Here is a 136,906-nt window from a genome sequence, read left to right as displayed (position 1 = left end):
GTACATGGAGAGGAGGAGTTCCGTAAATAGTAACCACACCCCCAACAAGCAACGGGCAGACAGCACCGTCGGATGATAAGTAGGGCCTTTAAAGCAGATGGCGAAAGAGCATAAAGGCAATTACTTACCACTAAGTGTACAAAGTAGAGGCTACATTAGATACTGGGTGTCATTTTTGACATTGATAACATGTTCATCAACTGATGAAGTGATATTGTGATCATCGTAAAATTGTCAATACTAATAACTCTTACTATTAATATACAGCGATCGTGTAAACAAGGAACTAAACTCATGGTTCCAGAGGCTATATCACTGTACTGTCACAGTTGGTTAGCTACGTGATCCATGTATGTGCCTTGTAGCATGTAAAAACTGAATACATTCAGCTAAAACCCCCTTACATTGCCCAATCACTGAAAAATAATTTATTTTTTTTATTTATTTAACTGTTGTTTTACGACGGACTCAAGAACATTTTCGATTATTCGACGGCGGCCAACAGTACAGTGGGAGGAAATCGGGCAGAGCCCGGGGGAAACCCACAACCATCAGCAGGTGGCTGGTAACCTTGGCCGGGGAGGAAGCCAGCATGAGCTGGACTTGAACTCACAGCGACCGCATTGGTGAGAGGCTCCTAGGTCAATGCGCCGTGCTGGCGTGCTACCTCAAAATAATACGAAAGACACATATAATGTAAGTCATACATAGATTAAAACCAGATAAATTTGGCGTCCTCTCAAAGGCCTTACCTCAGGCTTTTATTCTAAATGTTCACGTACAGAAATGCTTAAATACCAGCAGCTAGAACATGCCCTTCAACAAGGCTTTAAGCAGAATTAGGTGAAAAGAAATTCTTTTTTAAAATTGGAGACTATATTTGTTATACTCGTACCTTGCCCAAATATTGAGCTAAAGACCAATTCCATATTCTCCAAGAGTCGGATCTCCTGGGGCCGGTGCTTGATGTTTGCCTTGCTGGAAGTCAGATGAGTGCTGTAGTTAATCATGAACAAACAGAGGCCTGTCAGGACTATGAAGGCGGCTATGATTATCCAGACCAAAAGAGAAAACGGCTTAAGGAACTGGAAAAGCTGAGGTGACTTGGCCGGTGTAGGGGTGAGGATTCCAACACTCTGCTGCATGAAGGCTGTGGTGAAGTCTATCACTGCTGCTCGCTGATGTGTTACCGTGAACGGCCCGATGGCCATGTCAGCTTCCTACAAAAAATGTGAAACACAAGGCCTAACATTCCTTGGTTAAGTGCGAAACTAAAGCTGTGACGTATTTAGTCAGTAAACTATAAACCCAGTAACAAATAGGTCAACATACAATTGACAAGTCAGCGTGGTACCGAAAGCCGTGTTTTATGTACGCTTATGCCAAGTATTGAAAAAATACAAATTTACATTTAAATATTTCAGGCATGCCAAAGACTTTTATTTCAGACAAATCAAAACGCTCTGTTTTGGTTTGTCTCAGATGTTCATATGAAAATGTTGAAGTACTCCTCTGGTGTACATTATGGAAACTTATTTATTTATTTGATTGGTGTTTTACGCCGTACTCAAGAATATTTCATTTATACGACGGCCGTCAGCATTATGGTGGGAGGAAACCGGGCAGAGCCCAGGGGAAACCCACGACCATCTGCAACTTGCTGACTGACCTTTCCACGTACGGCCGAAGAGGAAGCCAGCATGAGCTGGACATGAACGCAGAGCGACCGCATTGGTGAGAGACTCATGGGTCATTACGCTGCGCTAGCGCGCTAACCAACTGAGCCACGGAGACCCCACATTATGGAAACCTTTTATCAGGATTGTATTCTGGCCATATAAAGCAGTCCTCGTTAGACCACTTATTAAGGCGCTCAAGCCACGGTGCCGAAGGCCTGCTGGATCATACAAATGAATGCACCGTCATGAACGGATGGAATAAAATCCCTCAATGACGCAAAAACCATCTGTACATATAATACGCCTTGTATCACTTAAATATGCTTAAGAAAATTGTCCTAGGAAAATATGCCAGAGTTTTCAATGTCCTCTGGTACAGGCACATAATAAAAGATCACGTGTAACAATAGTCCTACTGGACACCACCTTCGATCTGTCGCCTCTCACCTCACGCACTTGTGAATCTCCAGCGAAAGGAGACCTCCACAAATATACGTGCTATAATTTCGGCAGCCTCACCTATGTTCTGCCTTCTGTCAAGCCTTCTGTCAATAATGAGGAAAGATGACCCATCAGCGAGGCAGTATGATGTACTTATTCTCAGGTTTTATGAAGGTTTTATGAAGCAGATGACATAACAAAACTGCCGTATACAAAAATATTCCATTTCAGCGGCCATGGCTACTATTCTTCACCGGGCACCTGACAAAACTAGTGTGGTTAGATCATAGAAGGACCTGGACTGAAACATACACTGTTACTTACTCCACGCAGAATCATTCCAATCATGCCAGTCCAGGAACCGTTGTCCATTGGAACGCCGTAAAAACCGTCAGGGGACACGACAAAATCATATCTGATGAAATACAAAGTCAGTATAGAGGTCGGCAGCAATAAATAAAAGCCTAAACAAAAGCACTTCTAGATTTATCTGATTGGTGTTTAACGAGGGTGCTCAAAAATTTTTCACTTATATGACGACGGTCAGGTTTATGGGTGGGAGTAAACCATCGACCTTCGTCACATACGTGGTAAACCTCACGTGAAGCCGTAGCACAAACTGCGAAAGCTGGACTCGAACAAGCAACCCTTAGGGCAACGATATAGAGTGCAGAGAACCTACAGTAATGTATAATACACGAACCTATATGAGGTCAATAAAATAATTATGTCATAAGGTTGATAACAAGTACAAAGTCATAATTTGGTAAACGTAAATAAAATATGTATTATGCAAATATAAGGACTGGTAACGGAAACGAAAAGTAAGAATAGTTTTTCTCAAAACACACGTGAAATTCAGCGCTCCTGCTAAATAGGTAACAATATCAACTGCCAATCCGGTAAATTCCGTGTCACCTTCAGCTTTGCGAGCAAATGGTGGTGATTTCTGAAAACAAGATAATAAACATTATTTCTCATGTATATGAAAATAACGAATTGCACATTGGCAGTTCCCAGCATGTTGGAACTTCATACACTCCACTGATTATTGAACATTAGAGCACTATTGTCATATCAGTGTGAAGCCTTTCTTGGCGGAGTGAGCGGAATGAGAGTTTCTGGCTATTGAGGTAGCGTTATCGAACGGTGCTCATGGCAGATCAAAGTGCTATATTTGTCATGGCCTCTTTCTTTCACCAATCTAGGAAGGCTGTAAAATTGTCGTGTATGCTAGGTGAAATGTGAAAACAAATACACATTTGTAGCACTACTAGGACATGCCTGACGGCGCATAATATATAATTATAGTCACTTACGAAATCTGAGCCGATCCATACGCCATATCGTCATCATATATCCATCTACTTAATCCTAGCTTAGTAACGCTATATTTTTGGTATAGAGAACTGTGCAGCTGGAGAGAGGTTATAGGGTACAATAGAATGACAGGCATCTTTGCATAGAGCACGTCCACATTTTAGACGTTAGATGTCCATAACTTCTCAGTATATATGTCTTTCCTTATATATACGATATAAGAACATTGTCAAAAATGTCTTTCCTCATAAGTACGAGCTGTCAACATTGGCATATAGTTTTCTTCCCTATAAGTGCAGAATACCAACGGTGGCATAAACATCTTTCACTAGACTAAGTTCAAGGTATCAACATCTGTATAAATGTGCTTCTCTATGGGAAGTCAAAGTATACGATATCAAAATTGTCATTAATGTGTTTCCCTATAAGTATGGGACATCAACATCGGCATAAATGATAACATATAAATATCTTCTTCCCTGTAGCACGAGATATTAACAATGCCACAAGTGTCCTTCCCTATAAGTACGGAATATTAACATTGCCATAAATGTCTTTCCCTGAAAGTAAGGGATATTAACACTGTCATAAGTGTTCTTCTCTATACGTGCGGGATATCAAAATTGCAATAAATGTCTTTCCTTACAAGTACAGAATATCAACATTGCCATAAATGTCTTCCCCCAAAATTACGGGATATTAACATTGTCATAAATATCTTTCCCTAAACGTACGAGATATGAACATTTTCATAAATGTTCTTCCCAAAAAGTACTGAATTTCACCATTGCCATAGCTGTCATTCCCTATGTGTAGGTGTTATTATTGTTCTTATGCCCTGATGCAGAGGGTGTTGCTGTACATACCGGATCTGCGGCAATGATCAGTCGTCTTCCACCAAAATCAACGATGTCGGCAAACAGACTCTCTCCATCTCTCATCTCCAAGCCGTCGGTTTCAGACCATCTTCCGATCACATGCGCAGAAGTTTGAGGAAAATGACTTATTTCTATAATATCGAACGTGACTTTTCTTTCCATGATCTTTTGGAGTACACTGTCTTTAAGGGAGAACATCTGGAAAAAAGCAACAAGAAACAAACAAAAAAGAAGTCATTCCAGGCAATGTAATATCAACATTATGATAAAAGTGTTTTGCATTGTTCTATTGTGATCGTATGTTAAACGTGATGATAACTTAGCATTTTGAGTAAGTCTAGACCTGTGACGTTTAATAAATTGCAAATATGATCACTGCAATCTTTTTCTTTTACCTAATTCTCCTTTAAGTTAAGAAAGCCAAAATATGAAGTAAGGTTCATCATACAGACAACTAAAAACTTTGCATAAAAATACTTTCATTTATTTTTTCGGATGTCAAAAAGGCATTTAAGAGATTATTCGTGGGTCAGTTGGTTAGCACGCTAGCGCAACGTAATTAATCAGAAGCCTCTCACCAATCCATTCGCTGTGAGTTCAAGTCCAGGACATGCTGGTTTCCTCTCCGGTCGTACGTGGAAAGGTCTGCCAGCAACCTGCGGCTGGTCGTGGGTTTCTCCCGTGCTGTACCCGGTTTTCTTCCACCATAATGCTGGCCGCCGTCGTATAAGTGAAATATTCTTGAGTACGGCGTAAAACACTAATTAAATAAAAATAAATAATAAAGTAAATATGGGGGATTTAAGAGCCATACTGACGGTATCCGGGAACTCTGACGTCACATCACCTTTTTTCCTGATGTTCCCAGACGGCAGGAATTTTTGGGAACTCTATTTTAGTAATCTATTACTCATAGGTAAATGAGTTATTCCAATATTTAGTGTCATGATTAGAGTTGAATAATCTTCCTGTGACGTCAGAATTCCTAACCTTGGATAGTATGGTCCACAAAGCCCACCATAGAATAGAGACGTTTGAGCGCCTTTTCACAACAATCACAAAAAATAAATGAATAGTTTTAAGTGGTCTATTTAGTGATGCCCACTTCGTTTTTAGAGGTTTTTTCTTTTAAGCCATGGTGCTGGGAGGGGGTGTAAATTGCTACTATTTACATGAAGATAGAATAAAATTTTGACAGATAAACTGAAAAGAGGCCGTATTTAACCTTTTACGTGTGACCATTATCCAGCTATCACACTGCAGTCGCTGCTCTGGTTTTATTCACTGTGCTGTACGCCTTTAATAGTATTTCTTTATATATAAAGGATATCAACATTGGAATAAATGATTTCCTATAAGTACGGCACATCAGTATTATAATAAGTGTGTTTACCCTGACGTGTATATACGTGATATCAACGTTATCATAAATGTCTCATTCTACATGGACAGGATAGGAAGATAATGAATTGGCTGATGGTTGCGCTACATGCATGATTGTCATTTGTGGTTAAGAACTCACTGGTCCAGCTCGTGGAGGCAATGTCTGTTCTTTATTCCCTCGATCGAAAGCCCAATGCAGTAAACAAACAGCTTCTATCAATCGACTGGAAATCATCTGGAATGAGACTCACAAGTTGGTGTGTACACAGAAACAATTGCGGGTGATGAAGATTATACTTCTACAACCACGCACGGTTTGTTAACAGCCGTAACAACTTAGATGATTACACAATATCGTAAGATCATTCATTTGACATTCTGATAAATCCAACTTTCACATTTAGTAACTCACTGTTTGACCCTCAGACACTTATTGCTCTGCTTTCTAGGGTCCATTATGTTTTCCTTTGTTCTATAGAACTGGTCTCATAACTAAGAATTCAGGCGGTAAAACAATGACAAATAAAATACGAATGCATCAAAGTTGCAATTTTGCCGAGGAAGACAACTAAGACCGTGTCATACTTGCAATGTTTTGAGAAACCACATGAATATAGTTTAAATTATATAGAACACATGTTTTGTTATTTCATGTGACGACTGTCTCATTCACAGGTTTTACCGTATGTACTGGCCGAACTCAGGGAGAAAATTGCAGTTGCAGTCAGCTTCATGTAAATAGATCTCATGTATATAGTTCAGATGAAAAGCTGCATTGAGCAGAAAAGCTTAGGAGATGCAGAGGCGTAAAAACAAAAAAAAAAGTAGGATGAAAAAAGGGTCAGTAGGCCTACAGTAAATGGTAATTCATAAAGAAACAAAGTGAGGGTAATGACAGTCAAGCTCGCTGGTAAAAGGTGAAAACGGCCACTTGACAAATATTAACTTCAGTCTGCAGACTTTCGTTTTATCTCACCGTGCCATGAATAAATGATATGATGTATCATATTATTTGATAATTAGTAATGGACAGCCCTAAAATCTGATGAGACGCCTACAGACCGGTAAGCCTTCCCAAGTCAGCCCGACATGGTAATAATACTCACCGATAGATGGATTTTCTCCAAATTGCCACACATACTTTGTTGGATATTCTCCGAACAGCAGGAACACCAGGATTTCTGTGGTTGCACAAGGAGAAGGTTAGCGCTAGACGAGGGGCCCAACAACAACAGCGCCTCTTCTCTCGCCATGTTATCAGTGATAACGATCCACGCGTCTTGGTGAGACATCATGTTTAACAAAACCACCTACATCAAAGGAAAAAGGGGAAAATGAGACTATTTGAGAAATTTTATCAACCATCCTGAGGTAAACAGTAAGGCGAGCCAGAGAGTACACAACGTGACCGGACAAAAGACAGTGGTATTAACATGCTGTGACAATATAAGCCGCTCAGTTAGCATGGAGCCTCGCTAAGATTGGGGAAAGCAAACAAATAGAGAGCATTGTCAGAGAAATTCTCTATCTAAGAAAATACGGTAAGTGTTCAAGACTTTCCTTAACTAATCATATTGATTGACATGTTTGGATTTGTTGGTCAGAAATGTGACATCGGCTATGGCTTCTACCTGTATCAGTGTGGAGTGGGAGTGCGAAGATGGGGAATCGAGGAATCCGTGGCTCTGTTTATTAGCGCGCTAGCGCAGCGTAATAACCTAGGACCCTATCACCAATGCAGTCGCTGTGAGTTCAAGTCCAGCCCATGCTGTCTTTTACTCCGGCCGTACGTGGAAAGGTCTGGCAGCAGCCTGCGGATGGTCGTGGGTTTCCCCCGGGCTCTGCCCGGTTTCCTCCCACCACAATGCTGGTCGCCATCGTATAAGTGAAATATTCTTGAGTACGGCGTAAAACATCAATCAAATAAATAAATCAAGATGGGGAATCATATAAAGAGAGCGTGGCACTCTTCTCTCTATATATGTACTTCCAGAAATATAAATGGGATGATTCGATTTGTATTCGATGACAATGCTAAGAGTGCAATTACTATAGATATTTTAGCAGCTCACCTGACTGAATATTGCTCTTACACTCTTCGACTCTGCCATGATGACGATTCGTGCTGGCATTCTCTGTAGAGCTCTCTTGAAGTCTTGTGTATTCATGTCACTGCTCCAAACAGCGGGCTTAGAAAATACTCCGACTGATGACAAGGCAAACATCTGTCGATTTCGTTGTCTTGAGTCTAAATTGAGGAAATTAATCAGGGCAGTGATAATTGTAAAATTGTGATAACGAACGACAACGATAATTAAATGCAGTACACCTACAACATTAAGGAAAAGCACACAGCAAAACCCCATACATGACACCTCTCCGACCCATAACGTCTTTTGCGACATTACAATATCACTAATTATTTTTGCGACATTACAATACCACTAATTACTTTTGCGACATTAAGATGCCACTAATTATTTTGCGACATTGGAATATTACTAATTATTTTTGCCGCATTACAATACATTTAATTTTTTGGGCGACATTACAATACCAATAATTACTCCTAAACGCCATTCCTCTCGTTATTTTCACAACTACATAACTTTGGACAGCTACTTACCGATCCAGTGGTCAAATATCAGCCCAATTGTTTCAAATGGAGACAGTTTGACGATCGATAGGAGGAGTTCCGTTGGTACAGTTGAGACCAAAACAGTGGGTAGGGCGTATCTTCTCTGAGAATCACAGTCTCTTAAACTGACTGAAATGTGGGGTATGTTCTGTATTTGGGCAATTCTATCAACCAAGCGTGTTTGACTACACTTCAAAATTGATATGATCGCACCTACGCCGTCGGGAAGAAGGTCGTCAACTGAAAACATGCAAGGGGGGTAAAACACAACCAAAAGAATATACGAAAAATAAATGCAAACAATAATAGCTAGAATACTGAACAGCTGTTTACGTACTGTTGAATTGTCTTGGCACGTTACTAAATACTAGGTATGTATCAATCCGAGTTTGCTCTGACTTCAGGTTTGGCAAAATTAGGATGGCCCAAACCAACGTCAGAGCGTTCATTCAAAAACCTGATGTTTTTTGTCACGGTGTTTGAGACAAAAATTGCCCATCAAATACGTCTCCACGGCCTTAAGACTGAAGACAGTTGTCTTTTAGGTATCTTCATCAGGTTTTTAAATTGATGCGAGTAGATTTAACACAAATGGACCAAACAAAATTCTGTCAAATCTAACATCAGAGCAATCTCGGACTATAGGAGTGTATGTACAGCGCGGCGCAATGACCCACCAATGCGGTCGCTGGGAGTCCAGCTAAATCTGGCTTCCTCTCGGTTTAACATCAATTCAACTTTATCGCGAAACGCAAGTTTCTTCAGCAATAGCACAGCCCTTCACTCGAGTCGTTACGGCCTGAAAGAAGCCTGAATTTTTCAACGGGAATGGACTCTATTGCGGAAGTCATGTATTTTCTGTACATATAAGCATCTCGTCTGTCCCAAAGCAAAGCAAAGCTACAACTTATTTTTAATAAACTTTACTGTTTTTAGCTCCGATGGGATACAATTTGAAACGTGCATGAGTCGCAGCACGTGACTGCATATGGGTCATTTTCCTGCATATTTCTGGAACTCAAGCTGTTGTTGTGAAGATATAGGCTACTAATGACATCTCGATTAACGACTGCAGTCCTCCGATCGTTCTATAAAAAAGGAGGACAAATTCACTTTTTAACTCAAATTGTATACGCAGTATACTCCTTTTTATGTGAAACTGAAGACCAAATTGTTGCACATTCACCTATGAGGGCTGACATGTTGGATAGATTAAATATGGCTGAAATTTCAAAATAGGCGAATGTCCATGATCACAAGGATATAGCTTGAGGATCAGAACTTTTACATTGATCAATCTCACACTAGATATGATGAGTGAGTGAGTTAGTGAGTGAGTGATTGGGGTTTAACGTCGTACTCTCAGTCATATGACGATGAAGGAGTCCTTAGGGAGCATGTACGTGTAATGTGCCTCCGTGTTGCAGGACGGATTTCCACAGCACTTTTATCTAGTGCTGCTTCACTAAGACGACTTACCGAAGGCAAGTAAGCCAACCAGTCGATATAGAAAAGATATAGTAAGTATAGCTTGTGTCATAAATGATTTATGAAAGTGAGACTTTATGCAATCTCTGGGTAATTTAAAAAACGCATTACTTGATGAACGGTTTTATAATGCAGGAAAAAAAAAAACTTTTCATAATTACCTGTCCAGTACTTTGACAGCCCTTGTGTTATGTCCACTCGCATCCATGACAGTTCAATAGTGATATTTGAAGCGTTCTTGTCTGGTTTAAGTTTACTGACAGTTCTTTGTACTAATCTGTGCGAGTCATCAGGGACAGTCCCGTTGCTAAAAAGAATACCTGTAAAATCAATTAGTGTGACCATTTACAAGCCACGGACAAGACTCACTGTCTCCTAATTCCATCCTGGGGCTTTAAATTTTGTCACACGGTCACCAGTGATCTGGTGAGTTTAATGTTAGGGTTTGAATTTGGATTCTTGCATTCTCATATTAAGAGTCATAACTGTCTCCTGTATAGTTTTAACATGTTCTTGCCACGATATGATGTTAACTGCTGTTAAACCTGATTCATTCAATCATCCATTGTACGAGGTTATTCTCCTAAAACGGTTTTCGTTGTTGGGCTTGGGTTTACGTCGCCATAATATGTAAAGGGCTATCGCTTGAGCGATAGCAGAAATGAAGATATGGTAGAAATTATATAGACATCTGACATTAGGAGACCTTTAAATACGTAGTCATGGGCTTACAGGGTAATATGCAAGAACCTATGAGTCACGCTGTGACAGAGTCAGTAGTAACATATTTATAATGTTGCCTCATTGGAACGCCATGTTAAAGACACCGGAAATGATATCCTCACATTATACGGAAAACGGATATTTTTTTTGTATCCAATGTTTTACTATATGTTCTCTGGTCAAGCATCTTCACGTCAAACACATCACGCGAGATTAACTTTGTCAAGGTGTGTCAAAAGTGATCTAGTTATCATTATTCAACAAGTATGAAACATGAAAACATAGCCCGTCTTCAAAACTCTATTTTGGCATTCAGCAATAATTGATGCACAGCATGATGATTAAGTGCATTTTTCTGTTTACAAAGGTATCGTTTCTCTGTATTTTTCCTTACATAGTAAATAAATATATTGTACACGGACTGTGTTTACTCATCGTATATGCGTGGCTACACCAGACGTCAATGCGCATTTGTTATCACAAACTTTCTAACAATTTTAACAATCAAACTTTCTGAGCCTATGCAGATTGGGCGTTTTCGATTTAAAACATTCTTCTGAAAGGCATAAATAACACGAAGAGCCAAGAGTTATAAGAAAAATTTAAAAAATTAAATCGATTATGCCTTCTGTTTGGCTACTTGTTAACATGCGATGTACAAAAATGTTCGCAATATTGTGTGGGCTTGCATATTTGATTTACAGTTTTCCAAGTAGAGATTTTTAATGTTGAATAAAGCGACCACAATTTTATAAGATTTGCTTGTTCAGTCTCGTTGGTAATGAATCTCCATTGTACACTCGAGGGCACCACAAAAATCAAAATAATTTTATGTTGTATACCTATAAAATGGTACAATGTTGGAACAAATAGAAAAATTATTAATGTTCTTTTTCATACCCACAGAATTTTATAGGTCTACAGAAGAAATCCGAAATACTGCTCAACACTTTGTTCAAGAATTTTTCACCTATAAGGCGACAAGTGTTATGAGGTAACGAAAATTGAGTGCCGACGTAAACCTTCAACCTTTGGTAAGTTATTGACGCATTTTTCCACTTCTGACGTACAAACATTCCGACAATATGGGTGAGAAGTATTATTAAATCTGCGTTACATTGCACAAGCGGTCACACGAGTGTCGCCGATCGCGTATTATCACAAAGGTCTCACGATTAGACGAATCTACAAATTCTCTGTCCAAAGCCCGATTTGAACCCACCAGACCAGACATAAGCGACAAGCCACTAGGCCACGATTCACTCCCGAAATCCTAAATTAACAGAAATCGCTAAAAATCTAAGACACAGATTATATTCACGTACAAATGTCCCAGGACTTGATTCATTTACGAATAAAAACTATACATACCGACTCTGACTGTTGTTTCTTCATTTGTTGATGCAACCATCAACACTGATTGTATTAGCACAGTTGTAACAGGACAGAACTTGACCATTGTCCAGTATTTGTCCAGCATATTACTCCAAAGAGAACCTCTGTAGTCCACGAGCTCGTTTATTGGGAACTACATCTGAAACAACCTGATACAACAATGGGTGTGTTTCAACAAATCATCATAGCCTTCGATGCCGCATCGATCCTTGTCGGTCTCACTGTACGAACTTTGCATTACAATGCATACTTTCCTTTTTTGGAGTGAAAACCTGCCCTGCATAAATATCTGTCCTTTTCCAGCCCGAGGGCGCAGTGTCGATTTAAACAGGAGAGTAAAGTGAATGTCAAACAGCCGGTACCTAATGACGTCCGGTAACATTGTTATGGGATGTTATTCCGATATTTTGCCTATACAGTCAAGTCAAAAGGACAGGAACAAATCAAATGAAATAATGTCTAATGACATAGGTGATTTACATTCTGGGTTTTTATCAACCGAGTCTGATGAAAATATATCGAACTAAAATATTTGTGCTTAACTCATTCGCGAATTCGGCCCTTAAACACGACATTTTGACGACAAATGTCTACATCCCAAATGTTGAGATCATTATTAATACGATCCAATCGTACACAGCGTCGGCGTATCTTTCGCAGACATCTTATTGCACAGTATGAAGCTAAACAAATACTGATTCTAATGTGTTCTATTTTATCTATACATTTAGTGAAGTACCCATTGTTGCCACAGGCAACCCATGAATGGGCATTTATAGGCAGTTAAATATTTGTTCTTACCAGGCGCATTATATGTCAAATTATATGAACTGCACACAAGATGGTAGCCACGAACACCAGTCTGAAAACTGGAAGAATTCAATTGTCCTGTTACATGTCACAAAGCTTACTTTCTGTGTATATATTTATTTATGAATTTGTAATAACTTAAAGTATTCTGATCGTCGACATGCGCGATTATATTTAATAACTTGATAATAATGTTTATTGGCTGTTTAACGCGAAATATAGTAAACAGTTTTTACAGCACACAAGGGCAGTTAGTTGTTTGGTGCAGAAAACTGGAGTACCGATGTAAACTACCGAGCAGTGAAAAGTTATTGACGACCTTTCAGATGTGTGACGTAAAGACTTGCACACCATATTGGAGGGTGACATATTGTCTTCAACGAACGTACGACCGCGCAAACGGTTTCACGTGGCTGGTGACCACATGCCTGTCCGATTTAATGAGTTCTTCGCACATGGCATTTTCACTGATTTAAACAGCACATTAGGCCCCGTTAGGAACAATTAGAGTGGGGGAAATCTATATAAGTCATAGCTGCTAAAAATTGGACTGCTATAGATCTATGCTTATTCTTACAAGTGCTCGGGCCTTCATTTGTTCATGTGAATATGCTGGAGGAAAAGTGTCAAAAAAGTACAATGGAAAAAGTCCAAAAATGACTGGTCAAAGCAAAATTTCAAAATAATTGGATGTTCGATAATTAATTACGGTGCAGGCTATAACGTACACAGAGAGAAAAATGTTGGTCAGACATTGACAAATGAAAAACAAAAAAACAAAACAATAACAACATCTATACAATGTTTACAGACGGGGTTCGCAACAATGGTATTCATGTTTAACTTTACGATTTTTTTGTGAGAGAGTATTGATATACTAGTCACAGTATAAAGTTCACAGTTCACAATAGATTCTCCATGCACTAAAAGCAAAACGAAAATATAGCTAAAAAATAACAGCGATTACATTTATAGAGACACAAATAATTAGAGCCACCCATGTTCGGGTAGTTGGACCTGATGTCTTCAGGGTCTTGAAATTTGTGATGCCTTCAGGCATTTTCATTATTTTGCTTTCCGCGTCTACAAGAGAGTGCAATGTAAATTTTGTCAGAGAATGGACGTCAGGGGATTTCCCGGAATTTTGCTTACTGACTGGCTAAAGAACCACCCGTCTCTTTACAGGTTCACGATATTTGTTTCTCTATCTTTGAAACTTTGTATTTTCTTAGCAAAAATCACTAAAAATTAGAGCTTGTTGCTATAGGGACTAGAGGAAATAGGCTTCCAGTCCCAGTATAAATGCGGTGATGCCATAAATAACCATGAATCGCACTAACAATTCATCCAAAATCCATCATTATTATTTAGGTCTCTAAAAGATGTCAACGATTTTTATTGATTAAAGTAAAAGAAAGCTAAAATATGAAGTAAGGTTGCATCTTACAGACAACTCAAAACAATGCGTAAAAATACTTTCATTTATTTTTTCAGATTTTTTAAAGACTGTTGAAAGGCATTCAAATATTTGAAAACTATGGCGGGCTTTTTGAGCCTCTCTAACGGTATCTAGGAACTCTGATGTCAACATTTTTTTCCTGATGTTCACCAGAAGGAAGGAATTTTTTGTAACAACTATTTCAGTAATCTTTATTCATTGGGTAAACAGAGTTATCCCAACATTAAGTGTCGTGATTACAGTTGAAAAACTTCATGTGATCTCAGAGTTCATAACCTCTGATAGTATGATCCATAAAGCCCACCTTATAATTCAAATGTTTCTTTTCACAAAAGACACAAAAAATAAATTAAAGTATTTTTATGTATAGTTTTAAGTGATCTGTTTAGTGATGCCTACATCGCTTTTTAGAGGTGTTTTCTTTTAATGAAGACACAGCCATTGCCACAGTTTTGTATTCACAAAAAACTATTTCTGCGTATTTTCGGTCGCATGACAAGTCTATATCTTGATTACAAACACACACAAGAATTGTCATTTATCCGATAATTTAGGCCGCAGAAGGCGCTGCATTTCGGCAGTGGAAAAACATACTCTCTCTTTATGAGTTGCGACGTTACAAAATTAAACCTTTAGCTTTTCTGTTAAGAGTTTATTGAGCGTATAAGGGAATGGCCTCCAATATACGAGCCATCCATTCTTTCTTCTGTCGTAAAGTTCTTGAAAAGCACTACAAAACCTTTCACTTGTGGATAATGCAAGTCACCTATGCAATTTTTGTGACACTGGGAAGAGCATTTCAAAACCTTTCGACTGAAGAATAGTCAGCTATATATGCTTTTTTCTTTTGTGACTTCAGCAAATGCGGACATTGTATGTCACCTAAGCTTCTTATTTTCTGAACTGGCGAAGAATAGTTTAGAGCCTTTCAAATTTCTGAATGAAGTATCATTCTACATTTCTCAAACAGACACTAATCAAACCATAAACCTTTAAAATGTCCAAATTACCAGTACACAGGCAATATAAATTTCAACGAAACACTTGATAAACGTCGATACGGGTACACTGTGCACAATATGCAACAACCACTTGCAGCAAATGAACTAACGCATTACTGTGGTTAAATTTATAAAACTGACAATGGATGAGTGATGTTGCTAAAATATTAACTGAATAATTGCTTAACAAAATGATAATGTGCTTTGATAATTCTGGTTCAAACCATGATACGAAATTAAATTTCATTCACGCTACATGTATTTTATGTCATTTATGCTGTTGATAATTTATTTTGATGGCGCCTCCGTTCTAGCGAATCTAACTTTATTGAGGACTTTTGTTCACCCCACTTGTATTTTCGCATTGTTGTGATTTACTTAACTCCATTGCTGATGTTGATGATTTGTTTCGATGGCGCCTCTATTCTAACGAATCTAACTCTACTGAAAATCAGGTTTCACTCGGTTTTTTAGTGTAGGAGACAATTGATGCTGTTATAGATATAACGCTATAATGATATTGTAATTTTTAATGCATTATGCTCTTTGTTTTTGTATAGCGTATTTAATTCCGTTTTGACGTTCCATTAGCGACTATATAGCCACCAAACCATGTACTGTTGAAATTAGTCTGTTTGAGGCTCGAAACATGGCTTCTGATTCATTGAAATTGTTTATCTGCAAGTGCCAATCAGTGCATATGGATGGGATCCATTTATGTCGCAACTCGGCTGCAGTCATATTTACTGTGGAGACTATATATGTGCTGTCGTGAACATTATGTGGACGATTCGTACACTGTGATTCAGCCTGTATGTATGCCCAACACGTGAAATAAATCGCACAGTATGTGCTCATGTTTTATTTTTCCTGCATGTATGAAGAACAATGGCCGGAAGATTAGGTGTCAATCAGCTGTTTCTTTTAATTTGTGTCTGTAAAACCAGTCACACTCGCTACTGGAACTGGGTACATCTATGTAAATAATTTTTTACGAACACCCTTTGGGGACCACTATTAAGAAAAGGCACATTAATACTTTAAATATAAAGCGTTAGACAGCAATCGAATAAATAAATGCTTTAAATATAATTCTTACAACCTAACAACATGCAACCAAACACAGCGTACCTAATGACATCTCTTTGTTCTTTTACTTCTTCCTACGCTTTTCCCTTATCAGAAGTGTCATATCTGCAGTCGGAATTTTTCACGTTTTACATGCAATTATCGCAAAATCAGAACTTAAAGAAATTTGTGTAATGGAGGTATGAAAACACTCGAGCTATTAGGTGACAATAGGAAGATCACGGACATTGACAGATTTGAATTTATTGTGGCAAAAATAAGAGCTGTTAAAAGAATTACTCCTATTCCGTCTAGCAACCATTCGCAGATTTAAGTGTTGCTTTTCCCCTAACCGATCGCCATGATCATATATGTCATCTGTAACGTACGATGACGGCCTTTAAAGAAACACCAATCTGATATACGGCGACATTCCCGCCGCTGCAAAGAAACATGTAAACATGCGAGATGTGCCCACTTTCAGGGGAGATCACTCGTGAGACTGTAAAACTTAATTACTTTATTTCTAGGCCTTTCGTTCAGATATGAGTATACATGTATTTTATTTATTTATTTACTCATTTATTTTATTGGTATACAAATACACGAGATTATTTTATATATATCGAACGGGATTATGTTGATGGGTGGAGGAAACCAGGCGTGTAGAGCCACTGCAGTCCGCCAGATCACAATGGACGTGTTGCACAAAGGTATTATAGACTTCTGCTAACATTTCAAAAGCGACTTCATTTGTTTATCTGTCCAAAAAATACTTACTGATCACTTACACAACAACTGACATTTCCAGTCGTAGAGGAAAATAAAGTGCCCGAAGAAAATCACATACCTTTGGCAAGTAAATGACAAGCTTTCCGACGTATATAATATTAAATATCGTATTGACAGAAAGGAACTAATCACCACTCCTTTTGGAAACTCCTAAAGGAGCGCTGGAGACCTCCGGTTGTTACTAAGGACTACAGAGCAGTAAATCTGTTTAAAGGCTTAGTTTTAAATAACTGGATCCGTTGCCAAAATCGAGAGACATAAAGAAATCTCCCGGTAGAATCGACCTCTGACAAAACATCACACACAGGCTAGTGTATGGCTACAACCGTGTCATCGTGGGCTGGCCTCGATCAAACCCGGGTCGGGTCATATTGAAGACTTTTAAAATGGCACCCGCTTGGCCCTCAGCAGTGAGAGTTTAGAGCAAGGGAATATGACTGGTTGGCCTGTTGTCAGTATAATGTGACTGGATGAAGTGTCATGTCTGGTGCCTTCGGCATGATGCTTAAGTGGCGGCATGGACTCGCCCTGCCACAAGAAGACAAAATATTAGTACACACACCAGATGACTTCTCGTCGTCATATTACTGAAAAATTGCAAAGTAAAACGTTAAACCCCACGCACGCAGACCTACACAAATACATACATTCTGTTCACCCATTCATTTGTTAAGTACTGCTCATGTTTTGACATTTATGTTCTATGTTATGTTTGTATACCTAGTTACTGATCTGTTATTCCAATTGACTTGATAACAATGTTAGTCGTCGTATAAACATAATTTGTATATCCATAAAAATTATATTCCCTGCCATGTTAAAGAAAAAGAGAGGATAAGTTGGTACCTTGCATGGCCTCTTAGGAGACCAAAATTCTCCATTCAAACTCTCTGAAGTAAAAAAAGTGAGTCAAAGAGAGTGTACCTACAATCGACTGTAGACCCACTTGTAAATGATTGTAAATCACTGAGATCTCGATCGTAGGTATAGCTAACAATCGACACCCTCTTGCACGAAGGACTGTAAGATACGAAAGGTATAATTTACAATCAGATGTTATAATCGGGTCCACCCAGTTGTAAATATTTACAAACCGGCGATTGTACGAAGCGATGGCACTATTGCAGGAAGCGATGCCACGACGACAGGAAGCAATGGTACTATGCCATCGTTCTATTACTAATAATGAAATATTAAACAGCGATAAAGTTGTTTGGTTGATAACAAACACAACATGTAATCTTCGCAAGATAACAACAATTAAAAACCAGATAATGTTGAAATTTTGAGGACAGAAATTGGAAAAACACGCCACTGCGGGAGCGACGATGGGGGCCTTACCAGCATATATACAGCAGTATTTGTTACAACCAGCGGTGATATAAACCTCCAGTAATGAAGTAACTCGCAAAGAACAACAGGTCGTTAAATAAAAAACTCGTAGTAATGAAATAAAGCCACTAGTGAAATAAAAATTAACCAGTTATGAAATACCAGTCCTGAAGTAAAAAACAACCAGTGGTGACAAAAAATGAGATTTTTTCATTACTGGCTGATTTTGCTGGTTTTTATTTCACTACTGGTTTGTCCTTTAACGGGGAGATAATTTTAGCGCACCGTGTATTTTACAAAGTGAATCAATTTTCCATTTCCTGTGAAACGAAAGTTCAAAAAGTTAAAGCTGTTACATGGGCGTTAACGTTCACCTTCAACATCCGTCCACGCCCACAGAACGAGATTGCATGAAATTTCACGAGATTTCACAGGATTTCATGAATTTTTAAGAGACTTTTGAGGATTTTACGAGATGTGAAGATTTCACAAGATATTCCGAATTTCTGACTCCGCGCGTCTCCTTTCGCATGCATTTTTTGTAAGAAGTGGTCGGTTAAGTCCGATAAAAAGTTTCATGTAAGCGATTTTGTGTATTATTCGATTCTTGTCTCATTATTTTAATCTCAGGAACTGGTAAGAAATGCTACAAATTTCCGAAAGAAATTTTTTGCCGAAGGTATAACATATTTCATTTTCCACTGTTTGTGCATGTACTGTCTAAGTTTTAGGCCATATCGATACCCCCTACTGGTTATGTAACATGAGCTAGTCCGTCTCCATGGTAAAAAGCTGGGAGTCCGCCATCATGTAAACAAGCCTGAATACAGCCTCCATGTGTGTCACCAAACAGACTGTTTTCATTTGTCTATGCACAAATAAGGCGAACGAGGCGATCAAGGCCAACGGACATTCAAACGATGGCTCAAGCGCTGAACATACCGGCAATTCCTCCCTTCCAAGCGGACACTGATCAGTCGTCACTTGCCACGCGATGGAAAAATTGGCGTGAGAGATTTGACCTGTACGTAAGTGCAACTGGTATCAAAAACGACAGAAACGCGCGCTGTTGTTACATCTGGCAGGTGAGTCTGTTCAAGACGTTTTCCGAGGACTCAAAGACACTGGTGATGACTTTGCAACCGCATCAGAAAAGCCTGATGAATATTTCTTACCGAAGAAAAATGTGCGCTACGAACGGTACGTGTTCAAGGATGCAAATCAACAGGAGGGTACAGTTCGTCACGCGACAGTTCGTCACGCGACTTCGGTCCCTTGCAATAACTTGTGAATTCCCGGAATTCCCGACGCCATCGCAGATCAAGTGGTGGAAAAGTTCAGATCAACCCATCTCAAACGCAGACTGATGAGAGAATAAAATTCTAGACATTGCCCGAGACACAGAAACATCTGAACTCCAAAGTCAGAAAATGGAAGTAAAGTCAGAACCAGACCCAGTCAGTGTAAACAATCTCTCACACAAGCCAGGCAAATTTAAACACAACAGCAAAAAGCGCACACCTTTTCACAAACCCCAAAACACAGAAATAATGAGTGTAGAAATTGTGGAGGTGTTTGGCCACAAAGAAATACAAGTTGTCCAGCTGCTGGTAAAACATGTGGGAATTGTGGTAAACTCAACCATTTTGGTAGCGTGTATCGTAGCTTACAAAATCGAACCAAAAACCCTGTTAATCAAATACGCGCAGCAGTGGGTAACACTGATTCATCATCAGGGGATGAGTATGTTTTACCGTTTGTGACAAAAGCAGCAGTGTAAAGTTTCCCACTGAACAGCCCAAAATTGCAGTCAAAATGGCAGGCACAGCGGTTCCAAACTTAGTTGATAGTGGCGCTACAGTGGACAGTAGATAAATCATGTTACACAGAAATAACGAAACAAAAAAGTCTCACTCGGCAAGCCCAAATCAAAAATATTTGTCTGTAGTTCCAAAACCCCTTTGCCTGTTATGGGTACTTTTGAGGCAAACATAGAAACGTCAGAGAAAAAGTGCTCAGCTGTTATTTTACGTGGTGGATCAAAATTCAGGTTCCTTGTTAGGTTTTGAGATATTTATACAGCTAGAACTTATCACACTCCCCAAAGTGGCAGACAGTTTATGCCCCAATCTCCCTTTAGTGATAAACAAGCAGGGTAAATTCCTCACAGAGAAGAAAAATAGTTCCCTACCACAACAACCTCTGCCATCAGTTGATAAACTCCCGATAGTGAAGAAAAATAATCACGCAACAGAAGAACCTCTGTCATATCTGAGTTCTAAGAAATATTTAATGGTGTAGGCAAATTAAATGGCTACCTATTCAAAATACATGTAGATCCGTCAGTCAAACCTATTGCTCAACGACCACGACGCATACCATTTCACATACCATTTCATCATAGATAAGGCTGATGGTCCTACACCGTGGGTATCGCAAGTAGTGGTGGTCCCAAAGGACAAATCAAGTGCCCATGTCTGTGTCGATATGAGGCCCCCAAATACTGCTGTCCTTCGTGAACGTCATCCAACGCCCACCATGGACGAAATCATACATGATCTAAACGGAGCGACAGTATTCTCCAAACTCGACATGCGACAAGGGTATCATCAGATCGAATTACACCCAGATTCACGGTACCTGACAACATTTGCCACACACAAAGGCCTGCGGCGATACAAGCACCTGATGTTTGGTTTGTCGTCAGCGTCAGAAACGTGATTCAACCGACGCTAAGTGACATACCGGGTGTGATAAACCTGTTGGACGACATCATCGTGTTTGGCCAAACACAAACTGAACATGACAAGTCGCTGCGAATAGTTTTCCACAGACTAACAAAGGCCTTACACTCAGGCTGGAAAAATGTGTTTTTAACAAACCCAGTATGGAGTTCTTCGGATTTGTGTTTTCCAAGCAAGGAATATCCCCAGATCTGGCAAAAGTGGACGCAGTAAAAAACGCTCCAATTCCAAAGGATGCATCGGGTGTGCGAAACCTCCTAGGGATGACAAACTACGTCTCGCGCTTCATTCACGACTACGCGACGATAACGGAACCACTGCGCGAGCTGACGGGACAGAACGTGAAATTTGATTGGACTGACAAACACCAACACGCCTTCGATCGTCTAAAATCCTCACTGTCAGATACGTCAGTGGTGTCGTATTTTGATCCAAAAAACACAACGGAAGTCTACGTTGACTCCAGCCCGGTCGGTGTTGCTGCGACCCTTACACAGGTTGACGGAAACAGACAACACCGCGTCATCTGCTACGCAAGTTGCACGCTCTCGGACGTCGAACGCAGATATTCGCAAACGGAACAAGAGGCTCTGGCCATAGTTTGGGCCTGCAAGAAAATTTCATCTACATGTGTTTGGACAGTCATTCACTGTGATAACTGACCACAAGCCGCTGACACCGATGTTCAACAAGCCGCGCTTCCAGAGATGGCAGCTTCGTTTACAACCATACGACATGAAAGTTGTTTACCAACCAGGGGCAAACAACCCCGCAGACCTCCTGTCTCGACATCCCCAGTCGACAGTTTCTTTCTCCGACAGAAACAAGGCCGATGAATATGTCAATTTCATCGCCGAAAATGCTGTACCGAAGTCACTTACTCTGACTGATTTTCAAATGCAACCACACAGGACAAGGTTATGACAAAGCTCGCGGCAGATGTTTCATCTGGAAAATGGGACAAACATGATCCAGGGCAGCAGCAGTTCTACAAAATCAGAGAGTCTGACACTGTCTGGGGACATTCTTCTTTGCGGATCGCGTATTATCATTCCACAAATGCTCAGATCACACATCCTTAAACTTGCCCATGAAGGATATCAGAAAACAGAGCGATCGCTGTGCGAAAAAGTCTGGTACCCAGGTATCGACAAGGACAAAGAGACTTTAATTAGTCAGTGTATTCCATGTCAAGCAAACGGACAATCTCCAAAACCAGAGCCACTGAATATGACTGAAATCCCTGACAAGCCTTGTCATGTGAGTGCCGATTTTTGTGGACCGTTTTTGCGGAAATACAAGGCTTCGAACACAGAAAAAGTAACTCCTTACTGACACAGAGCAAAGGGCGACGCAGAACGCTTCATTCGGACCTTAGAAATTGCTGTTCGATCTTCTTTCATTGAAACGGGAAAGTGGAAGAAAGATCTTGACCAGTTTCTGCTGAATTATCGAGCAACCCTACATTCAACATCAGATGTATCGCCGGCCGAGCTGCTCTTGCGCGACCAATCAAGGCCAAACTACCAGAACCTGTAAGCTCTTCGTGCAACGAGAAACATCAATTTGCAAAACACAAGCCAAACTTAAAATGACACCTCGTTCCGACGCGAAATCTGGTGCCCGTGTCTCCAACCTTAAACAAGGAGATACAGTCCTCCTAGCAGCCAAACTTGAAAACAAACTGTTAACCAAATTTGACAAACGCCCATTCAAAGTGGTCTTCACAAAAGGATCGATGGTAGTCGTCCAAGGTTCTAACGGTGAACAGTACGCACGGAATTGTTCTCATCTGAAGAAAATCCCGAGAATGAACCTACCTAAAGTGGAAGTCAACGATCCGTGCGATGATCTGGACATTCCGTCAGAACCGAACCAGCAGGATATTCCGAGACGCTTCCCGACGAGAAATCGCGTCCGGCCCGCGTATCTGTCTGACTATGTGTGATTTGCTGGAATGTGAATTTCCTTAGTGAAATTTATTTTTTACATCAACACTGACATGTGAAAATTATTTGCATCGAGTGAAATGCGTGTGATCAATTCATTTGAACTTTTAAGATATTTTAATTACTGACAGTTTCAGCTTGAACTGTTTTGATCCAGTGCATTTGTTTTGACTGTTCGCGAAATTGTATTAATTGTGTTCAAGTAATTTTAAAGGGCGCTATTAACGCATTGAATTCTTAAATGTGCAACGAATTCACTATTACGGACAATAGGTTGACTAAATCTGTAAACTCATGGTTTTTAATTTCAAAGTTCCAAAAGATTTCGTAAAAATTTTACTATAGTTCAACGAGTAATTTGGGTTAAGCAGTTATTCAAAAAAGGAGGGGAAGTTTTAGGCCGTATGGATACCCACTACAGGTTATATAACATGAGCTAGTCAGTCTACATGGTAACATGCAGGGAGTCCGCCAGCATGTAAACAAGCCTGAATACAGCCGTCATGTGTGTAACCAAACAAACTGTTTTTATTTGTCTACGCACAAATAATTAAGACATTATAGTGCAGTGTATCAATAACACAGTGATTGCTGAGAAATCAGTGTGACCAGAATGACTTCCGAACTGCAACGTCCGAACTGCGAAATCGCTGAACGATTTGCACATACTATGGGTCTATAGTCAGCAATTAAAAAGGTTGAGAAATAATGAAACGCCGTTTTCACATCAAAGATATTGCTTAATATGTTTGGTGTCTAATTCGAATTGAATTGATTTCTTAAATCTTGTTTCAACTTCGCTGTTGGTATTATATATGTATAATGTGACATGGAGGAAACCAGTCATAAAGTACATGTATTGGTGACAAAATATGAAGAGTTGGGAGAGGATGTTTAACAAGTTGAGCAATATATGACCTGCTCCTTATAATGAACAAGAAAGGTAAGTACACGTAACTTCGTCTTGCATTATACAAATCACAAAAGAAGAAAGTGTGAATAACTTGAAACGTACTAGTGGATGGGCTTCGAGTTTGACCAAAATTTTGGTTTTACTTAGCTTATTTTGCTTCTTTGTCAGGCAACATGAAATGGAGCCGACACGAAAATCCAAAAACGCACACTGTTAAAGTGGATTAGTCCAAATGGAGAGCGTTGAAAGGTTACGCCTGCCTCTATCAAACTCACTACTTGGCGTGACTTGTGACGTGTGACTTGGCGTGACGCTTTACAAAATAAATATTCACCTAATTGCCCGTTCACAGTATGCAAATAATTGCATACAACTCGTTGTGTAAACCAGGAAATTGCAGCAATTTTAAGTGTATGCAATATGTTGCATGCGAGTTGCAAGAAATATAATTATTTTCATCCAACAAGTTGTACGTGTTAACCAATGAAAAAGCACCATCGGATCACGTGACGCCTGTCACATGGCAAAAGTTGCTTGTAAAAGCTGCTTGTATATCCATTGCTGCGTTCATGGGCAATGAAATGAAAGGTGAAAATGCATAGCAACCAAATCGCGATGGGCGTGATATACATGTATACTGATGAGAAACGTTTCTAAAAGTAATTCACATAACAGTCACGAGTTACCTTCATTACCCTTTTACGATCGATTGAGCTTCTGCCGAGCCGATTATAGTAGCTGTTGAAGTGGACATGTCTTTTGTCACGTCTATTGTTCTTTATTTTGCGTATATACGAGTTTAGATATACTTTTTTTAGTTTCTTTATGTTTTATTTGACGAGTGGAGAAAGACAGGTCATTTGTGTAACTGTTGGTCATGCTGAGTATATAAAGATTTGACTATCATCTGAATAGGTTAAATAGCATTGTATGTTCCAGCAAGAAATATAAATGTTTATACTACACACTGCGCATTGAAAAGGTGTTATTATCGACTTTTGGGTTTAGGACAACGTTGTGTTTGTTTAGATAGGTACTTTGAAGCGTTGTTGGCTAACACTATCATTGTGATGACTCCATTGGGCAGAAAAATGACTGCCTGAGCTTTTAGCTTCACGTTGTTGATAAACTTGGCAAGATTTGCCAGGAATGATAAGTTATACTTAATTTAGCCTGAGTAGTTCCATATACTGTACGTTATAAATGTATATATAACGTGAATGAATGTTGGCCTTTATATGATAGGGAATCAAAGCAAAACTGACGATGGATAAACAATGTCTCTTGCAGTGGAGGATAGAAACCAAACGATTGTACATGTATGTTGTTGTGCCCTGTTGTGTAAGATGATAAACTACACGGGACTTGTAATAAACCGGAACCAGTCGTGAAATAAAAATCCACCAGTAATGAAAAAAAAAAAAAAAAACACGTTTTATATCATTACTGGTTGATTTTTGTTTTATAACTGGTATGTCAGCACAACGTGGTGGTTGAAGGTGGTGGATTGTGGCGGAGATTGTGTGATCTTACCACCATGCTTGGACAAGATATACTTTTCATAACAGCACTGTGAACAAACAAATGCTACATTTAAAAGCTTTAGTTCTATAAGGCCAGGCATCAGTTTAACAAAACTTGGCCTCGAATAAAATAATAACTCAAACATTGTACTTGCACAAACACACAAGTAATGAGTTAAACGATTCATATCTAAAGTTAAGTGTTTCATATAAAAGTCTTACTCAGTTCAACAAGTTACTCTTATTAATTTCCCTCTCTTGCAAAACTTTAAGGATCATTTCTAGTAATCTTCGATGACTTTTAAACAGTACATACAAACGTTAACAGTTGGCTTTATTTTTAGAATGGTTGTCAGTTCCATTCGGGATTGTCTCTACGTATAACATACATTCATTATGCTTAAATGACCCACAAAAGCTTTTATGGGATGCTCATTTTTAGCGTTGTGATTTACTGGCTTGGAATTAATTCGCGCTTATTTGAAATTCGGTGGGTCAAGTAAGGGATTTACCACCGTTCTTGTACTAGAAATTAAGTACATATACACTGTAAGTCTTGAGGATTACAGTTCTAAGAGATTTATTGTTGAGGCGATATTGACGTACTCTACGGCTGTTACGTACTACGTACTGAAAAGGATTTGGTCAATAAGCGGCCTGGTACAGCACTCGATAGCACTTGTCCACAGAAGGTTATATGTTTATCGTCTTGGCCCTGATGACTCTGAGCGCTCGTACCAGAAATAGCCAGAAAGAGGAGGCGATGAGAGCGAAGGCAACCCCAACCCAGCCCAGAGTAAGCGACCAGAGGACAGTGACCGTTCGGGCGGAGCAAAGGTCTTCTGGGATGTTTTCCAGAGCGTAGCACTCATATTTCTCATTGTTGTTCTTACTGTGGAAAATCCCTAGGCCGAACACCGAAAACACAGCTGGAATAAAAAGTGTGAAGAAACATGAACAACTGAAGCACAAATAATAGACTGTCACAGTACTGTGAAAAATTGCCAAGTTCGTAAATATCGAGAATACAGCTGGGAGAAAAAAGACAGAAACATTCACAAAATTAAGGCTTAAGGCTTGAGTGCTCCCATTTCTGTATTATTCACTAAAAGGAATCACATGTCGCTTGCAATTCGTTTCAACTAACTTCGTTCATCAGGCGAATTAGTTGATTAGTACACTATACCAGCCTCTATAATAACGGCAACGTGACAGAATGGATCCTGTGAGTCGCAGCACGCCCGCCTAAGCGACGATGTCGTTTAAGTACGTTTTAACACTGGAACCTGGCACATCAACTTAATATATAATTCTTTCTCCATCGTAGATAAGTATAGTTTCAATCGATAGCTAAGTTCTGGTAGCCCCAGCCACTGTGATTTATTTCTTTATTTGAGTGTTGTTTTATGTCGAACTCAAGGATATTTCACTTATACGACGGCGGCCAGCATTATGGTGGGAGGTAACCGGGCAGGGCCCGGTGGAAACCCACGACGATCCACAGGTTGCTGCAGACCTTCCCACGTACGGCCGGAGAGGAAGACAACATGAGCTGGACTTGAACTCACAGCGACCGCATTGGTGAGAGACTCCTGGGTCATTATGCTGCGCTAAAACCCAAAAGGCCGAGGCAGTTTACGCATTTATAACAGTGACATAATACAAAATGCTAAATAGCAGGATGATGAAACCAACAATTTCAGAAATCGGTGAAATTTTCTTCGCGTAATTTTACGCTGTCTACAGTTCATGTTTGATTTGTGGAACATTTTATTTTGTTCAAAATTGAACTTGCTGTTATCAAACTAGTTTCATAACGAAATATAAAAGTAAAGATACAAAGTTTCAAACATTCGACCAAGGAAAGGTAAATAATTGGTTTATCTGTAATGCTTAAAATCCCTAACGATCATGATAACCGTAAAAACATAGGATAACTTTCCTAAGATATGATTATAGAATTTAATCACTGTAATCAACTGGTAGAATAAAACCATATCTGAAATAAATAAAACATTTTGTGTTTGTGGTCCAATAGTTATGTCTGAGTAGACGTCGGAGTCTGTTTTGAATTAACTTACTTTGCATCGCGTTTAACCTGCACGTTAAACTGTCGTGCTTGGTTTGATACCGCAGGCTAATCGTCAACAGCGACGGTATGGGTTATCGATGAATCAATGGCAGGTCTTTGTTGACCCATGTCGAAATGCCTTTGGACCGGGTTAATCTAGCTCTGTAACCTGAAATATCATCTATTCAATTATTCTTTAATTGCCATTACTAGGAAGTGAAAATCGATTGGAGCGCTTCAAATAAGACTTCGCTATACCCATAATCCACAACGCTGACTGCACACAAACATATCATGGAAAAATCACCTCCACCTGAAACTACATGGAGACCTTACTGTGGAGACCGACCGATGACAATACATACGAACACCTTCTCTGGGTAATGACACCAGTGTAGAAGAATAGACACACCTCACCTGGGAATACATACAGGATTGGGTACAGACATGGGTGTAGAGGATCAGACAAACATTACCTGAGAGTACATAGTGAGTGAGTGAGTGCTTGGGGTATAACGTATAACTCAACAATTTTTCAGTCATATGACGACGAAGGAATCCTTAGGGTGTATGTAATGTGCCTTCTTGTTGCAGGACGGATTTCCACCGCTCTTTTATCTAGTGCCTTACCAAACCTTACCTGCGAGTACATAGAGAACTCTCCTGAGCATACACACTAAAACAGATATGGATTTAGACGATCAGACAAATATTACCTGAGAGCACATAGTGGATCCCGTAACCATGCACACGGACACCCGTCTCTGAGTACAGACATGAGTGTAGACGATCAAACCTTACCTGGGAGTACATAGTGGATCCCATGACAATACACACGGACACCTGTCTCTGAGTACAGACATGAGTGTACACGATCAGACAAACCTTACCTGAGAGCACATAGTGGATCCCGTAACCATGCACACGGACACCTGTCTCTGAGTACAGACATGGGTGGAGACGATCAGACAAACCTTACCTGAGAGCACATAGTGGATCCCGTGACCATACACACGGACACTTGTCTCTGAGTATGGACATGAGCGTAGACGGTCAGACAAACCTTACCTGCGAGTACATAGAGAACTCCCGTGAGCATACACACTGAAACTTGTCTCCGGGAGATGCCTATAGCTCCTATCACCAATGCCCCGAACAGATAAACAAGAGACACAATGAAACACGTGGCGGCTGAGTTGTGCATACCTTGTAAAAACAAATAAAACAAAGCGAAGATTGTTACCAAATGGTGGAAATAGATCCAGGTTAGATTCACAATGACATCTGTGACCGGGCTGTGCAATGTAATGTTGCTTACAAATGTGTCTGACGGCATTTCGCCACACCTATTCAGTCATTTGTATCTGGCAGTGAATGGAGGTATCATGTTTGAGAACACACCATAGTGTCACCAACAGGTCAAATGACAAATGACTTGGTATTGTCAAACTTCTGGGCTGCCTTCAAGCTGCCCATCGAAAGAATGAATGATTGTGGCTTATTTAAACGCCACGCCGTATTCATCCACAGATTGAGAAGTGTAGTGGATTGAAAAAAAAAAACAAAACAAAAAAACAAACCCAGTCTTATGACCTATAAGATTAAGAATGTAGGCTTTGCTCTGCCCCACTATTTATCACCAGTTAATCTCTATCGAGGTAAAAAAAAAAGTTTTATATTTTGGTAGCGTGTGAGATCGATATTTACCTCGGGTATTTGGAAACACCGCTACAGAAAAATGGATTTACTCTCAATACTCCAATCATTTATTTCAATGCTGTTATTCTATTTATAACGCCAAATACATTCCCAGTCTGTATTGTTCCAGTACAACTCTTGGAAGAGAACTCAGTCTTACGACTTATTTCAGTGGATCAGCAAGAACAGCATAATAGAAGACCAGAAGATTTGTTTTTCAGTTCGAACACTAACCAGTGGAATCCATTTGTTTACATATATACAGTCAAATCATCAAATATTTCATCAGAATCAGCAATACCGTTTGTGAGAAATAGTTTCAGGGGGAATAGCTCTGGGCGGCTTGTTGACGCGGCTACAGACGGTGAACAGTCTTTAGTAATTTAAAAATATTACCATAGTTATATGTGTTGGAATTTCTATCTAACCGTTATCCTTAGGTACAGTTTAATGCAAGAGAAGGAACTGTTTAAATCATATAATCACAGTCCCCTCAGCATAACACTAAATCCTTTAATATACTGAAAATTAATGATCTCCCGCGAAACTCTCGCAGGATCGAATACACTACCTCTGCCCGCTGTCAATCACGATAGCCTCCTCTTGGTAGGATCGGCGATCCCTGGCAAATCTCTATGCTGTAAATTTACATCTGTGATATCTTCTAACTAATCCTCTGTGGCTTGGCTTGATCTTGCCTTTGCTTTTGCTCTGGTCTTTGTTTTCGATCTTGACAGCAGGACCATCTATCAGACTATAACACATGAGCCGTTTTCGTAATTATCACAATTCTAGATTACATAGCCTCCAATCCGAAATGCTAATCATGGCGAACTTCGCAAACCGCGACGAAGTGACGTGAATCATTTCGGTCGGAAATAAATATCTAAATGGCTTCTAACCGAGGTAAGAACATAGAAACTCCAGAATTATGTACCTGTTTCATGAGCTATGAGCTTTAAACCAACATTGAGTACATTTTTATACCAGAATAATCACTGTCACTGAAATTTGACTGTTGTTGTTGTTATCAATCGTCAACACATACCTTTATCAAAAATAACCCCATGAAACTCTTCTTATATTTCATTTTCATTAACAATAAAATGTTAGACTTGCATAAGGCATGTAGGAAGAGTCACAGTTCCATGTCCAAAACATTCTCTAGGTGTAATGTTTGACAGTGGTGATTGCTTGTCTCAGGCTCGATCAGCCGATAAGAGAGTTCCTCTGTGTTCCTCACGCCGTAATGTGTTAGTGTTTCAGAACTTAACAGCAGAAAATGTGTCACATGACGAACGATTTATAATGTTCCCATAGGATTGTCCTAACCACTGTTTAGATTCGCCTAGATTCCGTTACTGATCCTGGACCATATGTAGCAAATACCGTTCGCTTTCCTGTACATGCTAGTAGCATCTTTCCCACTAGTGTCATCATATATGATTGTGAATGTATCATGTTTCACCACCAAGCAGCAAATACTTACGTGCCAACCATTTCCCGTTTTCATCAAACTGTGTTGTTTCCTTGTTATATTCTGTCACAAAACCGAAGCACCGGGAATTCTTCCCGACGGCTTGAAGGGCTTCGTCTGTGGATAAAAGGCACAGTTATTGTTCTAATTAATGACGGAAGGGGGCATCGTGGCTCAGTTGGTTAGCGCGCCAGCACAGCGTAATCCGAATAAAGTTTATTACCTTTTATACCTTTTAACCTTGGGCGTCTGAAAAAGCGACACATATAACATTCACTGAAGCTCTACGTATGAGATGAGTGTATTAACTAATAGGTATACGTTTTTTGTTTTTGCAAGAAATAACACAAGTGAGAGACATTATGGTTGTGATATAATTTTTGGATGTATACGAGCAGGTCTATGGGACAGTCTAAAGGTCATTTTGTCTTGCTTATTAACGAATACATGTCTTTTTTAAAATTTTGATGTTTGGATGCTTGAGTTTTGCACATGGGTGCAACTGATATATTGTAAAGATATTTGAGATTAATTTCCGGAAATAGAGTGTTGGTGCAATTTTTTAAACTTCCGCTTTTTTATAACCTCTCACTTTGTTGAATATATTTATAATTATCGTATCAAAACATACACTACCAATATGTAAAGACATACCCATGGTGTACATACTTTCAGAATGGGTGGTAGTTTTACTGCAGTGTCATGACTACCAAAATCACAGAGCGTGCATTGAAACGATGTGAAAGAGATGATGTGGATATGCAGGTAGGTGGTCAGACTGATTTGTTACCAGGAGTGTCAAGAGGCACAGCTGAGCACTGGAATAAGGAGGTAATGGCAAGTCAATAACGCGCCTGGAGGAGAACAAGCCTTATTAACATTGGCTGTATATCCCTGATGCCGGCCACCTGGCCAATCTACAATAACACACTTCTCACTTATCCCTGCTGGAGGACTTATATCTCAGATTTTGGAGAAGGCAAAGTGGTCTATAACTAACATGTTAATATGGCACATGATCCAGCCATACGAACACATGAAAGAGACTTACATTAAGGGGCATGTGTTACTAAAGTGCAAATAAAGGCTAAATGCGAATATACATGTATGTCAGACATTAAAACACTGTCCAGAAAATAGTTTGATAGATTATTTTATCAAATAATCAAATAACTGAGTAAAATGTATTTAAAATTGGATTGTACAGTGACCATGTGACTTCACATCAGGTTTTTGCTATTTAATATACACATGCTAAACCGATACAGATCTATGAATACATGGACTGTAGAGGACTACATAAACTATTTCAAGCCAAAGCACGGAGGTGACGCCATTTATATCCACGGTGTACCAACATATAGCTATGTTTTAAAGCGTTTCACTCATTTTGAAATATTTTACAAAAGGATCCATATGTAATATGATCGAATTTCTGTTCAGAACCTGAGAAATGAATTGGCATTTTCGAGTTTTGTTTTCAATGAAAACAAACATTTGACCATTTCCAAATGGGTTTTTGATTTCAATATACTACTGAATGAAATTTAATACATATTAGATCTCATCTGAAACGTTTCACATGGTGGAAATAAAAGAATACAGATGTTTACAGCTTACGTACAAGTTATCGTACTGATATGTGTTTACCCAGTTACTTATTGAATAAGTTATAAGTACTAATTCATCTCAACCCGTTAACTAGACACGAAGGATGTATCGCAACACTAGTGGGTAGAAATTAAATCAATGGCAAGGCCTCTCTGTTTATCTTCTGATATTGATTTTCAGTTTATGTTTCATTTCTCTACGGACAGATTAATTTCCGCTTTCCCCCAGTAATACTGCTTATAAGTAAACAATATTCACCAGTTCAGTATATCTACCTAGAGGTATTTGTGGTGAAACACAAATGTCAGAATTTTGAAAAAAAAATTTCTCATAGCTCACATCCCTACAGATCAATTTCAAAGACAAACCGGTTTTCATAGACTATTTATACATTTGCCCATGCGCATTGAATCTCTCTTCTTAAGTAATGGATTAACATATAGTCGATGGAATCTGTTTGTTACAAAAAGTGAAGAGCAATATCAATGTTTTATTAATACTATAGGTACATTTGTTGAGTGGCTTTTCCCGTTTATTTTCACTCAGCCCACACGGTCAAGTTAACTTTTGCATAATACAACATGCGTCAGCATAATACCAATAACCCGCTGGGATATATGCTCACTGTGAATGTTGTGTCAGTCCTAACCACTTCATGATCAACCAGTCGGGTATTTTTGTTATGTTATAGGGTTTTGAGTACACAAATCAAAGAGTAGGTAGAAAATGTTTACCTGTCACCATATTAAAATAATCTTAAAAGGAATATTAAATAATAAACAGCATAAACTGATAGGCATATACATGTTAAAATAAAAACGGCAAGTCGACCACTCTAGTAAACATGTCACATGTTTTCTATATAACACCAGTGTTTTGGAGTAAACGTTGAAATGATTTACTGAAAACGTCGGCATTATAAAAAGAATGCCAGCCTATGTTTTAATAAAAACGTATGGTATAGTTCCACCATATGCATATAACTCGTTTATCAACAAGATGTCTGGATTCAAATAAAAACAGCAAGGGGTTTGCACATTAGTGCATGTGTTTTTATAAATACATGTGTTGTGAATATGTGGAGTGTAGGTAACTTAATTACAGCTGAACAGGTCTCGTTGATGTTCTGGTTCTGAAAGTGGACTGGTTCCTTAACTGTACATACACATTAAAACCGATTTTACTTTAATTAGTTTTGTTGAGACAACACTAGATGCAAGGAATCACGTTTGTATCCACATATTTGCACGTGACTGCAATATCATCTTATTAGGGGAGGAAAGTCGACTTCGCCATTGTTGTGTCTCATTGTCTTCGTTATCCACAGAAACGAGTAACCGTAGAATATTCTACAATGTTGTCTCAAGGGAGTCTGCAGTTTCAGATCTTTTTGTCTCTTCAAATGTCGAGGAAAACACATAGGTTTTCTTTAACATGTTTTTAAAACAATTTTTTATAGTGTTTGATATAGCCTGTAGTGCTGTTTGTTAAGTTATCAATGTTTTTGACCATGTCGTGCTGATGTCTCAGAGTGGAGATCTTGCTTTAAAGTGCTTCAGTCTTCAGAGAAGATATACCGAATAGTAAAATGATATGAAGGGTACCCCAGGGAACAGAGCTAACACCAGGATTCAAAAAAATTTACGACGAATAACACTATTTAACTCGTATAAGTGATGAGTCCTCATGAACAAAATCTTCGGCAGTTTCCGTAAAATTTTCCTGATGTTATGAAACAGTCGGTTGTCAGAAGCGCCAGTTATTTTTTGAACTGTCATTTACTACATTTGGTACATTTCTTTAAAACCTTGTATTGAAAAGAGTGTGGTTTCCTATAACTTAAAATGAGGTGGCAGTCAAACTTTAGTTTTAAAGATTTAAATCTAATTTACTAGGTAAATAGGGCTAGCCTATAGTTGGATGTTCTTAAGCAGTGTATACGATGACGATGAACAACTACTAGAAACTATCACCCTGTGAAACGCGAAACAAGCGTCTTTACAGTAATCGCATATCTACAGCAGGAAGTTCCAGGCGCTGGAGAGTTTGCTGCTCTTATCATTAAATAGGGAACACAGTCATATTGAGGAAGCTAGTGTTGTACAGATCACTTAAAGAACACACCGTTGGAAAGTAAACTCAACCTCGTATTTTCACTCCTAGAATTATACACGACAAATTTTAATGAAGTGCAGTGCTGTAATCGTAAAAAAAAGCTGTATGGAACATGTGAAAAAACACATTTGTATTAAATGATTGCAAAGTATTAACCTCATGAACACTAAATAGACAAAATTTAAAATGTTATATTCCACTATCGTACATGTTTAGAAAGGGAATTATATATTTGCTGTTTTTCCTGGTTTTGTATGTTTTATAAATGTCAAATGTTTTGTTTAATTGCATTGTTACTGGTACCTTCACGCCTCCGGGATCACATTTTCCGGGGAGGGCGCATGCATTATGTACTATATCCCCGTATGTGGACATCTAATAGGCAATGTGTTCTGAGAGAGCGAATGTGTTAATATTTTACGAGATACTATCGATTTTGTGTCGGGAAGCATCGGTTCATAATCCTGAGCGCTAAATAAATTATTATCAGCCTGACAGGAAACGGACGTCAGAAATTCCTCCACATTTAATGTTGGAATGCAGGGAGACGAATCTTACCGGACAGAGAATTACAGATCTGCCAGACGCCAGTATACGTGTCGTACAAGAACTCTTTCTCCACCCATGCCGTAATCTCCGTATCGTTCAGTATGTTCGTCACTTTTTGCTTAGCTATGTAATAGCCATCACTCGACAATGGCTCAATTATTTGCCAGTGGTTAGTGTCGTTTAACTTTTGAAGTGCGCTGTAGTCCCACTTGTAATCCTGCCATGCCGTTGTGGCCACCGCGATCACTGTGAAGATGGTTGCCAGGACCCCAAATATCACTGCATTCAGCACAACTATGTGAAGGGGTGAAATCGCCATTTCGTGCCCTCAGACGTCAGCACAACGAGGTGGATTGGCCGCCACAACCAGCTGTGCTTTTTGTTCTACGGTCTCGTCTAGCCTGTGGGTAACATCTTCAGCAGGTGGCTTAAACACCTGTAAAATGATCAGATGTCCGACACTTTCGGACCAGATGATGACAAACTGACATGACTTCTCTCAGCAGGTCACTCGTACTGACCTATTGCCTTCTATAAAATTTTAGAATAAAAGCTTGGCAGAATCTATGGACGGTTAACGGTGTAGACTGAAATGTATTGATTTAGGCATTTCCCTTGCAGCCCGCGCTGGGATCAGCCTGTTGTCATGGCAACCATATGTGTATGGTTTGCCTTTGGTGTGCTTAAAGCTCGTAAAACTTTGAGCTGGGTCACTTGCTCACAGCTATTCCTTTCTATGCTGGCTATAAAGTAGGACAGAAAAAATGAAAGGTACAATCTTCACGAGGAATGAAGACGTCACTAGTTTTCTTTTGGGAGTACTCTTGGATAAGTTACTGCATTCGCCGATTGGCTTTTCCCTGTATATGACCGGGGAAGAAGTCGGCTAGAGCTGGACTTGAACACACGGCGATCGCACTGGTGAGAGGCTATTCGGTCATCGTGCAGTGCTCGCACGCTAAACACTAGGACTGAGGCTTGAAAGTTATTTTACAGTGATTATTTGACTAGACAAAGGACAAGGATAAACAGACAACGGCGTAGGGATAAACGTTTACTCCAGAAATCCTGAAAACTGTGTAGTTTATATCAATAACAGTAAGATCTTGTCACACGTGGGCGATGTACGCTTCACTCTTCATGAATTGCCACGTGCTCGGGAAATTTAGCAGTGTTCTCCAGCCAGGGGAATGCTCAACACTGCCCGTGCTTCGTATACCTACTCAAATTCAACCATGTAATCATCAGTTGTTAGTCGTAACACGAGCCACTGCACAGTCACGGTTATGTAAACGTATATCTATAACAAGGGCATAACACGCCGATAACAATTAGCAACAGACGATATACCATATCTGGGTGCACCCAAACGTCCATTCATTACCATTCTCCGCAATGTGGGCAAACGAAAAATAAAGGTTTACCAGTGCCCATGAGTTTTATTTGTTCCATGGAAATCTCGCAACAGATGGGATGCGGTGAGTTAGTTAAGGTTTTTGATAGATTTTGGGAAGGCCTATCACTTTATCCTGTGACCCGCCAGCAATGAACTGAAACTGGAAGGAAGCTCCTCTTCCTTCCTTTCGTATATCGTTCATGCAAGTCTAGCTTAATGTTATATGCTTTTCTGCGAACTCTGACCTCTAACTCGCAAAATCTCGAGACTCTGGCGATATTTCCGGGGAACTCGAATGAGGTCTCATTCTTGTCTGCCATTCGTTATTTTTATCTCTGGATTATGGTACAGTCATAAACCGTGAGTGAGTGAATGAGTGATTGGGGTTTAACGTCGTACTTAACAATTTTTCAGTCATATGACGACGAAGGAATCCTTAGAGTGTATACTATGTGCCTCTTTGTTGCAGGACGGATTTTCACCGCTCTTTTATCTAGTGCTGCTTCACTGAGATGACTTACCGAAGGCAAGAAAGCTGCCCCGCCCGAGCCATTATACTTATACGGGTCAACCAGTCGTTGCACTATCCCCTTCACGCTGAACGCGAGGAAGCTACCAGTCATAAACCGTAGATTATAGACTAATTGCAAGTGCACAACTATGTATCCTGACTACAACGTCCTCTTTGTGAGCAACGGACCATGAAATGCTCACGACTGACACGGGTTATACACAAGAGTTTGAAATTGTCAGTCTGAAGATAATCCTGAAAGGTGCTCAATATATTGGTATAGCTTATTGTAATAATCCTTATAATCCACTATAATCAACAGTAATTAAGCGACCTATAGCGTATGACATTGGAGAGAACGATTTCACGCACAAGGTGAAGTTCTGAAAGTCACTGTCGCTGCGAGTTCGCATTAACATGATAAAAGATGTAGGCATGCAATAGTACATGAATCGATGGTGAAAACATACAAACCAGACAGGGATAGTGAAGAAGTGCGAAAGATTACCTGGGTAAAGTCACCCGAAATATGAGTGTCACCCAAACGTCCATTCATTACCATTCTCCGCAATGTGGGCAAACGAAAAATAAAGGTTTACCAGTGCCCATGAGTTTTATTTGTTCCATGGAAATCTCGCAACAGATGGGATGCGGTGAGTTAGTTAAGGTTTTTGATAGATTTTGGGAAGGCCTATCACTTTATCCTGTGACCCGCCAGCAATGAACTGAAACTGGAAGGAAGCTCCTCTTCCTTCCTTTCGTATATCGTTCATGCAAGTCTAGCTTAATGTTATATGCTTTTCTGCGAACTCTGACCTCTAACTCGCAAAATCTCGAGACTCTGGCGATATTTCCGGGGAACTCGAATGAGGTCTCATTCTTGTCTGCCATTCGTTATTTTTATCTCTGGATTATGGTACAGTCATAAACCGTGAGTGAGTGAATGAGTGATTGGGGTTTAACGTCGTACTTAACAATTTTTCAGTCATATGACGACGAAGGAATCCTTAGAGTGTATACTATGTGCCTCTTTGTTGCAGGACGGATTTTCACCGCTCTTTTATCTAGTGCTGCTTCACTGAGATGACTTACCGAAGGCAAGAAAGCTGCCCCGCCCGAGCCATTATACTTATACGGGTCAACCAGTCGTTGCACTATCCCCTTCACGCTGAACGCGAGGAAGCTACCAGTCATAAACCGTAGATTATAGACTAATTGCAAGTGCACAACTATGTATCCTGACTACAACGTCCTCTTTGTGAGCAACGGACCATGAAATGCTCACGACTGACACGGGTTATACACAAGAGTTTGAAATTGTCAGTCTGAAGATAATCCTGAAAGGTGCTCAATATATTGGTATAGCTTATTGTAATAATCCTTATAATCCACTATAATCAACAGTAATTAAGCGACCTATAGCGTATGACATTGGAGAGAACGATTTCACGCACAAGGTGAAGTTCTGAAAGTCACTGTCGCTGCGAGTTCGCATTAACATGATAAAAGATGTAGGCATGCAATAGTACATGAATCGATGGTGAAAACATACAAACCAGACAGGGATAGTGAAGAAGTGCGAAAGATTACCTGGGTAAAGTCACCCGAAATATGAGTGTCAGTGTTGTCAAGAAAAACTTTTATTTATTTGATTGTTGCCGCACTCAAGAATTTATCACTTTATACACTAGTTATTGGAATGTGGTCGCAACGGGCAAGCTTAACCATCGGAGCCAGCGAGACCTCTCAAGCAAAATAAGACAATCGGGCACTTCTAACGCCTTATTCTGGTACGTTATTTGATTTGTTTATTTATTTAATTGGTGTTTTACGCCGTACTCAAGAATATTTCACTTATACTACGGCGGCCAGCATTATGGTGAGGGGGACCCGGCAGCATGAGCTAGACTTGAACTCACGGCGACAGCAAATAAAGAGACAGATAAATATCAGCAGAAACATAGCCTCTTTAGTGAAGGTAATAACAACTTATGAATCTGCTCAACGAGTCTTTCAGTAAGGAAGTAGTAATACATAGGAAGGGCGACAACTCTTAGCAAGTTTCTCGACTATCAGATTATCAGTTACATGCCAGAGGATCCTTGTATGACTGTTGATCGCAAATAGCATTGCGTCAATTACATTTTTATTTTCCATTTCACATGAGTTTTTCAAGCATTGCTAAACCAATGAATGACGACGTAAAACACACACAAAAAAAACAAAATCATATCACGTTCAAAAAGTACATTTTGTGTGTACATTGGTGTTTTGGTACGCCGAAGGGTTTTTGTTTTTCTTCGTAAAATGTTTATGCAGTCGACACATACATACAGTCCATAGGTAGATCAATTGCTCGCATTCACAGCGATACTGTGTCAACACTATCAGCTGTTGCGGGCAGGGAGATAGAACAGTGTTCTCCATTATTTCGACCCGATGAGATCTCCTGGGTGAAAAGAATTGTATCTCTGTTGTCCAGCGTCTGGCGTGAAAGGCGACTAACCCAGAGCTCTCCCGTGTGGGTCAAAATAGATCCACATCATTCCACCACATAATTTTATCTCCGAAAGCAACCATGCCCCCAAATGTGTTCGGTGTGACAACTGACTCTGTATTTTAAACATCTGATAGCATCACTGGCAATATTTATTTCGGTACTAGTACTTTGTTAATTATCAATAGGGTACTTAGCTTTGATGTTTGATGTCCTTTGCATGATACATATTACGGGAATGCACCGATATTACCACAGAGAAAATTATTCCACAAATGATTCAGCTTGATTAGACAATAATATTGAGCTGTAGTTTCTGAGCTTCAACATCGTCGGTTTTCTGGGATGAAAATGCTCTGCAAAGTAAAATGTCTGAGGGCAGAAGTCTGGCAGTAGTAGAGTGATAAACGGCAGCTTTATCCATGACATGATGGAGGCGCAGAAGGTTTCAAGTCAAGTCTGACTCGTATCTTTTCAAGTATTAGAATAATAACGCCCAAAACAGCCACAATTCCGTAGGTCAAGAATACTCCTCCAAGCGTCTTCATGCTTAGCCTGATAAAATCGCTGTTTTGAGTCCTCTGCGGGCACACATTGATTGTGTTAAACCATTGGTCTTTCAGGTTCTTCACAATTCCATACTCCACCAGTTTAAGGATCCTGTATGGAAACACCAAACAGCTTTTTATTTCAATTTTTCGTTATCCTTTTATATGGCGGTATATCAGAATACCTCTTCTCACTATAAGAAAGCTTTCTTCATGAACTGTACAAATAAATTTGTTATTTTGTTGTAAAATTACCAAAATATTTATTTTCACATATTTTAAATGCAAGAACTGTACATTGAGTTTTTAAAGTAAACACTAAAATCGCGTTGAGCCGAATCACTATTGGTTTCAAATGTAGAGACGAGTAAATGTGGGAAGAAATATAACAATGAAGCCAAACGCATCATATACCTTCTACAATATTAGCTTGACAAAGTCACCAACTTCCAGAGAGTTGTGGCTCAACCGTTCGATTCATTGAGAGCAGTAAAACTGACTTCCCATAATTCCTCACTATCGCGCTATCAATATTAAGTAACGCGGCTCCAGAGGGCAATCTGTTGGAGGAGTACAGACAAGGGGACTACCATACAAATCAATGGCATACTTCTCTTTGTTAAAATACGAGTATTAAGGGATGCTTATGATGACCACCAGAAGTGCATTACCTGCAAGTATGCAACTTTCCTATCGCCAACACATTATGTAACGTATCTGCGTAGCGAAGTATTTTTTTCTCTCTCTATTGCGCAGCAAAGTTTGAGAAACGGCTGATGCATGGTGGGAAAAAAAATGTTCCAAACGCGTTTGTCTTGAAACAGACTTAAAAAATTACGACAACGGAGAGTTTTGTGAAAGGATAACAATGTGTTTCATAGTAATAGTTTTAGAGTTGCTTAGAAATATAAAAATGGTCAGTGGCTTCATAACTGCATAGCAACAATGATTAGCGAAATTGTAGATTTTAAATACGGAGATTCGATTTCAAGATGTGACTAGTTCTTTGTAGAGGCCGTTTACATTAGATTTTACATGATTCAGTTCCCAATTTCCACCCAAGACGTTGACATATTTCTCCACTAGGTGTAGCGACCTTCTACAGATGACGTAACATGCAATGTGCCATGGAGACTAGCTATAGGGTTATGGACGTCAATGACTACCCAATAAGCTGTAATGGAGTCCGTCCTGTGTCATACAACCAGCCACTTACTCACCGAAAATTAATAGCTTTCTTGAAAGGGGAGAGTTTGGGCAGCACAAAGGCGTATGAGCCGCTGAAAAATTGTTCTTCGGCTACCCGGATCTCCCCGCACGATTCGGACACTCCAAACTGCAGCGACACTCTGCCACCTATAAAACAATGACCGCCTTTCTTCACAGCGTCGATCCCAATCTCAGACTTCTCAACAGGTTTCTTTTTGGCATTGATGGAGCGGTATAAATCTAGATTTGATTGCTGCAGTTATAAACAGATTAACACGATTTCAAAAATTTAGATTAGAGATGCATACCATTCTATGACTTAACACATTTAACAATGTAGTGGTACGAATATTTAACCATCATGCATCCAGAGCGTCTGGAATATACCACCGACTTCTAGCAAGTTAATTGCGATCTTTCCCACGTGTGACATAGTGTAAGACAACACAAGATGGAGTTGTTGACAGCTTCTTGCGTCCAAGTCTTAAATCTACCCTGTCCGAGAATTAAATGAATTAAAATTGTGAATGAAAACAAAAAGTGGAGGTAAAAAGGTCTGTGTCTAGACATACATGTTTCCTGGTTTCCACCATCTCCTAGCATTACGAGAAAATGTGATTTTACAGATTCTCAACGGAATTACTTTCCCTTGTACACTTTGGGAATACCCGCCGAGTTAACAGTGATATATATACAGTCATACCTCGAACAATGTCCATGTACTTGTACCCGATTCCACCAAAATTGTCATATCATCGCGACTGTCTAGGTCCTCAAGGCTGTCGATTGGCTTGAGGGGTGTGGCTACGGTCAGGACAGCGGCCAGGTGAGCGGTGTACATGGAGAGGAGGAGTTCCGTAAATAGTAACCACACCCCCAACAAGCAACGGGCAGACAGCACCGTCGGATGATAAGTAGGGCCTTTAAAGTAGATGGCGAAAGAGCATAATAGCAATTACTTACCACTAAGTGTTCAAAGTAGAGGCTACATTAGATACTGGGTGTCATTTTTGACTTTGATAACAACTGATCAAGTGATATTGTGGTCATCATAAAATTTTCAATACTAATAACTCTTACTATTAATATACAGCGATCGAGTAAGCAAGGAATTAAACTCACGGTTGCCCAAGCTATATCATTGTACTGTCACAGTTGTTTAGCTACGTGATCCATGTATATGCCTTGTAGCATGTAAAAACTGAATACATTCAGTTAAATTACCCAATCGCAGAAAAATAATTGATTTTTGTTCATTTATTTGACTGTTGTTTTACGCCGGACTCAAGAATATTTCGATTATACGACGGCGGCCAACATTATCGTGGGAGGAAATCGGGCAGAGCCCGGGGGAAACCCACAACCACCCGCAGGTTGCTGGTAACCTGGACCAGGGAGCAAACCAGCATGAGCTGGACTTTAACTCATAGCGACAGCATGGGTGAGAGGCAGGCTACTAAACCATTGTGCCGCGCTGGCGTGCTACCTCCTTTGGCCACGTAGGCTCCCCAAAATAATATGAAAGACACATATAAGTCATTCAGAGAATAAAACCAGATATGGTGTGACAGTTGACAAATGGTCACACGTATTACCGGTGAAATTTGACATACCCTACAGCTAAGCTTTAAGCAGGCCTAGGTAAAAAGAAATTCTTTTTTTTTTAAATTGGAGACTATATTTGTTATACCTTGCCCAAAGATTGAGCTAATGACCAATTCCATATTCTCCAAGAGTCGGATCTCCTGGGGCCGGTGCTTGATGTTTGCCTTGCTGGAAGTCAGATGAGTGCTGTAGTTAATCATGAACAAACAGAGGCCTGTCAGGGCTATGAAGGCGGCTATGATTATCCAGACCAAAAGAGAAAACGGCTTAAGGAACTGGAAAAGCTGAGGTGACTTGGCCGGTGTAGGGGTGAGGATTCCAACACTCTGCTGCATGAAGGCTGTGGTGAAGTCTATCACTGCTGCTCGCTGATGTGTTACCGTGAACGGCCCGATGGCCATGTCAGCTTCCTACAAAAAAAATGTGAAACACAAGGCCTAACATTCCTTGGTTAAATGAGCGAAACCAAAGCTGTGACGTATTTAGTCAGTAAACTTTAAAACCAGTAACAAATAGGTCAACAACACAATTTGACAAGTCAGCGTAGTACCGAAAGCCGTGTTTGTGTACGCTTATGCCAAATATTGAAAACATCTTTAAATACAAATATACATTTAATTATTTCAGACATGACAAAGGTTTGGTTAAAAAAGAAGAGAAATTCTAAACAGAATCTAGTTGAAAACATTTAGAAACGCTCTGTTTTGGCTTATCTCAGATGTTCATATGAAAATGTTGAAATACTCCTCTCGTGTACATTATGGAAACCTTCTATCAGGATTGTATTCTGGCCATATAAAGCAGCCCTCGTTAGACCACTTATTACGGCGCTCAAGTCACGGTGCTGAAAGCCTGCTGGATCATACAAATTAATGCACTGTCGTGAACAGTTGGAATAAAATCCCTGACTGACGCAAAAAAAACCCCAACAAAACAATCAGTACATTTCATACAGCTTGTATCACTTAAATATGCTGAAGACAATTGTCCTAGGAAAATATGCCAGAGTTTTCAATGCCCCCTGGTAAACAGGCACATAATGCAAGATCATGTGTAACAATAGTCCTACTGGACCCCACCTTCGATCTGCCGCCTCTCACCTCACGCACTTGTCGTGAATCTCCAGCGAAAGGAGATCTCCACAAATATACATGCTATAATTTCGGCGGCCTCACCTTTATTTCTTAGCAGCCTTTCAACTAGTGTCACAGTAAGGCCTCCCACACAAATAAATTATCAATAAAATGAGATGTGACGTGAAGTGATTCTTTCATCACGTAAATCAGGGAATGTGATTTTGTCGATCACTTAGGTGTGACTACTGTGATGTCATCCCACACAATTCCTATAGAATCAGTGTCTATTACTGAGTTGTAACTGTTTCCGTTTTACTCACTTCTCTATGTTCTGTCTTCTATCAAGGCTTCTGTCAATAATAAGAAAAGATGACCCATCAGCGAGGCAGTATGATGTACTTATTCTCAGGTTTTATGAAGGTTTTATGAAGGAGATGACATAACAAAACTGCCGTATACAAAAATATTCCATTTCAGCGGCCATGGCTACTATTCTTCACCGGGCACCTGACAAAACTAGTGTGGTTAGATCATAGAAGGACCTGGACTGAAACATACACTGTTACTTACTCCACGCAGAATCATTCCAATCATGCCAGTCCAGGAACCGTTGTCCATTGGAACGCCGTAAAAACCGTCAGGGGACACGACAAAATCATATCTGATGAGATACAAAGTCAGTATAGAGGTCAGCAGCAATAAAGCCTAAACAAAAGCACTTCTTGATTTATCTGATTGGTGTTTAACGAGGTGTTCAAGAATTTTTCACTTATATGACGACGGTCAGGTTTATGGGTGGGGGTAACAGGGGTGCCCGGAGTAAACCATCGACCTTCGTCACATACCTGGTAAACCTCACTTGAAGCCGCAGCACAAACTGCGAGAGCTGGACTCGAACAAGCAACCCTTAGGGCAACGATATAGAGTTCAGAGAACCTACAGCAACATATAATACACGAAGCTATATAAGGTCAATAAAATAATAATGTCATAAGGTTGATAACGAGTACAAAGTCATAATTTGGTAAACGTAAATAAAATATATGTTATGCAAATATAAGGACTGGTAACGGAAACGAAAAGTAAGAAGAGTTTTTCTCAAAACACACGTGAAATTCAGCGCTCCTGCTAAATAGGTAAGAATATCAACTGCCAATCCGGTAAATTCCGTGTCACCTTCAGCTTTGCGAGCAAATGGTGGTGATTTCTGAAATCAAGATAATAAACATTATTTCTCATGTATATGAAAATAACGAATTGCACATTGGCAGTTCCCAGCATGTTGGAACTTCATACACTCCACTGATTATTGAACATTAGAGCACTATTGTCATATCAGTGTGAAGCCTTTCTTGGCGGAGTGAGCGGAATGAGAGGTTCTGGCTATTGAGGTAGCGTTATCGAACGGTGCTCATGGCAGATCAAAGTGCTATATTTGTCATGGCCTCTTTCTTTCACCAATCTAGGAAGGCAGTAAAATTGTCGTGTATGCTAGGTGAAATGTGAAAACAAATACACATTTGTAGCACTACTAGGACATGCCTGACGGCGCATAATATATAATTATAGTCACTTACGAAATCCGAGCCGATCCATACGCCATATCGTCATCATATATCCATCTACATAATCCTAGCTTAGTAACGCTATATTTTTGGTATAGAGAACTGTGCAGCTGGAGAGAGGTTATAGGGTACAATAGAATGACAGGCATCTTTGCATAGAGCACGTCCACATTTTAGACGATAGATGTCCATAACTTCTCAGTATATATGTCTTTCCTTATATGTACGATACATTGCCAAAAATATCTTTGCTCATAAGTGTGAGCTATCAACATGGGCATATTGTTTCCTTCCCTATAAGTGCAGAATACCAACGGTAGCATAAATATCTTTCACTAGACGAAGTTCAAGATATCAACATCTGTATAAATGTGCTTCTCTATGGGAAGTCAAAGTATAGGATATCAAAATTGTCATTAATGTGTTTCCCTATAAGTATGGAACATCAACATCGGCATAAATGATAACATGTTATCATAAATATCTTTCTCTGTAGTACGAGATATTAACATTGCCACAAGTGTCTTTCCCTATAAGTACGGAATATTAACATTGCCATAAGTGTTCTTCCCTATACGTGCGGGATATCAACATTGCCATAAATATCTTTCCTTACAAGTACAGAATATCAACATTGCCATAAATGTCTTCCCCCAAAATTACGGGATATTAACATTGTCATAAATATCTTTCCCTAAACGTACGAGATAAATGTTCGTAAATGTTCTTCCCTAAAGGTACTGAATTTCACCATTGCCATAGCTGTCTTTCCCTATGTGTAGGTGTTATTATTGTTCTTATGCCCTGATGCAGAGGGTGTTGCTGTACATACCGGATCTGCGGCAATGATCAGTCGTCTTCCACCAAAATCAACGATGTCGGCAAACAGACTCCCTCCATCTCTCATCTCCAAGCCGACGGTTTCAGACCATCTTCCGATCACATGCGCAGAAGTTTGAGGAAAATGACTTATTTCTATAATATCGAACGTGACTTTCCTTTCCATGATCTTTTGGAGTACACTGTCTTTAAGGGAGAACATCTGGAAAAAAGCAGCAAGAAACAAACAAAAAATAAGTCATTCCGGGCAATGTAATTCCCCCCTTTCCATGGGAGACCGGTGGGTGAGTGGGTTGCAAAATCAGCGAAGATATTCGGAGCTTTTTGCCTACATTGCATGATATGAACATTGTCGCAAGTGCTTTTCCCTGTGTGTACGGGATATTTATTTATTTATGTGATTGGTGTTTTACGCCGTACTAAGGAATATTTCACTTATTAGACGGCCGCCAGCATTATGGTGGGAAGAAACCGGGCAGAGCCCGGGGGAAACCCACGACCATCCCCAGGTTGCTTGTACGGGATATTAACATTGGCACAAACGTCTTACTCTACATGTATTTGGTATTAAAATGGGAATAAATGTGTTTCTCTATAGGCATATGTACGTGATATCAAAATTATTATAAAAGTGTTTTGCATTCTTCTATTGTGATCGAATGTTAAACGTGATGAAAACATAGCATTTTTATGGATAACATAGAGTAATTCTAGACCGTGAAGTTTAATAAATTGCAAATAACATCACTGTAATCTTTGTTTTTACCTAATTCTCCTTAATGTAAAGAAAACTAAAATATGAAGTAAGGTTCATCATACAGACAAGAGAAAACTATGGATAAAAATACTTTCATTTATTTTTTTCAGATTTTGAGAGAAAATTAAAAAAGCATTTAAGGACATCCGTGGCTCATTTTGTCAGCGCGCAAGGGCAACGTAATTACCCAGAAGCCTTTCGCTGTGAGTTCAAATCCAGGACATGCTGGTTTCCTCTCCCGTTATACGTGTGAGGTCCTGCAGCAAACTGCGGATGGTCGTGTGTTTCTCCCGGGCTCTGCCCGGTTTGCTCCCACCATAATGCTGGCCGCCGTCGAATGAGTGAAATATTCTTGAGTACGGCGTAAAACACTAGTAAAATTAAATAAATAATAAAGACATTTAAATATTTGAAAAATATGGTGGGCTTTAAGAGCCATACTGACGGTATCTAGGAACTCTGATGTCACATCACCTTTTTTTCCTGATGTTTTTCGGAACGAATTTTTGGGAACACTATTTCAGTAATCTATTACTTATGAGTAAATGAGTTATTCCAACACTTAATGTCGTGATTAGAGTTGAATAATCTTCCTGTGACGTCAGAATTCCTATCGTCGGATAGTATGGTCCACAAAGCCCACGATAGAATTCAGATATTTGATCGCCTTTTCACAACAATCACAAAAAAATAAATAAAAGTATATATTGTGCATATTTTCAAGTGGTCTATTTAGTGATGCCTACTTCGATTTTAGAAGTTTTTTCTTTTAAGCCATGGTGCTGGGAGGGGGGGGGGCGTGTAAATTGCTGCTATTTGTGCATTTACATGTAGTTAGAATAAAACCCTGACAGATAAAATGAATAGAGGCCGTCACACTGTCGTCGCTGCTCTGGTTTTATTCACTGTGCTGTACGCTTTAATTATATTTCTTTATATATAAAGGATATCAACATTGGAATAAATGACCTATAAGTACGGCACATCAGTATTATAATAAGTGTGTTTACCCTGACGTGTATATACGTGATATCAACGTTATCATAAATGTCTCATCCTACACGGAGGAGCCTCCGTCGTTCAGTTGATTAGCGCGCTAGCGCAGCGTAATGGCGTGGGAGCCTCTCACCAATGCGGTCGCTGTGAGTTCAAGTCCAGCTCATGCTGGCTTCCTCTCCGGCCGCACGTGGGAAGGTCTTCCAGCAATCTGGGAATGGTCGTGTGTTTCCCCCGGGCTCTGCCCGGTTTCCTCCCACCATAATGCTGGCCGCCGTCGTATAAGTGGAATATTCTTCAGTTTGGCGTAAAACACCAATCAAATAAATAAATAAATCATACAGGGACAGGATAGTAAGATAATGAGTTTGCTGATGGTTGCGTTACATGTATGATTGTCATTTGTGGTTAAGAACTCACTGGTCCAGCACGTGGAGGCAATGTCTGTTCTTTATTCCCTCGATCGAAAGCCCAATGCAGTAAACAAACAGCTTCTATCAATCGACTGGAAATCATCTGGAATGAGACTCACAAGTTGGTGTGTACACAGAAACAATCGCGGGTGATGAAGATTATACTTCTGCAACCACGCACAGTTAGTTAGCAGCTGTAACAACTTAGATGATTACACAATACGGTAAGATCATTCATTTGACATTCTGATAAATCCAACTTTCACATTTAGTAACTCACTGTTTGACCCTCAGACACTTATTGCTCTGCTTTCTAGGGTCCATTATGTTTTCCTTTGTTCTATAGAACTGGTCTCATAACTAAGAATTCAGGCGGTAAACCAATGACAAATAAAATACGAATGCATCAAAGTTGCAATTTTGCCGAGGAAGACAACAAAGACCGTGTCATACGTGCAATGTTTTGAGAAACCACATGAATATAGTTTAAATTATATAGAACACATGTTTTGTTATTTCATGTGACGACTGTCTCATTCACAGGTTTTACCGTATGTACTGGCCGAACTCAGGGAGAAAATTGCAGTTGCAGTCAGCTTCATGTAAATAGATCTCATGTATATAGTTCAGATGAAAGCTGCATTGAGCAGAGGGAAAAGCTTAGGAGATGCAGAGGCGTAAAAAGAAACAAAAAAAGAAAAACAAAAGAGAAGGATGGAAAAAGGGTCAGTACAATAAATGGCTATTCATAAAGAAACAAAGTGAGTGTTATAACAGTCAAGCTCCTGGTAAAAGGTGAAAATTACCACTTGACAAATATTAACTTCAGTCTGCAGACTTTCGTTTTATCTCACCGTAGGATGTATCATATTATTTGATAATTAGTAATGGACAGCCCTAAAATCTGATGAGACGCCTACAGACCGGTAAGCGTTCCCAAGTCAGCCCGACATGGTAATAATACTCACCGATAGATGGATTTTCTCCAAATTGCCACACATACTTTGTTGGATATTCTCCGAACAGCAGGAACACCAGGATTTCTGTGGTTGCACAAGGAGAAGGTTAGCGCTAGACGAGGGACCCAACAACAACAACAACGCCTCTTCTGTCGCCATGTTATCAGTGATAACGATCCACGCGTCTTGGTGAGACATCATGTTTAACAAAACCACCTGCATCAAAGGAAAAAGGGGAAAATGAGACTGTTTGAGAAATTTTATCAACCATCCTGAGGTAAACAGTAAGACGGTGCAGAGAGTACATAACGTGACCGGACAAAAGATAGTGGTATTAACATGCTGTGACAATATAAGCCGCTCAGTTAGCATGGGGCCTGGCTGAGATTGGGGAAAGCAAACAAATAGAGAGCATTGTCAGAGAAATTCTCTATCTAAGAAAATACGGTAAGTGTTCAAGACTTTCCTTAACTAATCATATTGATTGACATGTTTGGATTTGTTGGTCAGAAATGTGACATCGGCTATGGCTTCTACCTGTATCAGTGTGGAGTGGGAGTGCGAAGATGGGGAATCGAGGCCTCCGTGGCTCAGTTGATAAGCGCGTAAGCGCAGAGTAATGACCTTGGAACCTATCACCAATGCGGTCGCTGTAAGTCCAGCCAATGTTGGCTTCCTCTCCGGCCATACGTGGAAAGGTCTGTCAGCAAACTGCGGATGGTCGTGGGTTTCTCCCGGGCTCTGCCCGGTTTTCTCCCACCACAATGCTGGTCGCCGTCGTATAAGTGAAATATTCTTGAGTGCGGCGTAAAACATCAATCAAATAAATAAATCAAGATGGGGATTCATATAAAGAGGGCGTGGGACCCTTCTCTCTATATATGTACTTCCAGAAATATAAATGGGATGATTCGATTTGTATTTCATGGCAATGCTAAGAGTGCAATTACTATAGATATTTTAGCAGCTCACCTGACTGAATATTGCTCTTACACTCTTCGACTCTGCCATGATGACGATTCGTGCTGGCATTCTCTGTAGAGCTCTCTTGAAGTCTTCCGTATTCATGTCACTGCTCCAAACAGCGGGCGTAGAAAATACTCCGACTGATGACAAGGCAAATATCTGTCGATTTCTTTGTCTTGAGTCTAAAATGAGGAAATTAATCAGGGCAGTGTTAATTGTAAAATTGTGATAACGAACGACAACGATAATTAAATGCAGTACACCTACAACATTAAGGAAAAGCACACAGCAAAAGCCGATACATGACACCTCTCCGACCCAAAACGTCTTTTGCGACATTACAATGTCACTAATTATCTTTGCGACATTACAATACCACTAATTATTTTTGGGACATTAAAAAACCACTAATTATTTTGCGACATTACAATATCACTAATTATTTTTTCCGCATTACAATAAATTTCATTTTTTTTTGCGACATTATAATTCCAAAAATTATTCCTAAGCGCCATTTCTCTCGTCATTTGCACAGCTACACAACTACACAACTACACAACTTTGGACAGCTACTTACCGATCCAGTGGTCAAATATCAGCCCAATTGTTTTAAATGGAGACAGTTTGATGATCGATAGGAGGAGTTCCGTTGGTACAGTTGAGACCAAAACAGTGGGTAGGGCGTATCTTCCCCGAGAAGCACAGTCTCTTAAACTGACTGAAATGTGGGGTATGTTCTGTATTTGGGCAATTCTATCAACCAAGCGTGTTTGACTACACTTCAAAATTGATATGATCGCACCTACGCCGTCGGGAAGAAGGTCGTCAACTGAGAACATGCAAGGGGGGTAAAACACAACCAAAAGAATATACGAAAAATAAATGCAAACAATAATAGCTAGAATACTGAACAGCTGTTTACGTACTGTTGAATTGTATTGGTGCGTTACTAAATACTAGGTATGTATCAATCCGAGTTTGCTCTGACTTCAGGTTTGGCAAAATTAGGATGACCCCAAACCAACGTCAGAGCGTTCATTCAAAAACCTGATGTTTTTTGTCACGGTGTTTGAGACAAAAATTGCCCATCAAATAAGTCTCCAGGGGCCTTAAGACTGAAGACAGTTGCCTTTTAGGCATCTTCATCAGGTTTTTAAATTGATGCGAGTAGATTTAACACAAATGGACCAAACAAAATTCTGCCAAATCTAACATCAGAGCAATCTCAAAATAGTGATGTATGTACAGCGCGGTGCAATGACCCAGGAGTCTGCCACCAATGCGGTCGCTGGGAGATCAGGTCCAGCTCATTCTGGCTTCCTCTCGGCTTAACATCATTTCAACTTTACCGCTAAACGCAAGTTTCTTCAGCAATGGCACAGCCCTTCACTAGGGTCGTTGCGGCCTGAAGGAAGCCTGAATGTTTCAAAAGGAATGGACTCCATTGCGGAAGTCATGTATTTTCTGTACATATAAGCATCTCGTCTGTCCCAAAACAAAGCAAAGCTATTGGCCACAACTTATTTTTAATAAACTTTACTGTTTTTAGCTTCGATGGGATACAATTTGAAACGTGCATGAGTCGCAGCACGTGACTACATATGGGTTATTTTCCTGCATATTTCTGGAACTCAAGCTGTTGTTGTGAAGATATAGGCTACTAATTACATCTCGCTTAACTACTGCAGTCCTCCGATCGTTCTATAAAAAAGGAGGACAAAATTCATTTTTTAACTGAAATTGTATACGCAGTATACTCCTTTGTGTGTGAAACTGAAAATCAAATTGTTGCACATTCACCTATGATAGCTGACATGTTGGATAGATTAAAGATGGCTGAAATTTCAAAATAGACGAATGTCCATGATCACAAGGATATAGCTTGAGGATCAGAACTTTTACATTTATCAATCTCACACTAGATATGATGAGTGAGTGAGTGAGTGATTGAGGTTTAACGTCCTACTTAACAATTTTTCAGTCATATGACGATGAAGGAGTCCTTAGGGAGCATGTACGTGTAATGTGCCTCCGTGTTGCAGGACGGATTTCCACCGCACTTTTATCTAGTGCTGCTTCATTGAGACGACTTACCGAAGGCAAGTAAGCCAACCAGTCGATATAGATAAGATATAGTAAGTATAGCTTGTGTCATAAATGATTTATGAAAGTGAGACTTTATGCAGTCTCTGGGTAATTTAAAAAACGCATTACTTGATGAACGGTTTTATAATGCAGGCAAAAAAAAGACTTTTCATAATTACCTGTCCAGTACTTTGACAGCCCTTGTGTTAAGTCCACTCGCATCCATGACAGTTCAATGGAAGCGTTCTTGTCTGGTTTAAGTTCACTGACAGTTCTTTGTACTAATCTGTGCGAGTCATCAGGGACAGTCCCGTTGCTAAAAAGAATACCTGTAAAATCAATTAGTGTGACCATTTACAAGCCACTGACAAGACCCACGGTGCCCTAATTCCAACCAGGGGCTTTAAATTTTGTCACACGGTCACCAGTGATCTGGTGAGTTTAATGTTAGGGTTTGAATTTGGATTCTTGCATTCTCATATTAAGAGTCATAACTGTCTCCTGTATAGTTTTAACATGTTCTTGCCACGATATGATGTTAACTGCTGTTAAACCTGATTCATTCAATCATCCATTGTACGAGGTTATTCTCCTAAAACGGTTTTAGTTGTTGGGCTTGGGTTTACGTCGCCATAATATGAGCGATAGCAGAAACGAAGATATGATAGAATTTGTATGGATATCTGACATTAGGAGACTTTTAAATGCGTAGTCCTGGGCTACAGGGTAATATGCAAGAGACTATTGTTACGACCCAAACTGTCTGCATTATAAAGAGATGGCTTGTTCGAAATACACGACAGTTTAGTCGCACAAAAAAGTAACCAAAACCAGCAGATTTTATTTTACAACAATTTATTAAGGTTAACAAGAACAGATAACAAGACTTTTACAAATACTAAAGTACTTACGTTTAACAAGAAAGGATAGCAGTATCTATACAAATACTAAAGTTCTTACCTGTACAAACGGTGTCAAGTCCAAACGGACGCATATATTCCACAATGCTTAAAAATTGCACAGAGGCAATATTCATAAGAGGGAAAACCCACAGTATAACTGAGTGTATGACGAAATATACACAAAATTCCACAGATAGGGTCCGTGTACTATAATAAGCACTGCGTACACAAGAGCACAAATTAAATATACAAGTTCAGACTGAACAGGTGCTCCGTGGAGATAGGGTATAACAAAGCCAGAGGCTATAAAGACACCAAAATTCAGCACAAAAGGCCTACTAAAGTAACACACAGCGAAAGCATCCTTTCTCCTCCTTGACCTGCTTTCATACGTCTTATATAGACTGGTGGAATTTTCTAAGAAAACTCCTGAACACTTGTTGTAGACAAACAGGCCCCGAACTGAGCGTATTCTGGAACATTCCAAGGCAGAGGCAGACAGCAGGTCCTGAACTCAGCATATGTAAACAGTGGCAAGCTAAATTTAGAAGCTGGCAGCAGTTGTGCACATAACACTATGAGTCGGGACGCTGTCACAAAGCCAGTAGCAACATATATATATAATGTTGCCTCACTGGATCGCCATGTTAAAGACACCGGAAACACCGGAAATGATATCCTCACATTATACGGAAAACGGATATTTTTTTTGTATCCAATGTTTTACTATATGTTCTCTGGTCAATCATCTTCACGTCAAACACATCACGCGAGATTAACTTTGTTCAACAAATATCATTATTCAACAAATATGAAACATGAAAACATAGCCTGTCTTCAAAACTCTATTTTGGCATTCAGCAATAATTGATGCACAGCATGATGATTAAGTGCATTTTTCTGTTTACAAAAGTATCGTTTCTCTGTATTTTTTCTTACACAGTAAATAAATATATTGTACACGGACTGTGTGTACTTATCGTTTATGCGTGGCTACACCAGACTTCAATGCGCATTTGTTATCACATGAATCAAACGTTCTTAGCTTATGCAGATTGGGTGTTTTCGATTTAAAACATTCTTCTGATAGGCATAAATAACACGAAGAGGCAAGAGTTGTAAGAAAAATTTAAAAAAAAGGAAATAAATAAAAAAAAAAAAAAATAGAGAGAGAGAAACCCTAAATCCAGCGGGAGTGATTATGCCTTCTGTTTGGCTACTTGTTAAAACGCGATGTACAAAAATGTTCGCAATATTGTGTGGGCTTGCGTATTTGATTAACAGTTTTCCAAATAAAGATTTTTAATGTTGAATAAAGCGACCACAATTTTATAAGATTTGCTTGTTCAGTCTCGTTGGTAATAAATATCCAATGTACACTCGAGGGCACCACAAAAAGCAAAATAATTTTATGTTGTATACGTTTAAAATGGTACAATATTGGAACAAATAGAATAATTATTAATGTTCTTTTTCATACCCACAGAATTTTATAGGTCTACAGAAGAAATCCGAAATATTGCTCAACACTTTGTTCAAGACGACAAGTGTTATGCAGTAACGAAAATTGAGTGGCGTCGTAAACCTTCAACCTTTGGCAAGTTATTGACGCATTTTCCCACTTCTAACGTACAAATATTCCGACAATATGGGTGAGAAGTATTATTAAATCTGCATTAGATTGCACAAGCGGCCACACGAGTGTCGCCGATCGCGTATTATCACAAAGGTCTCACGATTAGACGAATCTACAAATTCTCTGTCCAAAGCCGGATTTGAACCCACCAGACCAGACATAAGAAGCCACTAGGCCACGATTCACTAAATCGCTAAAAATCTAAGACACAGATTATATTCACGTTCCAACCTCCCAGGACTTAATTTATTTACGAATAAAAACTACACATACCGACTCTGACCGAGGTTTCTTCATTTGTTGATGCAGCCATCCACACTGATTGTATTAGCACAGCTGTAACAGGACAGAACTTGACCATTGTCCAGTATTTGTCCAGCATATTACTCCAAAGAGAACCTCCGTAGTCTACGAGCTCGTTTATTGGGAACTACATCTGAAACAACCTGATACAACAATGGGTGTGATTTAACATATCATCATAGCCTTCGATGCCCCATCGATCCATGTTTGAATGCACACTTTCCTTTTTTGGAGTGAAACCTGCCTGCATAAATGACTGCCCTTTCCAGCCCGAGGGCGCAGTGTCGATTTAAACAGGAGAGTAAAGTGAATGTCAAACAGTCGGTTTATAGGCGGTTAAATATTTGCTAAGGCGCATGATATGTCAAAGTATATGAACTGCACACAAGATGGTAACCACGAACACCAGTCTGATAACTGGAAGAGTTCAATTGTCCTGTTACATGTCACAAAGCTTACTTTCTGTGTATATATTTATTGATGAACTTGTAATAACAAAGTATTCTGATCGTCGACATGCGCGATTATATCTAATAACTTGATAATAACGTTTATTGGCTGTTTAACGCGAAATATAGTAAACAGTTTTTACAGCACAGAAGGGCAGTTAGTTGTTTGGTGCAGAAAACTGGAGTACCCGATGTAAACTACCGAGCAGTGAAAAGTTACTGACGACCTTTCAGATACGTAACGTAAAGACTTGCACGCCATATTGGAGGGTGACATATTGTCTTCAACAAACGTACGACCGCGCAAAGCCGGTGACCAAATGCTGTCCGATTTAATGAGTTCTTCGCACATGGCATTTTCACTGATTTAAACAGCACATTAGGCCCCGTTAGGAACAATTAGAGTGGGGGAAATCTATATAAGTCATAGATGTTAAAAATTGGACTGCTATAGATCTATGCTTATTCTTACAAGTGCTCGGGCTTCATTTGTTCATGTGAATATGCTGGAGGAAAAGTGTCAAAAAAGTACAATGGAAAAAGTCCAAAAATGACTGGTCAAAGCAAAATTTCAAAATAATTGGATGTTCGATAATTAATTACAGTGCAGGCTATAACGTACACAGAGAGGAAAATGTTGGTCAGACATTGACAAATGAAAAACAAAAAAACAAAACAATAACAACATTATACAATGTTTACAGACGGGGTTCGCAACAATGGTATTCATGTTTAACTTTACGATTTTTTGTAAGAGAGTATTGATATACTAGTCACAGTATAAAGTTCACAGTTCACAATAGATTCTCCATGCACTAAAAGCAAAACGAAAATATAGCTAAAAATAACAGCGATTAAATTTATAGAGACACAAATAATTAGAGCCACCATGTTCGGGTAGTTGGACCTGATGTCTTCAGGGTCTTGAAATATGTGTTGCCTTCAGCATTTTCATTATTTTGCTTTCCGCGTCTACAAGACAGTGCAATGTAAATTTTGTCAGAGAATGACGTCAGGGGATTTCCCGGAATTTTGCTTACTGATTGGCTAAAGAGCCACCGGTCTCTTTACAGGTTCACGGTATGGATGCCCAGTGAGATGTACAAAGTTTATTTGTTTCTCTATCTTTGAAGCTTTGTAGTTTCTTAGCAAAAATCACCAAAAATTAGAGCTTGTTGCTATAGGGACTAGAGGAAATAGGCTTCCAGTCCCAGTACAACTGCGGTGATGCCATAAATAATCACGAATCGCACTAACTATTCATCCAAAATCCATCATTACTATTTAGGTCTCAGAAAGGTGTCAACGATTTCTATTGATTAAAGTAAAAGAAAGCTAAAATATGAAGTAAGGTTCATCTTACAGACAACTCAAAACAATACGTAAAAATACTTTCATTTATTTTTTCAGCTTTTTTTAAGACTGTTGAAAGGCATTCAAATATTTGACAACTATGGCGGGCTTTTTGAGCCTCTCTAACGGTATCTAGGAACTCTGATGTCAACATTTTTTTCCTGATGTTTACCAGAAGGAAGGAATTTTTGGTAACATTATTTCAGTAATCTTTATTCACTGGGTAAACAGAGTTATCCCAACATTCAGTGTCGTGATTACAGTTGAAAAACTTCATGTGATCTCAGAGTTCATAACCTCTGATAGTATGATCCATAAAGCCCACCTTATAATTCAAATGTTTCTTTTTACAAAAATCACAAAAAATAAATTAAAGTATTTTATGTATAGTTTTAAGTGATCTGTTTAGTGATGCCTACGTCGCTTTTAGTGGTGTTTTCCTTTAATGAAGACACAGCCATTGCCACAGTTTTGTATTCACAAAAAACTATTTCTGCGTATTTTCGGTCGCATGACAAGGTCTATATCTTGATCACAAACACACACAAGAATTGTCACTTATCCGACAATTTAGGCCGCAGAAGGCGCTGCATTTTCGGCCAGTGGAAAACATACTCTCTCTTTATGAGTTACGACGTTACAAAATTAAACCTTTAGCCTTTCTGTTAAGAGTCGCTGAGCGTATAAAGGAAATGACCTCCAAATATACGAGCCATCCATTCTTTCGTCTGTCGTAAAGTTCTTGAAAAGCACTACAAAACCTTTCACTTGTGGATAATGCAAGTCACCTATGCATTTTTTGTGACACTGCGAAGAACATTTCAAAACCTTTCGACTGCAGAATAGTAGAAGTCAGCTGTACGTGCTTTTTTCTTTTGTGACTTCAGCAAATGCGGACATTGTATGTCACCTAAGCTTTCTTATTTTCTGAACTGGGGAAGAATAGTTTAGAACCTTTCAAATTTCTGAATGAAGTATCATTCTACATCTCTCAAACAGACACTAATGAAACCATAAACCTTTAAAATGTCCAAATTACCAGTACACAGGCAATATAAATTTCAACGAAACACTTGATAAACGTCGATACGGGTACACTGTGGCACAATATGCAACAGCCATTTGCAGCAAATGAACTAACGCATTACCTATGGTTAAATTTATAAAACTGACAATGGATGAGTGATGTTGCTAGAATATTAACAGGTTAATTGCTTAACAAAATGATAATGTGCTTTGATAATTCTGGTTCAAACCACGATACGAAATTAAGTTTCATTCACGCCACATGTATTTTATGTCATTTATGCTGTTGATAATTTATTTTGATGGCGCCTCCATTCTAGCGAATCTAACTTTATTGAGGACTTTTGTTCACCCCACTTGTATTTTCGCATTATTGTGATTTACTTAACTCCATTGCTGATGTTGATGATTTATTTCGATGGCGCCTCTATTCTAACGAATCTAACTCTACTGAAAATCAGGTTTTACTCTGTTTTTAGTGTAGGAGACAATTGATGCTGTTATAGATATAACGCTATAATGATATTGTAATTTTTAATGCATTATGCTCTTTGTTTTTGTATAGCGTATTTAATTCCGTTTGACGTTCCATTAGCGACTATATAGTCACCAAACCATGTACTGTTGAAATTAGTCTGTTTGAGGGCTCGAAACATGGCTTCTGATTCATTGAAATTGTTTATCTGCAAGTGCCAATCATTGCATATGGGATCCATTTATGTCGCAACTCGGCCGCAGTCATATTTACTGTGGAGACTATATATGTGCTGTCGTGAACATTATGTGGACGATTCGTACACTGTGATTCAGCCTGTGTGTATGCTTAATACGTGTAATAAATCACACAGCATATTCTCATGTTTCGTTTTTCCTGCATGTATGAAGAACAATGGCCAGAAGATTAGGTGTCAATGAGCATTTCTTTTAATTTGTTTCTGTAAAATCAGTCACATTCGCTACCAAACTTGCATTTCCTCGGTGACAAAATCACCACAAGCTCTGCTCATTGATATGTTAGACGTCCATATTTTTGAAAAAAAATACTATTCAGGTAGAATACTTTTCCAATTCATAATGTTAAACTACAGAAGCTTGTTTTTTTTTTAAAGACAAATACTTCATTGCTTCAGATGACGTAAAAACTTTTGAAAACATGTGGCATTGAGAATATTTTAAATCTGTATGGTGGAGGAAGCCGCAGTGCCCTGGCTATACCACTGACCTTTGAAAATTACTGATGAATTTTCCCACGTGTGATGAACAGAGTTGGGCATCTTAACACTGAGCTCCCACTGTATGTCTAAATGCCCAAGAGGGCCTCCGTGGCTCAGTCGGTTTGCGCGCTAGCGCAGCGTAATGACCCAGAAGCCTCTCACCAATGCGGTCTCTGTGAGTTCAAGCCCAGCTCATGCTGGCTTCCTCTCCGGCCGTAAGTGGGAAGGTCTTCCAGCAACCTGCGGATGGTCGTGGGTTTCCGCTGGGCCCTGCCCGGTTTCCTCCCACCATAATGCTGGCCGCCGTCGCATTGGTGAAATATTCTTGAGTACGGCGTAAAACACCAATCAAATAAATAAATAAATAATTAAATGCCAAAACCTGATGTTGAAAAACCAGTTATAAACATATTAACACGTTTCTTGAAATCTCGACTTTGACTTTTATTTATTAAAATACCTTTGTGAGTTTACCAATGGAAAGCTGCCTGGAAAACTATATCATCAGATTACGGCAAATTTGACAATAACAACTGCTCTTTTGGGAACTGTTGTTTTTCATGTTTTTTTTTCTTAAACAAAATATAAGGGTGACTGATGAACTATTAACCCTGATTGATCCAGTGTTCAATTGTTTAGACGCATACTCCAATTTTTTGTTTTATTTACAAATGTGTATTCAAAAAGAATTTGAATTTATAACTACATCATCATTCAGCGACTTTCAGTGGCGAACGGGTACAAGTGATTCACCTTGACCACTTAACACACATAGTTTGTTTGGCAGCGTACAAGACAAGGATCTAAATTACAGCTGGTTTAAAAAAACAAATGTTCTTGATATTTATTATCGAATTAAATTAAAATGTTGCCAAACTACAGCCTGCAACATGGTTAAGATTTTCTATGAGCAGGAACCTGACTTGAATTGGGTACTTCTATATAAATAATTTTTTTACGAACACCCTTTGGGGACACTATTAAGAAAAGGCACATTAATACTTTAAATATAAAGCGTTAGACAGCAATCGAATAAATAAATGCTTTAAATATAATTCTCACAACCTAACAACATGCAACCAAACACAGCGTACCTAATGACATCTCTTTATTCTTTTACTTCTTCCCACGCTTTTCCTTTCTCAAAAGTGTCATATCTGCAGTCGCAATTTTTCACGTTTTACAGGCAAATATCGCAAAATCATAACTTAAAGTTTTCACGCACATACACAAAATACATATTTATGTTGTTTATATCAAATTTGTTTAATGGAGGTATGAAAACATTCGAGTTATTAGGTGAAAATAGGAAGACCACGAACATTGACAGATTTGAATTTATTGTGGCAAAGATAAGAGCTGTTAAAAGAATTAATCCTATTCCGTCTCGAAGCCATTCGCAGATTTAAGCGTTGTTTTTCACCTAACCGATCGCCATCATCATATCCGCTGTAACATACGATGACGGCCTTTAAAAAAACACCAATCTCATATACGGCGACATTGCCGCCGCTGCAAATAAATATGTAAACGTGTATCCATGCGAGATGTGCCCACTTTCAGGGGACATCACTCGTGATACTGTACAGACTGAATTACTTTGTTCCTAGGCCTTTCGTTCAGATATGAGTATGCATGTATTTTCTTACTTGTTTATCTATTTACTTATTTATTTTATTGGTATACAAATACACGAGATTATTTTATATATAACGAACGGGATTATGTTGATGGGTGGAGTAAACCAGGCGTCTAGAACCACTGCACTCCGCCAGATCACAATGGACTTGTTCCACAAAGGTATTATAGACTTCTGCTAACATTTCAAAAGCGACCTCATTTATTTATCTGTCCAAAAAATACTTACACTTGCTGATCACTTACACAACAACTGACATTTCCAGTTTTAGAGGTTTTAGAGTTCCCGAAGAAAATTGCATACCTTTGACAAGTAATTGACAAACTCTCCGACGTATATAATATTGAATATCGTATTGACAGAAAGGAACTAATCACCACTCCTTTTGGAACCTCCTAAACGAGCGCTGTAGACTACAGAGCAGTAAATCTGTTTGTAGGCTTAGTTTTAAATAACTAGATCCGTTGCCAAAACGGAGAGTTATAAAGAAATCTCTCTGTGGAATCGACCTCTGACAAAACATCACACATATCGTATATAGGGTAGTGTCATCGGTGTCATCGAGGGCTGGCCTCGATCACATGACTCATACGATTAGACAGCCTAACTTTACACTGCGCACATTTCTGTCACGACACGAAGAGCTGGGTGTAAGCATAGAGAATTTCCCTAATAGTCTTCTATGATGGACTTAAGGAAAAAATCCCAAAAGTTTGGAGTGACATGGCAGGGAAGAGATTCTTATGGATTTACTTCTGAAACATGTCTGGTTGGCCTGGTGTAAGTATAATGTGAGCGGGTGGGGTGTCATGTCTGGTGTCTTCGGCATGATGCTTAAGTGGCGGCATGGACTCGTCCTGCCACAAGAAGACACAATATAAGTGCACACACCTCATGACTCCTCGTCGTCACATCACTGAAAAATTGCTAAGTACGACGTTAAACCCCACGATTACATACATACTATTCATCGATTCATTTGTAAAGTATTGCACATGTTTTGACATTTACCTTCTGCTGACATGATACCTGGACACGTGCTTTGAGACAAATAATCAATACTTGTGGTCAGCCGATTAGTTATTTATCTGTCACGTTTCTTATCACGTTCCCTGTGCGTCAATGCCCGCTGATTTCTAGTGCCTATAGTGTGCTGCACAGGAGGCGTGCCAACATTTAGCATGTAGTCGATAGATGTGTACAATCCCGTGTGGTAACCTGCAGATGGAGCGTTCCAAAGTAAACATGGCTACCGGGTTGACATGTGAAGTATATATATATATATACTACCACGGCTGTACAATTACTAATAAAATAATTATCAACACGGTGATGCTTTATATGTACAAAGCCTATAATAAATTTATAATTAACGAGTGGAGATCGAATAAGAGTATTTATTTCATGTGATAAATATATGTATATATATGTATAACATCACCTTTAGGTATTATAAGTATTATTTAGGTTCATACACAAACAGAGTTATAAAAATAAAGCATGTACATTTATAGCAACAAAATCTACAAAGAAGCTAACTTTTGACATTAAAAACATTTGCCATAGCCTTTCTATGATAAAACGATCGCGTAAGCCATTGCAATGCATAAATCAAACGGTGTATGGTATGACTTAGGTGCAGGTATAGTACTTTTATACATAAATAATTACCAGCTATCTAAAAAAAGCCATAAGCATTTACGGCTACGTATCACATATACCTAACACGGACAGCAAATTCGGAAAATAAGTCGTAAAACAGAATGTGAAAAATGATGATATAACACTGAACAGATAACAAGGACAGTATTTATTTGTATCACCTGTCATAATAAGTAACACATAACTATATATAACACCTCAAAAACTGGGCGTATTATGCACGGACAAACACTGTGTAGCTTGTGCGAGATGCTAACATATGGCTATGGAAGCCGCATAGGGCCATCACCTGACGATGGAGCGGAGCGATGGCACGATTGCATGAAGCCATGTCACAGGAAGCGATGGTACCATGCCACCGTGCCATCGTGTCATCGCTTCGAGCCATCGTGGAACGATGGTACGATGGCACGATGATGGCCTTATCCGGCTTCCACATATGGCCGTTTTTATATATTTGTTCACCGTACAATGTAAAACAGAAGGACTGAATGTAGAATTGACAACCTTGACTTCATAACGCGTACAAAAGACCTAACATGCTAAAGTGTGAGTACTCCTGCAGCTCCATGAATAAAGTGCAGATTTTAACCAACATAACCAACTAGGCCATTGACATATAAGCCTCATAATGAAAACAACATAAACAAGAACAATAATATTTGGCGAGTATTATAAAATTCCACTATTAATATGAATTGTCACCGACATTTCATACAAATGTCTTACAAGGTGTGCAAAGAAGCTAACCTGTTGGTGGAAAACAACACGTATTGAAGAGTAACAGTGTGATATTTAACCCTTTCTCGATTTTCAACCTTCCATATAACGATGGAAATATTTCAATATTTGTAAACTGCATTGCTACAATAAGGGTCAATGAATGAGACAAAACTTTCAATAGTTGTAATAAACCTTCGTTATATAAAGAAAAGAATGTTAAAGCATAAAAAAAACAATTATATTTCAACAATCGCAGGTTTAAATGTGAACAATTCAGAGTGTGTAATACCCCAAGCTTTTAGAAATAGTTTGCTATATGATACCTAAATAGGCACATTTTCTGAATGTCAACCTTCAATAATGTAACGTAATAGTGTACATGTGCTTAATTCAATACTACAGTGCCGAGATAGAATGCCATCCAAATGAAACAAAAGAAAAATATTTTTATTCGGATTTTTAAAGCTTATTCGGATGTTAGCATTTTGTGTTACAGTTAAAGTTTTGTTGGTGGTTAATCTGGCTTAAAACATTCACATAATATTAAAATATTAAACAGCGAAAAAGGTATTTGGTTGATAACAAACACAAAGTGGAGTTTTCGCAAGATAACAGCAATTAAAAACTAGATAATGTTGAAATTTTGAGGACGGAAACTGGAAAAACATGCCACCGCGGGAGCGATGATGGGGGCATTACCAGCATATATACAGCAGTATTTGTTGTGTTGTCATACCGACATGGTGGCTCGTTCACTTCATACAGTGGAAGATGACTGAAGAAAGTATCTAAATGGTGTTGCTTGTAGATCAAAGGCCGGCCGATCAAAACATCAAATAATTATTGAAATCTACTGATTACTGAAATTATACACACGGAAGCAAAACGTTTACAAGTTGCTTTCTGCATTTGCTTTGCTGCTTGCTTATCCAGGTCATAAAGCGTAGTGGTTGAAGGTGGTGGATTGTGGCGGAGATTGTGTGATCTTACCACCATGCTTGGACAAGATATACTTTTCATAACAGCACTGTGAACAAACAAATGGTACATTTAAAAGCTTTAGTTCTATAAGGCCAGTTTAACAAAACTTGGCCTCGAATAAAATAATTACTCAGACATTGCACTTGCACAGACAAACAAGTAATGAGTTAAACGATTCATATCTAAAGTTAAGTGTTTTATATAAAAAGTCTTACTCAGTTCAACAAGTTACTCTTATTAATTTCCCTCTCTTGCAAAACTTCAACGTTCCTTTCTAGTAATCTTCGATGACTTTTAAACAGTACATACAAACGTTGACAGCTGGCTTTATTTTTAGAATGGTTGACAGTTCCACGTGGTATTCGGGATTGTCTCTACGTATAACATACATTCATTATGCTTAAATGACCCATAAAAGCTTTTATGAAATGCTCTATTTTAGCCTTGTGATTTACTGGTTTTGCAATTCGCGCACATTTGAAATTCGGTGGGTCTAGTAACGGATTTACCACCGTTCTTGTACTAGAAATTAAGTGTATATGCATTGTAAGTCTTGAGGATTACAGTTCTAAGAGATTTATTGTTGAGGCGATATTGACGTACTCTACGGCTAGAGAATGATGCTTATGCGTACTGAAAACGATCTAGTCAATAAGCGGCCTGGTACAGCACTCGATGGCACTTGTCTACAGAAGGTTATATGTTCATCGTCTTAGCCTTGATGACTCTGAGCGCTCGTGCCAGAAACAGCCAGATAGAACAGGCGATGAGAGCGAAGGCAACCCCAACCCAGCCCAGAGGAAGCGACCAGAGGACAGTGACCGTGCGGGCGGAGCAAAGGTCTTCTGGGATGTTTTCCAGAGCGTAGCACTCATATTTCTCATTGTTGTTCTTACTGTGGAAAATCCCTAGGCCGAACACCGAAAACACAGCTGGAATAAAAAGTGTGAAGAAACATGAACAACTGAGGCACAAATAATAGACTGTCACAGTGCAGTCAGTACTATGAAAAATCCCCAAATTCCTAAATAAAAAACATTAAAAAAATCAAGGTCTAAGGTCTAAGGTCTAATACAGAAATTCCCGTTTGTGTATTGTTCATTAAAAGGAATCATATGTTGCTTGTAATTCGTTTCACCTAACTTTGTTCACCCGGCGAATTGGTTGATTAGCACACTATACCAGCCTCTATAATAACGGCAACATGACAGAATGGATCCAGTGAGTCGCAGCACGCCCGCCTAAGCGACGATGTCGTTTAAGTACATTTTAACACTGGAACCTGGCACATGGACTTAATGTATAATGCTTCTCCATCGTAGATAAGGGTCGTTTCGATCGATAGCTAAGTTCAGGGCAGCCCCAGCCACTGTGATGAGTCGCCCATAACGTTCTATGTGAGGCAGGCGTCTTTCAGCGACTATGCTGAATTTGCAGCTAAAGGCCAGTTGACAAGCCTCTTACAGATACGTTCCTTAACCGTTGTACCTTACCACATACCCTTCTCTGTCTCTACCTCGAGTGTTAACAATGGGTGAAGTCGTGCGACATTTATTTACTTATTTATTTATTTATTTGGGTCCTCCGTGGCACAGCTGGTTAGCGCGCTGGCGCAGCGTAATGACCCAGGAGCCGCTCACCAATGCGGTCGCTGTGAGTTCAAGTCTTGCTCATGCTGGCTTCCTTTCCGGCCATAACTGGGAACGTCTGACAGCAACCCGCGGATGGTTGTGGGCTTCCCCCGGGCTCTACCAGGTTTCCACCCACCATAATGCTGGCCGCCGTCGTATACGTGAAATATTCTTGAGTACGGCGTAAAACACCAATCAAATAAATGAATAAATAATAAAGAATTGTGTATTCATTTGATTGGTGTTTTACGCCGTACCCAAAAATATTTGACTTATACGACGACGACCAGCCTTATGGAGGGCGGAATCCGGGCAGAGCCCGAGTGAATCCACGACCATCCGCAGCACTGTGCGTGTATGTGCATGTTGACGGTAACAGGGCTCAAATGAAGTCTTGCAGAAGCTTGCAAATGTGCGAGAAATGGGAACATGCTTTCTTGTTGTTTTGAGAACTCACGACCATAAGCAGGTTGCTGGCAGATCTTCCCACGCACGGCCGGAGAGGAACATGTAACATTGACTATGTTAACAAGCAGTGGATGTAACATGAATGCAAATGTCTGTGATAAAACCCAAAAGGCCGAAGCAGTTTACGCATGTATAACAATGACATAATACAAAATGCTAAATGGCAGGATGATGAGTAGAAAATATAAGCAAGCATTACGCTGAAAAGAAGAATTTCCAAAATCTGTGAAATTTTCTTCGCCTAATTTTACGCTTTCTGCACTTTATTATTGATTTGTGGATCATTTTATTTCGTTCACAATTGAACTTGCTGTTATCAAACTAGTTTAATAAATAAGAACAATAATATTAAAGCTACAATATTTCAAACATTCGACTAAGGTAAAAAACTGGTTTATCTGTAGTACTTAAAATCCATTAGGATTATGATAACCGTATAAACATAGGATAACTTTCCAAAGATATGATTCTAGAACTTAATCACTGTAACCAACAGGTAGAATAAAACCATATCTGAAATAAATCAACATTTTGTGATAGTGGCTCAATAGCTGTGCGTGAGTAGACGTCGGCATGTGTTTTGGATTAACTTACTTTGCACTGCGTTTAACCTTCACGTTAAACTGTCGTACTTGTTTTTATACTGTATGCTAATTATCCACAGGGACGGTATGCATTATCGATGAATAAATCCCACGGTTTTGTTGATCCATATAGAAACACCTTTGGACCAGGTTAATCTAGTTCTGTAACCTGGATAGTTCTGTAATCTAAATCTGTAACCTGGATAGTTCTGTCATCTAAATCTGTAGTTCTGTAATACCATTTATTCAATAATTCTTAAATGCCATTATGAAAGTGAAAATCGATTGAAGCGCTTCAAATATGACTTCGCCATGCCCATAATCCACAAAGCTGACTGCACACATATATCCTGGAAAAATCAAAACTCCACCAGAAACTACATGGAGACCTTACTGTGTAGACCTACCGATGACCATACACACGAACACCTCTGGGTAATGACACCAGTGTAGACGAATAGACACAGCTCACATACATACAGGATTGGGTACAGACACGAGTGTAGACGACCAGACAAATATTACCTGAGAGTACACAGTGGATCCCGTAACCATGCACACGGACACATGTCTCTGAGTACATACATGAGTGTAGACGATCAGACAAACCTTACCGGCAAGTACATAGAGAACTCCCATGACCATACACACGGACACCTGTCTCTGAGTACATACATGAGTGTAGACGATCAGACAAACCTTACCTCGACGTACAGAGTGAATTCCGTGACCATACACATGGACACCTGTCTCTGAGTACATGCATGAGTGTAGATGATCAGACAAACCTTACCTGCGAGTACATAAAGAACTCCCGTGACCATACAAACGGAAACTTGTCTCTGGGAGATGCCTATAGCTCCTATCACCAATGCGGCGAACAGGTCAACAAGAGAAACAATGAAGCACGAGGCGGCCGAGTTGTGCATACCTTGTACAAACAAATAAAACAAAGCGAAAATAGTTACCAAATGATGGAATATAGATCCAGGTTAGATTCACAATGTCACTGAACTTTGACTATTCTTGTTGTTATCAATCGTCAATAACACATACCTGTAACAAAAATAACACGATGAAACTATTCTTATATTTCACTTTCGTTAACAATAAAATCTTAGACTTGCATACGTAGGAAGACTCACAGTTCCATGTCCAAAACATTCTCTAGCTGTAATGTTTGACAGTGGTGATTGCTTGTCTCAGGCTCGATCAGTCGCTAAGAGAGTTCCACTGAATATTCACGCAGTAATGTGTTGGTGTTTTAAAACTTAACAGTGGTTTTTTTACTAATATTTTGCGCCATTTTCGTGTTGTCGCCGTTGCAATTATCTGCTCTTATACAGATCGTCTGTATCATGTGAAATATTTAGTACAATCAAGTAATCACAATTACACGTCCAATGTAACATCAGACAACTAGATTACTTTCAGGTATGATTACTTTCTGATATGAATAAGAGTTTATCCATAAGTTTTCGTCACATTAATATAATATTGGTCTATCTGCCCTTAATTAAGTAACTTAAATCTGCCACATAGCGGACGTTTTTGGAGAATTAGAACCAGAAACCTCAAGGAAATGCATTTGGTATTTTTAATAAAACTATGGTCTATTCCACAGTTTTAAAGCACATACGCTAGCTGTAACACTGTATAACTGGAGTTATGTCGGCTGTTTTGAGATCAATTCACCGCTATTCCAAGCAATTTTGCGCCCAATGAACTCGGTTTTAACGGCTGTTAATCGCTACGCCGCGTTCCCAAATGGATGTTATCTGAAGTTAATTATCTGTTTGAGGTGGAACAAGTATCACAACCTCAGGAGATTGCAAGCATAATGATGAAAACTAACAAACTGTGCAGGGAAATTATGACAAGTGGGTGTCTACCTGTGCTTTACATATATGAAATAGTTAGGTAAGGGAGATCTTGGCTACGGCGAGCAATGGGGATGGTGGCGTTGTAGTTGTTTGTATGTGTATATAAGAGGTGTTTCGAAAATTTGTCACATGACGAACGATTTATAATGTTCTCATAGGATTGTCCTAACCACTGTTTAGATTCGCCTAGATTCCGTTAATGATCCTGAACCATAGGCCTACATAGCAAATACCGTTCGCTTTCCTCCATATACTGGTAGCATCTTTCCCACTAGTGTTATCCTGTATATGATTGTGGATGTGGCATGTTTCACCACCAAACCGCAAATACTTACGTGCCAACCATTTCCCGTTTTCATCAAATTGTGTTGTTTCCTCGTTATATTCTGTCACAAAACCGAAGCACCGGGAATTCTTCCCGACGGCTTGAAGGGCTTCGTCTGTGGACATAAGGCACAGTTATTGTTCTAATTAATGACGAAATGACACAACTGTAATCCAGACACTGGTATTTATGTCAGTGCCAATATTTAAGTCAATGATTTCATTCGCAAAAATGTGTTCCTTAGATTTTAGTTAATTTATTTATTTATTCAATTGGTGTTTTAGGCCGTACTCAAGAATATTTCACAAATAGGACGAAGGCTAGCATTATGTTGGGAGAAAACCCACGATCATCAGCAGCTTGCTGGCGTTAGATTTTAACAGAGACGGACATACGCCTCAAACTCGTTTGTTGACCTTTCATCCAAATAAAGTTTATTACCTTTCATACTTTTTAACCTGATAAACCTTTGTCGTCTGAAAGAACGACACATCTAACATTCACTTAAAATGTACGTATGAAATGAGTGTATTGGCTGATAGGTTTACGTTTTCCGTTTTGCAAGAAACAATAGACTACCAATATGTAAAGAGATACCCATAGTGTACATGCACCCACGCTGCGTGGTTTTACTACGATGTCATGACTACCAAAACGATAGAGTGTGCAATGAAACGAAATGGAACAGATTATGTGGATATGTAAGCGGGTGGTCAGACTGATTAGTTACCAGGAGTGTCAAGAACCAAAACTGAGCACTGGAATACGGAGGTAATGGTAAATCAATAACGTGCCTGGAGGAGGCCTAAGTCGTACTAACCCGGGCTGTATATCCCTGATGCTGACCATCTGGCCAATCCACAATAACGTCCACATTACATCTCGGCTTATTCTCACACTTCCCACTTATCCCTGCTGAGAGACTTATATCTTAGATTGCGGCGAAGGCTAAGTGGTCTATATCTAACTTGTTAATATGGTACGTGATCCAGTCATACGAACAAATGACAGAGACTTACATTAAGGGGCATGTGTTACTAAAGTACAAATAGAGGCTAAATGCGTATATACATGTATGTCAGACATAAAAACACTGTCCAGAAAATAGTTTGATGTAGAAAATGGTTAGATTTTTGAAATAGCTGAGTAAAATGTATTTAAAAATTGGATTCTACAGTGACCTTTGCCAATCACTTTGTGACTTCACATCAGGTTTTTGCTATTTAATACACACATACTGACTGATATAGATCTATGAATACATGGACTGTGGGGACCTTGCAATAAACTATTTCACGGATGTGATGGATGTAAAAGCGTTTCACTCGGTTTGAAATATTACAAAAAGGGCCCATCTGTAATATGATCGAATTTCTGTTCAGAACCTGAGAAATAAATTGGCTCTTTCGTGTTTTGTTTTGAATGAAAACAAACATTTGACCATTTGATTTCAATATACTACTGGATGAAATTTAATACGTATCAGTCCTCATCTGGCACATTTCGCATGGCGGAAATAAAAGAATACAGATGTTTACAGCTTACGTACAAGTTATCGTACTGATACGTTTTTACCCACTTTGAATAAGTTATAAGTACTAATTCATCTCAACCCGTTAACTAGACACGAAAGATATATCGCAACACTGCTGGGTACAAAATAAATCAATGGTAAGTCCTCTCTATTTATCTGCTGATATTGATTTTTAGCTTATACTTCATATCTCTATTGACATATTAATTTCCACTTTCCCCCAGTAATACCGCTAACTATTAAACAATATTAACCAGAGTTCAATATATCTACCTAGAAGTGTTTGTAGTGAAACACAAATGTCAGAATCTTGGAAGAAAATTTTCTCATAGCTCACTTTTCCCTACAAAACAATTTCAAAGACAGACCGGTTTTAATAGACTCTATTTATACTTCTGCGCATGCGCACTGAATCTCTCTTAATATGTAATGGATTAACATATAATCGATGGAATCTGTTTGCTGCGAAATTTGCCCTAAAGTGAAGAGAAATGTCAATATTTTATTAATACTGTAGGTACATTTGGTGATTGGCTTTTCCCGTTTGTTTTCACTCAGCCCAAGGCCGAGGTAACTTTTGCATAATACAACGTGCGTCAGCATAACACCAATAACCCGCTGGGGTGTATGCTCACTGTGGATGTTGTGTCTGTCCGAACCACTTAATGGTCAACCAGTCTGGTGTTTTTGTCATGCCATAGGTTTCTGCCTACACGAATCAAAGAGTAGGTAGAAAATGTTTAACTGTCACCATATTAAAATAATCTCAAAAGGAATATTAAATGATAAACAGCAAAAACTGATAGGCGAAACTGATACATGTTAAAATAAAAACGGCTAGTTGACCACTCTAATAAACATGTCATATGTTTTCTATATAACACCAATGTTTTGAAGAAAACATTGAAATGATTTACTGAAAACGTCAGTTTATAAAAAGAATGCCAGCCTATGTTTTAACAAAATGTATGTGTGTATAGTTATACACGTAACTCTTATACACGTAACTCGTTTATGAACAAGACGTCTGGATTCAATTAAAAACAGCAAGGGGTTTGCACATCAGTGCATGTGTTTTTATAAATACATGTCATGTGTTGTGAATATGTGGAGTGTAGGTAAGTGTTACAGCTGAACAGGTCTCGTTGATGTTCTGGTTCTGAAAGTGGACTGGTTCTTTAACTGTACATACACATTAAAACCGATTTTACTTTAATTAGTTTTGTTGAGACAACACTAGATGCAAGGAATCACGTTTGTATCCACATATTTGCACGTGACTGCAATATCATCTTATTAGGGGAGGAAAGTCGACTTCGCCATTGTTGTGTCTCATTGTCTTCGTTATCCACAGAAACGAGTAACCGTAGACTATTCTACAGTGATAGCAAAAACAGGTAAGCCTCCATTCGAAGCAGATGTTCGACGTCACACGTTTCAAGGGAGTCTGCAGTTTCAGATCTGTTTGTCTGTTCATATGGCAAGGAAAATACATAGGTTTTCTTTAACATGTTTGTCAAACAATTTTTTTTATAGTGTGAGATATAACCTGTAGTGCTGTTTGTTAAGTTGTCAATGTTTTTGACCATGTCGTACTGATGTCTCAGGGTGGAGATCTTGCTTTAAAGTGCTACTTCAGTCTTCAGAGAAGATATGCGGAAATATTAAAATGATATGAAGGGTACCCTAGGAAACAGAGCTAACACCAGGGTTCAAAAAGACTTACGATGAATAACACTATTTAAAAACAAAATCTTTGGCAGTTTCCGTATAATTTTTTCTCATGTGATATGATATGATGTCACGATGAGTCAAGTAGATGTGACGTCGAGTAAGGCAGTTATGCTGGAATGACGTCATGCGCATTTGAAAGTGAAACGTCATTAGTTGCTATACGTCAGGGATGGGTGACACCAAGTGTTCTTGCATGACGTCACACCAGGCAAAATTGGAAACGACAGAAATACTCTTTTAATACATTGCTATTTTTAAAAATTTAGGAAAGCAATTCAGATTATCTCAATCCTTATCATTTAACCTTCCTTTCAAGACATTCAGGTCCTCACACTGTAGTACATGTAGCTCTTTAATTATTCTAATTAACGTAACTAGGATACCGTCATCACCCTGACAACTGTGTGTCAATCGCTAAAATGGAGTAACCATCAAGACAAACCATCATCATCATGACCCTGACACCTGTGTGGCATTGGTTAAAATGGAGTAGCCGTGAAGACAATTCATCATCATCATCACTCTGACCCCTGTGTCAATCGCTAGAATGGAGTAGCCATCAAGACAAACCATCATCCTCATCACCCTGACACCTGTGTGTCAATTTCCAGAACGTAATAGCCATCCATGGTCATCACAAAATGACAACTGTGTGCCAGTCGCTAGAATGGGGTAGCCATCAAGACAAATCATCACCATCTCCATGACAACTGAGTGTCAATCAGTAGAATGGAGTAGCCATCAAGAAAAATCACCTTCACCCTGACAACTGCGTGTCATTCGCCAGAGTGGAGTAGCCATAAAGACAAACCATCATCGTCATCATTCTGACAAATGTGTGTCACTCGCTAGAATGGAGCAGCCACTAAGACAAATCATCATCACCACCACCACCGTCGTCGTCGTCGTCATCATCATCAATCATCATTACCATCACGACGACCACCACCACCAGAACCATCATCATCATCATCATCATCATCATCACCACCACCACCACCACCACCACCACCACCACCACCACCACCACCACCACCACCACCACCACCACCATCATCATCATCATCATCATCATCATCATCACCACCACCACCACCACCACCACCACCACCACCACCACCATCATCACCACCACCACCACCACCACCACCACCACCACCACCACCACCACCACCACCACCACCACCACCGCCATCATCATCATCATCACCATCATCATCATCATTGTCTTCATCATCCTGACTGTGGCACACCATTGTAAGTAAGTTATAGTATGGATCATCATTTGTAATTCTTACAAATCTATGCATCGACACAGTCATTCGTATGTAAATCAAAGTGGACGTTTTGGGTCAATAATTGCAAGGCTCATTCCCAAAATGACGTTCAACACAAACCCCGAAGAACTAAGGAAGTATTTAAAGTACAAAATTAGGGAGGAATCATGGAAAAGGAAGCTGTCAGCAATTTTCAATGATACTGGAAAGACCCAAAACCAAAGAGCCAATGTAGGTACGTTACAGTGTGGATTGTCAGTGTCTGCCAGCACATTCCACATAAACGCCAAAATGTCTTAATCATGAGTGTTAGAGTGATTAGGCTCTTGCATATACAACCAATAGTTGCCACTCCCCACATGCATGTCACAAATGGTACTTCATAATTGTTCATAATTTATCCATCTGGGGGTGAGGTGGAGAGGGGGGGAAGGCTTCTTGACAAAGGTTCGTGATAAACTTTTAGTAAACCTACTTGTAGACTGATGTAGAGTTCTGTCATTGACTTTTGGGCGGCGTTCTGTTTACTCAGATGGGAGATCGTATTACTTAATAATATATCACTGATAATCATGCATCAAGCAACATATGTACAAAGCTGATCGTGTCTCGAGCATTGTGTGGAGCAAGCAGATCCTGATCAGGTAGATTCTGTTTCCAATCTCACAAAAGCCAGATCTGGTAGCCACTCCCTGTACTGCATGTTTTTTCAATAACAAGAAAAATATACCTTCAGCTCATCCACTGTACGACAAAGCAAACTAATATAACCTAAGTAGAGGAATTTCATTTTATCTCTTGTTGTATGAATCTCGGCACTACGGTTGGATATTAGGAAATTCTGTTTAAAAGGTATATGGAGACTGTAATGTGGGCTGTATTACTGTGCGAAGGTTGTTCTGGCCGCTTGTTGGCGCAGACATTGTAAAACAAATTGCTTCTGTCTGCTCTTTCAATCATTTATACACGTACAATGGATCAACAATTTTGATTGGTGGTAAGGAATGGCCACTCCAATCATAGAGGGATCATCAAACTGGTAAACGACAAGTTTCGCGATAGGCTAAAGTACGGCTGACCATTAATAAGATTGATCATGCACAAAACGGTTTGTGTACCAGGCAGATCATGTACAAAGCAGTTTGTGTACCAAGCAAATCATGTACAAAGCAGTTTGTGTACCAAGCAGATGATGTACAAAGCAGTTAGTGTACAAAGCAGATCATGTACCAAGCCGTAAGTTTACCAAGCAGTTTATTTGCAAACTAGATCATATATATAACCGCGTATGTTTCAATTAAAGCAGATAATGCACCAGTCAGATCGTGTATCAAAGATGTATAGAGCAATGAGGTAATGCAGTATTCTGATATTGTACCAAACATGTGCAGAGCATAAAATGCGCCAAACAGATCACGTAATGTGCAAAGCAGATAATGCACCAGATCACGTAATGCGCAAAGCATATAACCGGCAAAGCGCATAATGCATGAAGCACATGAGGTACCAACATTCACCAGCATAATGTTTCATACATTTGTGTTTGATGTTGTGTACCATGAGTTGTGTAGATGAACTTTTCTGGCAGATAAATGAACCATTCTTGCCCAGAAATGTGGACATCCTTAAATTTCATGTAGGAAAACTTGCTAATAAAAAAACTGCTATTTGTATCAAGTTGACCATTACGACTCAAAATAATGAAGGATTTACAGCGTAGAGAGTAACACCAAATCAGGAGTTACGGTCATCGGCGAAATATGGCCTCTGCTCAATTTAGGGATTTATTCTAACTGGTTATGCTTACTGCGTGTAAGTGTCTCAACCTGGAAAGCAATGCTCAACACCGATGATTATTGTTGCCAAGCAGAGGCTTAATCAGGGGTAATTAGATTGACCTCCACACGTCTGGCCTGTATGGACAGTTGTGTATATGTCCCACATCAGTTCCCATTTCACGTGTTTCCTGTAACTTTTGAATGCAGGTAAAGCAATGTGAACTATGACAAAACGTAAATGAAATAAATAGCTGCAACAACAGAACGACATGTGATAAAAGTCGTGTGTCTATGGCATTTCAACTCCTCTGAATTCCCAGCCAGCTTGACACATGCAATTCCACAGGAGAAGGTGATGATTTTGCTATCGACTAACACATACCCGGCCTCATCTTGCACATACCATTTCTGAGAAATATGACATATGAAATGGTTCAAACTTTTCAAACTGTCGGTTGTCAAAAAACGCCAATTGGTCATTGAACTGTCAATTGCTACATTTGGTACATTTCTATAAAACCCTTGAATTGAAAAAGGGTGTGGTTTGTAGTTGCAAAGATTTAAATCTAATTTACTAGGTAAATAAGGCTAGTCTATAGTTGGATGTTCTTAAGCAGTGTATACGATGACGATGAACTACCACTAGAAACTATCACCTTGTGAAGCGTCTTTACAATAATCACATATCTACAGCAGAAAGTTCCAAGCACTGGAGAGTTTTTTGTTCTTATCATTAAATAGGGAACACAGTCATATTGAACAAGCTTGTGTTGTACAAATCACTTACAAAATACACCCTTAGAGTGCAAACACAATCTCATATTTTCACTCCTAGGATTATACACGATAAATTTTAATGAAGTGCAGTGCTGTAATCGTCAAGAGAAGCTGCATTGAACCTGTGAAAAAATACATTTGTGTTAAATGATTGCAAAGTGTTAAAAACCATGAACATTAAATAGACACAAGGTTACAATGTTATATTCCACTAACGCACACGTTTAGAAAGGGAATTATATATTTGCTGTTTTTCTTGGTCTTGTAGGTTTCATAAATGTCAAAGGTTTTGCTTAACTGCATTGTTACTGGTATCTTCACGCCTCAGATATCACATTTTCCGGGGAAGACGCATGCATTATGTACTATATGCCCGTATGTGGACATCTAACAAGCAAAGTGTTCTGAGAAAGCGAATGTGTTAATATTTTACAAGATACTATCGATTTTGTGTCGGGAAGCATCGGTTCATAATCCCGAGTGCTAAATAAATTATTATCAGCCTGACAGGTAACGGACGTCAGAAATTCCTCCACATTTAATGTTGGAATGCAGGGAGACGAATCTTACCGGACAGAGAATTACAGATCTGCCAGACGCCAGTATACGTGTCGTACAAGAACTCTTTCTCCACCCATGCCGTAATCTCCGTATCGTTCACTGTGTTCGTCACTTTTTGCTTAGCTATGTAATAGCCATCACTCGACGATGGCTCGATTATTTGCCAGTGGTTAGTGTCGTTTAACTTCTGCAGTGCACTGTAGTCCCACTTGTAATCCTGCCATGCCGTTGTGGCCACCGCGATCACTGTGAAGATGGTTGCCAGGACCCCAAATATCACTGCATTCAGCACAACTATGTGAAGGGGTGAAATCGCCATTTTGTGCCCTTAGACGTCAGCACAACGCGGTGTATTGGCCGCCATAACCAGCTGTGCTTTTTGTTCTACGGTCTCGTCCAGCCTGTGGGTAACATCTTCAGCAGATGGCTGGCTTAAACACCTGTGAAATGGTCAAATTTCCAACACTTTCGGGCCAGATGATGACAAACTGACATGACTTCTCTCAGCAGGTCACTCGTACTGACCTTTGTAATTTACAGGTCGCACACTACTCACGCCTTCTATAGAATTTTAGAATAAAAGCTTGACAGAATCTATGGACGTTTAACGCACTGGGCCAGTGTAGACTGAAATGTATTGATTCAGGCATTTCCCTTGCAGCCCGCGCTGAGAAATACCGCCACCAATCAGCCTGTTTGCGTTGTCCTGGCAACCATATGTATATGGTTTGCCTTTGGTGTCCTTAAAGCTCGTAAAGGTTTGAGCTGGATCAATTGCTCACAGCTATTACTCTTTATGCTGTCTACAAAGTAGGATAGAAGGCTTAATCTTCACGAGGAATGAAGACGTCCCTAGTTTCCTTAGGGGGTAGTCTCCCTTGATGTCCAATGGTTGTAAACATCGTTCTGAATTACACTACGCACCTACTCAACTTTCGCTCAAAAATTGAAATTTTGGAATTTGAATTAATTTTTGGATTTGAAAGCCCACAGCTCTTGCTGAAGCAGTTCTTATTTAAACGTGGATATAAAACACAATAACACTGAAATACATAAAGAAACAATGTTGAAGTAAGGTTTGCCCTTTTGGCGACACATGGGTTGTTAAATTTTTAACTACGTTTTAGTAACTCGTTATGAAACGTATGTTGTAATATTTAATATACACAAATTATATAATTTGTAGACCGTCATGTGTTATTAACAATGATCACAATTCATAGAAAATTTTGGGTTTCTGATTGGTCAATCCGCCTTGGATAAGTATTCAGTGCTGGGCTTTTTCTCCACCAGCGAGAGGCCATTCGGTCATCGTGCTTTGTTAGCATGCTAAACACTAGGACTGAGGCTCCTGAGAGTTATTTTTCAGTGATTATTTGACTAGTCAAAGAAGGACAAGGATAAAAAGACAACAGCATATGGATAAACCTTTACTCCAGGAATTCTGAAAACTGTGTAGTCTATATCAATAACAGTAAGATCTTGTCACACGTGGGCGATGTACGTTTCTTCACTACTTCATGAATTGCCACGTGGTCGGGAAATTTAGCAGCCTAGCAGCCTAAGAGATAATATTTACGATATACTGTATTTTCCTAATGTTCAAACACTGCCCGTGCTTCGTACACATACTCAAATTCGACGATGCAATTATTAGTTGTTAGTCGTAACATGAATCAGTGCATATTCACGGTTATGTAAACGTATATCTATAGCAACGGCATAACTAAGCGAACAACACGCCGATAACAAATAGCAACAGATGACAAACCATATCCGGGTGCATACAATTGTTTATTTATTACCATTCTCCTTAATGTGAGCAAAAGTTTACCAGTGCCCATGAATTTTATATGTTCCATGGAAATCTCGCAACAGACGGCAGTTAGTTAAGGTTTTTGACAGATTTTGGGAAGGCCTGTCACATTATCCTGTGACTCGCCATCTGATATTGGAAGAAAGGTCATCTTCCTTCCTTCCGAATGGGTGGGCTATGTGTCTACAAAATGTCGATGGAGTTTTAAGTTGGGATGCACTGTTATGTATAAGTGTCGAGGTAGAAATAACCAAGAGGTGCTATCTAGGCTACTGTCGTGCATGCAAGTCTAGCTTAATGTTATAGGTTTTTCTGCAATCTTTTACCTCTAACTCGCAAAATCTCGAGACTGGCGATATTTCCGGAGAACTCGAATAGGGTCACATTATTGTCTACCATTCCTTATTTTTATCTCTGGCAATAAAGTAATACAAGCGTTGTTGAGGTGAGGGTGAAAGCATGTAAAATTCGTCCATCATGTCGAAGATGTAAACTTTCGAAATGAATGAAAATTATTGATCATGGCGCTCAATATTACAATAATCAGTCAATTAATGAGTTCAGTCGAATGCTATGTATACTCACTTACTATCAAATCAAAGCATCTATACTCACATTCATATAGATCTACCAATCGTCAAGCTACTATCAATAAGAACACTTCATTATTTTGCAGTAACTAAGCTAAGACTTGAAAGTGTTACCTGTTGTATGCAGGTTATCGTCTGTTAAAGCATGTGGCATGTAATGTAGGTAATTTCACGACACTGGCAAATATTTCCTCGTCAACGAAAACAAACATGATACTATCAGCCTTTGAGAGTCGCAGAAACGTCGAGAGAGCTTGAATGGAGTAAAGGTTTTTCAGCTGGATAGTCCATTGTATTAATTTAATTAGGGCCAAGATTTTAATATCACCTCCGCATAAAATAGATAACGTTTATATTGTGATTTCCTACATTTATACTGGGATTTCCAAATACGTTTGCAAATTAAAAAAAACTAGCTTGTGCCCCTCTTGACTCCAAGACTTGCCATTAGCCATTTTCTGAGGTCCCACCTAACCACAGAGTACTGCTAAAGCGCACATTTGAATTTTGAGAGTGACATCATTGGCTTCCTGTAATTTAATTTTGTGCTTTTATGATGACGTTGCAGTATCTGTTAATTACCAACTATAAGTTATATGCAATGCACGGGCTCACCAGCAGTTCTTATTCACATACATGTAGATTCGTTTCTTTCAGTTCTTGCAAGCCTGATTTAGTGTTTTTGAAACGCAATTTCGACTTTCCCCATACTGTTTCTCTATAAATATCGCGATAAAATATCGCATTACACATTTTTCATAAAGCAAAGTAACAAGCGTGCAGTTCGGGATACTATTCTAATTAATTGAAATAATAATTCACAAAAATTAATTAACATGCATGAAATCAGTCAAAAAATAATGAAATATGTACCATTTGGGCAATACCTAAATAATGTCCGACGATCAACTTAGGTACCAGTAGCGTGGAAGAATAGCATATATCCCTTTTTCATACAATTTTACTCCCTCACAAAATTCTCCCAGATTTCAGCGGTATAATTGATACATGCGATATCCATAAAATCCATGTTGGAACTTCGAAATAATAACTAAAATGAAATAATAATTAAAGAATCAGTTATGCCGTGAAGTCAAGTAGCTCAATAGTTTGATTTCATGGTATCTATTGACTACATTTCATATCCTCTCGCCAAAGTGTTCCCCTTTAGTTCGAGAAAAGTTGTCTCCCTTTCAATCAGAATGCGTATCATCGTCAAGGACACATCGACTAGATAAAAAGGAAAACCGGCAATACACAAATCTTTTATGAAGAAGGAACACTTTTATGTTCGCTTTGACAACTTTTCTCTGATTTCACTTAAATGTTACAGAGGATGCATGCTACGCTCGCAAATAGTTGAACAACTAAGCTAAATGCCTGCTCTTCGTTGCTTTTGGGAACTGCTTTCCTTTTACCAATGGTGCATGCCTTCCTTCCGTTAAGCAGTTGCGGTGTTGAAGGATGTGGCAAACTTTATCATATACAAGCACAATATAAACGTGACGCCACGGACCAAAATGGCCTTGTCGCTGTATCGATTGCGTGTGACTAATATAACAAATATGCACACGTGTGAGTAACATAATATATATGCACACGTGTGAGTAACATAACATATATGCACACATCTGACTAACATGACAAATATGCTCTCATGTGACTAACGTTACAAATATGCACACCCACAGGAACGACCGCAGCTGGCTAACTAACATTTGATCAAGGATAACCGGTGAATTAAGCAATTAACATTTTAAGCCCAGTAGGGATTTTCTTTTGAATAGGAATGGTATCAGTTCATTTACAACACCGAGCTGTGTTTACTATACTCCCATACAGATAAATGTCACTCAGACATGAAGCTATATGTATATAATTGATGATTTCTTCAGCATAGAAAGAAGTTTTTCATTTTAATATTGCCCCCTGACTTGTCATTTAGCACAGCCTCTGTTGTGCCTGTTGATGGATGGGATTCTTGTCCTTATAAACAATTCCAGTTCCTGCAAAAAATAAAGAATAACCGCACAACGATATCTGTGAAGTAATTAAAATTTATTATTTGAAAGTGTGTAATAAAAGAGACCATGACTGAAGTCAAAGTGTGTTAAAGGGTACATAAATGTTACCTTCAGCTGATGTCATCCATCTCCTTTATGAGCAGAAACAAATCACCGGCTTCAAGGATTAGATGTGATTGTCAATAAAAATGTGCCACTGGTGTGTTATTGGTGTGTGGAAGAAAGATAAAAAACAGCGGATTGTTTGCCCGATAATATCTTGTATATTGAAGCAATATCGCCAGGTGTAATCCGAGATAAATTTAGTCTAGGAAAGCCGGTTACCTTGGCAACGATAGGGTCGGTCCGGTTTTAATTATCTACCAATGACTAGGAAAGCATTTATAATGCATGATTCTCTATCTCGCTATGGTACGTGAACAAATATTGAAACACATATGCATGGAAAAGCACGTAGGAAGAAGCTATATATAAGTGGAAGCGCCATCACTCGTGGTACTGTGTTCGATTTGTACGCACAAATCAAGTTTGCCTGGTTTCCGAAAACGGTACTGGGGAAGTTTGTTTGTCTATCACTTACTGTACACGCTTCTGTATAACGTTTGGGTATAAATGGGAAAACTGTTCTGTTTAACTTCATGGGAAAGCGTGTCTTGTGGATACATAACGTCAAAAACTCAAAATAAAACGACAAATCCATTTTAAAGTACCACAGTGCGATGTTGAGATTTAAATGAAGACACGTAATACATTTTTTTTGTGGAAGTGTTCCAGACAAACCAGAATTTTGAAAAAAAAAATGAAAATATGAACGATCTTATTCTTCTATATCTCCACTGTATCTCAAATATAAAATAAAATGGTATACCAAAGTCTGATATGTTTTGGTCGTATTTGCGTGCTGATTAAGCACCGTGAAAGTAAAACCAAAATTCTCCGTAGCTCTTATTCCGGTGATAGATGTTGGTAGAATACAATGTCAACCCAAAATTTCATAAATGTGAGGCGGATTTTACCAGAGAATAAATCTATAAAACACGTCTTACTCCTGTTTATGACCCACACAAATATGTGTGGTAACTGTTACATCTGCTCAGCAATTAACGCCTTTCTGTGCACCTTTTTCTATTAAGAATGCGTTACACTGACTTCATTGTAGTGAGGGGCTAAAACACTCAGCTAGCAACATGACAACACGGCATCCATTTTCATGCAGCCGACAACTCTTGGTGGAATTAGCAGCTTTCATCCATCTTGTAACAATTTATCTGCTTGTCAGCTTTTCACACAGTCACCAGCATGTAATTCAGCTGGCACCTTTTTTTCAGATGTATGCATGTCAGAACGACTGGTTTCATTTCATCCAACGGTAAATACGTTCATTCACCACAAAACTGTTTGTAACGTATTATATCCCGTGACATATCTTTCCGCAAAATGGAGAGCAGCAGAAACCACGCTGCCGATGAAATCAAACACAAAACAGCCGTAAACCATGTGACCGTCATTGACCAACCGTTTGATATGTTTTTAGCCGTTAGCACTGACTGGATGTCGCCGTCAAACGTATCCGCAGTGACCAGGGATCCGAGCAGTTGATTGGTCCGAATCACCATTAAACTGGAGGTAAAAATAGTGTAGAAACCTGACAAATAAAAAAGTTTTTGTTTAAGAAATATTTTGAAAGAAAAGAAAAAGGGTAAAGAAAGCTATAAAGGGTAAATAGCTTCAAACTACAATAAACAACAACACTTGTGCTTGAATATGACTGTTGGGATGACTAAGATCTTGCCTAATTCTCCAACCAAATATGTTTACTCTCATATTATTTTATTAACCATAATACTTTATTATGGTTTTAATGTAATTTTCATTGTTCTGCAGTGTTATTTTAAGTTTGGAGGAGATAAAACTTTCGTGACAAATGCAGCTTACTGCTTCAACAGTTAGAAGGACGTGAACATTTAAACATATTGATGCATGTTTTAACAATACTAATACGTCTGCATACTTCTTAAACTTTAATGGTTGAGGTCATTGCACGAAAGACTTGTAAGCGATTGATGGTTTTCACAAAATCTTTTGTAATTGTTTTAAATTCGTCCGATATCATAATCCGTTTGCGTGTGGTTTACACGGACAAGGATGTCATACCCCCTCACAAGAACAAAAGAACATGGAAATTTGAACAAACAAAATTCATAAAAGTCTCGTTCGATGTTGACTATTATGATGGGAGTTTTAGTTCACTCTTACTTAGTTTTAAGCACAAGGTTTTTGTTCTCTTCCGGCTTACGAGCCATAGCCAGATATCACCAATCCTTTACAACTGTGTTGTGATTGATGTCATGAAAAGACTCAACTGCCCTAACATCAAACGCTTCCTAAGACGTCCTTGATTTCACTTTATTTCGATATTTGCCAAGAATGAACAATGAATCGTTCAGAATCTGACAATGGAAAATATTTGTTTGGAATATTAGTTGAGGGTTATCATCCATGCCCAGGGAAATTGAGAAGCAGGCTCGTAATAATCCGTGAAACACCTGACACGCTAAGATCATGTGTGTTAAGACTTTCACAGCAGAGAAAGTAAGTGGCCTACTTTCCGAGCAGCATTAAAGTGTTACACTAAAAAAAAGTAACCTATTAATTTTAACAGAAAGTATGTGGTCTGAGTGATGCAAGGATGTTTTCTGTTGCTATAATGTAATACTGTCTCATAATCAACATAATATCTTGTTAGTTTACCACAATCTTTACGTTGAATTAATAGAAAATGTAACCTATATTTAACAGAATAATCTGCTGCAACAGTTACAGAATTAAATTCTACCTTCTGTTCTTTCGTTTTGAGAGTTGGGTTACATGTTGCAAACATAGAGTTGTAAATTACAACAAAGTTACGTTTAATTGGCAAATAGTGATTCTTTATGAAACCGTCTGCCTACAATTCATATTTAATTACACACTGGTTTTGTCTACCGCATCAATAGCTCAGTTAGTCCTAGACCTAATAAACAGACACGTTAAGTTATCTTTAAATCTGTCTGCTGGTTAAATGTCAAGGCCAAAAGGAATGAACACCAATTCACATATATACATATGGATAACTGGCTCAAGGCACTTTTCACGAAGAACTCGAAGAGTTGCGTGTCACGCATCAATCATGGCGCGAATGCGTGGCTGGTAGTTAAGGCAGTTATATGTCCATGTATGTAACATTATGAGTGCTCCGTGGAACCAGCCCAAAGGCTCACTGCCATTAATCTATAGTAAGGGTAATGAGTATCTGTAGTTTGCATTTGATGAGCATAATGTCCAGGTCTTTTCCAAGTAAGGCCACTACTCGGCGAAAAAAGACCCCGAATGAAACTGAAGAAAAATAATAATAAAACAAATATTTGATAAGCAAACCTCGCAAATCATTTGATACTCAAATGCCTATTTTGCAGACATTTTACATATCGTGAACGGAGGAAGATTGTCAGAATCTTGCCCAGTAAGAGGGGTAATGCCAAGTTGTCATTAAATTACTGGCAAAATATGAGGGGACTATATGAAATGGTAAAAGAACTTGAGGAAATTGCAAAACAATGAAAACCAAACATACTGGCTTGTCATGAGATAGATATTTTTTGCAATTTTGTACAATAGTCTAATATTTAGGTTTAAGGCAGTTCATTACATCGGTTGTAAAATAATAAATTCCAAAAATATTTACAATATTAGCTGAGGAAAAGATAAAGACTACAACAGAGAGCAAAATGTCATACAGAAGATAATGATAAACGTGTGAGCAGCTTGTATGTCTTACCTCCAGCCAACAGACACATGCCTGTGACCATAGAACAAACACACTGGTGCAGGAGAACCGAGATAAAGCCAGTGATGAGACCTAATCCTACAACCAACAAGGCAACAATGGCGCACGTCTCCGCCGACCGGGTGAGCTGCATCACTGAGGACAAAGAAACAGACACGGTCTAATCATACTGACGATAGCTACATGTAGGTTCAAGGTATAAAATTCATTTTATTGACTTTTACAACTGACTGGATCAAAGTGGTGCAACGCTAATTAGTCAACGATGATCCGGCTACAACTGACTGGATCAGAACGATGAGGTGCCAATTAGTCAACGATCGCACCGCTACAACTGACTGGATGAAAGAGATGCAGTGCTAATTAGTCAACGATGATCCGGATACAACTGACTGGATCAAAACGATAAGTGCTAATTAGTCAACAATGATCCGGCCACAACTGACCGGATCAAAGTGTTGCAGTATTAGCTACTCAACCATGATCCGGCTACAGCTGACTGGGTCAAAGGGATGCAGTATTAGTTAGTCAACGATGATCCGGTTACAACTGACTGGGTCAAAACGATAAGTGCTAATTAGTCAACAATGATCCGGCCACAACTGACCGGATCAAAGTGTTGCAGTATTAGCTACTCAACCATGATCCGGCTACAGCTGACTGGGTCAAAGGGATGCAGTATTAGTTAGTCAACGATGATCCGGTTACAACTGACTGGGTCAAAGTGGTGCAGTGGTAATTAGTCAACGATGATCCGGCTACAACTGACCGGATCAAAGTGGTACAGTATTAGTTAGTCAACCATGATTTGGCTACAACTTACTTGAGTCAGTGCTAATTAGTCAACGATGATCCGGCTACAACTGAATGAATCAAAGTGGTGCAGTACTAGTTAGATAACGATTATCTGCCTTCAGCTGGCTTTCGAGAAAGACGGTGCAGTGACAGTGAGTCAAAGATCATCTGTGAGCAGATTGATCTCCATGGTAAATGGGCATGGCTCAGTCCTACGACAGCTTTGTAAAACGGGACCCTGGCAACAACTGATTGTGGAACGAGGCAGTGCACCTGTTTGTTACTGCAGTGATAAATAGTCAAAGAGGATCCGGCTACAATTTACTGCAGAGCGAGGATGTGCGGTTTTCATGGCGAATGAAGATAGGCCTACAGTTGTTGAGGAGCGAGGCGATGCAGTGGTGCTTAGTCAAGGAAGATCCTTCTCCAGTAATTGTGGAGCGAGAAGATTTGACTAAGCTGCGAAGCTAGGCGCGCAGTATAGTAAGTCAAGGAAGGTTTAGTTAAACTGGCTGAAGAGCGAGATGGTGCTGTGTTTGTTAGTTAAAGAAAATCTGGTAAAGCCGACTGTGGAGCTTGGCGGTGCAGTGATGGTTAGTCATAGGTGATCTTGTTACAGCTGACAAGAGGGAAAAGTACAGCTGTAGTTCGTCAAAGAAGATCTGGCTACTGATGACACGGGCTGAACTATAAGACACAATTCCACGTAAATAAAACTAGATATGTTTCGTCTACGAAACATGATTCAAAGACACAATTTAATATTAGTGGTCTCAAATATCGCTACAAGAAGAAGACTTCTTATTGAGGTGGGTTATAGGGTTGATGATCATCTGTAGACTGAGATGATCAATAAGTTATACCTTTGGCACTGAATTGGTCTTATGCCCAGGAGCACCTAACCAATTAACTAACTAACTCGAGCAAAGTTTGCAGTGATAGTAAGAATGGTTTTACACTACAAAAGTTCTGATGAAAAAGCAGCAAGGAAGTCACATTTACATACAAAGTTGCAACAGAGTTAAACTTCAAACCACGTGTTTATCACTTTATAGCTTGGATAGTTCGTTTTGAGGACCATTCCTACTTCTGACTGTAAAAGGCGTGATAGCTCAGCTGCCACGGCATTCCTGACACCGGTGCTAATAAATTGTTCCTCAGCTAATGTCGGCAGCTCTATGGAATTAATTATGTATTGGCACTGATTTATTTTCGCGACGTTTGGCAAATGGGGAATGGTTTCTTTTATATGTCGAATATGAGCTTGAAAGAGCTGTTTACTCGGAAGCATCAAAACAACCTTCCTTCCAAGAGGTAATTTCCCGTCGAGTTTTTGTTGATTTTTTAGCACGTTTGTGACAGGACATGCTACATTTGGATTTAATGGCGACTCTGCATTCTGTAGACTGAATTATAGATGTGGTAACGGAATGAGCAATGGTGGCGACCCGCAGGTGCTACTGAAAGGTAATTGACGAAGCTGATAGGCCTTGGGCAAAACTTTTCCCCACAAGTGAGTCGACAGTGATTAGTACTTTGCTCGAACCACTCATTTTTTTATGTTTACAAAACCAGTGTCATATAGAATCACTTTGGTTTATTGGTTAATTGTCCAATAGATCATGGTCCATTTGCTATTTGTCACGCTCAGATGTAACAGCCGTACATCCAAACTGGTAAAGGACAAACTACAACGCTAATAGCAGATGCATAGTATATTCAAAAGTTAAAGTAAATGGAAGTTTACATTTCTTAAATATCTCCGTGCACATACTGTTACAACGAACCAGTTAATGTCGTACACATTCTTTAAATTTCGTTTATATCATAATTGCACAAAGTTTACAAAACTAACAAAGGCTCTTGGAAAGATGTGGTTATTATTCATGGTGTGTTTCTCAGTTTCCTAAACCTGGCAATCATCATCAAGGTGTTAGTATGGACACATCCTTACTCCAGGGATCCTATTATATCTCTAAGTATACAGCAGTTTCTTTTTCGAGTTGCAGTGAGCAATTTCATTTGTTGAAAGACTACATCGAATTCTCTTATGTAACAAGGAACAATTATCTATTTCAGTGAGAGACAGATAAAAGTTACATGAGTTAAGGTGGCAAACTAATTCCAATGGTACGTGTCTAAAAGATCCCCTCTTACGGAAACTGTCGGTCTCAATTAGGATTCATTTTCGTCTTCAGCGGCAGGGGAAATCAAAAGGTTAAGCTTTAAGTGATGATAGGGAAATGGCGTGGATACATTTAATGAAATTACACTGCCTTGGACTCGATCTAGAGATGGAGCTTTCTTATTGGTGTTTATTTGCACAGTGGTCCTATAATGTCCCGTTAGCCAAGATTGCCAACATTGTAAAAGATTGCCAAGGATTTCGGTTATCAAAAAGGACTAACCATTCGACAGGGGTTACTATTTTATTGCACAAACAAATGGAAGTATAGTTGACTCTTAAAGCAAAATGTATTCAAAATACATACTAAAATCTTATCTCATCTGTTACGCACATTCTTTATTCCAAGCACAAAAGTTGTATCTTTGAACGTTTCCATTCCAGGAAAGTTTCAGATTAAGCAAGACTGTAAAACAGCTTCTACACGTTTACATGGCGTAGGTATGTTTGGGATGGTGGACGTATTTATGTCATATAAACAGAGGTCGTTTCAACACAAGATTATCATGACAATGACTGTAAAACCTCGCTGGCTGCTAAGGGACGTGTAAAATGCTACTATTTATACATTTACACGAACAGAATAAAGCCCTGACTCAGGTAAATTGACAAGAGACCGTATTTCACCGGTTACGTGTGACCATTTGCCGGCTATCTCACTGTCGTCGCAGTTATGGTCTTACTCTCTGTGCTGCATTTCTTTACTTATGTCAGTCAACTATCCTGTCTCTCGCTGAACGCCTTAGTCTATTTAGACTTAGCATATTCGAATCAAGTTTCCTTTGACTCCGTCTATTATTACATGTTGCGGGAGCGGTCGTTTATTCTAGGGTCCGTCCGCATTCTCCCACTTATTTGGCACCCATATCATTGCCCCAGGAGCGTGTTTTCGAAGGCTTCATTGCCTTGAATGCTAGCCTTTGTGATAGAGGTCTGAAGCTGTAACGTAAACTTATTCTCAACTTTTATTCTCAAGAGGACTGGATTCATTGATTCTTATCACTGACAATAAAATCTATGTATACTAAAGCATTAGACTTCTGATCAAAGCATAAATTATTGGCAATATTGTCAATTTACGAGATGGTATGCTCTCATTGTTCCTTTATTGGTGTAAACGGTCATTCATTTCTTTCGACAGTAAGATTTAATTAGATCAGAGAACTTTCCATCGAAGAATAGAAATTTCTACAATGCTGCCTCTGACTGATCGATTAGATGACAACCTGTATCCTCAGGATATGGCATGATTTCTCTGCGCAGGGTTAAGCATCAGCAAAATTCATTACTTCTTCCCCTCAGAGGTAGTAACGGAGAGGGGAAGACAAAGGACAAGCAGGCATAGCTTTTCGATCTGCAGATGTATATATAAGTCGAGATGAAAGATGTCTGTCGATTCCTAGCATGTAACCAGCACATATACATATACAAGAAATGCTAGGTCATCGCGACACTGGAAGATCACCACAATACCATGATAACATACAAAGACGAAAGACGAACATTCTAAAAGCATTTGATTTGAAAACATCTTAATACCACGACGCAATCCTGTGGTCATTATAGTCAATTAGACCATCATCTTATTTAGTCCATTTGTTTGACGTTTCCATCGGATTTTAATGAAATGGAAAGCTAATCCAGTTATGATTTATCTGCGATTATTTATAACGAATTTCTGCGAGAGTCTTAGGTAAGGAAAATAAGCTGCCATGTACACAGTTCTACGGAACACGACTATCGGAGCTGCAATATTGTAGCTGAGTACGGTAGCCAGTGCTGAATGGTCTGAACCAACATTTAAACATGGTCCCTTTGAGACATCGAATGACAGTTAGCCTGATTAGTAAGGTTGAAAAATAGGTCGGTATTTAGGAAACAGCGATATTATCTACAATGAATGATTTTTAGTCTTTAATGTTTTTCAGTACTTGTGTCAAAGATACTGGTACTACATGTATAAAGTGCAGTGTTGGGATTTTGGAAAATTATACCTAAAAACAATAACATGCCATATGTTTAAATCGTACATCTCCTAGGTAAAGGGGAAAGGGGCATAGCCATTTTTCAATTTATCTAGAAGTATAGTCTTATTGGTTCTATTCCAGGTTTTGTTATCGCTACCTGATACCAATCTGGGCGATGCACGCCATCACAACTTGCATTTTTTTAGAGAAACGAAGAGAGAAGGGACATGGAAATAAATTTATTAAAAAGATTTATCATGCGGCAAACAGAAACAACTGTTTTCATTGCATACCCTGATTGAAGCAAAGTGTCAAGAACTGTACCTTTCAGCTCTGATGACCGATTACAGTTATGATTCAGTTCAGTTAATGGGTAATCAAGTCTTGTTACCAGTGTATGCATAAAAGACACAGACCTGGAGGCTATAGCGCATGTATGCTTGGGCAAGTTAATGCGTGGCACAGTTCTGTTGAGGGCACACATGTGTTCCTATGATTGCTTCAGATGTGGCCTCTAATGGCGAACACGAGAAATCGAACTAGGACCATCAGATGAAATTCCCCTAGGATCAATAACATGGTCTGAAAGAGTGGAATAAAAAAGAGAGAGAATTTTGTGCAAGCTGATATCAGAGCACTTACTTATCCTGTACTCGGATCTGTAGTACCCTCCTTCGTGGTTGTGATAGATGTGCAGGTAACTCAGGCATTGGGGAACATCTGGGTGCTCCAGGTAAATTTCGTCTGAAGAAAAGTAAATACAAACTGAGGCAAACTAGCCATTTTCATTCTCCACCACAAAACGTGGTCAGTAAAGAAACAATTAGGTCAAGATTTTACAAGGTTTCAAACACTTGATATGTCAATCAATAGCAATCTGTGAGCTTACAAATTATGACGTCAAACAAGCTTTCAGGATGTTCACCTCCACAGGTATTGTTTTCATACATTTTTGTTAAAGCTTTTGATCGTACAAAAATGATCCCGTTATATTGTCAGTCCTGTGTCTATACACATTATGAACGCTTAAAGAAGAAGAGCGGATGAGATAAAAATATTTCAGAAATTTCCAGTGATCAATCTTGTGATGATTATGGCTATAATACTATAGGCTACCTAATATTTTTGTGTGGTTGACATAACACATGTCTTTGTTACAGCTTTTATTTCACTGAAGACTGCTGACTGTTACTAATTCAGGTAACTAAAATTCGTTCACTAATATATTTATGAGATGATGAGATATTAAAGTTATCAACCAAACTGGTTTTCTGGACGATGTGTTTAGACAATTTTTTTTCTACCTATACATGTGTAGTGAAGTTTTATACTAACTGTATAGCGCCTTCCAGAGCGTGTTTATAAATATAAAACATTTGCAGTTTTAAATAAATAGCCACACTTTAAAAAGAGTTAAATCATTCTGTCTCTTATGGTAACGGTCTGTAATCGTTGTACCAGTGTAACGTTATAGAACGTTCGCAACGCGATAAAATGAACCCGGCCAATTTAGTTTTCCTATTATAATTATATATACAGATATATAGATAATATTTAACAGTGCAAAAGATTGTTATTTACATTTGGGTTTTTTTTTACCTTGGTACACCGAAAATATCGCATACCTTTGACAAATACAGATGTGTTAAGCACAACATGAAGGATCAGTGAAGTTCAGAACAACTTACCGGAAACAAAAAATTATATACAACGAAGCAATGCTAGCCTCTCTAATAAGGCTTTTATATGCTTTGCTATATGTTTTTGCTTCTTCGGTCCACAAACTGAGAAGACAAAAGTTGTACGAACAGAAGGGGCTTTGGTTAGATTGAAAAGGGAACAAAGCATAGACAGTATTGGTTGAGCATTACATATATTGAATGAATAATTATTGCTTTAAAATCCAGAAACTGATGGCTTCCAAATCAATTTATGGCAAATCAAGATCTTCACGATATAACTGAAATATTCATTCATTCATTCATTCATTTCTCAGAATCCTGGCTCAAGCGTGTTTTCACGACGATCTGCCTACAATATTGCCAAAGTGGCGTTTAGCCATAATCAGTCAATCATTCAATAATTCAATCATTCATTCATTCATTCATTCGTGTCTCAGGTCAGGTCTGGGCACATGAGATAACAAGCAGTTTTGTATAACAATAGTATAAGGCTGAGTGGTGTAGTCTACAGTTAAACTAAAATAACTATATTTAAAAAGCGTAGTTTGAAATTAATGTTATATAATCACTACTTCATTCCAACCATTAAGCGTGCGATATATTTCACAAGCAAAAATAAATCATTCATTTGGTCAAATATACTTATTTACAAGTTGATATTATCATCATAAGTCAACACGAGTGAAGTCAAACACGTGCTACTCGTAACACACATGACCTCTGCTTGACTTGTTTATTGGGCGATCAAGGTGTTATCATCTTTAACAACAATGGCGTCTAATCAGTGTACTGAAAGCCGTATGTCTCTATTCACAGAGAATGATTGAGTTATTGGACTATTTATTAGATTGGACTATTTATTGGATTGGGAGGGGGGGGGGGGGTTATGGTCAATAATACCTAGCTATGGCTATGCTTGAATGCATCGCAAAACAGGCGCACTGAATATGTGTCCTGGGTCAAGGGTATAGACACTGGTGGTCCAGGAAGCGTTGAGCTCTTGATGCCCTCAGTCACGTGTGCAAGCTATGCCATTCTGCCATCACTGACAAGAATGGCGCCATCACCTGGTCGACACGAACTACATCAAAGGCGACATGACATACGGTTCAATGATTTATTAAAGTGTGAGCTACTAGTTCAAGGCCCAATATTTTAGCTACTAGCCGATCTGGCTCCGATAGTTATCATATGTGTTAATTATTTACCTTATAAATTGGTCGTGGATTATACCCTGCATTCATCAGTCACTTGTACTATGGTAAGACATTAATATCTCACGGTATCTCGAGCACACGCCTATGTTTACTCAAAGTTAGAGGCCCACCTCTACGTGACCCTTCATGAAGTGTTGTGTTTTTTAAGCTCTGAGGCTAGATCGTAAAATAGGTATGCCGCACAGTTCACAATAATATAAACCGAGTCAGGCTGGTATTATGTGAGTTTTACACCGATGTGAGTGTGTGTTGCAATACGGCGTTCGATAAATGGTTGTCGTAAAACCGAGCGACAGATGACAACACTTCTGTTAATGTCCACTCTTAAGTCAGTCAAGGCTGCCAAATTCGTGGCTAAAAGGAAATCCTCTCGGTTACGTTAAGAGGTTAAGTAGAAACTGCCCTAATCCGTCAAAGTGGTGTCACATTGGATAAAGCTCCTGGTTTCGGTCGGAAAGAGAAGGCCAAGATCTGTCATACGAATTCTTAGATCAGATCCCGCGAGAAATCTGGAGAAAAGTCCTTATGTACACCATGATTTTAATGGATTTAACGAAGAATTTTTATTTTTATTTGTTCCAACTATGACTTCAAAGCAACGACCATGACCATGTAACAATCATGAAACTGCAAACTTAAGCGAAACGTTAAAATAGGTACTGGAAAATTGAAGATCTATGTTTGAGTATTCTCCCGACATTACATTCACTGACTTCTACCTCAATAAGAAGATTGCATAGTTCTAGTATTAATAATGATAATTACTAATTAGCAAATAGTGCATAAAAATATATATAGAGGTAGTGGCCAGGTCGGAAGTTTGGTGTGAAACTCTATGAGGCCTTGAGCTTGCGTGACTTGTAGGAATAGGCCGGCAGCTTGCTGATCACGATACTGCCATGCAATATAATCACGACCAAGTCCCATTTAATCAGAGTTGGTACAGAGTGGGCATGCATAGAAATTGTTGCGTATCTAAACGTCTAAACACACCATGCTCAAATGAACACAATGCTAAAAAATATGGCCAAGTTTGCTATTATGCCAGTTCATCAAAGGCACCCGGTTAATTCCATTGCCAGCGAACTGCAGCCGTGGAATTGTTCCCGGTAACGAAACATCTAAACAATATCACTTATCAAAACAAACAGGTACATATTCTGATTTTGTACAGAATGACTGAACGGTAAGGAGAGGCCATATAAAAACTATTCCATGACAAAGTGGAAATTAATAATTTTTGGGCGATTGGTTGTATCCACCCCACGGTTATCGGGCCTTTCACACAAGGCTTCACAATAGCACTTCTGATGACAGATAAGACTACAGGTTTACACTGGCACTGCCCAGGGCACTAATAAGCCATTTTGGTTTGATGCTTACAGCAAATACTCCACTCTCTCTTTCACGCTGTTCTGATAAGCACATTGATTAGCAGCATCCGGGCAACGGGGTTAACGCCCGAGAGGTTGTGATCCACGGATAAAGTAGAGCTTCTAAGCCGTGTATATTTTGATGATCTGATAATGTCGGTAGATTCGAATACACACACCAAAAAATAGCTATTGGTGTGGAACAACAAAAGTGTTAGGTCATCACATGGTGAAATAGAAGCCAAAGATGCCATCACATCACATTGTATTACATTTTATTTACTTTGTTTATTGTGGTGACATTTCATTGGGGTGCCTATAGTGCTTATCCAAACGAAACTTTGTTTTTTTTTATTCTTAAATAGGAGCTTAGGAAGTTCCATTGATGTTTGCTCTGAAGGCAAGGGGCAGTTTTATTCACTTCACACGGCCTAAAAGTTAACACAATTGCCATACCTAACTAAACCAAAAAAAAAAAAGCCACACGTTGTCAATCCACAAATTGTTATCGTAAATAACAGGTTACCTATCTTAGACTTTAGAAAATAATTTTTCGACTTTTTAAAATTTTAAGAAGAATAATTATTCCCCAAGGTTTCACATCTGCTTGTGAAGTACACTTAAGTTTACTGCCCCTGGTGGAATATGTAGGTGTTGGGTCGGCAAAAGAAACAAAGTATATGCCTGTCGGAACAAGTAACGACGTACAGAAAAAATGGCAAGTCTAATTAGCAGGGACAACGGCTTTTTCCTGAAAGAGTCGTTCAAGGAATGCTGGCATCCATTTAGTACAAGGAGATAAGAGAGAGAAAATCGAATAGACAGCCATCACGGAATGAACTGGATTGTTAGCGTGGAGTTACAAATCAATAAATAATCTTGTACCTATAGAGAGTAATTTCATTTCGCTATATTTGCTAGTGTTAACTATGAACAGGAAGCATGAACACGAAGTCTTGTTGCGCGTGACACTAGGGGCATGGCGGGAAATAAGAGTAATACTGTCCCTTCCCCTGTAAGATCACGAGGACAGTAATCAGCTGTGTACTGTACTATGAGTGCATCTTGCCAGCATGCACTAGTGTCAACAAGACATGCTATCTGAGGAAATAACGTAAATATCCCAACATTGATTCCAAGGTGTAGAATTTCACAGCTCGGCAGTATATTTGCTTCCAATTTAGCTGTTTTTTCCCCCTCTTTTCTACAGTAGAGCTTGACGAAAACCCGGATGTATATATCTGCCACTTTGAAGAGCAGATGAATCCATATCACAAGTAAACTAATCTCGAACGCATCTTACCGATCGTCAGAATTCATTGTATTGCATAATTATCATGTCATGAAATATCGAATCCCGATACTGCTTTGTGGTTTTACATTTCTCAGAATGATTAGACGTATTAGGATCGCTAAAAATGGAAAACATAGTCAGTTCAGCCAACAGTAATTGTATGGCAATTATCAGGCTTTTAGTTCCTATTTTAAAAAAGTCAAATATACACGGGTTTCCTCCACCATAATGCTGGCTACAGTCGCATAAGTGAAATATTCTTGAGTGCGGAATAAATAGTATATATGGCAATCATCAACGTAATAGACACTAATCTGCAAGAAATAGGTGACCAGTCTCGGATCTGATCTCAGACTACAGGTAACTCGATCAAATCAATTCTTTATTGTAAAGCAAGGACACAATTAGACCCCGCTATTGTCCCAGGCGTGTGACTAACCAATGTTAAAGGCAACCATTCTGTCGTTTCGATCGGCGCCAATGTGTTCAACACATCAGGTAACAGATCGAACCACATAACTGACTCTTGCTGATGTTAGGAACAGCAAGGTTTTATTTCACGACACAGTGTCAGATTGGCCACATCGGTTGATAGGGTTACATGGCAGTTTGCGGCAGCATGTGGGTCAACATAGTGGCGATATTGCCCGTGTATATTTAAATCTTGAAAGCCATGTTAAAACACCAGCAGTACTGTTAGGCTATAGCGGTGAAATGATTAGTTTTGGTTGTAATTCGTATCAAGATGGAGAACCAAATGCAGATTACACCGAGGAAGTGTGTTGGTAGATAAGATTGTTGCAGCCCTCATATTTTTATCCTCAATGTAAGTCATAAATGACATCACACACCAAATATGAGAGCTGTAACAATCTTATCTACCATCACACTCTAGCCACCGTATCCTCAATATTAGACACATTTGTGATCATTTGTGACCTTAATTGGGAATAGGCGGTGTTAGATGTCATTTTTGACTTACATTTAGGATAAGGCGGCTGGATTGCTGTGGAAGATAATATTGTTCTATCCGTCGTATTTGAATTTAGATGTCATATGTGTCTAATATTGAGGATATGGAGTGTGATGGTAGATAAGATCGTTACATCTCTCGTATTTGGTGTATGAAGTCATCTATGGCTTTACATTGAGAACAAGATGGCTGGTGGCAGATAAAGTAAATTCATACCTTGTATTAGGTGTGAGGTGCCACCCTTGCCTTCCATTCCATTCTAATCTAAAACAGCGATATAGGTATATATGGAAGATATCCTGATACATTCTCTACCGATTTAGGCTCACTAGTTATGTATTTAACAGGCGGTTAGGTAGCATTGCATGCTAACCCTTTACTCTATCCATGTACACACTCATTTGTGTAACATGGAGCTACTGTCTTCCTTAATAACCCTCTCAGGTTTATTGATAATGTGCAGGTTTATTGAGCTTGCATATGATTTATTCACATTCAACCTGAATAGGTTATAACGTCGATACCTCTGCTGTCTTAGCAAATGATAAATTTGTACAGATGTAATTGTTCTATGCTGCCGAAAAAAATTTGTCCGGTTAAATAGCTATCGGCTAAATATCGACTGGATCGCATAGATTTCTGACAGCAAGCAGCCTTTGCTTTATTTATTCTTGTTTACAGTTTTCTGTTTGGATGATGTATTGACTGAGGAGCATCTTTAGTGCTTCAGTTATATAACCATATACCGGATGGCGTAATGATATCCCATAGCTCTTGAACTGTCTGTCGGAATGAGCAAGTCTGTACCTATACCATCTGGATAATTCTGTCTTTTAGCAATAATGTCTAATCTACTATGACAATAACTCCTGCTAAACATCTGCGGACACCGAGCTAAGGTGACTCTTAGGTGATACATCTCATTGTCTTATCAATACTTTGTATTAGTATGCTCTCTTTGTCTGTTTCGGGTTATGGTGTCTGGTCGTTTGTCGTATCAATATTATGTATTAGTAGAACTTATTTATATGTTTTTGTCCATAATTTAAAAAAATGAATTATTTCTAAAACTAAATTGAATTTTATTCTGGTGAAAGTTCTGTGAAAAAGTTTGTTTGAACTTTTTGTTCAAATGAGGAAAAAGCTTTGATTAATGCATCTGAAAAGAAACGAGCTTCTTACTGGCATGCATTGTTCGTTGGAATTCAATTCACAAACGGGATATTATTGAACTGTAAATGTACTGATTACATTGCTCCATCTCTTTAGATAAGACTGTGTTAAATCACTTACTTGGTAAAACATTGCAGATTTTCCACAGCCCTCCACGTCGCCGTGCAGGTATTATCGTAGAGTTGGTAAGGCCCGTGGAACTTCCATCTACCCTTTCCAGATTAATTATGAAGTAAGACGTTGTGTTGTTAGGTATGGAAATAACCCCCGTAGGTTCCAATGTCAGTTTTAACAGAGCCATATCAAAATCTATATACTCCCAGTCCTCTGTGAACGTCCCAAGGCTGAGTAGAACAGAACAAATGAAATTCATTGCCGGTGCGACCACAAATAGTAGCCTCACAATACAATACTGGGATACAGTGCCCATCGCTCAGCTGGGCAGGAGCGCAATGGAGGAGCAAAATATATAACGGACACAGTTGTACAACTGTTTCACTGCAGGTATACTGTCCTCGTGTTCAGCACTTGATTTCAAAACGCCGCTCCTAGCTATTGGTAAACTGTGACAGGGAACAATATCTAGCTTGTGAAGTTCTGAAGGTTATTCGCATAAACAGCCTTTACCTGTTTAGGTAAGTTTCTGCTGAAGCGTGCTCGCTGTTTACTCGCTTCACCTCAGTCGCCTTGTCAATCTTACACACTGCACCATCCTGCAAACAGGAGTCCTGGTTCGCTGACCTTCGGTCCGTTAGTGGTTTGCCAGACAAATAATGCAGGCCAAACTTTTGGCTTGCCCCAGGCTGTTTGGATCATCAGTTCTCAGTCCACTGGGAGCACCTCTAGTCATTAGCCTTTTCTTGCTCACAAGAGGTCAAACAAAGAGGGATTGACTATGACTTGCCACGTTCAAGTTAATTAAGTAGCAGTTCTGTTCTGCGTCTAATTTACAGTTACCTTGGGACCGCTTAATTCTTGTGGCAATGAGACGTCCGGATGGTGAAGGGGTACTCAGTCCCGCAACATTATAGACATATCGATTATGATAGTTGTGCGAGCCAGCCCAGAAGGGCATGCGATTGCATTGCGAAGGTGAAAAGTTCCACAAGACAGACCTACGGAGTCTGAGTATATTCGCCGCTAATCAGCTCAACTTCATCTATTCTCACCCTAATCGTATTGGAAGACATCCTGATCTTGGTTCAGCCGGCAGTAACTGCGCGAGACAGAACAACTGTTATGCAACACCGGTAGACTAAAGGTTATATCCAATCTCAGATGACATTAGCGGTTGATCTCCTTGGAAGACCACTTGGAAAACCTAAGCAATCTATAGCCACCCAAGTGTATTTTGGCACTGGCTTCTGCTATCGGTGGGTAACTCCTAGAAGCTTACGTTTATCAGTTTGCGCAAGTCGGGCCAGGTAATCATCAATAATTAAAATGTACAGAAGGTTGATGGATGCACCAGTGTATTGATTTGTCGCTAGGCTGACGTGTTCTATCACACTCCCAAATGACAAGCGACACTGATGTTAGAAGAATCAGCCGATTGTGTTTATTTCAGCATGCACTCAACATTAAGAATATTGACGTTTTCTCAACGACTGGCCATGAATGATAGCCAAACCCTTGCTGATATATCAACAATACGTGGCCATATAAAGGTTAGCCACAAAGCATTATTTCTACAAATAGTGTGTACTTTGTTCGAACCACCATGGGACTGTAAATGTACAAAAGGCTGTAAACAGCTGCGCAAACGTTTCAAATAAATGAAACTTTTAATTGTTAGAGACACACAAGTGAATTTACAATCACTACATGAGAAGTCCATCAAGCCAAGGTCATCCCCAGATTCTTTGTGACTAATTCTACATCAGCTTACATACATACATGCAATTGAAACTTCTAAAACTTCGTAACTATATTACTTTCTAGCCAAATTACGCCGTTAGCATGTTTTCTATATTACACGCACATGTAATTTACAGCCTTTCTTGTCGTGATAATATTGATTGATCTGTTACGAAGGCCTGCAGACCTATTGGAATCAACCTACCTTGCATCAACACTGCACATTGTCGGCAGGCTATTGTCATTGGACGAAATTGTATCATATCCAAGAATTGTTCACCATAAGGCTTCCTTTCGTCGTATAAATGAAGTATTCTGGAGTACGGTGTAAAACACCAATCAAATAAATAAATAAATAAATATACGGTCAGTTTATTGGGCAGAGGAATCTGGAGTACCCTGGTTGAACAACCAGCTTCTGGCAAGTTACGGTCAAATTTTCCCACGTACGATATACACTATGCAGGATATTTTTGGGTGCTGCATGAAACACCAACCAAATAGGCTAAATAAATGAATACACTATATTGGTGAAAAGTGGTCTTCATCGAACTTTAGAGTGCGCAAATAGTCGCCGGCAAGGCTTATTTTCAACAAAGCCCCGAGATCTGTGGGGTTTCCTATGACTGATAGACCAGCGTCTTAAGGGACGAGTTGTTGCAATATGAGTAGCCAAAAGTATGACAACTGCAAGTAAACACTGGGCATCGACAAAGGGCTTTTTCCCTTTGCATTGTTTTATTGTGTTTATATATTAAATGTGATGACAATAAAGTGTTTTTGAGTAACTCTAGGCCAGTGACGCCCAATAACTCGTTCTATTTTATACATTTTTTTTACTACTTTGTAAGGTTATACATGAGCCCCTACTGAGGTAATTGTAGTGTTTGCATAGGTTGTGACTTCCACAAGTTTTCTGTTCCTTTAAGTGCAGGAAGATTACGTGCTATAGCTCTCCCTCTTTCGGTCCGTTAAAAAATTGTTTTTCAGTACTCCTAGAGACTAGACTGTGAGCTCCCCTCGCAAAAAACCGTTTGTAAACTGACCAGTCAAGTCACTGTTGAACCAATCGCGCTCCATGTCACAGTGCTGAGTGTCGGATAAAGTACAGGCGAAAGTACGCTAATCGTACCGTTATAAATGTTCGATTACCAAATACGTGAAAAAGCTTTACTGTTGTCATGAGTATTTGGTCGCAGCTCAGTGCTGAGAGATGAAAGCAAAATCCGCCGTAATAATAGATATCGTAGTTGCTGGCTCATTCAAGGTTTTCACTGATCAGATGATCAAGTGTTTCAAACCTCTGAATTATTCACACGTGGTAGTGCACGCTGATTAAAAGCAATATGTCACTGATCACTGGCCAATAGAGTAATACACTTCCATAACTTTAGACGATGAAAGCCTAGGGATAAATTAATAACATAACTGTTTCACTATGCACAATGGACTTCCATAGAAACAATGTATGTGCAAAGTATATCTCCTCGTTTGACAATGTTTACCTTTGGGTTTTATATTACAAGCATCAGCTTTGGGGTTTAAAGCCCCGATAAAACCACTCTTTATCGCCTCTGATACAACAATTTTGAAGGCCTAGCGATCTTAAATGGAAACATTAAAAACTCCATACCTGACAGCTCGACTATATTTCAATCGACAACAAGCGAAATGTTTTCATCATACTTTCGCGGAATTGAACATGATATTGTCTATTGCCTTATCCATTCCATCTAACGGAGTTGTGTGTGCTTAATGGGGATTTTTTTGACAAGAAAAATTAGTTTTAAGCACGAAACTCTTCATCTGTTGGTGAATAAACTAAAAATGCCTATCCACACCAACAACGGCAATGTGTAAGTTTATACTCTAGCGGTTAGACAAATGTTGTCACAATTTCTTAAAATGGAGATACTTTCGTGCGGAGTGCAAATAGTCCCTGACATCTCCGACCTATGTATGTATCCATTCATGTACATATATGGACAAACATAACACGAAAAATGATTGGAAAATGGAAGCTTTTAGTTTTTTTTATCGAATTACGATATAAAGCTACTTATTTTAGTGCATTTCAGAATATCCACTATCATATAAATATATATATGTGTGTGTGCCGATGTGGCGTAAAGCCTTATTCATTCATTCATATATATGTGTGCATCAGTTTTGTTGACAAAACGGCATTCGACAAATGGACATTGAAAAGTGCTTTTTAACAGGTAACTTCAATTGTTTATTTAATGGCTGTTTAATGCCATACTGAAAATTTTTTCACTTATAACGTGTTGACCAATTTTTGGGGGTCCAAGAAAACCGGCTTGCAAGAAGTAAACCACCAACCTTGGGCGAGTTAATGGCGAACTCTCTCACATGTAACGAATGTTATATTAGTGGAAAGTAAGTGATCTCCAGAGAGCCTCATAGAAGACTACACAAAAGAGCACCATCGACGACTTTTTACCATCAATGGATGGTTGCCCTCCTTCATTATTGACTGGGCTGATGTTGATGTTTCAATCAAACTTACTTTGCCAGATGACTTATGCATGATTCTGCAAATTTGTAATATAATACGTAATTGGACCACTTTCAGGGAAGTACAGTATACGTTTTTTTTCACGCACTATTACAACTAAATGTTTCCTGAACGAAATGCACAAATGTAAACACGCGAATATAACTCCTAGTCAGCATTCAGTCTCCAGGAGTAACAGATTCAAAGTTAAGAGAATGTAGCCTATATGAAGTAACTTTGCTTCAGAAGAAGCTCAGAAACAAAATCCAGCCAAAAATTTGTCACTCACACTTGAGGAAGAACTCTTTAGTTTGTCAAGGTAACTCAGAAGTGTGAGTACAGGGTTAGGCAAGAGTCCAAAGGTGATTAGTTTAAGGAATAGGCTAATTAAACTGATCTTTCCTATATTATGTTCAGTTAACCGTTGCAGACATTATTCTTAAACCTGCTATGTTATTAACAAGGACATTACAAAACGTTTAACGACAAGACACTTGCCTTTGTGTCCGTCAGAATTCACAAGTTGTTTGCTGCAAATATTTAATTACTGTGTCCAAGACTTCGTTACAGGTTTAAGACTATGCTAAGACTGTGTTATTTATCGATTGTTTCTCCCAAGATCCAATTATTAACTGGAATTTGCAGACTGGTAAACACATTTCTGATGAAACCCAGATACAAAAGTTCAGAGCTGTAGGAGTAATGTGAAGGTGGGTTAGAGTCAAAACGAGATACTTAAATGACCCTTCTGATCTCGACATAGATCAATGATAAATTGACTAAGACATGAACTAATTTGGTACTGGTAATTATTTTACGCTTTAAGGCGTTTAAATATGTTTGGTAGATCTGCATTTGATAACTCTTAAATCGATGAGGTCGTAAATTCCGATAATTAAGCGCATTGAAAGTTTACCGAGGTATATATTAAGGCTGTGAGGGTTTTGGTAATTAGATATGTGAGTAGGCACAATTTTTTTCTTTTACGTTTTATCGATTTTTATGCCTTTTACTAATATAGCTGAGAAAGTACTGAACACATTTTTTGTGAAATATCATTGAAATGTGCCACATGAATGAAGCTGGAAATAAGCCTTTGATCACGCTAATTGTCCTAGATTTCCCTTCTTGAACACGCTATGAAGTGATAGACTTTTACATAAAAAGAGTCCCATTACACTGATTGTTTACGTCAGATGTTGGGCTATGCAATATCCCTGTCTAGACGCTTATTACACAGTGCCAGAGAGGTGTTGGAGAGTTATAGTAACTCCGGCGAATAATTAGCACAAGGCTCGAATACCAGGCGCTTTGTACACCTCACATTTTCAGACATCAAACCAAGTCATTAGCTAATGACTGTGACAATAGCTGACCTGAAATAGTCTAAACGGCGTTTCCTAGTTTTGCTAACAACCGTTTTTGTTCGAAGTCTGAAAATGACACAAACGTAAAACAGCCTGGGAATTTGTGCGCGAACGGACCAGACGGAACGTGGCACACAGCGATCCTATCCAAGCGCCAAATAGATGTTGATAGTCATTCAGTGTGACAAATTAAAATTATAAGATAAGATAACGTAAAGTAACACGTGTTCGAATATAATATATTGTTCCGTGTTCGACCTTGAATATATCTTTACTGAATTTTTTGCATTTCTTTGATAATATGCGTCTAGTAAGTTTATAACTGACTTGCCTTACAGTAATATAGTGTAGCTATCATCTCATTCGGTAAGCGGAACGATGCTTAGTAAGATTTGCCATTCAAACCGTATTCCCTCTCTCATTGCTTATGGGACCTTGGCGATAATAAGCGTTCGACGACTGACGTGTTCTCGGAGTCTTACATTTGTTAATAACCACTTGATCTTTTATCAATATGGAGTACATCATACGTGGGTAAGTTCGTTAGTCACTTGGTAACGGTTGGCGGTTTGCTCCGGGCTCTCCAGTTTTTTTTTGTACTAATTTAACTGACATTCGTCGTATAATGAAGTGAAAAATTCGTTATCATGGTGTCAAACAGTCAAGTAAAATAAATAATGTTCTGTTTGTTTTACCATAACTCATTCGGAGGACAGAAAATAATGATGCAAATTAAGTGAAATCGTGAAGAAGTGTTAGAGATGGGCATTTCTCGGAAATAAGAGATAGGGATACGCGATTGTAACCCGGAAAGAAGGCTGAGTCCGGCATGAAGCGATACATATAGCCATTTCCCTGGTCTGCATCTCCAACGCGATGGTAGGCCTACTGTCCGGAAAGAAGCCATGGCTCTAAGCATTTCCCCCTTAGGCGGAAAGTCATTACGAGCAATGGCCTGATCAGCATCCCATTCCATCAACGGGTCTCATGTACTATTCATACATTCATTGTGCCTTGTGTGATAATCTGTGATGAAGCACACATATAGGTTGCAGGGAATTACCTGGGAAATTGTCACACCACGCCTTAAAGCGGCGAAAATTACGTCTTATAACCCTGGCGATTACTTACTTATATATCAGCTAAGTATTGTATATATTGAGCGGCGTTACATTGAGAAACAACCCTACTCACCTGAAGTCAGTATCAGCACAGGTTGATATATTCAAGCTTGGGGTTTTCACAACGCTGTATTTAACTGTGGCCATATCTAATTAGCAAGCAAAAAACCTTTTGTTGAAATCAAACACAACGATTTGTATTGTTTTCATTCAATACAGAAATGTGCTATCCTAATAAAAAGATGTGCTAAATAACAGTGAAGAACACATGTTTTTGTTGCAAAAAGAATAAAGCACAAACATGTGCTGAACCAAAATCAGGTAATTTATGCATATAATGCGCAGTGTGGAATGGCAGACGGCCGCTTACAAGGATCTGACACATCCTGTGTTTAATTCTTTCAACACAAGACCTTGTGTTAATTCAACACAAAATAAAGTTGTTCAAATATGACACAAGACTTTTGCTGGAAAGAACACAAGTTTGCGTTCATACAACACAAGTGTTTTTTGCGTGTCTGTGTGTGGACGACGTCTTGTGGTTTCGTTCACCCCATCTGAACACTCAAACACAGCATTATATACCTCTTCACTTCACAAAGACGTATTAACCAGGCCATACCTATTTCTTGGGATTATTTCATGAAAAGGATGAACTTGAGAATAATAATGTGGTATATATCTTTGCAAATGATTCAGAAAAGTATAGAACCAAAAATACAGTGTGTATAAAACAGTTTTATGTCCAAATTTCCAGACGTGGACAGAAAAGGACGAGAAGAATGTATTTAGCCATAATCATCTTATTGAAAGAAAGGTCAAAGCGACCCACATGACGTGCGCAGTATTTCCATGTTTGTTTATCATATCAAATTCAGAACATGGACTTTAGTGTCGTCAAAGTTTCATCCATGATTTTTTATTGCAAATTTCCAAGAATAGCGAACTGCCCTGCCCTTACATCTGGAAATGAAGTCTGCTAATGTCACATCATGACCTTCTGAGATACTAGAGGCTAATCGTTACAAATGGAAAGCCACTACCATAAATCTGTGAAAGGCATAAATATTTCAGATACACTGCATGTTAACAAAGATGTGCACACATCTTATCACATGAATGACAACTACAGGTCATTTGGCATGTTCCTGTCCAGTCTACTGCCCAGCATAACCTCAATGTCCGCTATGCTGAACCAGGTTGTCCCGTATCTTACACGCAAAATCAATAGAATCGCGGCGAGAAACACTCGCTGATTCTTAACTGCTGACCGCCTGCTGCTGGATAACTTTAAAACTTTTAAGTTCAGTAAACCTGGATTGCTGTAAAACCCATGCAATGCTTTCGCATACAGTATATCCAATTTAATCTTGCAATGAAAACAACAATTTTGTTTACCTGAAAAGGTCATAACGTAGATGTTTTAGCAAAAAATCTATCAGAGCAATTGCAGAATTTTTGTTATTATTTCAGAATAGCTCAAATAAATACCTTTCACAAAATATACTCCTCGTTTGTGCAGGTGTCATCTTTCAAAACTGGTAATAGTTCCTAAAATTATAATGATGGTCGCATTAACATTTTTAAATCTGTAGAATCACTTTAACACTGAATAGTAAATATTGCAGACACTAACCTGATATTTACTCAAAGTCAATAATTAGAGCTATCTTGATAAATACAAAAAAAAGGATTTCATTTGATTAGTGATTATGGGTTTTTGCCCAAAATTTCCGATATAGCCTCTATACAATGGCAAAATGTAATAAAGTCTGTCTTTAACCAGCCTCTTTATATCCTCCTGTTGTAACCTCAGATGTTGACATACACTAAATTTACATTATGCTATTATGAAAGGAATACAAGAAACGTTATTTATACTTGATTACTCTATACATTAAACAAATTTTATCTGTTGGACTAGTATTCACAGGATGTTTAGAATTAACAAAACTGGTCATGTACCCAAACTGACCAATTCAAATTCTTACAGAATGACGAGTGAAGAAATTTCTAAAACACTGATTCCCTTTGATTCCAGCTTTCTACGACTAAACCTGACTGTGTCATTTTCTGGTATAGATGATAATAGGCTTGTTGACAATACTAATGATATCACTGAATCAACTCTTAGAGGAAATGCTGATGCTGCCCTAAAACATCACGATGATACATGATTCTTGTCACGAGTATTCTGATATCGGAAGTACATATGTAATGCATTCAATGAAGGTGGTGGAAATGAAGACAGTGTTTATGAATAAAATGGTGTTGGTTATGATGAAGAGAAATGTCAGTATGATGAAGAGGACGATGATGATGACAATGATTTATCAAGGTCTTGCTTATTTCAGACTATTACAATAATGCATTAATATTTGGTTTTCTTTAAATAATAACCAAACCGTTGATGCTGTTGCGCTTTCCTTAACTGTTCTGTCAGGTGCTCTGTCAAAAATGTCTTTTCATGTAAAGAGAAAAGTGAGACTAACCGATATTTCCTATAGCATCAGATTTATTTCCTAGTTCTTAGGTTCTCCGGCTGTACGTGGGAAGGTTCCTCAGCAATCTGCGGATGGTCGTGGGTATGCCCCTGGCTCTGTCCGGTTTTCTCCCACCATTATCATGATCGCCGTCGTATAAATGAAATATTGTTGAGTACGGCGTTAAAACATAAATCAAATGAATAAATAAATGAATAAATCAGTTCTACGTTAGGGCAGAGAAGAAGAAAGGACAGCGAGCACAAAAAGAAGTGACATAGGGTGGACTTATATTGACGTTTAACATGTTTTTGTGATAGCGATCTTATAACAGACCTCATCCACACTTCTGATAGCAGACCTTCTTACTTGTGGAATTCTACCCTCTCGAAATCTCGAAATTTATTGTCGCACACTCGTATAATCCTGAATCTACGACCACAAATAGAGGTCTAGTCAAAATTAATCTACATTAAAATGCATCACAGTATTGTAAAACTATATTTCCATTAGGCAAAGTAAGGAATTTACAAAGTCGGGGCTTTCCACTCTGCTACTCATCTCCGAGCTCTGCTCTTGGGCTACTGAAATATTCATATTGCCCTGGTGCGCAGAATCCCAAGCGAAATCTTCTCCTCGTTTCCATCATATCCACTGACGCTATTTTTTCCAAGACGGTTCACGTGCTGTCAAGACGTAGAGCACATAAGGTTTATCATCCGTCATACTTATGAAACATGGAACAAGTATGGACATATATTGAATTAGACAATGCATTATTTATTTTACATGGCGAATATCCTCTCAAGTCTTGCTCTTCTATATTGCAAAGGGAAGCCGTCTTTTCTTTAGTAAAAGTGCTTATCCTTGAATACTGGTACAGTCATAAATCTCTGCTTCATGTTTCAGACTTTGCAGACAGAATCTAGTCTCGTACAACTGACTCCACAAATTAAATACACGTATGTATCATTATCAGTAAGGGGATCCTTTTCCACCTAAAGTCAATCGGGCCCTGTCGTTTAGTCTGTTTCTCATTCATGCCTGTGCGATGATGAATTGTGGGCGAACAGGTAAGTAAACTAGTACTCGTGCATCACAAGAATAAATGGTTTCATCCAGCTTGGACCCGATTTGCCCTTTATATTGATTCGATAAACATATTTCTTTGATTGTTACCGTTGTCAACTTTTAAGAGACGATTAGGCGAGGAACAAACCACACTGCCACACGCAAAACTTCACATTAGCTACTGGAATTGCCACTTGGCTTTATTACCATATATATGTAAAGCTCTATATCAAAGTCCTTTTTGATCACTGCTATAAGTCACAACAGTGAAACAAGCTAGATATTTTATTCTTATTTTCAAATGCTACATTTGCTGCTTGAAATTGCACCTGGCTAACCTCCCATCCATGTGAGCCATGATATAAAGTTATGTATCAAAGTGCAATTTGTCCACATCTCAACAGTCAAATAAGCTATACATTTTTTTCATTTTCAAATGGTATAGTGAATTAACATAGCCACATTTACATCTGCTTGAATACAGCAGGAATGAAGATAACGGAACATATGATTCACATACTCATACTCAAGCCAGATGAGTGTTTTGTGTGAAGCAAAGGCTTCGTGCTGTTATGGACATTTTGCAGTCATTATATAAAGTGTACATTATTTTATATCTACACAACGGGTGTTCACTTCCAACCAAACATAGACACCGTGAACATGTCCCAGTGAGACTCTCAACATATCAAGCCATTTATTAAAATATTTGTCTCCCGTTTTTAATTTGTTTTACTATGAAATCGATACCTACTTTAATAAGCACATATTTAACGATCTCTTTGCTACCATGATATCTAGTGACCCGGCTAGTCGTTGGAAATGTTAGAGTAGGCGGTTTAACTCTGTGAAGTAGATTTCCACGTTACACTTTGATGTATAAATCAATTATACTTAAGGCAGTTTTACTTATAGACGGTATTTTACGGTAGAGGGATGTGGCCACTTGTTTTCTGGTGAGAACTACGCGAATTCGAACTTTTTGGGCACTTCTCGGGTTGCAGAATGGTGCGAATCGAGAAAGGGGGATTACTCTCAAGGAACCAAGAAAATGATAGGAATATAAAAATAATCTTCCATAATAAGCTCGTATCATTGATGATCACTCTCTGTATGCCCGGATTCATCAGTCTTTAAATTCACTTAAATTAATAGTCAAGAATATTGTTCGCCTTAAGTGAGATAATAATGAGTTGATTTTGCGTTCTTCTCACAATCCGGCCTGCCTCAGGATGTGTCAGTGGCTAAGGATTGATCGAGGCGTGCCGTCACCTGGGGAATTAGAAGAAACACACGGTGGACATTTATCCGCAGATTTTCACGTAATCCTGGATGCTTTTTTGTCAAGTCGAGTATTCAGTTTTGTTCAGAAATGTTTATACAGCGGAGGCCTACGCCGACGCTGTGATAGTCTATAGGTGATTATTGACCGCTCTGTGAACTTTTAATTCATACAGGTTATGATAAACACCATTTGATTCATGAACTTAATGTGATGAAACTGGAGCTTGTTCTAAATCTGGAATAACCTGAGGGTTGCAACCCACACTTCCTCCACACACTCTACACTGCTTGCCAATCTTTTCCTGCAAGTAATAAATCTCAGTTGTCCGCAGGGCTTGAGCCTATGCTGGTCGCCGATAGAGACCATAGTTAGAAATGTGAGAGTCTTAGGTATGGTCTGAGAGGTCGGTTATGTATACTTAAGGTTAAAACCAGTTTTCTATTAATTTGAAACTTCAGTCTGGGCTGAGAGTTAATTTTCATACACTTGAGCATCAAATATTTGTCAGTAAAAATATTTAGTGGGCATTCAGAATGTATAAACAGGTATGATAAAACCCTATTGCTGGATGTATTCACTACCCTTTTCAATGTTTGAATTTGTCGATGAAATAACTAATACGGAATCTAAGAGAAGCAACTGAAGATGAAAACCTAATCAGCAAGGATATACCACAATGGCACAACGCGTCAGATTTTATGTTTCACACTTTCAAATCGGAAATATTCTCTCTTTCCGGTCGCCACTAGGCTTAAGGTGCTGTCAAGCAAGAATGAGCCAGGGCTGTGTCAGAATATTGTGACAGAATGTGTGTAATGTATAGTGTCAGAATAGTGTGACAGGGTAGGTGTTATGTTTAGTGTCAGAACAATGTGACAGAGAGGTGGTGAGTGTCATGTATAGTGTCACCATAATGTAACAGGGCGGGTGTTACGTCATAATTTTGGGGCAAGATGAGGGGCCATTCCAGTTTGCTGCGAAGGTTGAAGTTTGCAATGTGGGTGTCATGTTCAGTGTCTCAATATTGTTACAGTATAGATGTCATATCTAGTGTCAGAATTCTGTGACTGGTGTCATGTCTAGTGTCCGGTGGATATCTTGTCCACTGCCACAATGATGTGAGTTGTGTATCATGTCTATTGTCAGAATACCGTGACAGGGTGAGGTGGTATGTCTAACGTCTGTATATGGTGACAGGATGGCATCTTGTCCAATACGTGTTGTGTCATGTCAGAACACTGTGAAAGGTTTAAGAGGGTCACATACAGTGTTAGAATACTACGACCACGTGAGTGTCATGTTTAGTGTTAGAGTGGGTGTGATATCTTCTACCAGAATACAGTGACAGAGAGGGTGACATCTCTAGTGTCAGGATACTGTGAGTGGGTATAGTGGTATGTCAAGTGTCTTCCTTTCTGTGATCCAGTGAGTCAGGCATGGATTTATGTATTTATTTATTTATCTGATTGTTGTTTTATGCCATACTCACTTATACGATGGAGGAGAGTTTCATGATGTGGAGGAAATAGAAGTTCATTCACCGAGTTTTTACAAGTTATTGATTTACAAGTTATTGATTTACAAGTTACTGAGATAAGCACACCATACATGTATTGGTAGAAGGCAAGAGATCATTAAGGAGAAAAAGAATATGTAAAATTCTGTCAAAGTTTTATTGTTAGTTTGAAAACACACCACAGAGAGTAGATAAGGCTACAGAAAAGGTTTTACCAAATCACCAGTATCAGCAATACACATAGTTATAAGAATGTCCAGCTCACCTGTTGGGGTTACATACCTCTCTCCAAGTCCTCAGCTCCAGTATTACTATAAATGTACACGAAAAATCCTCAATATTAAGTGACATTGATGAGTAAATACGCTTGATTTGAAAACGAGCTACTTTCTACCACGTTGTTGTTGTCTTGACAGCGGGAGTAGCTGTTTATATTTCGTTTTTTTTTTCACACGGTTGCAGCTGCATTGGGAGCATTGTGTAGAGAGTCATTCGATAATTACTTTTCATGAATTTTTGTTGGTGTTCGAGGTGAGGACGAAATGAGGTGTAAGGCCACAAAAGCTATGTTGAGTATTATATAACCCTATTGTCTCTTCAGCTGTACTCTTCGTTCATGTGGGACAAGGTTCCACGTACAATGATCTTATTCAGATATTGATAGGAAATTTCAAGGGTTTGGGCGACAAGGTTCAAGCGTTCGCTGATGTGACATTTTACACAGGACAAAAACCAGCCCATCAAAACACTCTTCAGTAACACAGACCACTATAGGTTGTACAGACCATATCAATACTATACACTAATTAAATTCTTTCTTATTATATAACACGGCCGTACGTGGGAAGGTCTTGCAACAACCTGCGGATGGTCGTGGGTTTGCCCCGGGGTATGCCCGGTTTTCTCCCACCATAATGCTGGCCGCCGTCGTATAAGTGAAATGTTCTTGAGTACGGCGTAAAACACCAATCAAATAAATAAATAAATTTATAAATAATATATGGCATTATGTTGTAAGACAAAATCATTCACAAATATATGCATGATTTGGTCCATGCCACTGTCTTTGAACATAGATTATTCTTATATTCACTCTGTGATAATGATTATTTTGAGCATTTTTTCGTCAGGCTGTGTAAACAAAGATATGGTTGAAATCAAATTTACAGATATCTCACATCAGGAGACCCTTAATATGACAACTAAAACCTTGCGATGACCTTCATTTTGTAAGAAAAAAATACAAAATTTGTTGGACTGTGCAAAACTCAACACGTGCGTCGCACACTGCTTGTTGTCACCATGAAGGCCCGCGCGCATTGTAAGAGTAAGGGCAATACTGGCATACCACTCATTAGCTACCCATAGCCCATGTGAGAGTAGGGGCAATACTGACATACCAGTCATGAGCTACCCATAGCCCTTAGTTACAAAGCATAATAATGACTGTCCATACGTACGTATTCAGTGCCTCTTGAACACTAGGTTTGCTAGACAGACAAAAAGATCAAATCAGGTGACAATACGCGAACAAACGGCAGAACTCTCAGGCGGATCAAACCAACCTGTCATTAATTATTGAATCAGACATAGAATAGCACCACCCCTCCACCCTCTCCACCACCACCCGTATATCATCCGTCCAAATTCCCTGGACTCATGTTTGTAGTGGCTCGAAGATTGCCAACAACTTGTGTTGTCAGAGTTGTTTCCCTTCAGCAGTCAAAGAAGAAGTATTTCCGAGAGAACTTAAAAACGTTACATGTTATCTTCATCACGGGGTTCGTTCGATATCATCTCACAGATAAACTGAACCAAACCCGTTTCTATTACACTGTGCTCTATATTTAGCACGAGCATAAATTTATTCCATCATGTTCAGGTTGTTGAATAAGATAAATCCTTTCTTATCTTCTTGGGCTTGTCCTATACATTTAAACAGCGTTCAACCTTGACGACGGCCTGAGGAATGGCCGAACTAGAAGGACCGCTATAACTGATGTAAAGTTACCAGAAAATTACCAGTTACATCGAACTTTATTTTATTTCTTTATAATTTACATTTCAGTCCTTGTACAAGTTTTCGGATACGTGGCGTAAAACCAGCTCAAATTCTGTTCGCCCTTCATATCATCCATCATTTCTCGTGTACCGCTAGGCTATTTATGTGTACATGAGAATCGAGGCTTACGTAGCCTAGTGGTCAGCGTGCTAATACAACACTATGACTCTGGAGCCTCTCAGCAATGTGGTCGCTGTGAGTTCAGGTTCAGCTTGTGCTGGCTTCCTCTCCGTGGGAGCCTGGAGAGTACGTGGGAAGATCAATCAGCAACTTGCGGTTGGTCGTAACTTTCACCCCGGGCTTTCCCTGAGTTCCTCTCACTATAACGCTGGCCGCCGTCGTACAAGTGAAATATTCTTCAGTGCGGCTTAAAAATAACTATCAAATAAATGAATTAACAATCAAGAAAAGCTTTCATCAAGCAATAACACTTACTTATCAAAATATTATTTTGTCGGGAGTACTAAAATTATTAAATATATGTTATCAAACAATCACAGGTACCAGTGTTATGTGATAAGTATTTGCCTAGGAAATACTCTATTACTTATTTATTGGACTGTTGTCTAGCGTCATACTGAGCTAACATGTTGAACTGTCAGTCTTTCACACATGTGACGTATATGCAGATTTGTACACGATACTGATGGGAGAGAAGTGGTCTTCAACGAAGTTCAACAGCGTTAGACTGCATGAACGCCCACACTATCTTCGCTGGCCGCTCTATGTTACCAAGGCCCCCTGAAATATGGCCGTAGTCAAGAATATTTCACTTATACGGCAGCGGCCAGCATTAAGGTGACCTTCCACGTACGGTCGAAGAAGACGCAAGCATGAGCTTGACTTGAACTCACAGCTGCCACATTTTTGAGAGGCCCCTGGGTCATTTCACCGAGCTGGCACGCTGGCTATCTCGGCCACGGTAGCCCCCGAAATATGCAGTTATTTTTAATTGAAATAATGCAGCACGTAAACTCATCAATTACTCAAAGTGTTTTCATTACAGATTGTTTTACCTTTCAAATATTTGATTTGCAATAGAATGTCGTAAACAACAACTTTTCGTTATTTGTCAAACTAAAGCTATTTTAGGCTAAATGAAACAATAGAGCCTAGAGCTTGTGGAGTATTGGTAAATAGGTACATATACTGCATAATTACACTTCTACTTGGTATATTAACACTGAAATGTGTAATTGCAATGGTAGCCTTAGTAAACGGTAATGTAAGGTATACCACAAACGGATTATCGTAAACATAGATATTTCAACCTGCGCGTAAGATCAATGTTAGAAGGGAGATAACTCCTACAGGCATATTTGATTCAAATGCTTTAGAATTTTAGTGTATTCTAGAAGTCATGAAGTTCATTTCTAGATCCAGAAAAGTATTTGTGCAGATCTATAACTGTCTTGGTTGAGAAGTTCTTCGATTCATTTTTATGAAAGGTTGGCGATTTATGGGTGACATGGGTGAATATTTCAAAAATAACAATTAAAATAGTTGCCCACAGTAAGGAGCATGTATCTATTCCTCTGAAATATTGTCGATGTGGCGTTAAGTCATAATCATTCATTCATTCTATTCCTCTGATTAGCTTTATCTGTGAAATAGTTTCTTTAAAGATTCAGAAAACGTAGGTCAGAATGAGATCGGAATTACCATGTCTGTCCCGGAGTTGTCCTGTATAAGGGTAATTTCGATTTCCAATACTCCGTAATTGCGCGATACCTGTCTGACATAAGACAGGCAGTGCTTATTTCTTAGGGCAAATAATTTAATAGAAAAGATATTACTGACTAATATCGATCTGATAAAGGTTCCAATTATGACCTCCCACGGGCACATGGCCTCATCAGTGGGACCGGAAAAAAAGACTTATGCCACGAGCTGTTTCATTATTAGGAAGACGTATCACATCGCATATATGAAGGTAAAATCGAGTTATGTTTCGATTACCATATAAACACGAAGGAAGCCACGTCTTAGACTTTGCCAGACCTGGAGGAGCTAGAGTACGTCAAAGGTGTCAAGGCAGATCGTCTTAAGTCTGTGATCATCGTTAAAATATATGTGCATGAACAGCTAATCCGTCATAGCGATTCATAGGTTAAGGGTGTCTACTTAGACGTGTAATGTTGTATATAAAAAACTTCGAAGTCGGCACAAAGGTTGCGCCAGGAAAAGAACTCATAACTCATGGGATATATTGAACATTACGTAATAAGCTGATTTAAACCCATTTATGTTTATGTCTATGAAATCTATCATAAAAATTGTCCAATACAAAAAGTTAATTAAGCACACCTTCTCACAGAGAAGGTTATTTATTGCCAGCCATGCTATTAAGAGCCAAGTGGGACAGTGAGCGTTTTATAGCTTGTCCCGAGTTTGAGGTAACACATTTACTACGAGTGTGATTAGAAAGTAAGATAATTTACATTGCCGCCTTCAAGCATTATTTTTTAAATATCAAGAAGAGCGGAGGAACTGAACTACAACACCTCTGCTGTGTGTCGATGCTGAAAGTGCATGGATCAATGTCAAGGCCGTTAACATCAATCCATGCACATCGTATGGTTTCAAATTCAAATTAATGGGCGTCTAGTTACATGTAGTTGTGTAAACTTTCCCCGCTGGAGAATATCATGACCTATTTATGGATTCTGCAGCATTTCTGTAGATTTTATGTAAACAGTGACACCACTACACTTTACCATTACCGAAAATAAATTCTACGCGATACCCTAAGGTCAAGGTTTGTGTCACTTTTTCTTGGGTATCAACTATTGTCAAGGTCAAACTGTTTCTCACTTTTCCTTAGGTATATCAACTGTTGTCAAGGTCAAACTGTTTCTCACTCTTTTTTGGGTATCAACTGTCGCCAAGGTCAAACTGTTTTTCACTCTTTCTGTTGCCAAGGTCAAACTGTTTCTCACTTTGTCTTGGATATTCGATTTTGTCAAAGAAGGGTCTCAGAGATATTTCTGTATATGGTTTCAGAAAAGCTAGCTCTGTTGGTTCTAGCCTATACAATTCCCCCGAGTGACAGGGTTTGAATGCTGAAGGCTTAAAACTTAAGCCCTTCAACAGAAGAGAAAAAAATTGCCAATAACGACTTCACTAATGTCGTGTGTCTCTGGGTGTCAAGCGTTCCAGGGACTCGCCAAGGTTTTCCCACTGTCTTGTCTGGGCATGAAGGAATTCACGTGCCAGTAAATCAATACTCCCGTGAGGTGTTTAAAGCGAGCTCAAAGAACACTTGAATTTCCACAAATCACAGGGCTTGAAACCTTTGAAAGAAAATCAATAGTTTCGAGCATTTGTAACGAGTCATTGCCAATTCGGTAAGGAAATTTTGACATTTAAGACGGATCGCCCGGAATGAGAGAAAAAGCCTTTATTTTTCCATAACGAAGTGCAAAGCTGCTCATTCACTGATAGTTGTTTAAAATCAGTCGATTTACTTTGTCGAAAAATTCACATTTTATGAAGTTAAATTTGACACCATGAGGGAAGTAATGATTCAGTTAACGGTATCGTCCCTCACAAAGGTTACTTTATCAATCAGGCGCTGAATCCCTGAAATGAGTTTAGCTTTACCATATTAATAGTGTCTTTTTCATTTCCTTTATCAAACTAAGAGTTGATAACCAGAATCGGAAATCAGGACTTTTATGTACGCGAGAACTGAACTCTTGTCAAGCTTTATAGGTGTGAAAACTGACAGATAAGTAATCTTATTTTTCTAACAAATATTATATGATTATAACAAATATCGCCATTTAGACCACTCTGGAGATACCAAGGTGATACAAATGGCATATTGTTGTATGACTGATTATGCAGCCATACCATGGAATATAGTTGAAAGCGACTTTGACAACCATTCAAATGCTAGTATAACAAGCATGGAATCAAAATTTCAAAGAATATTTCCTGAATTCTCAACAGCAGGAATGCTTTGAAACAAAATGATTGATTGGTAGCTATTTCAAATAACAAACTTTGCTTGCAAAATGAAATAGGGTTGTAGATGATAAATTATATAATTAACTGAGGAATAAATCACTAAGTTCATTTGCGGAGAAAACCGGAGGACAGCACCGATCTTTTCCCGGTATTTGACAAACCTCTGGATTTAAAGCTACAACCCAGACAGTGAAAGCTCAAGAATTCCAACACGTGTTCTAAGTCGTTAACAGTTTGACACTTGTCAACGCGAACCAGCGCTTTAACTGTCAGAAAGACAGAATTATCTGAGATTATTGCTTATCTGTTATTACTCCTATTATAGTTGGTAGATGGAAATAAAAAAAAACAGCAGCCTGAGAATAGTCCCCAATATTTATACAGATATACCAACAATTTTTGTTTCCATTTTACATAACCGTGTACTACCTTGTTCGCAGCGTGCTATTTCTGTACATGTTACTCACGGCGCCTACAGGTAGAAAAACCACAGCGTCTCCAGTTGTCAACTTCCAATCATTCCTCGCATCTGCTTGTTGTTACGACTAACACTTGGTATGACTAATGTTAGCTAAGCGTGCTAAAACGAGTGGACTTCGGCAAGAGACAAGTGCACCACTGCTGTTCGCTTCCAGGAACATGAACTATAGTTTACATGAACTATTCCCTTTTTTCCGTCTGCGCACATATGTTTATTTTACCAAAGAAAGGTTAAAATTGAAGATCTTTGTAATAGGATAATTACCAAACGCAACAAGAGACTTTGTTATGATTGCGGTTTCCGAAGCTCAACAAACTTGGGTTTGCGTGGGAAGGAATTCAGTCGCTAATAAAACCTTCAATAAAGTCGGCTGCCGGAACGATTTTGGGATTTGAGTGGCCAGACTGTAGTGCAAATTACGTGCCTCTGGTCAGCCTTTCCGGGCCATGATACAGTCCAATACAGATGTAGACTATTCTCTCGTATATGGGCTCATTACCCATAAGCCAGTCTTTATACAAGCACTGGGCATACTGGCCGGCCTGTGCACACTCGTACCTTGACCTCAGCGACCAGACTCTCAGCACAGAGATAATAGGATAATAGGTCATCGGGTGTTCCATTTTCAGATGTCTGTCCGTTTAACTAAATTCAATGGCAAGTCCTAATGGAATAAATGTCACCATGCCTTGTATACCATGGAGAATTAGGGTGAAATAATCAATGCTTCGTTGGCTTTTCTTTTTCTACGACTAAGAGTTTAGGTGTTGGGATTACGTACCATTTAACTTCCGGCTGGCTTCAGAGTCGACTCGTCGTCGTTAATGGGCAGCTTGTCGGATGGCCTGGCCGTGATCGACGTATCGTTTACTGAAACGCTTCGCTAAATCTCAAGGTCCTGATTTTGTGACCAAATCTTCAAATTCTGTATAAGACAAAAGTACGCATCATCGACTGGGATGTCATGACATCTCCAGACCACGCATCATATCTTCATCTGAATAGTTTTCTTACATTTTTATCATTAGCCTACACTTAATTTACCTCTGCTGATGTAATATAAGTCTGATTTTTCAAGCAATATATAAAATCTATATTTGGAAATTTGTTGATGCTTCCTTCTACCGATATTGGATTTCTTCATTAGCTAACCCGGACAAACCATATGTGGGAATGATTCATCGTTTTCAATTTGCCACCTTACGCAAGTGGCTGTGGGTAGAAGCGGCTACTCAAATTCCACATAGCAGACAGTCTGCACATGGTATTATTTTGATCATGGTAAATATGATTCAATTTATTCAGTCTGTGAAAATTAAGGTGGGTTTATGAGATACATTTAATCCGTATTGGTGTGTTACTCACGTCTTGTCTGAATGATACTACGTCTCCCACACTGGCACATTTGGCTGGAAACCTGCCTGATACTTGTAACGTACAGTGTTTATCTCTCTGAACTACAATGAGTTATATTTATGGCCAGTCAGAATGTTCTGACAAAGTGGGACATGATACCTCTTATCTTCGATATGGTGTTCCACTGAAACTGGGTATCACTAGATCGGTATGGAATTTGGCTTCTTACGGAAGCCGATAGAGGGTCTTTCGCTTCCTCCACCTTTCTCATACGGACGCGGCATTGAGGTAACTGGGTTGCGAAGCGACTTAACGAGGTAACGAAGTGGCAAGGTAGCGATGCGAGGCAGCGTGGTAGCGAGATTAACAGGCCTTTCCAAAGGGCGAGGCAGCGAATTAGTGAGGTAGCAAGGTGGGGAGCAGTTATTATAATCACTTTAGTGTCAGGCTGAGGCATACACCGCGTGCATGTTGGCTTCTTGAGACACCTGGCCGGATGTGATGCCGGTTAAAATCAACACACTTTAATTGCTAGATTCTGGATCTATTACATAATAGTCCCAGTTAAATCAGTACTTCTGTTTTCCTGAGATGTGAAGGGAAGCTATGGGAATTGGCGTATACAGTGGCCGCTTTTCCTTCCATCATTGTCCGTCATATTAATCTTGACTGCGCCATATTTCAGTACTGGTTGGTGGTAGGAAACTGAAATTTGACTTATTCTTTATTTAAACAGATTTATTTATTTATTTACTCAATCGTTGCTTTTCGTCGTTCTCAAGAAAATTTCACTTATACGAAGTTAGTCAACATTATGCTGGAAGGAAACCAGACAGAACCGCGGAAAACCTACGACCAGACCTTCCCGTGTACGACCAGTGTGGTAGCCGGTCAGGGCTGGTCTTGAACTCACAGGGGCCGCACTGGATCGAGGTTCTTGGGTCCTTACGCCGCACTAGCAAGCTAACCTCATCGGCCACTGAAATTTGAGTGACGTAGTCGTGTTGAGTGATGTAATACTTAATAAGGCAGCTGGGTGCAAGAACCCATCTCAACCAAACTTACACCCAGTGTAGGCTTCAGACTGACAGTAAAGTGATTATAATAACTGCCCCGCACCTCGCTTCGTTGCTGCCTTGTTACCTCGCTCTCTCGTTGTCTCGCTACCTCGCTACCTCGCTATTTCGTTACCTCGTTACCCCGCTTCACTACATCGTTACCTGGCTTCGCTACCTAGTTACCTCTCTACCTTGACCTGTATTAGAAATGTCGAGGTGGTAAAGTGTCCTCTATCGGCTTCCATAGCTTCTACAAGGAGACATTGTCGTGAAATGGCCAATGCAAGTTGAAAGATATATTAAACCCCAATACAGAAAGAAAAAAAGATAAATCGTGTTGAACTATGGAATTCAATAGGAACATCGCGATGCACATTGTTATCTCCGAGGCATATCACATGTCTTCTTGGAACCTCAGCCCCATTATACAATGATATTTGCCTTGGACGACTGGAAATACAACCTTTCGCTATAAATTACATTACAGTACAACTGCCGTAAGTGACGACAAATTCTTAAAAATGTTGTGTTGCCATTACATTTAATATATAATGACATTAAAACAAGGAAAAGGGACCAGGCCTCGGGCATTATGCAACAATACAATATACAAGACTGCAGGACAGGGAGTAAAACCTGTAGTTGAATGAATAATTGGCATATGGTCACATGTATTTCCGGTGAAATCCGGAATCTCGTCTATTTACATCAGTTGTGGTTTTATTCCAATTATTCATGAATGTGCGTAAAAAGATAGCGGCGTAAACACCCTTAACGCCTTGGTTTACGCGGAATTAGGTTAAAAAACAGTGATGTTAGTTGTAGTTTATTAGGCGTCACTGGTCTAGAATTGCTCAAAATGCTGTGTTCTCATTACATTTAATTTACAATAACATCATAAAAATAACAAGGTATAGGCAATATCATGCATAGAGGTTCAATGCAGGAATACAGAATAGAATACTATAGGGAATAAAACCAAAACAGTGATAACAGTCTGTTCATGTATATGCCTATAATGTCGTAACATATGCGCTCCATGTCACCATGGCTTAAGGACCCGGAAAGTCCAAGGACCCAAAACGATATGAGAGGCAATGGTCATCCTAGCCTGGACAAGAATGGCCATTGACCATTAGTCAGCATCTGTCATCTACAAAGTGGATACTTAAAGGTTCGGTATCTAGTGATCTATTTATTTACTTATTTATTTATTTATTTATTTGATTGGTGTTTTACACCGTACTCAAAAATATTTCCCTTATACGACAGCGTTCATCATTATGGTGGGAGGAAATCGAGCAGAGCCCGGCGGAAACCCACGACCATCCACAGGTTGCTGGAAGACCTTCCCACGTACTCTAGGGCCCTAAGTGTTGGTTATAGAAAATTTGGATTGTTCTTAAAAAGTTTACACGTTCAGTGGTCCAGCACTTTGTCCATTATGCATGTTGAGATTTCACTTAAAGGCATTCAGAATACTCGCGGATTGGCTCCTGTGGAAGATAAACAATCTAGCTTAGATTTATTCGATACGCATTCAAGTGAAACCAATGCCAGGCGCCTTATTCCAGGGTCACCCCATATGTCCGCTATATGCCAATCAGCGTCAATTCTGTGTTCCTTTAAATAGAACTGCCGGTGGGGATTTTGGGTCAACTGGCCTTTACCGTATATTTCTTTTTCATATGCATGAGAACCGACGGACTTCTTGAACAGTAAACTCAGAATTTTTTAATCCCTTCTGCTCATAGCTGGATGACCGCTTGTTAACTGGCCAACAAATGACACAGGGAGAAAAGCAAATAAATATCTCGCCGAAACAAGCTATGGCCTTTGTTACGACCCAAACTGTCTGCGTTATAAAGAGATGGCTTGTTCGAAATACACGACAGTTTAGCCGCACAAAAAAGTAACCAAAACCAGCAGATTTTATTTTACAACAATTTATTAGGTTTAACAAGAACAGATAACAAGACTTTTACAAATACTAAAGTACTTAAGTTTAACAAGAAAGGATAGCAGTATCTATACAAATACTAAAGTACTTACAACGGTGCCAAGTCCAAACGGACGCATATATTCCACAATGCTGAAAACCATACAAGCATAAATGCACAGAGGCAATATTCTTAAGAGGGAAAATCCACAGTATAACTGAGTGTATGACGAAATATACACAAAATTCCACAGACAGGGTCCGTGTACTAATAAGTACTGTGTACACAAGAGCACAAATTAAATATACAAGTTCGGACTGAAAAAGTGCTCGGTGGAGATAGGATATAACAAAGCCAGGGGCTATAAAGACACCAAAAGTCAGCACAAAAGGCCTACTAAGGTAACACACAGCGAAAGCATCCAAAACTCTCAATAATTCCTTTCTCCTCTTCGACCTGCTTTCATAGGTCTTATATAGACTGGTGGAATTTTCTAGAATAAGAAAACTCCTGAACACTTGTTGTAAACAAACAGGCCCCGAACTGAGCGTATTCTGGAACATTCTAAGGCAGAGGCAGACAGTAGGCCCTGAACTCAGCATATGTAAACAGTGGCAAGCTAAATTTAGAAGCTGACGGCAGTTGTGCACATAACACCTTACACTATTAATATTGACAGTGGAATGGCGAATATGCTGCGCAATCTCGTACAAACCACAAAATCCATGAATTCTGGATGTATTTGCTGAAACTAGCAGGATTCCTTGAAGGAGGCGATGTTACAAACAGATCTTCCGGAGTGGTAAATTATATATGGTTCACGTGTCATTGCGCTGGGCTTGGCGCCAGCATGGTTCTTCCGAAAAGGCGTATGTAGACGTTCATATCCGCACAAATAACGCTGGCCCTTCGGGGAAGACTTTATCAAAATGCACATGATATTATTCACACTCTTTCCCAATAGACCAGCACAAGGCCATAGTATCGCCTACACCCACGAGACCACGTCGAGAACTATTCCCTATGCTTCTTTAATACATGTCATTTTGACATCTCGGTTTGTTCAGGGCATACTCCTGTCATCATGTAGGTCTATATATGTTCTCGCAGCGTAAACACCGTTCTTCTTTCTACAGGACTGCAGCTCCAGGGAAATCAATTTTGGCTGCCTCGGATCATTCAAGGTCTACATAAGTGAAGAGGATGTAGCCTCCACCGAGTTGTTCGAAATGACCGTAGGATGTGCTTGTTGTGTTCAGGATGTTCACCGAAACATCACATGTCGTCAGTCTCCTGAGTTTTGTAATAATCGAATAATTATTAATTGCATTTAAGACCCCACAGCGTGGACAGTGCACCATGCAGGGTCAGACTCTGTCCAGTACTTCGTCTGGGGAAATGCTAACACCATTGGTGTGTTAACGTTGTTAAGCCTATATCTAACATTACAATATTCGAACAAATTTATCAAATGTTCATTCAAACATCTGCTTAAAAATCTTCAAAAATGCTTTTAGACTCAATAAAACCAAGACACCATGCCCTTTGTTAATCGTGGCGTTTTCTTAAAATCTCAACACTTGCTTCCTAAACTCCTTGCATATTTGTATAAATGTATATATAAGGACACAAACTGCACGTTACAGTAACACGTTCATTTTATTGCCCTGCTAAATGGGATTAATGGGGCATTTCGCAAATTAAAATTATTTTATTAAGCCTGACATGGAGAAAGGATTACGTATCTTTATATGGTATAGCTTGCCCGTGTTAACGACTAACAGTAAGGATACAGGAGGCCAAGTGTTAGCAAAATTTTGTATACAAACATGTATCAAATGAAACATTTTCTCTTTTTTCACGCCGTGATATTATATATATTGTAAATATTTCACACAAAACGCTGTGTGGACCGGCATCACACTTTCATGCGTGGGCTAAGTATGGTTCAGACATGTTAAGAACTTATGACGCAAATAAAAACCTAACCCCAATGAAAAATATATTTCCTCAGCGCACCATATGTCCTTTTGACAGACATTTACAAGCTTTTATTACTGAGTCTTATTTTTCAAAATACGCGTGTATCATAAAAACAATACGTCGAAAAAAAAATAATGCCATCGCTCTTGTTTCAGACTTGGGATCACCTGCGTTGGACACATGTAATAAATGAGGGCTTTCCATATGAAATGCCAGAGAGGGATTCATTTCCAGAAGACCAGCCCACTCGCTGTGCATATATATATATATAAGCAGTGGCAGCGCAAATCACTCTTGTAGTTAGACGTGACTTTTGTCTAACAATATTTCACCTTGTACTGCCCCCTGGGTACCATGTGTCATTTAAGCTAATAGGCTTCCAAGATGGGTTCCCTAGAAATGTCTATTATTTGTACGAGAACTGATTATCTCTACGTCAGCGCACGGTATGGTTTTGGTCAGAACTGATAAAATCTCATATTGGCGACTTTCAACATTTCCATCCTGAAGTCATTTAACTGTTTCCATCGCCGGTATTTGCAGATCAAATTATTGACTGCAGATTTCTTAAAAGTTTTTGGGTGTTATATTTGTCCGTGCTATTTCAAGTCTTCCACAGATTGGATCAGAATCTGAAAGAAAAATCCGTTTGCATTATTGTGTTTCGCTCTCTTCGAAACCAAGCTGATGGTAACAGTGGCACATTGTCTGGGTTTCCGATATGCCAGCAGAATGCAGTGATTTGCGAGCGGATGGCCATGTCCCTTTATCCATAGAGACTGACAGGGTAGATTTTAAAAGTAGATATTGGCTGGAAAACTAGTGTCATGAATGGAATTGATGCGTGCATAACAAGTCAGTTTGAATTATATGTGACAGGCTGTGGTCCAGGACGTCATTTATGTAAGTCTGAACCACGAAGCAAAGGCCCTTGTCTATTAAATACAAATGAGGAAAGGCTCTACAGGTAATGTACTCGTCTTATCGTTAACATATCGTGGATAGCATTCCTTGTCCATAAGCATGAACTAACATTGCTGTCTCTTGATATTTTTCCATTGTGCAAGCAATGTGCGTTTTCGAAGTGATTTATCTGTATTTTCTTTTATCAAACAAAAGGGAACATTTAACATTAGGATGCTTAGTTTCTACATGCCAGTCCCTGTAAGGGACTGTAAGGGCAAATAGATTTTGAAGGAAATAGAGGGAAAGTGTAGGCCTACAACAGAGTAAAATAAGTAAAATGTGAACACAATTAATACATGCAAGGTAAAACCATTGTAAGGAAGAGAATGCTTTAGAGAGAGATCAAGTTTTAAGCTGATCTGCGAAATACTGATAGTAACTGTTGATGTTAAGAAACCTCAAATTCTCACGAGAGACGATACTAAAGTAAAGAAGTTACGAACCATCGGCGCATGAATGTTTGCCGCTCAGATTGTGCAGCAATTTTGAAAGCCGCTATTAAATGACTCACAATCTTAGCCTCGAAGTACAGTCTCATAACTGAGTTCTCGGACACCGGATGTCTGGTTGCTTTTGTAAACAGTTGCGATGAAATCACGACCGAGGTAGCTATATTTGTATTTTTTACAGCTTTAAGTTATTCATGTACTACGAGTTCAAGTTTTGAATTTAATTTCATACCCAGAAAATCGACAGTTTTCTCTGCATTATTGAAAACTGTTGGCTCCTTCTCTTTTACATGTTACCAGCTTTAATTACTATTTTCATATTTTCTTTCTTACATATTCCTTTGGGAATTGATGTTATAGGTTGTGTCAGAAATGAATCTTGCAATTATCAACTTGGAACGCCTGTTCATGGTTTACGAGTGGTATACGAATGTCGGACGACGCTTAGATGCAATGCGTTATCTCCGGGTGCACGTAGAATCGCCGTCTGTAGTCGGCCGTCCACACCTGTGTCCAGGCACCAACGCTTTATCATCGTCTACAATCGGACATCGTCATCTGTAATCAGACACCAGCGCGGTATCACCACCTGTACTCGGACATCCACACCTGTGTCCAGATACCAACTCTTTATCATCGTCTGTAGTCTGATATCCTCACCTGTGTTCAGACACCAACACGGTATCACGGCCTGTACTCGAACATCCACACCTGTGTCCAGATACCAACGCTCTATCATCGTCTGTAGTCGGAGATCCTCACGTGTCTTCAGACACCAACGCGGTATCACCGCCTGTACTCGGACATCCACACCTGTGTCCAGATACCAACGCTCTATCATCGTCTGTAGTCGGAGATCCTCACGTGTCTTCAGACACCAACGCTTTATCACCGGCCGTACTCGGACATCCACACCTGTGTCCAGATACCAACGCTCTATCATCGTCTGTAGTCGGAGATCCTCACGTGTCTTCAGACACCAACGCGCTATCACCGGCCGTACTCGGACATCCACACCTGTGTCCAGATACCAACGCTCTATCATCGTCTGTAGTCGGAGATCCTCACGTGTCTTCAGACACCAACGCGGTATCACCGCCTGTACTCGGACATCCACACCTGTGTCTAGATACCAACGCTCTATCATCGTCTGTAGTCGGAGATCCTCACGTGTCTTCAGACACCAACGCGGTATCACCGCCCGTACTCGGACATCCACACCTGTGTCCAGATACCAACGCTCTATCATCGTCTGTAGTCGGAGATCCTCACGTGTCTCCAGATACCAACGCGGTATCACCGCCTGCACTCGGACATCAACACGTTATGCCTGTACTCGGACACCAACACGTTATCATCGGTACTTTGTACAACGCCCCCTATGTTTACTTTTACATCTCCAGCTGCGACTATTTTGGAACAACGTATTACGGTGGACTGGTATTAAATAATGTCACCTTGACAGCTAAAAAGTAGATTAGACCCGAGATCTCAGAGCCATAAAAGTTGAGGCCAGTTGTGTAGTGTACCTCCTTATATATAAACATAACGGTTTATCTGGAAAAAAAACTATCGTCTTGCCGTAAACAGAAAAAATAGAGTAAAAGCCATTTCCACTAACGTATGTGGGCGATAATGATTAAAAATAAGCGTCAAGTCCGACATTCCTATACCATTCGTAGTCCGTAAAGGGCGTTCCAAGTCGATAATCCCCAGATCCACTTCCAAAACAACGTTTAACACTAACTCCCAAAGACAAAGGTATGTAAGAAATTATACAAATAAGAAATAAAGCCGGTAACACACACAAAATTAAGACCGTGAAAAGAGGAATGGGTCTGTCACCGTATTCTTTTCTCTATCCTTATCCAGTGGCACACTGCTAAGAGGACATTTCTTTCTCTACACGTAGTTTGTGCTTGAATTGCTATTTATGTTGTCCTCTAGCAAATTTATCCCTCAAAGCTGGATACTGACGATCACTGCTGCTGTGCGATATTGTACTGGGTCACATAGGTTAGCAGTTAGCGGTTGTTGCCGAATACTTAAAACCACGTGGATGCCACTTACCACCATTCAGCGTGCCTGTAAAAAATCTAAACGTTTTCATGCAATAAAAATTTTACCGATTAGGCTGAAATCTGTCTTTTTTTCATCATACTATAAACTCGCTTCATGTTAGGAGGACGCCAATGGACGAAGTGTTGAAATCTTAGAGAATAACTACACACATCTTTGTCTTGCCGAGGAACATTTTATGGTGCAATGATACCAAAAATGCTATTTCCACTGCTGCTACATTCTACATTTACATTGTAAGTTTGGAATAATTGTAAATATTTTTGATGTGATGCAAATGGATATTTTTTGTATGAATGTTCTGTGAATTAGAGCCCACTGTAATGGGATAAAGTGTTCATGCCATACGAGAGGTTGATTTAGTTCATTTTCCGGTCTAACTATTGCAACAAGACAGATATAGTGGAACAGTATATAAGGTCAGATGATTGACAACTGTTAAAAAAAACTAACAATGGTCGTTTCCAAACACAAAAAAATGTACAGCAATGACATAAAGCTGCAGCGTACTTAATACACCATTTCAATGGACTGCGTCATTTGTGTCATTTTATCCAGAAAGGTGCAGTGACAGACAAGCATTCACATCCTGTAATACGTATACTGCCTTGTTTTCTTATGCACCAACAGCTTGTCTACCAATAGCCTACACTATTATGGTCGTTGCAGTAAAATTATCAGGTTTCATTTTTTCCGCTGAGGTTCCATGGAAACAAGAAAGGTTTGAAATTTATTAATACAACGACCACACAGTTGCCAAGCGGAAAGTGCTTTATCTTCAAAAGCAATGACGCATTTACTGCCCTGTCCTTCTTTGAAAACAGTTTCCGCTATGAAGCTCATGGTTGCAATCTTTATGATGACAGTTACCTCCTCTTCATTTCCTGTCCCATGTGACGGACAGTCTGTGTTCTGCAGCCTATCATAACTATCTGTCTCGGCCCGGTGACTGTTCACTGGGACCAGAGAGTTATACAAGTCAACTACACTGACACCACCATGCACCTAAATCGTCACAGAAAAGTATTGCCATTTTTGTAATATTTACCGACGATTTCCATTATTTATATATTTTTTTTAGAAATAGACAAAAGATATCCATAACTTTGAACTTTGCAACAACTATTTTTCCTGGTTACAGAACCACTATGCTAATGTTGACACGTTGGTCACTCCATCACAAGGGTAACACTTGACGGACGTTTGTACAGAAAAACTGATTGCTCCCAAGCCAATTGCTCATTAGTATTCCACAAGATGTTGGTGGATTAAACAAATTTCTGCAACAAAGTGGCCTAAATCCAATTATCCTACATAACCAAATCTAATTTACACAGATGAGTTATAAATTAGTTTGCCTGTCCTAAGAACTTTTTTCCTTCAAAGTTTTTTTACTATCTGAAATATTTGCCGTTGCTTCACCGGTAACTTTGAACAAATTTTTGAACATTCTATTTTAGAACCATTGTATGCAGTGGGACAATGTCACGTTCATTCATCAACGTCTGTTTGTTAACTGTGTTTGACATATCCACTCAGTCTAATTTACTGAACCACAATTGCGCGAAATGCATACATTGATCTTTACCGCGAGGAAAACTGTTGTTGAATGATACTAAAGGATAGAGCACAAGGCTCCGATAGGCAACATTGTAACGATGTATCATTCCGTCACAGTTTGGCAAGAATGAAAATTTCTGCCTTACTGACCACAGTGAGCACATTTCATAAAGTTTTTCATATCTTTTTCATTACAGAAGATGGACGAAATACATGTAGTAAGTTCACTCATGACATCTTCGGGAGTCTGTAAATAGGAATTCAAACAACTGGGTGTTAGAACTTTAAAATAAAGAAATATGTAACCAGACGGGTTTGCTGCTTTCCTTGCGAAGTCAAATTATTGACTTCAAATATTATTGGCAACGGTAATTCTATCTAATTATTTTAAGTTCAAGTCCAGCTCATGCTGTCTTCCTCTACGGCCGTAAGTTCGAAGGTCCCTCAGCATCCTGTGGATGGTCGTGGGTTTCCCTCGGGCTCTGCCCGGTTTCCGCCCACCATAATGCTGGCCGCCGTCGTATAAGTGAAATATTCTTGAGTACGGCGTAAAACACCAATCAAATAAATAAATAAATAGATCTAATTATTTTATTGGTGTTCTGCGTTTCACTTATATAACGGCGGAAACCAAGCTTGAGTGCGGAAACTACTGCATTTCGTCTGGCGACTGACAATCACGCTGGCTTAAAGCCGCCACCGAAACTCGGGGGAAAGCGTTAAACCTATTATTATTCACGATGATTAGAATTGATATTAACGCCTTTGAGGATAATTTCTAGGTTTCATAAGATAACCAAACTGCTGCATAATTTGTTTCTGTGATAAATCATACTACACAAAACAAAAACGTCCTCAGTAACTGAAACGTCTTAGCTGGCACTATTGCTAACTGAGGAAAAATCATCATAAAATACATTTTGCATTGACAAAATGTTACACTGAACGGGTACACTAAGACAGATTTGAATTGTCTGATATATCATGTGGAAGGCTGCAGCTATATACTCAGGTCTCATAGATAAGGTACAGCACCACAGTGCGTTCGATATGAGGGACTATCGTTGTTGCGTATATGAGGGGTCCTGCGTGGCTCTGTCAGGGTTAGGTAAACATTTAGGCAACAGCTCGCTGTTAACCTTGGCCACCAGTGATGAAAGGATGTTTTTTCGATCAATACTAAGAAAGAGTAATGTCTAGCAGACTTGGGTGCTGAATCGGAAATTGATGGTCCATTTCATACTTTCGTCCACATCAGTGACTCCGTCAAATAATTCCAGAGAAAGGGTTCCATCTGGTACATGATTTTTGTCACAATGTGCCGAACCGTCCCAGGGAATCTATCGTTCCCAGGAAGCTATAATACACCTCTGAACGAGCGGAAAGCTAAATCAGAGTTCTTACACGCAAAATGGCTGTACAAATTCCAGTTAAAGGCGATATGCACATTTACCCCAGTAAGATGAATTTTGGAAAGACATTTTGGAAAGTGGCATTTTCGTGAGGTAAAAGGTTTTAGATGAAGATAAATGTCCACTGTTTCCAAGGATTTGTCTCTCCTTATCTCACATTTGCTTTAGTGGGGAAACGACGAAAAACGTCTCCACGCCAATTCAATTGTAACTGTTTTCACATAACGGGGAAGCTGTTCCGTCTAAGGCAGTTCGGGCCCATCTATATAGAGTATAACTCACTCCTGCCTTTGCAATGGATTTGTGGTCAAATTTATTTATTTATTTGATTGGTGTTTTACGCCGTACTCAAGAATATTTCACTTATACGACGGCGGCCAGCATTATGGTGGGAGGAAACCGGGCAGAGCCCGAGGGAAACCCACGACCATCCGCAAGTTGCTGACAGGCCTTCCCACGTACGACTGGAGAGGAAGCCAGCATGAGCTGAACTTGAACTCACAGCAACCGCTTTGGTGAGAGACTCCTGAGTCATTACGCTACGCTAGCGCGCTGAAGGAATGAGTCACGGAGGCCTCAACGATTTGTGGTCAAACTAGCTACGACAAGTTGTGGTCACGTTGAAACAAATGCCAGTCGGATTTGACTCGAGTCACCGTTTCGAAGGAAACGTACCCCAATTTTATTTTTTTTTATATTTATTTCACTGTAATTTTACGCCTTACTCCGGAATATTTCATGTATTTATTTGATTGGTGTTTTACGCCGTAATCAAAGGATATTTCACTTGGACGACGGTGGCCAGCATTATTGTGGGAATATCATATTGGTCACTGTATGTGCCTTGTCAGCACTAACCCCAAACTAACTTGCCAGGAGAGGAGCCTATTACACAACGAGCTCATGTCTCGTCAGACGACTCAAGTTTTTTTTAAAATAAAAGTCTCTCTTCAACATCGGGAAGATATCCATATTCTAGTTTCAACCAGAAAGCCATATTCAAGTGCTCTTTTGGGAGCCTCCGTGGCTCAGTTGATTAGCGCGCTAGCGCAGCGTAATGACCCAAGAGTCTCTTACCAATGCGGTCGCTATGAGTTCCAGCTCAAGCTGGCTTCCTCTCCGGCCGTACGTGGAGAAGGTCTTCCAGCAGCCTGCGGATGGTCGTGGGTTTCCCCCGGGATCTGTCCGGTTTCCTCCCACCATAATGCTGGCCGCCGTCGTATAAGTGAAATATTCTTGAGTACGGCGTAAAACACCAATAAATAAATAAATCAAGTGCTCTTTTCATTTTAATTGACATTGTGAATCTCTAACACGAGAAAACATTTATGAAAGAAATGTACTTGAAAGCAAAGATAATATGCACCAATGTACTACTAGATGTCTTCAAACTGTGTGAAATTAAATACACTCATCATCAACTTATTTATTTCTTTCACTCGTATTTAATGCTGTAATGATGCATTTTTCACTCATGTAACGGCGGACAGGTTTTGTCTGTGGAGGATACAGGAGTGCCCAGAATAAAGCTCCGTCTTTAACGTACAGCCTATGGCAATTCAAAGCGACGATGAGTGCAAGTAAAAAAATCAAAGACTTAAAGTACCGATCTAAAATGGCACACAAAAACGTGGCATGTGTGTGAGGTCTAGGACTCTCCTACTTGCTCTTCACTCACGGCACAGAACTTGGCGAGTCTTCGTACGTGAAGAGTTGGGTTTTGCATCTTGTCTTCATTTCGAAGTGTAACTGACGTGAATAATCCTGAGAATTAAGCTTGGGAGAAGGGGAAGGTCTGAAGTCCACCATTACCGACAGGTAATCAATAGCCGCCAGCGTGCGTAAAGAGAGGTTTTCTGCTGTTTGTGTATACACGACCTTTAGGAAACCTCCTTCAACTGATTCGAATGGGAGCTTTTTGGTAAGCGACAGGTTAGACCTAGCAGAGAGCAGGAGCATTGTGTAGAAGTGGAAGCCTCACTTTCGGTACAAATAGATATTCTTTGACCAGGATACTCGCGCCTTTCCTTGCTGCGCATGCCTGGCGAGTCTTGAGCCTGTAGCATCAACTGTTTCAGGCAGCAGATGGGAAATTCATAAACAGTTGTTAGCTGGAAGAATTCCACGCATCACTTTGCTCCAGAATGGAAAAAGAATCAGTAAACCAACGAAAAGCTTCTGTATCTTCTCCTTTTGCGAGTAAGAGGGAGAAATTGCATTTTCGCCAGCTAAACACATGGACTGAGCTTGACACTCATTGACATGAGCTAATATATATGCCTTCTTATTTTCCTAATACAAAGCAAATGTTTTTAAATCGGTAAACACGAAGTTTTTCCGAGCCATTTGCCTAATTGAATCACGTTAAAAAATGCCGGCACCATAAAATTTATTTTGCGAACAGCATCTGGAAGGAGCACCTGCCGTTGTAATGAATAGCAAGCTTCTTCACAATTCGAGAATCCATTTTCTTTTGCCCATATGTCTTTGTATATTTACGTAAACATTTCATGAAAGGGTACTTATCACTTTGATAGGTTGCAGTGGAAAGGTTTAAGCTCTTCTGCGTGCTGAAAGCACCTGCAAGGAAGACAAACAGACAATTGACGGAAGGTTTCCGTTCACTTTATTTGCGAATTCTCTTTGATTTCCCCTGAGTTTTCGCCTCGGCTTGTTATCCATGCATCAACAACACACAGCCAGGCTTGAAGCAGATAATGGGAATGAACAGTTTAAATGTAATCATTATCCGGCCTTAAGGGAATACATCTATCCTTCATGGCAGTCCCTGGTCGAATAATTACACAATACGAACAACACTAGCAGCTTTGCGGTAAAAACAATTCCCTGTGAAAATAGCCCTAGAGTTTACCCCTATGTCAAAGTAACCGGCAGCGTCTCTTGAGTTTTAGAATTATCCACCTCAAAGTAACAATTTGCGATGTAATTGACAACGACTGAAAATCTTTCCTCGTTGTTTTTCGTCCCTAACATTGTAATCACTGTCAGGAAGTCTTAAAGTGGACACTTTTTTACTTTGATGCAATACAATCGCTGAAATTGTAGGGAGATAAAACCAAGGTAAAAAAGTTTGTCATCTAGTTTAGTCTCTAGTTTACGATGGGAATTAGAAGTGAATTGTTTACAGAAAGTTGTAATTAGGATCCTGTTGCAAATCTCCATCAGAGATCCAGCACAGGGCAGTATTTTGCTCTTTTTACTGAAAAAAAAATGTCTTTTTTCTGTTCTGTTTGAGCTGATAAGCAGCGGTTCAGCTATAAGGCATGCATGTATAACTAAGCATAGCTAAGCATGTAAAACAAGGCCGCTATTTTAGTACCACGTTAAACGCCAAGCTTACGTACATACATACTATATTGATGCATCGCTACATCGCCGATTTTCTCGTCTGTAACAATATTCTAGTGTAGTTATGGTCACTTCGTGATGGTCGTAAATGCTTTTTGCTTCATTATCTCTATCACAGTCATGTGCGGCTTTATTCCTTGGCCCCTGACCACCATATTGCGATGAACTCCGAAAGAAGAGCAGGCGGTCTTTTGTTTCTTCAGTGTTAAAGAAACTCGCTGACAAATGAGGATCCAGATCATGGGTATAGAAGTGTGCTATACGAAAACTTTATAGTTTGATCTGCTGTCACGTTTTTTAAAATAATAGGAATCATCTTCTGACATGCGTTGTTTTATATTCTTCTTTGTTTTTAGAGCACAGTTTTCGGTCGTACAAGGCAGTCACGGATAACAAAGATCAAAATTCAATGAGCTATGCAAAAAGAATATCCTTGGGCATAAAACCACTCCAGAAGGCTGCTTATTTCAACTGACACGTGATAGGGTTTGTGTTTTGTTCCTAGTGCTAGGAATCAGAACCAGTTTTTGGTAATTATTTTGATATCTTTCTTTCGGGTCCAAGTAAGACAAAAGAACTAACCCGGTCTTCATTACCCTTAACTTATCACATTTTATGGATTTTTTAACGACTGAGTAATAGGGTCTCCATCCTCGCATTAAATGCCTGTCTGTCACCTTCTTGATCTCACCCTTCTTTCAACAACTCAGCTTTCAACTCAACTTATATTTTTAGGGTAACACTCTATAACATTTTCTCGCAGAATGACATCTGCCAGTTGCATTGGTTCTTGTTTCAGTTTTAAGTTACACAAGAAGTTGTTACTATAGAATTTAAAAATGGAAAGTTTTGTTTTTTCTATTCATTAGAAATCTGAGTAATATTTGCCCGTATTAAAAAGAATGTGTCCAAAACTCACGCATATAGCCCTTTCAATGATGATGAGTACGGCATTGTTTATAACGATACGTTCATGCATTACATGTACTCGGCACGGTATGACTGAAATTTTGCCTTTGTGGCGTAATAATATAACAACTCATCCATTTGCTTATTCATTCTTCCATGTGCATGCAGCTATGTTGGCGGAGAAAAGTAAAGTTTCATGTTTAAACGATTATTCTTTTCACGTTCATAAACCCAACTTCCCCAACACTGAAATACACAAGTGCTGAACTCTGTGCACACTGTTAAAATTCTAAAAAATAATTCCCATAAACGGTTTTGGAAAAATGTGCGGCTGAGCGTACATCCTATTCAGAAAAGTTTCACTTCACACAGAAGTATACGGCGGTTAACATGTATCTTGGTAATCTTTTACCGCTCATGAGTAAACTTTTACTAAAATATTTCCTCGAAAAGTTCAGCCTATATTTGTAGTCCTCATCCATGCATGCTGCAGTAGGCCTAAACATGTACGGTAAGAGCTGAACGTTTACTCCTAATTCTAACAGTGTACAACAAATCTATGTAACGTATGCTTTAGATATATTGCCTGTTCATTAACAGCGAGCCAGGAAAATTGCTTAGTAACCCTTTGTTGTATTATCGATATTGTTATACCCATTAAATAAATCAAACATATTTCCATAGATCAAAGCCATATTTGTTGAGAATTACTTTTCAAGCATCATAACTTATTAAATTTCTAACGACCAGATGGGTACCTGCAAATTCCCCACATATTCAATATTTAACAATATTATGTTCATATTCCCTCCCTAAGCCAGTCGATGTTTTAATATTTTAGAATAGGACCATTAAGTGTCGAATTTCACAGCATGATTATGAAAAACTCGTCTGTGAAATAATGCTATGCCACAGATGTTACTTCTTAATGTTTCTGGTTCATTATCAACCTTAACGACAGAAATTTTTGGCGAAGGATGACATTCATTTGCCACTCTTATCTTCATCAGTATACTTTGGCACGTAAATATCATGTTGGTTCGTGATGTCTGACTATATGAATATAACGAGCCTAGTTCGACATAATTCAAAAATGCTCTTAAATGTCCTGGCAGACACTTCCTCGGTGTAATTTCCAAAAACAACTATATGAAATAATTATTATTTTTGAAGATGACAGAAAAGATGTAGATGTATCTGGAATAAATAAATTGTATCCGAATTGTATCACTCTTAATGACAAAATACAGCCGGAAAATGTCCTTTTGATGACATATACTCAACGACATATATTGATGACATATATTCAACGACACAATAGTTCGATTTATTTTTTTAGAAGTAAAATGTTTAATAAACATCAGCTTCTACTGTAGTCTGTAGTGAATCAGAGGGTATTGACGTCATATCCATATTTTGCTTGAAATAGCCCGTTTCAAGACCCATTGGGTGAATGCATTCATAAATCTATATGTATATGGATGTTTAATGGTGAAATATAGCAGCCTATGTGACTGTGTTAACTGACATAAACCTGATCTGACGTCACTAGCCCCGATATTTTCAAAACAGGCCACTGTAAAGTACAAACGCATTTTCCTAGGTTGAAAAAATTCTAAAAAATAATTCGAACTATTTTTGTCAACAGTGTTTAATAGTCTTTCAGATGACCTCTACTCCACGTTGGTGTTTTCTTTACCTTTAAACTTTTTGGAACGTCTCTTCCGGAAGAACCCAAACGTTCTCCAAAGTGACCTGAGTGCCACATTAACAGCGTTCTGTGGACTGTATTTCATGTCCCGGAACCGATGTTGTTCTTTTGCCGCTGCTTAAAGTGCTACTCCACTTGTGCTTGTGCAAATACTCCTTTGCTCCCGTCTGTCTTATATCACATTTAGAAGCCTTGCAACTTGTGTAAGGTTATTTAATTGTGTACATCAGTTTCAAGTAATAAAACTCTTGAGACGTTTTGCCGGTGTCCTTGGCGGCTGAAAATAGACTTATCATTAGAGCAACAGAACTATGTTGCAAACAATGCCTTCAAACGACCGAATAACCTTCTTGATTAACATTCGTTATAACGGTACAAGGGTCTGGCAAATACGAACGACAGAAAATTATGTGTTCTGAACCAGCGATAAGACATTCCGCTTGTCGAGGTGATGTCGAAACGAATCTGTGTGTAAATCTTTAACACTTTATGCAATCATTCGATTTATCGCCACGACATAGCTGGGTCGTGAGGGATTCTCCCCTA

General features: G+C 39.2%; 3 protein-coding genes across 3 annotated transcripts; all 3 read right to left on the bottom strand.

Moving 5' to 3' along the window:
• Positions 1–25,307: 25,307 nt before the first annotated feature.
• LOC135461396 (uncharacterized) lies at positions 25,308–35,591 on the bottom strand. Its single transcript, XM_064738469.1, has 4 exons — positions 35,067–35,591; positions 30,795–30,899; positions 28,676–28,813; positions 25,308–26,465 (listed from the first exon to the last, which is right to left on the bottom strand). Exons 1-4 carry the CDS (start codon positions 35,374–35,376, stop codon positions 26,230–26,232), a joined length of 789 nt encoding a protein of 262 aa, XP_064594539.1. The 5' UTR covers positions 35,377–35,591; the 3' UTR covers positions 25,308–26,229.
• Positions 35,386–50,497, bottom strand: LOC135473966 (probable glutamate receptor). Its single transcript, XM_064753975.1, has 11 exons — positions 50,402–50,497; positions 49,439–49,645; positions 48,478–48,573; positions 46,297–46,506; positions 45,009–45,106; positions 44,470–44,560; positions 42,909–43,233; positions 41,922–42,139; positions 41,230–41,471; positions 39,926–40,121; positions 35,386–35,493 (listed from the first exon to the last, which is right to left on the bottom strand). Exons 1-11 carry the CDS (start codon positions 50,495–50,497, stop codon positions 35,386–35,388), a joined length of 1,887 nt encoding a protein of 628 aa, XP_064610045.1.
• An 11,947-nt stretch (positions 50,498–62,444) lies between these two features.
• Positions 62,445–77,465, bottom strand: LOC135481961 (uncharacterized). Its single transcript, XM_064761756.1, has 4 exons — positions 76,930–77,465; positions 69,270–69,374; positions 67,845–67,982; positions 62,445–65,300 (listed from the first exon to the last, which is right to left on the bottom strand). The coding sequence occupies exons 1-4, from the start codon at positions 77,237–77,239 to the stop codon at positions 65,065–65,067; spliced, it is 789 nt and encodes a 262-aa protein (XP_064617826.1). The 5' UTR covers positions 77,240–77,465; the 3' UTR covers positions 62,445–65,064.
• Between the last annotated feature and the right edge of the window lie 59,441 nt (positions 77,466–136,906).

Source organism: Liolophura sinensis, chromosome 1 (assembly GCF_032854445.1).
Source record: "Liolophura sinensis isolate JHLJ2023 chromosome 1, CUHK_Ljap_v2, whole genome shotgun sequence".
Classification (NCBI taxonomy): Eukaryota; Metazoa; Mollusca; class Polyplacophora; order Chitonida; family Chitonidae; genus Liolophura; species Liolophura sinensis.
The sequence above is the reverse complement of the archived record's forward strand: the minus strand, read 5'-3'. Positions and strand labels throughout refer to the sequence as shown.

Coding starts and splice junctions, on each gene's coding strand:
- LOC135461396 (XM_064738469.1), bottom strand. CDS start 35,376: ATGGCGATTTCACCCCTTCACATAGTTGTGCTGAATGCAGTGATATTT. Junction 30,900..35,066: donor GATCTGTAATTCTCTGTCCG/GTAAGATTCGTC, acceptor TTTTATCCACAG/ACGAAGCCCTTCAAGCCGTC. Junction 26,466..28,675: donor AGTTCTCTATGTACTCGCAG/GTAAGGTTTGTC, acceptor TTTTTATTCCAG/CTGTGTTTTCGGTGTTCGGC.
- LOC135481961 (XM_064761756.1), bottom strand. CDS start 77,239: ATGGCGATTTCACCCCTTCACATAGTTGTGCTGAATGCAGTGATATTT. Junction 69,375..76,929: donor GATCTGTAATTCTCTGTCCG/GTAAGATTCGTC, acceptor TTATGTCCACAG/ACGAAGCCCTTCAAGCCGTC. Junction 67,983..69,269: donor AAACGGGAAATGGTTGGCAC/GTAAGTATTTGC, acceptor TGTTTGTACAAG/GTATGCACAACTCGGCCGCC.
- LOC135473966 (XM_064753975.1), bottom strand. CDS start 50,497: ATGAATACGGAAGACTTCAAGAGAGCTCTACAGAGAATGCCAGCACGA. Junction 45,107..46,296: donor TGATCATTGCCGCAGATCCG/GTATGTACAGCA, acceptor TCTTGATTTCAG/AAATCACCACCATTTGCTCG. Junction 40,122..41,229: donor AAGAAAGCTATTAATTTTCG/GTGAGTAAGTGG, acceptor GTTTCCATACAG/GATCCTTAAACTGGTGGAGT.